The sequence below is a fragment of the Petromyzon marinus genome, unplaced genomic scaffold (assembly GCF_048934315.1).
Source record: "Petromyzon marinus isolate PM22_M1 ecotype Great Lakes invasive population unplaced genomic scaffold, UKy_Petmar_22M1.pri1.0 PM_G_Scaffold_9, whole genome shotgun sequence".
Lineage (NCBI taxonomy): Eukaryota > Metazoa > Chordata > Hyperoartia > Petromyzontiformes > Petromyzontidae > Petromyzon > Petromyzon marinus.
The window spans coordinates 4,670,577-4,795,790 of record NW_027423046.1 but is presented as its reverse complement, the minus strand read 5'-3'; the positions used below and the strand labels follow the sequence as shown (position 1 = coordinate 4,795,790).

The 125,214-nt window shown below is 44.8% G+C and overlaps 2 protein-coding genes across 2 annotated transcripts; one reads left to right on the top strand and one right to left on the bottom strand.

Moving 5' to 3' along the window:
- Positions 1-9,600: 9,600 nt before the first annotated feature.
- On the bottom strand, positions 9,601-43,214 carry LOC142921851 (mutS protein homolog 4-like). Its single transcript, XM_076063185.1, has 21 exons — positions 41,118-43,214; positions 40,600-40,757; positions 38,991-39,242; positions 37,591-37,787; positions 35,315-35,422; positions 34,048-34,163; positions 33,325-33,498; positions 31,747-31,916; positions 30,547-30,614; positions 29,749-29,823; positions 27,138-27,202; positions 22,789-22,966; positions 21,228-21,356; positions 19,166-19,269; positions 17,771-17,895; positions 16,918-17,118; positions 16,381-16,499; positions 15,071-15,199; positions 14,735-14,972; positions 11,354-11,442; positions 9,601-11,258 (listed from the first exon to the last, which is right to left on the bottom strand). The coding sequence occupies exons 1-21, from the start codon at positions 41,120-41,122 to the stop codon at positions 11,067-11,069; spliced, it is 2,892 nt and encodes a 963-aa protein (XP_075919300.1). The 5' UTR covers positions 41,123-43,214; the 3' UTR covers positions 9,601-11,066.
- Positions 43,215-44,716: 1,502 nt separating this feature from the next.
- Positions 44,717-102,115, top strand: LOC142921850 (uncharacterized). The gene is made up of 3 exons (XM_076063184.1): positions 44,717-44,828; positions 96,703-97,869; positions 102,110-102,115. The coding sequence occupies exons 1-3, from the start codon at positions 44,778-44,780 to the stop codon at positions 102,113-102,115; spliced, it is 1,224 nt and encodes a 407-aa protein (XP_075919299.1). The 5' UTR covers positions 44,717-44,777.
- The last annotated feature ends 23,099 nt before the right edge of the window (positions 102,116-125,214 follow it).

Genomic DNA, 125,214 nt, shown 5'->3' with positions numbered 1-125,214 from the left:
TCTGCCTGAGCCCTCTCCAGACAGAAGCAGCGTCGTCGTTAGTAGAGAACTGGTGTTTTAGTCTCTCTGAGTACAGTCGTTTAGCCTCTCTCACCGCTTTGCTAAACCTGTTCTTCGACTCCTTGAATCTGTCTCTATCCCCACTCCTAAACGCTTCCTCCTTCTCCAACCTCAACCTTCTGAGCTTTGCTGAGAACCAGGGCTTATTGTTGTTAAAGTTCACCCTGGTACGTGTTGGGATACAGCAGTCCTCACAGAAGCTGATGTAGGACGTCACAGCCTCTGTGAGTTCATCCAGACTATTGGTAGCAGTCGTGAACATATCCCAGTCAGTACAGTCTAAGCACGCCCGCAAATCTTCCACAGCCACACTGGTCCACTGTTTAGATGTCCTCACAGCAGGTTTACAGAGTTTTAGTTTCTCCCTGTATGCAGGAATCAGGTGGACCATGGCATGGTCAGAGTGTCCTAGTGCTGCTCGGGGGACGGCGTGGTAGGCTCTACTGACTGTAGTGTAGCAGTGATCCAGAGTGTTCCCTTCTCTGGTTGCGCATTTAATGAATTGTATGTATATTCTTAGTTTTTTCGGTAAAGTCACGTTGAAGAGAAACAACAAAATAACAAAATATATATAAAACATTGACTTTTCCAAGAAGGAGGTTCTTTGTAAGCCATCTGGCTTCCATGAAAGATTCGTTCATGAGGCTATCCACATATACAAGCACAGAGACAATTTCAACCGAGAAGATGGATTCTATCTTAGCAATCATTGGAAAGATTTGATAAATCATTTCAGTTCTTGATTGATTGTTCACGCTTACAGTGGCTTTCAGACAGCATACATTATAAAAAATTTCGTCTCCCCCCTCCTCTTTTAAAAAAAAATAGATGGACTAGTCCTGGGCAAACTGCCAATCGCTGCGCGTGACGCCAACGTTTTTTTATAAATAAATAAATGTGCCGTTTAAAAATAAATTTATGCAAACCAACACACCTGATGATGACCGTTTGAGTTATGGTCTAAACGTCGTGAGAATTTTTTATTGTTTTATATATATTTTGTTATTTTGTTGTTTCTCTTCAACGTGACTTTACCGAAAAAACTAAGAATATGAATTACTGCAGTCACGAAAGCTTTAAATCAAAATTGAATTGTATGTATTTGGGGAGTTCGTGGCTGAGATTACCTTTGTTAAAGTCGCCAAGTACGATAACCAACGAATCTGGATTTGCTCGCTCCACACTCAGAATCTGATCGGTGAGCATGCGTTGGGCCTCTTTAACCTGTGGACAAGGCGGCAAATAAACTCTGACCAAAATGAGCGACGCGAACTCGCGAGGCGAGTAAAACGGTTTACAGGTTATAAAAATTGATTCAAGGAGTGGAGAACAATGTTGCAGAATCACTGTGACATCTACACACCAGCCACTGTTAATGTAAAAACAAATACCACCGCCTTTCGTCTTGCCGGAGAGTGCTATGTCACGATCCGATCTTACAAGATGGAATCCTGATAGTTGTAGCGAAGTGTCCGGAATAAAATCACACAGCCATGTTTCCGTGAAGCACAAAACAGAAGCTGAAAGAAAGTCTTTGTTTTTTACCATCAGTAGCTGAAGTTCATCCATTTTGTTGTACAGTGAACGTACGTTGGAGAGGAAAAAGCTCGGAAGCACTGTTCGGATCCCACGTCTGTGTAGCCGTACTAGAGCCCCCGACCGTTTACCCCTTTGGCGGAGTTTCGCTGCTTGAGCAAAGCCTAGCGCGGCATTGACTAGAATGCCTACTAATTCTGCCGCTGGAAGCAGAAAAGTAGGAAATAAATCCGCAGGAGTTGTTTCCCTGATATTTAAAAGTTCGTCTCTTGTTAGAGAACTCCGGAAATCTTGTCAAAACACTGAATTGACAGACAAAACAAGACAAAACAGGGCGCACAGACCAGCTGAGGCTACCATCATCGGCGCCATCTTCGCACCAGCATGGGTGTGCTGAACAGCAGGCTCCTCTCACCAGCACGGGTGTGATGAACAGTAGGCCTCTCTCACCAGCTCAGGAGTGGTGAACAGCAGGCCCCTCTCACCAACACGGGTGTGATGAACAGCACGCCCCTCTCACCAGCACGGGTGTGATGAATAGTAGGCCTCTCTCACCTGCACGGGTGTGTTGAACAGCAGGCCCCTCTCACCAGCACGGGTGTGCTGAACAGCAGGCCCCTCTCACCAACACGGGTGTGATGAACAGCAGGCCCCTCTCACCAGCACGGGTGTGCTGAACAGCAGGCCCCTCTCACCAGCACGGGTGTGTTGAACAGCAGGCCCCTCTCACCAGCACGGGTGTGCTGAACAGTAGGCCCCTCAACACGGGTGTGCTGAACAGCAGGCCTCTCTCACCAGCACGGGTGTGCTGAACAGCAGGCCCCTCAACAGCAGGCCTCTCTCACCAGCGCAGGTGTGCTGAACAGCAGGCCCCTCAACAGCAGGCCTCTCTCACCAGCGCAGGTGTGCTGAACAGCAGGCCTCTCAACAGCAGGCCCCATTCACCAGCACGGGTGTGCTGAACAGCAGGCCCCTCAACACGGGTGTGCTGAACAGCAGGCCTCTCTCACCAGCATGGGTGTGATGAACAGCAGGCCCCTCAACAGCAGGCCTCTCTCACCAGCACGGGTGTGATGAACAGCAGGCCTCTCTCACCAGCACGAGTGTGTTGAACAACTGGACAAAACAGGGCGCACCAACCGGCCGAGGCTGCCATCATCGGCGCCATCTTGTCCAAGCATTTTAGGGCCTTCGGCCAGGAAAGTCACAACATTTGCACATGAAGGACGCATTCACGCAAGCGGCCCATGCTCCGTTTTGAAGTTTTAAAATGAAACATCTTTGAATCGTGTTGTGTTTTGAATTAGATTATTGTTATTTCTTCATTAAAAGCTTATTTCATTTTACATCCGGAAGGCTTCGTTGAGGACATTTCGTGTGAATTTTCTCTCGTCATTAAGTAGATGGCCTTGCCGGGGGTTCGGTTCGATGCGGACTTTCACCTGTTTGGGATTGCGGGATCGAGATGAGGCGACACGGAGCTGCTATAATAATAATAATTATATATTATAATTATTATAACATATTATAATATTAATTATAATATGTTATAATAATTATAATATATTGGTGGGGGACATATCCCCCCACAATAATCAAATATGGTCAAAATGCCCCCCCCAATATATTGCTATAAAAATAAATATTTTTTTAAATAATAATTGCTATGCTATGTTAATAAAAACAACTTGCTAAACCTTGGCCACAAAATGTGGACTTGTCTTCATGTAACAATACGTAGATTTTTGTTTATATGATTGCCTTGTACTTTATGAATCCCTAATCTCTGCCATTACATACTATGAAACAAGAAAAGTTAAAAAAATAAACAACAGAGCAATGTAATACAATACAATATTATACATTATTGTATCAAATAAAAAAAATTCCATCCCATGTGTTAGTGAAATGTTTCAATATTTTAGGAAATGTCAGGAAATTAGTTTTCAAATTTAGATTTTTCTTTCTGGGGGGGGGGACCCCAGACCGCCTGGTAGATTTGGTCCCCACCAATGTTGACTCCATGGCTACAGCCTTGCATTGACTCGCGGATTTCTCTACACCCCCTCCCCTCTCTCTCTGCCCCCCTCTCTCTCTATTTAAGGCCTCGACACAGAGGCGTTGTTTCTCTGTGTGCCTACAGTGAGGGAAAAAAGTATTTGATCCCCTGCTGATTTTGTACGTTTGCCCACTGACAAGGAAATGATCAGTCTATAATTTTAATGGTAGGTTTATTTGAACAGTGAGAGACAAAATTATGAATTGATTCGCATTTTAATGAGGGAAATAAGTATTTGACCCCCTCTCAATCGGAAAGATTTCTGGCTCCCAGGTGTCTTTTATACAGGTAACGAGCTGAGATTAGGAGCACACTCTTAAAGGGAGTGCCCCTTATCTCAGCTCGTTACCTGTGTAGAGGTGTTAACTACGCGCTGTTGCGTAACCTGCGTTGCAACCAGGGCAGTGCAGCATTACCCCTGGGTACAACGGGGTCAGTCGAGGTGAAACGGATCGTGGCCAGGGTTTGGTGCGAACCAATCAGACGGTTCCACGTGGGAATGTATGATTGGTTCTACCTGGCCACGAAGGGGTATAAGACGGGTGACCCAACGGACCTCGGGGAGTTCTCTCCCTGCACGAAGATAGAAGACTGGGCTGAAGCCTAGCTAGGACCCTGGACCAGCCTTTCAGCCCTTCTAAGGGCTAAGGCTCGGCATACCCAGTGGTCAGGACCCACCGGGCCAGCGGTGGGTCAGATAGACTCCCCTAGGTCCTAGCCGGAGGACTAGGATAGCGGTAGACGTGTGAGTCCCGCCATGTCCGGAGGTTGTACCTCCTTAGGTATCAAGGAGGTTGGCGGTAGACGTGAGAGTCCCGCCAGGTCCGGAGGCTGTACCTCGCTAGGGTATCGAGTGAGGGGACCGAATATCCCTCTGTGTGTGTTAAGCGTTGTATAAGGAAATAATACAATAAACAGAGTGTGCCTCCTAAAGAAGTCTGCTTGTCCTTACAACACTACACCTGTATAAAAGACACCTGTCCACAGAAGCAATCAATCAATCAGATCCCAAACTCTCCACCATGGCCAAGACTAAAGAGCTCTCCAAGGATGTCAGGGACAAATATTGTAGACCTACACAAGGCTGGAATGGGCTACAAGACCATTGCCAAGCAGCTTGGTGAGAAGGTGACAACAGTTGGTGCGATTATTCGCAAATGGAAGAAACGCAAAAAAAACTGTCAATCTCCCTCGGCCTGGGGCTCCATGCAAGATCTCACCTCGTGGAGTTGCAATGATCATGAGAACGGCGAGGAATCAGCCCAGAACTACACGGGAGGATCTTGTTAATGATCTCAAGGCAGCTGGGACCATAGTCACCAAGAAAACAATTGATAACACACTTCACCGTGAAGGACTGAAATCCTGCAGCGCCTGCAAGGTTCCCCTGCTCAAGAAAGCACATATACATGCCCGTCTGAAGTTTGCCAATGAACATCTGAATGATTCAGAGGACAAATGGATGAAAGTGTTTTGGTCGGATTAGACCAAAATGGAGCTCTTTGGCATCAACTCAACTCGCCGTGTTTGGAGGAGGAGGAATGCTGCCCATGACCCCAAGAATACCATCCCCACCGTCAAACATGGAGGTGGAAACATGCTTTGGGGTGTTTTTCTGCTAAGGGGACAGGACAACTTCACCGCATCAAAGGGACGATGGACGGGGCCATGTACCGTCAAATCTTGGGTGAGAACCTCCTTCCCTCAGCCAGGGCATTGAAAATGGATGGTGGATGGGTATTCCAGCATGACAATGACCCAAAACACATGGCCAAGGCAACAAAGGAGTGGCTCAAGAAGAAGCACATTAAGGTCCTGGGGTGGCCTAGCCAGTCTCCAGACCTTAATCCCATAGGAAATCTGGAGGGAGCTGAAAGTTCAAGTTGACAAACGTCAGCCTCGAAACCTTAATGACTTGGAGAAGATCTGCAAAGAGGAGTGGGACAAAATCCCTCCTGAGATGTGTGCAAACCTGGTGGCCAACTACAAGAAACGTCTGACCTCTGTGATTGCCAACAAGGGTTTTGCCCCCAAGTACTAAGTCATGTTTTGCAGAGGGGTCAAATACTTTTTTCCCTCATTAAAATGCAAATAAATTTATAACATTTTTGACATGCGTTTATCTGGATTTTTTTGTTGTTATTCTGTCTCTCACTGTTCAAATAAACCTTCCATTAAAATTATAGACTGATCATTTCTTTGTCAGTGGGCAAACGTACAAAATCAGCAGGGGATCAAATACTTTTTTCCTTCACTGTATGTGTGTATCTCTCTCTGTGTGTCTCTGTGTTATCAGCAAAAATGAACGCTCTGAACTCGCGAATTTAAAAAAAACAGAAGTGATATAGTCATCCTCTCAGCCGATAAAGGCAACGCTACTGTTATTATGGATAAAGATTCATACAACAACAAAATCCAGAATCTGCTCAACGATGGAAGTTACTCAAAAATAAAAAAATGACCCTACTAATAGCCTAGCGATAAAAACCAACAAGATCATCACAAGTTCGACCTCCCTAATCGACCCAACTAAACGTCCCTCCCTAAAACCTTCTGCTGCAAGACCCCCTAGATTCTGTGGTCTTCCCATGATTCATAAAGAAGGCACCCCACTTCGACCCATCGTATCCACGATCAACTCCCCTACCTATAGACTAGCCCGTTTTCTGTCAGATACCTTGCTGCCTTTCACTGGCAAGACCACCTCAGCAGTACTTAACTCAGCCCAATTGGTCTCTATGGTCAAAGACGTTGTACTGTCCCCTGACGATATCCTTGTCAGCTTCGATGTGGTCTCTTTGTTCACCAAGGTCCCAGTACCTGACACCATTGAAATAATTGAAAATTTAGTCCAACATGGACTAGACCCGACACACCTGCACTGGTTAGGCACTGCCTCAACAATACCTACTTTACTTGGAATGGCTCCTTCTACAAACAAAATGAGGGTACCCCCATGGGATCCCCCTTATCACCAGTGATAGCCAATATTTTCATGGAGAAATTTGAATCAGACGCCATCCAGACTTCCACCCTCAGACCTTCTCTGTGGAAGAGATATGTGGATGACACTTTGGAGAAAGATGGCAAGCTACCATTCTTAGATGTTCTGTTTGAGAGGAGACCTGATGGCTCATTGGGCCATTCTGTCTACAGGAAACCCACCCACACAGATTCCTACTTGAAACCTGATTCCCACCACCACCCAGCCCAAAAGAATTCTCTCATCAAAACTTTATACCATAGGGCTCATTGCATTTCGGACCAACACCACCTGACCAGTGAATTAAAACACGTACACCTGGCCCTCAAAAGGAATGGTTAGTCTGACCGTACCATCCGCCAAGCTGTCTCTCCCTCCATACAGAAACAACCACTTGATACTCCGGTCAAAACCATCACACTTCCATATATAGCAGGCGTTACTAAAAAGATTTCCAAAATTCTAAACAAACACAAGATCCAGGTCCGGTTCAATACAGTACACAAAATTCGTGATCTGATCCCATCCGTGAAGGATGTCATTCCTGATTTACAGTACCCCGGGGTTTACAAATTGAGTTGTACCTGCGGTGATTGCTATATCGGTGAGACAAAGCGACATGCCTCTGACCGAATTCGCGAGCACAAATCAGATTTGAAACACGGTAAAACGAATTCTTCTGCCGTGGCTGATCACTGTTACAACGCTGTGGGGGATCACAATATAATTTTCTCCGATACCAAGGTTCTTTGCAAACCCACGGGCTTTTATCAGAGATTTGTTCATGAAGCAATTCAGATCTACAAACACAGACACAATTTCAACCGAGAGGATGGTTTCAAATTAAGCAACCATTGGAAAGATTTTCTAAATCGAACTAAACATTAAACTAATTTCAATGGTACAGTATACTTTTTCAAATAGTGGTACACCAAACTTTTGCAGCTCTTATAAATTCCCTTCTCACACCATCAATAGGTAAACTCCCCCCCCCCCCCCGCGCCAAACGGCAAGTCCACCGGCACGTACACCACCTCTTTCCGAAAATCCGCCAATCAAATGCTAATTTTTATGCTAATTTCTTTGTCAGAACACCTTGTTTGCTCGCACACAGTTTAAAGGTCCGCTGTCTGAGCGTGGTTGTGTTTCGCTAAATTCTCCTGTTTGATGAGTACTAGGTGCCTCGGTGAATGTATATGCTCTAACTTTAACATAGCTATTTCTGTGACCAGTTACAAGCTAATCACTCAGCTATTTCAATGCTAAATTCCATGCAAATTCCTTTGTCAAGGGGTACCTCTGCGGATGTGTATACTTTAACTTAGCTATTTCAATGAGCCATTTCAATGCTAAATTATATGCTAATTCCTTTGTCAAGGCGCTTGGTGTTTTTCTTCTCACACAGCTTAAAGGTCGTGATCTAAGCGTGGCTTCTTCCACTCCAGCGCTGTCCTCCAGACAGTCTCGTCCCTTCACCTGATGAAGGCCGCTTGTGTTGTGGCCGAAACGTCGTGATTTTTTGTTATTTTATTTTCAACTACGTGACTTTACCCAATAGAACCAAGAGTATGGATCCTAGCAGTCACGAAAGCTTTAAATCTAGAATGCATTTAATAACCCAACTTGTTTCTGTGATACTGTGCAAGCCCAGAGTTAATAAATACTCGTCAGGGCGCTTTGTCCGAGCTGTGTGTGTGTGGCGCTGACCCCTGGTGACCAGCACAGAGGGCACGGCACGGAGCCACAGCAATTCCACCACAGCTGTTGACGACCACGCCTTGTTCAACACCACACACACGTGACTTCCTCCTCATGCACCTAGCCTGGCACAGCAGTACAACACACACACGTCACCTGCTGGGTCTGTCACGTGACTTCATGCAACTAGCCTGGCACAGCAGTACAACACACGGCACCTGCTGGGTCTGTCTCTGTCACCTCCTGGTGCACCTAGCCTGGCACAGCAGTACAACACACACGCCACCTGCTGGGTCTGTCACGTGACTTCCTCGTGCACCTAGCCTGGCACAGCAGTACAACCCACGTCACCTGCTGGGTCTGTCTCTGTGACCTCATGCACCTAGCCTGGCACAGCAGTACAACACATGGCACCTGCTGGGTCTGTCTCTGTGACCTCATGCACCTAGCCTGGCACAGCAGTACAACCCATGGCACCTGCTGGGTCTGTCTCTGTGACCTCATGCACCTCGCCTGGCACAGCAGTACAACCCATGACACCTGCTGGGTCTGTCTCTGTGACCTCCTCATGCACCTAGCCTGGCACAGCACTACAACCCACGGCACCTGCTGGGTCTGTCTCAGTGACCTCATACACCTAGCCTGGCACAGCAGTACAACCCATGGCACCTGCTGGGTCTGTATCTGTGACCTCATGCACCTAGCCTGGCACAGCAGTACAACCCCGGCACCTGCTGGGTCTGTCTCAGTGACCTCATGCATCTAGGCTGGCTGATTTTAACGACACAACATTTATATATTTACGCCATCTAAACCAACAAAACCTCTATTACGGACTCAATCACTCACTCGGCACTCACTCACTCAGCCAGTCACTCACTCAGCCAGTCACTCACTCAGCCAGTCACCCACTCAGCCAGTGACTCACTCAGCCAGTCATTCACTCAGCCAGTCACTCACTCACTCAGCCAGTCACCCACTCAGCCAGTCACTCACTCACTCAGCCAGTGACTCACTCAGCCAGTCACTCACTCACTCAGCCAGTCACTTAGCCAGTCACTCTGCCAGTCACTCACTCAGCCACTCACTCACTCAGCCAATCACTCACTCACTCACTCAACCACTCACTCACTCACTCAGCCAGTCACTCACTCAGCCAGTCACTCACTCACTCAGCCAGTGACTCACTCACTCAGCCAGTGACTCACTCAGGAGCTCAGCTGCTTACTCAGTCGCTTGCTCACGAAATTACTCAATCACTGAGCCAGTTTGACAGTAAACTTTATGTTTATATATCCAACAACACAGCACGAAATAACATCATCGTCTGGCTAATCAGGACCTCCGTCAGCCTACCCCACACCACACAATGGTACCCACATGCTTACCCCTCCACCGTGGTGGTGGTGGTGCTGGAATTGGTGGTGGTGGTGCTAGCATTGGTGGTGTTGGATCGTGGTGGTGTTGGTGGTGTCGTTCAGTGGGTGTTAGCGGTGGTGGTGTTGGTGGTGGTGTCGTTCAGTGGGTGTTAGCGGTGGTGGTGTTGGTGGTGGTGTCGTTCAGTGGGTGTTAGCGGTGGTGGTGTTGGTGGTGGTGTCGTTCAGTGGGTGTTAGCGGTGGTGGTGTTGGTGGTGGTGTCGTTCAGTGGGTGTTAGCGGTGGTGGTGTTGGTGGTGGTGTCGTTCAGTGGGTGTTAGCGGTGTTGGTGGTGGTGTCGTTCAGTGGGTGTTAGCGGTGGTGGTGGTGGTGTCGTTCAGTGGGTGTTAGCGGTGGTGGTGGTGTTTATGGTGGTGTTGGTGGTGGTGTCGTTCAGTGGGTGTTAGCGGTGGTGGTGGTGTTGGTGGTGTCGTTCAGTGGGTGTTAGCGGTGGTGGTGTCGTTCAGTGGGTGTTAGCGGTGGTGTTGGTGGTGGTGTTGGTGGTGGTGTCGTTCAATGGGTGTTAGCGGTGGTGGTGGTGTTGGTGGTGTCGTTCAGTGGGTGTTAGCGGTGGTGGTGGTGGTGTCGTTCAGTGGGTGTTAGCGGTGGTGGTGGTGTTGGTGGTGGTGTTGTTCAGTGGGTGTTAGCGGTGGTGGTGTTGGTGGTGGTGTCGTTCAGTGGGGGTTAGCGGTGGTGGTGGTGTTGGTGGTGGTGTCGTTCAGTGTGTGTTAGCGGTGGTGGTGGTGTTGGTGGTGGTGTCGTTCAGTGGGTGTTAGCGGTGGTGGTGGTGTTGGTGGTCGTGTCCTTCAGTGGGTGTTAGCGGTGGTGGTGGTGGTGTCGTTCAGTGGGTGTTAGCGGTGGTGGTGGTGGTGGTGTCGTTCAGTGGGTGTTAGCGGTGGTGGTGGTGTTGGTGGTCGTGTCCTTCAGTGGGTGTTAGCGGTGGTGGTGGTGGTGTCGTTCAGTGGGTGTTAGCGGTGGTGGTGGTGGTGTCGTTCAGTGGGTGTTAGCGGTGTTAGCGGTGGTGGTGTTGGTGGTGGTGTCGTTCAGTGTGTGTTAGCGGTGGTAGTGGTGGTGGTGGTGTCGTTCAGTGGGTGTTAGCGGTGGTGTTGGTGGTGGTGTCGTTCAGTGGGTGTTAGTGGTGGTGGTGTTGGTGGCGGTGTCGCTCAGTGGGTGTTAGCGGTGGTGGTGTTGGTGTCGTTCAGTGGATGTTAGCGGTGGTAGTGGTGGTGGCGGCGTCGTTCAGTGGGTGTTAGTGGTGTTGGTGGTGGTGTCGTTCAGTGGGTGTTAGCGGTGGTGGTGTTGGTGGTGGTGTTGTTCAGTGGGTGTTAGCGGTGGCGTCAGCGATGTGCTCCAGCTCGTCGAGGTACCGCTGTCTCAGCGACCCCAGGTACGTGGCCAGGCTGGCTCCGTCCAGCCGCGAGTGTCGCGCCGCCTGGCCCAGCCGCGTCGCGAGGCGGTGGACGGCCGCTCGGCGCAGCACGGGCGCGGAGTCGGCCTGACGCTCCATCTGGGGGGGGTCGCGGAGGGGTCACGGGGGGGGGGGTCACGGGCGGGTCGCGGGGGGGTCGCGGCGGGGGTGTCGGCGGGGGTCAGCGTTGTTACCCAGCTCTTGCCGCCGATCCGAGCCAGCAGCCCCGTGGCGTCGCGCAGCAGGGAGGGCGGCAGCGATGACAGCGTGGCCATCTCCAGACCTGGACGCGGGGCACGCGGAGGGGGAGGGGGAGGGGGGGTGGGAGGGGGAGGTGGCCGTGAGACGCCGACCGCGTCGCGGAAGGCGACGGCTTCTTCTTCACGATATTTGAGGCGCCGGCGGCCTCGGCAGGGCCGTCCCCACTTTGTGCCGCGATGAGTTTTTCCGGGCCGAGGGGTTTCCCCCCTCCCACTACCGGGACCTCGCGGAAATGCTCGGCAAATCTGAAAACCTGTTCCCTGGGGGTCGGAGATCGGGTCACCGTTCTTTCCCCCAATGATGGTAATTGGTTGTGGCGCCGCAGGTTACTTTCTTGATGGGAGTTAAAGAGCGATTTGTGATCGCGGGCCACTGATGCAGACTCCATCTCCTCGGCAACCCGCGACCGCCACCCATCCTTGCGGCGCCTCGCGGCTCTCCGAACCTCCGAGCGAGGGCTGCGGTAAGCCTCCTCATTCTCCGCCGTGGGATTCTGTAGCCGATGATAGTGGGCCTGTCGCCATCCTGAACACCTCCTCTGTCAGCCAGGGTCTCTGGGGAGGTCTGGACCGCGTACCCAAAGCAGCCATTTCAGCTGCATGAGTCACAGTCCTAAACCTCGCCCATTTACCCTCGACATCAGGAGGAGTGGGGGACGATGCCAATCCCAGCCGGCAGAGCATGCCACTAAGGGTTTGAATGGGGTCCTGGATGTACACCCACCACCGGAGTGGAAGAATTGCAGGTGCATCTTACAGATTACAAGTCGATGGTCAGAGGGCAGATCAGCTCCACGGTAGGTCCTGGTGTCAGGGACATGGGCTCGCATCCGCTGGTCCGTCACTATGTAGTCCAGCAGATGTTCTTGCTTGGACCCGGCATGCATCCATGATGTTGTGTGGATGCACCGATGCCGGAACAACGTGTTGGTATTTACAAGCCCATGGGCTGCACAAAAATGTAGCAGCCTCCTGCCGTTGTTATTGAGCTGGTCTGGCCCATTCCTTCCAATCACTCCAGACCAGGTGCATCATGACCAACTCGGGCATTCACCCAACAAGATGACTATCCCGAGGGGCCACTTTAGCTCGCACCTGTGACAGGAGGTCATAGAAGGCATCCGACTCATCGGCCTTGCCTGGATCCCTCCACGGATGTTCGTCTTCGGTGGGGGAATAAGTAACCACGACCACCACTCCTCACATCCGGTTGTTGGGAAGGCGAGCCCAAAGTAGCCTGGGGCTTACAGCTTCCCACACCTCACCACCACGCTCCCACGCCCCCTTCATTCTTTTGTTTAGAAGAAGAGCCACTCCCTGTTGTTTGCCAGTCTCCTGCCGTGAGAAGAGGACTGTCCACCCCTCATGGTGGTAGGAGCCAGAGCCGGTCCACCGGACCTCCTGAATACCACAGAGATCCAGGCGGTACCGGTCCAGCTCCCGACAGAGGAGTGGCAGCCTCTCCTCCGCAGTGAGCGTTCGAACATTCCACGTGGCCACCCGTAGTGGTTTTTCGTTGTTTCTGGAGGAGCCCCGAGGGTAGATATTCAGTCTCCTGGCTCTGCCAAATGGGGTTTGGTCAGGAGACGTCATAGATGCCTGTCCCCCCGGGGCCTCCGGCACAAGCTTATTAGTTACATATTTCGGTTTAACTCGTGGTTTCGTGGTAATTAATTGAAGGTGGAAGGGTTACCAGCCCCTCGCACCTGTCCAGAGCCCCCGTTTAGCCCCTGTGGTAGACACATTTGCCATGAGGGGAGGAGCCAATCAAAATTGGATCTCCCCCCAAAGCACTGTCCACAACAGAGTTGCCTGTCCGGCACCGCGAGGAGGTAGGGGGTTGTTTTGCCGGACCACACACACACACATGTACACACACACACACACGTACACACACACACACGTACACAACAACAACAACAACAACCGCCATTCGCCACTAAGTGGCGGTGACGTCACCACGACGCTTGTGCCAGGCTATGTGCACCGTGAGGCCACGTGAAGTGTCGAACGCCCGCTGGCAGGAGGTCACTGGGCAGACCCAGGTGCCACGGGTCAACTGACTGAGATGACTGGCTGATGCACCACCTGTGCCCCCTACTGTGCCAACCTGCTGTGCTTTAGCCACCCGGCGCTCCGCTCGTTGTTCTGAGCATCGCTCCTCCGCCCTCCGTTGTTGTTGGAGGGCGACTGCCTCCAACTGCCCAGTAGCATCCTTCATGAGCCTCCTCCACAGAGGCCGATCTTGACACCGCTGGTACCAGTCATCGGCAAGTCCACTCAGCTCCACGTCCTCCTGTACCACATCACTCCATCTCTTCTCTAGCCCGTGCCGCGCCTGCTTAGCCCCCTCAATCCGGCCAAACAAAAGCTGTTTCGGCATGCGGGCTACATGACCCAGCCATCGCAGCCTTGCCTGCCGGAGGAGCTCACCGATGGGACCCTGCCCAGATCTTTCAAGGATTTGTGAGCTCCTCACACAATCCAGTCTGGTTAAACCCAGGATGGATCGTAGGCAGGCCAGCCTAAATGTTTCTAACCGGCGAAGATGTTCCACTAGGGGGGTCCACGTTTCGCAAGCGTAGAGAAGGGAGGGAATGACCGTGGCCGAGAAGACCTGAAGCTTAGTGCGGAGCGACAGACCAGGTAGCTTCCACACAGCGTTACGCAACCGATGAAAATATATTGCCGCTCGACTGATTCGGAGTGAGACCTCTGCTGTTAAACTGGAGCCAGTCATAAGCACACTGCCCAGGTATGGGAAACTCTCCACTCTCTCCACAACTGCCCCATCACCGATTGGGAGTTGTGGGGGTGTAGTGTCCGATGGTACAAAATACCCAGGCAGGTGCTTAGTTTTGGTGGGGCTGATGGTAAGGCCCCACCTCTTAGTGGCACGCTCCAGTCTCAGCAGCAGCGTCTCCAACTCCTCCTCTGACTGAGCAGCTATTACCAAATCATCAGCATACATAACGTGGTTGAGCAATAGGGAGCCATCCCTTGACCGCACCCGGGCATCGATTAGCCTCCCATTATATCTGTACCATATGGAGATTCCCCCGGTACAGCTATTGAAGGCTTCATGAACTACGTGGTCAAAATAGATGTTAAATAATGTGGGAGCCAGAGGACATCCCTGTCGCACCCCAAGGTGTACAGGGAATGGCTCTGACTCCCAGCCACGTAGTTTTACCCGGGCCCGCTCACCATCATGAAGGTCCTTAATGATCGTGAGCAGAGGGTCAGGTACTCCAAAAGCACGAAGAACACACACACGTACACATACACACACGTACACACACACACGCGTAGTACCGTAGTGCGTGTCCGGCGTGTGCCCCTGCACCAGCTTGTACGTGCACGTCACACGTGGCACCGTCCGCGAGTCGTCGGCACCAGCGGCTTTACCGTCACGACGGCCGGCCCAGGGCAGCTGCTGCTGCTGCTGCTGCTGATTGCGCGACTCCACCAGGAAGTGGCTGTTGGAGACGTTGGGGTAGAGGGTAGAGAGGTGGCTCAGCTCCAGGTGGTGGGTGGCGAAGATGGTGAACGTCTGGGGGGGGGGGGGGGGAGACACACAGGGGTGGTGAGGGTGGTGAGGGTGGTGAGTGTGAGTGGTGAGTGTGAGTGGTGAGTGTGAGTGGTCACCACCTTGCGCTGCAGGAGACACTCACAGACCGAGTGACAGATCCCCAGGGCCTCGTGGACCCCGGTGCCCCTCCCGAGCTCGTCGATGATCACCAGAGAGCGGTCGGTGGCTGTGCGAACTATGTAGTTCACCTGGGGTCATGGGGGTCACCGGGGGTCACCCACCCACTCACCCACACACACACCCACCCACTCACCAACTCACTCACTCACCAACTCACTCACTCACCAACCCACTCACTCACCCACCCACTCACCCACCCACTCACACACCCACCCACTCACCAACTCACTCACTCACCCACCCACTCACACACCCACTCACCAACCCACTCACCCACCTACCCAACCACTCACCCACCCACTCACCCACCCAACCACTCACCCACCCACTCACTCACCCACCCACTCACCCACCCACTCACCCACCCAACCACTCACCCACCCACTCACTCACCCACCCACCCACTCACCCACCCACTCACCCACCCAAACCACTCACCCACTCACTCACTCACCCACCCACTCACTCACCCACCCACCCACTCACCCACCCTCTCACTCAACCACCCACTCACCCACTCACTCACCCACCCAACCACTCACCCACCCACCCACTCACCCACCCACTCACACACCCACTCACCAACACACTCACCCACCTACCCAACCACTCACCCACCCACTCACCCACCCAACCACTCACCCACCCACTCACCCACCCACTCACTCACACACCCACTCACCCACTCAATCACACACCCACCCACCCACTCACCCACCCACTCACACACCAGCCCACCCACCCACTCACCCACCCTCTCACTCACCCACCCACTCACCCACCCACTCACACACCCACTAACCCACCCACTCACCCACCCACTCACCAACCCACTCACCCACCTACCCAACCACTCACCCACCCACTCACCCACCCAACCACTCACCCACCCACTCACTCACTCACCCACCCACTCACACACCCACCCACCCACTCACCCACCCTCTCACTCAACCACCCACTCACTCTCTCACACACCCAACCAACCACTCACCCACCCACTCACACACCCACCCACTCACCCACCCAACCACTCACCCACCCACTCACTCACCCACCCACTCACACACCCACCCACCCACTCACCCACCCTCTCACTCAACCACCCACTCACTCTCTCACACACCCAACCAACCACTCACCCACCCACTCACACACCCACCCACTCACACACCCAACCAACCACTCACCCACCCACTCACCCACCCACCCACCCACTCACCCACCCACCCTCTCACTCCCCACCCACCTCTCTCATCTCGATGGTGAAGGTGGAGGAGAGTGGCTGGATGTCGTCGTCCACACCGATGCGAGTGAAGATCTGATCAGCGATCCTCACGCAGGCAAAGTCGGCTGGCACGAAGCAACCTGAAGCAGTGGTAGCACCCAAACACTCACTCACTTACTTACTCACCTACTCACTCACTCAAACACTCACTCACTCACTTACTCACCTACTCACTCACTCAAACACTCACTTACTTACTCACCTACTCACTCACTCACTCAAACACTCACTCACTTACTTACTCACCTACTCACTCAATCACTCAAACACTCACTCACTCACTTACTCACCTACTCACTCACTCAAACACTCACTCACTTACTTACTCACCTACTCACTCACCAACTCACTCACTCACTCACCCACCCACTCACTCACCAACTCACCCACTCACTCACCAACCAACTCACTCACCAACTCACCCACCCACTCACCAACTCACTCACTCACTCACCCACCCACTCACTCACTCACCAACTCACCCCCCCACCCACTCACCGATCTGTGCCATCACCTGGCAGAGTGCCACCTGTCTCAGCAGCGTGGACTTGCCGCTGTTGTTGGGCCCCGTGACAATGAGGAAGTTGGAGGCGTCCGACAGGAAGACGTCGTTAGGCACCAGCGGCCAGCCCAGCACCCGCTCCAGGATGGGGTGGCGAGCCCCTTTGAGGGCCAGCGTGTCAGAGAATTCCGGACGGACTGCAGCTCACCACAGACAGTGGGGGGGAGGTCACGGGAGGTCACGGGGGTGAAGGTCATGGGGGTGGAGGTCAAGGGGGGGAGGTCACGGGGGGGAGGTCATGGGGGGGAGGAGTCAAGGGGGGAGGTCGCGGGGTAGAGGTCACAGGGCGGAGGTCACGGGGGCGGAGGTCATGGTGGCGGAGGTCACATGGGGAGGTCACAGGGGTGAAGGTCACGGGGGCGGAGGTCACGGGGGCGGAGGTCACGGGGGGAGGTCACGGGGGGTGAAGGCCACTCACTCACTCACTCATCCACTCACCCACTCACTCACTCCCTCACTCACTCACCCACCCACTCACTCACCCACCCACCCACTCACTCACTCCCTCACTCACCCACTCACCCACTCACTCACTCACTCACCCACCCACCCACCCACTCACTCACTCCCTCACTCACCCACTTACCCACTCACTCACCCACCCACCCACCCACTCACTCACTCACCCACCCACCCACTCACTCACTCACCCACCCACCCACTCACTCACTCACTCACCCACCCACCTACTCACCCACTCACCCACTCACTCACCCACCGACTCACTCACCCACCCATCCACTCACCCACTCACTCACCCACTCACTCACCCACCCACCCACCGCGTACCGGACTTGGTGAGCGTGGTGCGGTGAGCAAATGCCAGCAGCATGTCCACCATGGACACTGCGTCAGCAAGCTTGTAGAGACACACAATGTCCTCCCGGATCTCCGCAAACAGCTTAGACAACACCCTGGGCACGGAGACAGAGCGGGGGTCACCCTCCCCCCCCCCCCCCCAAAGGGTGTTGTGTAAAGAGTAGTGTACAGTAGTGTATAGTGTGCATAGTGTAGTGTACAGTAGAGTATAGTGTAGTGTATAGTGTAGTGCATAGTGTAGTGTAGTAGTGTACAGTAGTGTATAGTGTAGTGTATAGTGTAATGTATAGTGTAGTGTAGTAGTGTACAGTACTGTATAGTGTAGTGTATAGTAGTATAGTGTAGTGTATAGTGTAGTGTATACTGTAGTGTATCGTGTATAGTGTAGTGCATAGTGTAGTGTATAGTGTAGTGTACAGTAGTGTATAGTGTAGTGTATAGTGTAGTGCATAGTGTAGTGTACAGTAGAGTATAATGTAGGGTATAGTGTAGTGTAGAGTGTAGTGTATAGTGTAGTGTATAGTGTAGTGTATAGTAGTGTATAGTGTAGTGTATAGTGTAGTGTATAGTGTAGTGTAGTAGTGTACAGTAGTGTATAGTAGTGTATAGTGTAGTGCATAGTGTAATGTATAGTGTAGTGTATAGTAGTGTATAGTGTAGTGTATAGTGTAGTGCATAGTGTAATGTATAGTGTAGTGTATAGTGTAGTGTAGTAGTGTACAGTAGTGTATAGTGTAGTGTATAGTGTAGTGTATAGTGTAGTGTATAGTAGTGTATAATGTAGTGTATAGTGTAGTGTATAGTGTAGTGCATAGTGTAGTGTATAGTAGTGTATAGTGTAGTGTATAGTGTAGTGTATAGTGTAGTGTATATTGTAGTGTATAGTGTAGTGTATAGTAGTGTAGTGTATAGTGTAGTGTATGGTGTAGTGTATAGTGTAGTGTATAGAAGTGTAGTGTATAGTGTAGTGTATAGTAGTGTAGTGTATATTGCAGTGTATATTGTAGTGTGTAGTAGTGTAGAGTATAGTGTAGTGTATAGTGTAGTGTATAGTGTAGTGTATAGTAGTGTATAGTGTAGTGTATAGTAATGTATAGTGTAGTGTATAGTGTAGTGTATAGTAGTGTATAATGTAGTGTATAGTGTAGTGTATAGTAGTATAGTGTAGTGTATAGTAGTGTATAGTGTAGTGTATAGTGTAGTGTGTAGTGTAGTGTATAGTGTAGTGTATAGTGTAGTGTATAGTAGTGCAGGGCATAGCCAGGGGGTTCCTCTGCAACCCCCACAGGTAGAAGCGGCAGTGAGTCAAGGAACAGATGGAGATTAGTCCACCACACTCTGCCTGGGGCAGGGGTGTTCCCTCACACGTTGGACATGAGGTAGATCTCCTCCACGGCCTCTTGGCTGCGGCAGTTCAGCCTCATGAGGTCCATGGTGGTGTAGCTGAGAAGGTTCCCACGTTTGCTCACCTGGTGAGTGAGGGGTGTTGAGTGATGAGTGAGGGGTGGTGAGTGGTGAGTGAGGGGTGTGGTGAGTGGTGAGTGAGGGGTGGTGAGGGGTGGTGAGTGGTGAGTGAGGGGTGGTGAGTGGTGAGTGAGGGGTGGTGAGTGGTGAGTGAGGGGTGGTGAGTGGTGAGTGAGGGGTGGTGAGTGGTGAGTGAGGGGTGGTGAGTGGTGAGTGGTGAGTGAGGGTGGTGAGTGGTGAGTGAGGGGTGGTGAGTGGTGAGTGAGGGGTGGTGAGTGGTGAGTGAGGGGTGGTGAGTGGTGAGTGGTGAGTGAGGGTGGTGAGTGGTGAGTGAGGGTGGTGAGTGGTGAGTGGTGGGGTGAGTGGTGGTGATTGGTGAGTGGGGGGTGGTGAGTGATGAGTGAGTGGTGGTGAGTGGTGAGTGAGGGGTGGTGAGTGGTGAGTGATGAGTGAGTGGTGAGTGAGGGGTGGTGAGTGGTGAGTGAGGGGTGGTGAGTGGTGAGTGAGGGGTGTGGTGAGTGGTGAGTGAGGGTGGTGAGTGGTGAGTGAGGGGTGGTGAGTGGTGAGTGAGGGGTGGTGAGGGGTGAGTGAGGGGTGTGGTGAGTGGTGGGGTGAGGGGTGAGACTCACACGTAGACACATAGACTCACACATAGACTCACACATAAACACATAGACTCACACATAGACACATAGACTCACACATAGACTCATAGACTCACACATAGACACATAGACTCACACATAGACTCACACGTAGACACACACATAGACTCACACATAGACACATAGACTCACACATAGACTCATAGACTCACACATAGACACATAGACTCACACATAGACTCACACGTAGACACACACATAGACACATAGACTCACACATAGACACATAGACTCACAGATAGACTCACACACAGATACACATAGACTCACACATAAACACATAGACCCACACATAGACACATAGACTCACACATAGACACATAGACTCACACATAGACTCACATATAGACTCACACGTAGACACATAGACTCAAACATAGACTCATAGACTCACACATAGACTCACACGTAGACACATAGACTCACACATAGACACACACATAGACACATAGACTCACACATAGACACATAGACTCACACATAGACACAGACCCACACGTAGACACATAGACTCACACATAGCCTCACACCTAGACACATAGACTCACACGTAGACACAGACTCACACATAGTCTCACACCTAGACACATAGACTCACACATAGACTCACACATAGACACAGACTCACACATAGATACAGACTCACACTTAGACACATAGACTCACACATAGACACAGACTCACACCTATACACATAGACTCACACCTAGACACAGACTCACACCTATACACATAGACTCACACATAGACTCTGGGTCTATGAGTGGTGAGTCTGTGAGTGGTGAGTCTATGAGTGGTGAGTCTGAGTCTCTGTGTGATGAGTCTATGGGTCTCTGCGTGGTGAGTCTGTGGGTCTCTATGTGATGAGTTTATGGGTCTCTGCGTGGTGAGTCTATGGGTCTCTGTGTGATGAGTCTCTGGGTCTCTGTGTGATGAGTCTATGGGTCTCTGTGTGATGAGTCTATGGGTCTCTGTGTGAGTCTATGAGTCTCTGTGTGGTGAGTCTGTGGGTCTCTGTGCGATGAGTCTATGGGTCTCTGTGCAATGAGTCTATGGGTCTCTGTGTGATGAGTCTATGGGTCTCTGTGTGATGAGTCTATGGGTCTTTGTGTGATGAGTCTATGGGTCTCTATGTGATGAGTCTATGAGTCTCTGTGCGGTGAGTCTGTGGGCTCTGTGCGATGAGTCTATGGTTTCTGTGCGATGAGTCTATGGGTCTCTGTGCGATGAGTCTATGAGTCTGTGTGGTGAGTCTGTGAGTCTCTGTGTGGTGAATCTGTGAGTCTCTGTGCGTTGACCTTGATGAAGACCTCTGGCAGACGCTGTTCGGGCTGCAGGGAGTGAGCGGACGTCTGGATGTAAAAGCCACGCACGGCGCTGTAGCTCATGGACATGGGCAGGTTGTGAATCTCGGAGAGCTGTTTGATGATCTCTGGGAGAGAGAGAATGGGCAGGTTGTGAATCTCGGAGAGCTGTTTAATGATCTCTGGGAGAGAGAGAATGGGCAGGTTGTGAATCACGGAGAGCTGTTTGATGATCTCTGGGAGAGAGAGAATGGGCAGGTTGTGAATCACGGAGAGCTGTTTGATGATCTCTGAGAGAGAGAATGGGCAGGATGTGAATCACGGAGAGCTGTTTGATGATCTCTGGGAGAGAGAATGGGCAGGTTGTGAATCACGGAGAGCTGTTTGATGATCTCTGAGAGACAGAATGGGCAGGTTGTGAATCACGGAGAGCTGTTTGATGATCTCTGGGAGAGAGAGAATGGGCAGGTTGTGAATCTCGGAGAGCTGTTTGATGATATCTGGGAGAGAGAGAATGGGCAGGTTGTGAATCTCGGAGAGCTGTTTGATGATCTCTGAGAGAGAGAATGGGCAGGTTGTGAATCTCGGAGAGCTGTTTGATGATCTCTGAGAGAGAGAATGGGCAGGTTGTGAATCTCGGAGAGCTGTTTGATGATCTCTGGGAGAGAGAGAATGGGCAGGTTGTGAATCACGGAGAGCTGTTTGTTGATCTCTGGGAGAGAGAGAATGGGCAGGTTGTGAATCACAGAGAGCTGTTTGATGATCTCTGGGAGAGAGAGAGTGGGCAGGTTGTGAATCACGGAGAGCTGTTTGATGATCTCTGGGAGAGAGAATGGGCAGGTTGTGAATCACGGAGAGCTGTTTGATGATCTCTGAGAGACAGAATGGGCAGGTTGTGAATCACGGAGAGCTGTTTGATGATCTCTGGGAGAGAGAGAATGGGCAGGTTGTGAATCTCGGAGAGCTGTTTGATGATATCTGGGAGAGAGAGAATGGGCAGGTTGTGAATCTCGGAGAGCTGTTTGATGATCTCTGAGAGAGAGAATGGGCAGGTTGTGAATCTCGGAGAGCTGTTTGATGATCTCTGAGAGAGAGAATGGGCAGGTTGTGAATCTCGGAGAGCTGTTTGATGATCTCTGGGAGAGAGAGAATGGGCAGGTTGTGAATCACGGAGAGCTGTTTGTTGATCTCTGGGAGAGAGAGAATGGGCAGGTTGTGAATCACAGAGAGCTGTTTGATGATCTCTGGGAGAGAGAGAGTGGGCAGGTTGTGAATCACGGAGAGCTGTTTGTTGGTCTCTGAGAGAGAGAGATTGGGCAGGGGAGAGAGGGGGAAGAGTGGGGGAGAAAGGAGGAGAGGGGGGGGGAGATGATGGTGGAACCCACGACCTCCTGCGTACCAGGCGAGGTAGTTGACATCTCGCAGCCACCGTGATGATGACGATGATGAGAGAGACACGCAAACTCCAAACGTACAGCAGCAGGCGGTAGAGAGAGAGAGAGGAAAAGAGAGATACAAAGACGGCCGGGGAGGGCTACGGGTGGGTCAGCCGTGCCGTGCCTTCGATGTCTCCGACGGCCTCGGAGAGGATGCGCCGAGCGAGGTCCAGGAAGCCGTTGAGGCCGGGGCGCACGACGTGGCAGCGCCGTGTCCTGGCCGAGAGGAGGTTGCCCTTGCGGAAGGGCAAATCGTCGGTCAGCACCGTGCGCAGCTTGCCCAGGATCGCAGGGAACCTGGCACGGGGACAGCGGGGGAGGAGACGCGGTGGGGGTTGTGGTGTCGCCGCCGCCATCGACGCCGCCACCGTCGCCGACAACAACAACGACGACGGCAACCGCCGTTCACCACTAAGTGGCGGTGACGTCACCACGACGCTTGTGCCAGGCCATGTGCACTTCGAGGCCACGTGAAGTGTTGAACGCACGCTGGCACGAAGGTCACGGGGCAGACCCAGGTGCCAGGGGGGGACTGAGTGAGATGAGTGGCTGATGCACCACCTGTGCCTCCTACTGTGCCAACCCGCTGTGCTTTAGCCACCCGGCGCTCCGCTCGTTGTTGTGAGCATCGCTCCTCCGCCCTCCGTTGTTGTTGGAGGGCGACTGCCTCCAACTGCCCAGTAGCGTCCTTCACGAGCCTCCTCCACAGAGGCCGATCCTGACACCGCTGGTACCAGTCATCGGCAAGTCCACTCAGCTCTACGTACTCCTGTACCACGTCACTCCATCTCTTCTCTAGCCCGTGCCTCCTGTACCACACCACTCCATCTCTTCTCTAGCCCCCTTGATCCGGCTGAACAAAAGCTGTTTCGGCATGTGATCGCTGGGCATGCGGGCTGCATGACCCAGCCAACGCAGTGTTGCCTGCCGGAGGAGCTCACTGATGGGACTTTGTCCAGATCTTTCAAGGATTTGTGAGCTCCTCACACAATCCAGCCTGGTTAAACCCAGGATGGATCGTAGACAGGCCAGCCTAAATGTTTCTAACCAGCAAAGATGTTCCATTAGGGGGGTCCACGTTTCACAAGCATAGAGAAGGGAGGGAATGACTGTGGCCGAGAAGACCTGAAGCTTAGTGCGGAGCGACAGACCAGGTAGCTTCCACACAGCGTTACGCAACCGATGAAAATATAATGCCGCTTGACCGATTCCGAGTGCTGTTAAACCGGAGCCGGTCATGAGCACACTGCCCAGGTATGGGTAACTCTCCACTCTCCCCACAACTATCCCATCACCAATTGGAAGTTGTGGGGGTGGAGTGTCCGATGGCAGAAAATACCCAGGCAAGTGCTTAGTTTCAGTGGGTAAGGCTCCACTTCTTAGTGGCAAGCTCCAGGTTCAGCAGCAGCGCCTCCAACTCCTCCTCTGAGTGAGCAGCAATTCCCAGATCATCGGCATACATTACATGGTTGAACAATCGGGAGCCATCCCTTGACCGCACCCGGGCATCGATCAGCCTCCCATTCTATCTGTACCAGATGGGAATTCCTCCGGTACAGCTACTGAAGGCTTCACGAACTACGTGGTCAAAATAGATGTTTAATAATGTGGGAGCCAGAGGTCATCCCTGTCGCACCCCAAGGTGTACAGGGAATGGCTCCGACTCCCGGCCACGTAGTTTTGCCTGGGCCCGCTCACTATCATGAAGGTCCTTAATGATCATGAGCAGAGGGTCAGGGACTTCGAAAGCACGAAGAACAACCCAGAGCCCAGGCCTACTGATGGTGTCATAGGCCTTGACCAGGTCAATAAAGCGGAGATGTAGGTCTTGTTGGAATTCCCTACACCTATACTATACTGTAGACAGAAAATATGACATGTTGCAGGAACGCCTTTTCCTGAAACCGCATTGGGGTTCCGCATGCCTCTCCTAAGCGTGCCTTGAAAGGCGATGTTGAATAATCCTTGCCAGGACCTTTCCCGGCACACTGAGGAGTGAGATACCCCTGTAGTTGTTACAGTCTGTGCGGTCCCCTTACTACAAAGAGGGGGACCACCAGGGCATTCTTCCAATCCTGCGGAACCCATCCAGTGGTCCAGACTGTTGTTATGATGTCATGTAGGGCAGTTTGTGAACAAACGCCACCCTCCCTCAGCATTTTGCTTGGGAGATCGTCTCTGCCCGGTGCCTTTCCTGGTCTCAGACTCTGGATCGCCTTCAGTACTTCCTCAACAGATGGCACCTCAGCCAGCTACTCACAGGGGGTGACTTCTTCCAATATTTGAGGCACCGCAGCCTCAGTAGTGTCATCCCCACTTTGGCCCACGATGTTTTCCAGGTTGAGGGATTTTCCCTCCCCCAGGACCTCACAGAAATGCTCAGCAGATATGCAAACCTGTTCCTCGGGGTCGGAGATCGGATCACTGTTCTTTCCCCTAATGATGGTAATAGGTGTGGCGCTGCTGGTTATATTTTTTATGGAGTTAAAGAGCGATTTGTGATCGCGGGCCATTGAGGCAGACTCCATCTCCTCAGCAACCCGCGACCACCACCCATCCTTGCAGCGCCTCACGGCTCTCCAAACCTCCGAGCGAAGGTTGCGGTAAGCCTCCTCATTCTCCGACGTGGGATGCTGTAGGCTATGAGAGTGGGCCTGTCGCTTTTTCTCAGCCAGCCTGAACACCTCCTCTGTCAGCCAAGGTCTCTGGGGAGGTCTGGACCGTGTACCCAAAGCAGCCATTGCAGCTGCATGAGCCACAGTCCTAAATCTCGCCCATTGTCCCTCGACATCAGGAGGAGTGGGGGACGATGCCAACCCCAGCCGCACTGAGACCAGGCCACTATGAGTTTGAATGGGGTCCTGGGTGTACACCCACTACCGGAGTGGAAGAATGGCAGGCGCATCTTACAGATGACTAGTCAATGGTCAGTGGGCAGATCAGTACCATGGAAGGTCCTGGTGTCAAGGACATGGGCCCGCATCCGCTGTTCCGTCACTATAACATCCAGTAGATGGCCTTGCTTAGACCTGGCATGCATCCATGATGTTGTGTGGATGCGCCGATGCCGGAACAGCGTGTTGGTAATTATAAGCCCATGGGCTGCACAAAAATCTAGCTGCCTCCTGCCGTTGTTATTGAACGGATCTGGCTCATGCCTTCCAATCACTCCAGACCAGGTGCCAGCATCATGACCAACTCGGGCATTGAAGTCACCCAACAAGATGACTCTATCCCGAGGGTCCACTTTAGCTAGCACCTGTGACAGGAGGTTATAGGAGGCATCTGACTCATCGGCCTTGCCTACATCCCTCCACGGATGTTCATCTTCGGTGGGGGCATAAGTAACCACGACCACTACTCCTCACCTCCGGTTGATGGGAAGGCGAGCCCAAAGTAGCCTGGGGACTACAGCTTCCCACACCTTACCACCACGCTCCCACGCCCCCTTCATTCTTTTGTTTAGAAGAAGAGCCACTCCCTGTTGTTTGGCAGTCTCCTCCCCTGAGTAGAAGACTGTCCACCCCTCACAGTGGCAGGAGCCAGAGCCGGTCCACCGGACCTCCTGATTACAACAGAGATCCAGGCGGTACCGGTCCAGCTCCCAACAGAGAAGTGGCAACCTCTCCTCCGCAGTGAGCATTCGAACATTCTACGAGGCCATCCGTAGTGGCTTTTCGTTGTTAAAGGAGGAGCCCCGAGGGGAAGGATTCAGTCTCCTGACTCCGCCAAATAGTGTTTGGCCAGGAGACGTCATAGATGCCTATCCCCCCGGGGCCTCTGGCACAAGCTTATTAATTACATTTTTCATTCATGGTTTGGTGATAATTAATTGAACGTGGATGGGTTACCAGCCCCTCGCACCCATCCAGAGCCCCCAATTGGCCGCTGTGGTGGCTACAAACGTCATGAAGGGAAAAGCCAAAAATCTAAATAGGCACCTCCCCCCATGGCACTGCCCACCACAGCGTTGCCATCCAGCACCAAAGAGGAGGTAGGGGGTTGTTTTTGCCACCGTCACAACCCCCACCATCACCACCATCACCCTCACTACCGTCACCACCACCATCACCACCACCCCCACCACCACCCACACCACCACCCCCACTACCACCACCGTCACCACCGTCACCACCGTCACCACCACCCCCACCACCACCCCCACCACCAGCACCACCACTACCACCGTCACCACCATCACCCCCACCACCACCACCACCCCCACCACCACCCACACCACCACCCCCACCTCCACCCCCACCACCACCACCACTGTCACCACCCCCACCATCACCACCACCTCCTCCACCACCCCCACCCACACCACCACCACCACCTCTTCCTCCACCACCATCACAAACCACCACCACCCCCACCACCACCCACACCCCCACCACCGTCACCACAGTCACCACCATCACCACCACCACCACCCCCACCACCACCACCAGCCTGGTCTCCTCGTCACCTGCAGTCCAACAGGGAGCTCTGGTAGGCTGTCAGCAGTGGAGTCTTGCAGGGGCTAAGCGCTCGCTGGGAACACAGCAGGGGAGAGATAGGTGAGGGTGACACCTGCACCTGTCACTCACCACTCACCACCTCACCACTCAACTCACCTCACCCTTCACTCAACACTCACCCACCCCTCACCAACCCCTCACCTCACCACTCACCACCTCACCACTCACCACCTCACCACTCACCACCTCACCACTCACCCCACCACCCACCTCACCACGCACCACCTCACCACTCTCCTCACCACTCAACTCACCTCACCCTTCACTCAACACTCACCCACCCCTCACCAACCCCTCACCTCACCACTCACCACCTCACCACTCACCTCACCACCCACCTCACCACTCACCTCACCACGCACCTCACCACTCACCTCACCACTCACCTCACCACTCACCTCACCACCCACCTCACCACTCACCTCACTACTCACCTCACCACTCACCTCACCACCCAACTCACCACGCACCACCTCACCACTCACCTCACCACCCAACTCACCACGCACCACCTCACCACCCAACTCACCACGCACCACCTGACCACTCAACTCACCTCACCCTTCACTCAACACTCACCCACCCCTCACCAACCCCTCACCGCACCACTCACCTCACCTGCCACTCACCCTACCTGTGGGTGTTGTGGAGGCACCCCCAGTGGCAGCTGTCTCTGTGTGTGAGTCTGCTGTTGCCTAGGGGCACCCCCAGTGGCAGCTGTCTCTGTGTGTGTCTGCTGTGGCCTAGGGGCACCCCCAGTGGCAGCTGTCTCTGTGTGTGAGTCTGCTGCTGCCTAGGGGCACCCCCAGTGGCAGCTGTCTCTGTGTGTGAGTCTGCTGTGGCTTAGGGGCACCCCCAGTGGCAGCTGTCTCTGTGTGTGAGTCTGCTGTTGCCAGGGGCACCCCCAGTGGCAGCTTAATGATAATGATAGTGATGATAGTGATGATAGGGATTAACGATAATTAGTGATGACAGTGATTAATAATAATTAGTGATGATAGTGATTAACAATAATTAGTGATGATAGTGATTAACAATAATTAGTGATGATAGTGATTAACAATAATTAGTGATGATAGTGATTAACAATAATTAGTGATGATAGTGATTAACAATAATTTGTGATGACAGTGATTAATAATAATAATTAGTGATGATAGTGATCAACAATAATTAGTGATGATAGTGATCAACAATAATTAGTGATGATAGTGATTAACAATAATTCGTGATGATAGTGATTAACAATAATTAGTGATGACAGTGATCAATAATAATTAGTGATGATAGTGATCAACAATAATTAGTGATGACAGTGATCAACAATAATTAGTGATGATAGTGATTAACAATAATTAGTGATGATAGTGATTAACAATAATTAGTGATGATAGTGATTAATAATAATTAGTGATGATAGTGATTAACAATAATTAGTGATGATAGTGATTAATAATAATTAGTGATGATAGTGATTAATAATAATTAGTGATGATGGTGATCAACAATAATTAGTGATGATAGTGATTAATAATAATTAGTGATGATGGTGATCAACAATAATTAGTGATGACAGTGATCAATAATAATTAGTGATGATAGTGATTAACAATAATTAGTGATGATAGTGATTAATGATAATTAGTGATGATAGTGATCAACAATAATTAGTGGTGATAGTGATCAATAATAATTAGTGATGATAGTGATTAACAATCATTAGTGATGATAGTGATTAATGATAATTAGTGATGATAGTGATTAACGATAATTAGTGATGACAGTGATTAACAATAATTAGTGATGATAGTGATTAACAATAATTAGTGATGACAGTGATTAATAATAATTAGTGATGATAGTGATTAATAATAATTTGTGATGACAGTGATTAACGATTAGTGATGATAGTGATTAATAATAATTAGTGATGATAGTGATTAACAATAATTAGTGATGACAGTGATCAATAATAATTAGGGATGATAGTGATTAATAATAATTAGTGATGATAGTGATCAACAATAATTAGTAATGATAGTGATTAACAATAATTAGTGATGATAGTGATTAACAATAATTAGTGATGATAGTGATTAACAATAATTAGTGATGATAGTGATTAATAATAATTGGTGATGATAGTGATTAACAATAATTAGTGATGACAGTGATCAATAATAATTTGTGATGATAGTGATTAACAATAATTAGTGATGATAGTGATTAATAATAATTAGTGATGATAGTGATTAACAATAATTAGTGATGATAGTGATTAACAATAATTAGTGATGATAGTGATTAGCGATAATTAGTGATGATGGGTGATCAACAATAATTAGTGATGACAGTGATCAATAATAATTAGTGATGACAGTGATCAACAATAATTAGCGATGATAGTGATTAACAATAATTAGTGATGATAGTGATTAACAATAATTAGTGATGATAGTGATTAACAATAATTAGTGATGACAGTGATTAATGATAACTAGTGATCATAGCGATGAACAATAATTAGTGATGACAGTGATCTTGGGCAGGCGATGTAACCTGCAGTGGAGACACCAACTCCAGGACATGCTTGAGGTGGATGGCGTAGTTGATCTTAGACTCAGCAGTTCTCAACTGGAACAGGGTAGATGGATAGACAGATACATAGATAGATACATTTTGATTTAAAGCTTTCGTGACTGCAGGGATTAATATTCTTGGTTCTTTCGGTAAAGTCACCACGTAGAAAGGGAAACTATAAAATAATAAAAATATAAAACAATAAAATTATCACGAAGTTTCGACTGCAACACGAGCAATCATCATCAAGGTGTGAAAACCACAGCAAGAAAATGTTATTCTTTTATATTTATATTATTTCCCTTCTACGTGACTTTACCGAATATAGATAGATACATGTAGAGATAAATATAGACAAATAAATAGATCACTAAATAGCCTCTCTCTCTACATCACGGGTGGGGAACCTTTTTTCTACCAAGGGCCATTTGGATATTTACAACATCATTCGCGGGCCATACAAAATTGATCAACTTAAAAATTAGCCCGTTATATCTGGTCAAACGTTTAATTAACTCGCCCCTAATGTGATGGCCTGGAACTGCTTCTCTTTGGCGAGGCGTTTGGTGATGTTAGCCGGTATTGATGATGTTGTTGCTACTCACAACTGCTCTTCCAGGATTGCTCTACCTAGATTTATTGAATTTCGAGTCCCGCCTGCGGTTGCCTTGGCAGGGCCAGAGGCTGGACGTTCCCCACCCCTGTTTAACGTGATGAAGGGGTACTGTGTGGTGCTGAGCGAGGTGATGCTGATGATGATTAAAGTGATCATCTCACCGTCTCTGTCTTAGGGATTTGAATCAGCATTGAGAGCAGGTGGTCTACATCCAGAAACTGACTGATAGCTGCACACACATACACACAGACATCACACATATACACACAGACACACACACACAGACATACACAACAACAACAACCGCCATTCGCCACTAAGTGGCGGTGACGTCACCACGACGCTTGTGCCAGGCCATGTGCACCTTGAGGCCACGTGAAGTGTCGAACGCCCACCGGCAGGAGGTCACGGGGCAGACCCAGGTGCCACGGGTCGACTGACTGAGATGACTGGCTGATGCACCACCTGTGCCCCCTACTGTGCCAACCTGCTGTGCTTTAGCCACCCGGCGCTCCGCTCATTGTTGTGAGCGTCGCTCCTCCGCCCTCCGTTGTTGTTGGAGGGCGACTGCCTCCAACTGCCCAGTAGCGTCCTTCACGAGCCTCCTCCACAGAGGCCGATCTTGACACCGCTGGTACCAGTCATCGGCAAGTCCACTCAGCTCCACGTCCTCCTGTACCACATCACTCCATCTCTTATCTAGCACAAGCAGCATCCGTTTAGCCCCCTCGATACCGGCCGAACAAAATCTGTTTGGGCATGTGGTGATTGGGCATGCGGGCTACATGGCCCAGCCAACGCAGTCTTGCCTGCCGGAGGAGCTCACCGATGGGACTTTGTCCAGATTTTTCGAGGATTTGTGAGCTCCTTACACAATCCAGCCTGGTTAAACCCAGGATTGATCGTAGGCAGGCCAGCCTAAATATTTCTAACCGGCGAAGATGTTCCATTTGGGGGGTCCACGTTTCACAAGCGTAGAGAAGGGAGGGAAGACCCAAAGCTTCGTGCGGAGCGACAGACCAGGTAACTTCCACACAGCGTTACGCAACCGATGAAAAGACATTGCCGCTCGACTGATTCGGAGTGCGATCTTTGCTGTTAAACCAGAGCCGGTCATGAGCGCACTGCCCAGGTATGGGAAACTCTCCACTCGCTCCACAACTGCCCCATCACCCACCCACCCACTCACCCACCCACATACCCACTCACCCACCCACGCAACCACTCACTCACCCACTCAACCACCCACCCACTCACTCACCCACTCACGCACTCACTCACCCACTCACGCACCCACTCACCCGCCCACCCACATACCCACCCACCCACTCAGCCACCCACCCACCAACCCACCCACCCACCGGCCTGCACTCTATAGAAGTTGTCTTCCTGCATCAGCTCATCCACACAGTCGAGACGGCCTCTGAGCGTCTCTTCGTCCACCAGCGGCTCGTGGATGTTGGCTCTGAGCCGGCGCGCTCCTCCACGCGTCCTCGTGTAGTTGAGCACCCCGAATAGCGAGTGGGAGCTCCTGGGTGCACGCTCGCACGCACACACACACACACATGCACACACACGGGTGGAGGAGGGTCACACACACACACACACCAACACACACCCACACACACTCATACCACACTCGCACCCACACATACACGCACACACACCAACACACACACACACTACCACACTCGCACCCACACACACCCCCACACACACCAACACACACCAACACACACACTAACACACACACACCAACACAAACCACAAAACAACAACAACAACCGCCATTCGCCACTAAGTGGCGGTGACATCACCACGACGCTTGTGCCAGGCTATGTGCACCCTGAGGCCACGTGAAGTGTCGAACACCCGCTGGCAGGAGGTCACGGGGCAGACCCAGGTGCCACAGGTCGACTGACTGAGATGACTGGCTGATGCACCACCTGTGCCCCCTACTGTGGCAACCTGCTGTGCTTTAGCCACCCGGCGCTCCGCTCGTTGTTGTGAGCGTCGCTCCTCCGCCCTCCGTTGTTGTTGGAGGCCGACTGCCTCCAACTGCCCAGTAGCGTCCTTCACGAGCCTCCTACACAGAGGCCGATCTTGACACCGCTGGTACCAGTCATCGGCAAGTCCACTCAGCTCCACGTCCTCCTGTACCACATCACTCCATCTCTTCTCTAGCCCGTGCCGCACCCATTTAGCCCCCTCAATCCGGCCGAACAAAAGCTGTTTCGGCATGCGGTGGCTGGGCATGCGGGTTGCATGACCTATCCGAGGGGCCACTCTATCCCGAGGGGCCACTTTAGCCAGCACCTGTGACAGGAGGTCATAGAAGGCATCTGACTCATCGGCTTTGCCTGCATCCCTCCACGGATGTTCATCTTCGGTGGGGGCATAAGTAACCACGACCACCATTCCTCGCCTCGGGTTGATGGGAAGGCGAGCCCAAAGTAGCCTGGGGCTTACAGCTTCCCACACCTCACCGCCACGCTCCCACGCCCCCTTCATTCTTTTGTTCAAAAGAAGAACCACTCCCTGTTGTTTGGCAGTTTGCTGCCCCGAGTAGAGGACTGTCCACCCCTCATAGTGGCAGGAGCCAGAGCCGGTCCACCGGACCTCCTAAATGCCACATAGATCCAGGCGGTACCGGTCCAGCTCCCGACAGAGGAGTGGCAGGCTCTCCTCCGCAGTGAGCGTTCGAACATTCCACGTGGCCACCCGTAGTGGTTTTTCGTTGTTTCTGGAGGAGCCCCGAGGGTAGATATTCAATCTCCTGGCTCCACACACAACCACACACACCACACACACCCACACACCCACACCACACCAACACCCACACACACACACCACACACACCAACACACACACACCAACACACAGAAGGGGGAGTGGCTATCCCCGCTAGCGAGGGAGGAGGAGGAGGAGGCATCGTCTACCGAGGGTCGTGGGAGTTGCGCAGCAGCTCCAGGTTGGCGGCCGTGGTGCCGTCGATCATGGCGGTGCGCTCACTGCCGCAGAAGGAGACGCGCACGGAGGCCGGGGCGAGCACCACGCCCTGGATGAACTCCACATACTGCAGCAGCGCCGCCAGCGAAGCCAGGCAGTAGTATCTGGGGGTGGTGGGCAGGGGCGAGGGTGAGTGGGAGGGTGAGAGGGGGGTGGGTGAGTGGATGGGTGAGTGGGTGGATGAGTGGATGGGTGAGTGGATGGGTGGGTGGGTGAGTGAGTGGGTAACCCTAACCCTAACCACTCCATCTCTTCTCTAGCCCGTACCGTGCCCGTTTAGCCCCCTCGATGCGGCCGAACAAAAGCTGTTTGGGCATGCGGTGGCTGGGCATGCGGGCTACATGGCCCAGCCAACGCAGCCTTACCTGCCGGAGGAGCTCACCGGTGAGCTCCTCACCCACTCACCCACACACTCACCCATAGACCCACACACTCACCCACACACTCACCCACACACTCACCCACACACTCACCCACACAATCACCCACAAACTCACCCACTCACCCACATACCCACACACTCACCCACACACTCACTCACCCACTCACCCACCCACTCACCCACCCACACACACACCCATAGACCCACACACTCACTCACCCACCCACTCACCCACACACACCCACACACTCACCCACACACACCCACTCACTTCCCCTGCACGTCCATGAGCACGGTGGCCATGTGGGGCACGCAGAGCCTTCGCACGGCGTCCATGCCCCGCTCCTCGTTGAAGTATTTCCTCAGCACCGTGGTCACGTGGGCCTCCTGCACACGCACTCACCACGAGGTGGCAGCACCCACTGTGGTGCGTCTGTGGGTCTCTGTGTGATGAGTCTATCGGTCTCTGTGTGGTGAGTCTATGGGTCTCTGTGTGGTGAGTCTGTGGGTCTCTGTGTGATGAGTCTATGGGTCTCTGTGTGATGAGTCTATGGGTCTCTGCGTGATGAGTCTATGGGTCTCTGCGTGATGAGTCTATAGGTCTCTGTGTGGTCTGTGGGTCTCTGTGTGGTGAGTCTATAGGTCTGTATGTGATGAGTCTATGGGTCTCTGCGTGGTGAGTCTATGGGTCTCTGTGTGATGCGTCTGTGGGTCTCTGTGTGGTGAGTCTATGGGTCTGTATGTGATGAGTCTATGGGTCTCTGCGTGGTGAGTCTATGGGACTCTATGTGGTGAGTCTATGGGTCTCTGTGTGGTGAGTCTATGGGTCTCTGTGTGGTGAGTCTAGGAGTCTCTGTGTGATGAGTCTATGGCTCTCTGTGTGATGAGTCTATGGGTCTCTGTGTGATGAGTCTATAGGTCTCTTTGTGATGAGTCTATGGGTCTCTGCAGGATGAGTCTATGGGTCTCTGTGTGGTGAGTCTATGGGTCTCTGTGTGGTGAGTCTATGGCTCTCTGTGTGATGAGTCTATGGGTCTCTGCGTGATGAGTCTATGGGTCTCTGTGTGGTGAGTCTATGGGTCTCTGTGTGGTGAGTCTATGGCTCTCTGTGTGATGAGTCTATGGGTCTCTGTGTGATGAGTCTATGGGTCTGTATGTGATGAGTCTATGGGTCTCTGCGTGATGAGTCTAGGAGTCTCCGTGTGCTGAGTCTATAGGTCTCTGTGTGATGAGTCTATGGGTCTCTGTGTGATGAGTCTATGGGTCTCTGTGTGATGAGTCTATGGCTCTCTGTGTGATGAGTCTATGGCTCTCTGTGTGATGAGTCTATGGGTCTCTGTGTGATGAGTCTATGGGTCTCTGTGTGATGAGTCTATGGCTCTCTGTGTGATGAGTCTATGGCTCTCTGTGTGATGAGTCTATGGGTCTCTGTGTGATGAGTCTATGGCTCTCTGTCTGATGAGTCTAGGAGTCTCTGTGTGATGAGTCTAGGAGTCTCCGCGTGGTGAGTAGTGGCGATGCCGTCCGTGCGTGCTCACAGGGAAGTAGTCCCTCAGCAGGGTGAACATTTTGCTGGCGTTTGGGTTGCAGGCCGTGTGGGGCATCACCACCTCCAGTGGGCGTAGCACCTGCAGCTTGGTGATCGCCTGAACAAGCAGCAGCAGCAGCAGCGCCAGCAACGAGAACAACAGGCTGAGGTGCAGCAGGAGGAAGTCACGGGACAGACCCAGGTGCAGTGGGTTGACTGCTGTGCCAGGCTAGGTGCGCCAGGAGGAGGTCACGGGACAGACCCAGGTGCAGTGGGTTGACTGCTGTGCCAGGCTAGGTGCACCAGGAGGAGGTCACGGGGCAGGCCCAGGTGCAGTGGGTTGACTGCTGTGCCAGGCTAGGTGCACCAGGAGGAGGTCACGGGACAGGCCCAGGTGCAGTGGGTTGACTGCTGTGCCAGGCTAGGTGCACCAGGAGGAGGTCACGGGACAGACCCAGGTGCAGTGGGTTGACTGCTGTGCCAGGCTAGGTGCACCAGGAGGAGGTCACGGGACAGACCCAGGTGCAGTGCATTGACTCCTGTGCCAGGCTAGGTGCACCAGGAGGAGGTCACGGGACAGATCCAGGTGCAGTGCGTTGACTCCTGTGCCAGGCTAGGTGCACCAGCAGGAGGTCACGGGACAGACCCAGGTGCAGTGGATTGACTGCTGTGCCAGGCTAGGTGCACCAGGAGGAGCTCACGGGACAGACCCAGGTGCAGTGCGTTGACTCCTGTGCCAGGCTAGGTGCACCAGGAGGAGGTCACGGGACAGACCCAGGTGCAGTGGGTTGACTGCTGTGCCAGGCTAGGTGCACCAGGAGGAGGTCACGGGACAGACCCAGGTGCAGTGGGTTGACTGCTGTGCCAGGCTAGGTGCACCAGGAGGAGGTCACGGGACAGACCCAGGTGCAGTGGGTTGACTGCTGTGCCAGGCTAGGTGCACCAGGAGGAGCTCACGGGACAGACCCAGGTGCAGTGCGTTGACTCCTGTGCCAGGCTAGGTGCACCAGGAGGAGGTCACGGGACAGACCCAGGTGCAGTGGGTTGACTGCTGTGCCAGGCTAGGTGCACCAGGAGGAGGTAACGGGACAGACCCAGGTGCAGTGGGTTGACTGCTGTGCCAGGCTAGGTGCACCAGGAGGAGGTCACGGGACAGACACAGGTGCAGTGGGTTGACTGCTGTGCCAAGCTAGGTGCATGAGGTAAGATAAAATAAAAAAAACTAGTGTTTAATAGTTTAAGACTAACCTAACCTGTCAATGTATATATACTGCATACCGTCAGAATAACGACACGCACACATTGGCACGTAGCTACTTACGTGGCTACGGGGCCCCGCACTTTCAAGGGCCCCGCGCTAAACGCTTTCAAGCGATCAATTCCGGTTCGGTGATTCCGCTCTCTTACCAGAGTACGAAACCGCCCTTCAGCTTTTACGAACGGCCGAGTGTGTTGAAGGTTCAGTTTCAGTTTTCAGTTTATTTTGGGTATAGTCCTGTGAGCCATCCGGCTCTTGAATCGGAGTGCAACCGCAACAAACCAACAAAAACACGAGCAAGAAAAGCATCAAATTTTGACTTAAAGCTTCCGTGACTGCAGTGGTTCATATTCTTAGCTCTTTCGGTAAAGTCACGTTAAAGGGAAATAATAAAATAATAAGCACAGAGACAATTTAAACCGAGAAGATGGATTCTGGCTTAGCAATCATTGGAAGGATTTGATAAACCATTTCAGGTCTTAATTGATTGTTCACGCTTACGGTGGCATTTAGACAGCATACATTAATTTTTCGTCTCCCCCCTCCTCTTTTCAGAACATAGATGGACTCGTCCTTCTAAATAAACTGTCAAATCGCTGCCCGTGGTGCTAACGTTTTATAAATAAATAAATGCACCCTTTAAAAATAAATACATAAATGCAAACCGACACACCTGATGACGACTGTTTGTGTTATGGTCGAAACGTCGTGAGAATTTTTATTGTTTTATATATATTTTATAATTTTATTGTTTCCCTTCAACGCGACTTTACCGAAAGAGCTAGGAATATTAATTACTGCAGTCACGAAAGCTTTAAATCAAAACAACCACAGCCACAAGCAAACTTAGGTTAGAAATGCGTCGCATTATCCGGCCGTACGGCAAGTGACAAAAATGACAATCGCTATACCGCACAGGTGAAGAATGTGCGTGTTTTAGTTTTTAATTCAGGGCCCGCTTCATAACACGCACTGCACGGGGGGGGGGGGCCCTTTATGTTCATGCACGGAGAGAGAAGGAGGCTGACCTTGACGTAGGGCTGGCTGTCGGGGAACTGACACAGGACCAGCTCGGGGCAGCGCAGGTCGATGCTGGCCAGGCCGACCTCGCCCCGAGCGATACCTCGGCCCTCTGCCAACGCCACCACCACCGACCTCGCCTCCACCTCCTCCTCCTCGTCGTCGTCGCCGGCGTCGGCGTCGTCAGTCGTGGAGAACGAGGTCGCTGCGGGGCCACAAGAGAGACGGGGTGCTGCCTCCTGTCGTGAGTCGATGAACGGTGGTGAGTCTACGGGTCTCTGTGTGAGTCTACGGGTCTCTGTGTGAGTCTACGGGGCTCTGTGTGTGAGTCTACGGGTCTCTGTGTGAGTCTATGGGTCTCTGTGTGAGTCTACGGGTCTCTGTGTGAGTCTACGGGGCTCTGTGTGTGAGTCTACGGGTCTCTGTGTGAGTCTATGGGTCTCTGTGTGTGAGTCTACGGGTCTCTGTCTGAGTCTATGGGTTTTTGTGTCAGTCTATGGGTCTCTGTGTGAGTCTATGGGTCTCTGTGTGATTCTACGGGTCTCTGTGTGAGTCTATGGGTCTCTGTGTGAGTCTACGGGTCTCTGTGTGAGTCTATGGGTCTCTGTGTGAGTCTACGGGTCTCTGTGTGAGTCTATGGGTCTCTGTGTGAGTCTACGGGTCTCTGTGTGAGTCTATGAAGGGTGGTGAGTCTATGGGTCTCTGTGTGAGTCTATGGGTCTCTGTGTGAGTTTACGGGTCTCTGTGTGAGTCTATGTGTCTCTGTGTGAGTCTATGGGTCTCTGTGCGAGTCTACGGGTCTCTGTGTGAGTCTATGAAGGGTGGTGAGTCTATGGGTCTCTGTGTGAGTATATGGGTCTCTGTGTGAGTTTACGGGTCTCTGTGTGAGTCTATGTGTCTCTGTGTGAGTCTATGGGTCTCTGTGCGAGTCTACGGGTCTCTGTGTGAGTCTATGAAGGGTGGTGAGTCTATGGGTTTCTGTGTGAGTCTGTGGGTCTCTGTGTGAGTCTATGGGTTTCTGTGTGAGTCTATGGGTCTCTGTGTGAGTCTACAGGTCTCTGTGTGAGTCTATGGGTTTCTGTGTGAGTCTATGGGTCTCTGTGTGAGTCTATGGGTCTCTGTGCGAGTCTACGGGTCTCTGTGTGAGTCTATGAAGGGTGGTGAGTCTATGGGTCTCTGTGTGAGTCTATGGGTCTCTGTGTGAGTTTACGGGTCTCTGTGTGAGTCTATGTGTCTCTGTGTGAGTCTATGGGTCTCTGTGCGAGTCTACGGGTCTCTGTGTGAGTCTATGAAGGGTGGTGAGTCTATGGGTTTCTGTGTGAGTCTGTGGGTCTCTGTGTGAGTCTATGGGTTTCTGTGTGAGTCTACGGGTCTCTGTGTGAGTCTACGGGACTCTGTGTGAGTCTACCGGTGGACGTGGTGGCCCTGCTGCTGCTGCCGGGCGCATGCCTCTGGCGTTGCCGCCGCGAGCTGCCCGGCGCTGCACGGAACCGGGAAGCGGGGAGGGGCACCCGCGGGGCCCAGGAGGAGAAGCCTGGCATCACCACGGTGGGAGCATCACCGCAGCCGCCACCGCCACCACCGCCGCCGCGGGCCCTGCCGCCGCCGCTGGTGGTTGTGGCGGTGTCGGCGTTGCCGCTCCGGTCGGCCCAACCCGACTCTGGGAACAAGAGAAACGGGGGGGCGGCGGACGGAGACTTAATTAAAGCGATCCGTTTTCTTTGAGGCTTCTCACGCTCTCGGCCCTGTTCTAACGTGGCACGTGGGGAGTGCGATGGCGTCCCCAGTGGACGCGGGCACCAGAAGACCGACATCGTTCAAGAGAGAGGCTTCACCAAAAACAGAAGCGAGAGAGCTTGCATACTTCGACAGCTGGCGAGGAACGACGCCTCCCTCTCGTCTCCCACCCACCAACCCCAGCGAGGTCTTCTGCAAAAATCCTGTTCGGCAGGATTAACGGTGCTCCCCTTTGACAAGACCCTAGCGGAGGGTGCGAGCTGATTTTTGAAAGGGGGGGGGGGGGGGTGGAGAGGCTGCGTAGGGCCACACATTCGCTCGACGCAATATCACAGAACGGTGCCCGGAATGGAAAGCCGTGGGCTTGTTGGGGCCTTAACGCTCCGCAGGGAGCGGAGAGCAGCGAGATGCAATCTGTTCCTTAAAACTGCCGTGACCGCAGGAATTCGTGTTGTTGAGTTATTTCGGCAAAAACTCACGTAGGTACGAAAACATTTTAATGGATCACGACGTTTGGATCGCGACACAAGCAACCGTCACCAGGTGTGAAACGAACACAGAAGGTGGACCGCCGACGTAGGAGCTGACGTAGGAGCAGTCCACGTGACCTCACCGAAAGAACCAAAGGATAAGGAGCAAGAGGATCCAAAGTACGGTAATCCGTCAACATCAAAATAATCCGCGGAGAGGCGTCATCCCCCTCAGGGGCGGAGCCAGGATTTTCAGCCCGGGGTGACATTCAACAAATGTTAACTTCAAAAATGATTAGAGATTTCGATTTAAAGCTTTCGTGACTGCAAGGATTCATCTTCTTTGGTTCTTGCGGTAAAGTCACCACGTAGAATGAGAATAAAATAATAAAACAATAAAATTCTCACGAAGTTTCGGCCACAACACAAGTGGCTTTCTTCAGGTTTAAAGGGACAGACCTGTTTGGACGACAGGTGGCCTGAAGAAGGCCACCTGCGTTGCGGCCGAAATGTCGTGAGAATTTTATTGTTTTATTTTATTATTTTATTCTCATTCTACGTGGTGGTGACTTTACCGAAAGAACCAAAGAAGATGATTAGAGAGTCAGGCTTGTTGAACCAGACGCCATCGGTTTGGCGACACGCTCTGACGGTGCAGTTACACGAAGTCCGCCAGACCAAGTGTCGTGCACTTACACGCACAATGTTTCAGATTTTTCGATTTTTTTTCAGGGGTGACAATTGTCTAACCCTGTCACCCCCCCCGCCCCCTGGCTCCGCCGCTGATTGCCCTCCTGCACTCTCTCCGACCTTGCATCCTGGAGTGGCGTGCCGCGGGCGTGGAGCTGAGCAAAGACGAGGAGGCGGAGGAGGTGGTGGTGCTGTGTAGCTTGGCTCTGGTCTTTGTGCGCCGGGGAGGAGAATCCAGCAGTAGGCCAAACGAGTACTTGGGACCCTTCGTGGACATCCTGCAACCAAGCCTGGGGGTGAGCGAGATGTTGACTACCTCACCTGGTATACAGCAAGACGTCGTGGGTTCCACCACCAACATCATCATCACGGTGGCTAGGAGATGTTGACTACCTCACCTGGTATACAGCAGGTCGTGGGTTCCACCACCACCATCATCATCATCACGGTGGCTAGGTGATGTTAACTACCTCGCCTGGTATACAGCAGGAGGTCGTGGGTTCCACCACCACCATCATCATCACGGTGGCTAGGAGATGTTAACGTCTGAGCCTGGCAGTGATTAGGAAGCTTGGGGAATATTCAAATCTGTGCGAGGGGCTTAACGCTGCTCAAACGATGAGGATCTGCGAGATTACCTCATCCGATTTCAAAAGAGCGGATCACCTGTCAGACACACACACAGACATCACACACACACACAAGACACACACAGACATCACACACACACACAAGACACACACAGACATCACACACACAAGACACACACACAGACATCACACACACACACACATCACACAAGACACACACAGACATCACACACACACAGACACACACAAGACACACACAGACATCACACGCACACAGCCATCACACACACACACAAGACACACACAGACATCACAAACACACAAGACACACACACACAAGACACACACACAGACATCACACACACAGACATCACACACACAAGACACACACACACACAGACATCACACAAGACACACACACATCACACACACATCATACACACAGACATCACACACACACAGACACACACAAGACACACACAGACATCACATACACACAGCCATCACACACACAAGACACACACAGCCATCACACACACACACATCACACACACACAGACACACACAAGACACACACAGACATCACACACACACAGCCATCACACACACACACAAGACACACACAGACATCACACACACATCACAAAAGACTCACACAGACATCACACACACATCACACACACAAGACACACACAGACATCACACGCACACAGCCATCACACACACACACACACAAGACACACACAGACATCACAAACACACAAGACACACACAGACATCACACACACAGACATCACACACACAGACATCACACACACAGACATCACACAAGACACACACAGACATCACACACACATCATACACACAGACATCACACACACACAGACACACACAAGACACACACAGACATCACATACACACAGCCATCACACACACACAAGACACACACAGACATCACACACACATCACACACACACAGACACACACAAGACACACACAGACATCACACACACACAGCCATCACACACACACACGCACAAGACACACACAGACATCACACACACATCACACACACACAGACACACATAAGACACACACAGACATCACACACACACAGCCATCACACACACACACAAGACACACACAGACATCACACACACAACACACACACAAGACACACACAGACATCACACACACAAAGACATCACACACACACGACACACACAGACATCACACACAGACATCACACACACACACACAGACATCACACACACACGACACACACACAGACATCACACACACACAGACATCACACACACATCACACAAGACACACACAGACATCACACACACAGACACACACAAGACACACACAGACATCACACACACACAGCCATCACACACACACACAATACACACACAGCCATCACACACACACACACAAAAGACTCACACAGACATCACACACACATCACACACACAAGACACACACAGACATCACACGCACACAGCCATCACACACACAAGACACACACAGACATCACAAACACACAAGACACACACACAGACATCACACACACAAGACACACAGACACACACACAGACATCACACAAGACACACACAGACATCACACACACATCATACACACAGACATCACACACACACAGACACACACAAGACACACACAGACATCACATACACACAGCCATCACACACACACAAGACACACACAGACATCACACACACACAGCCATCACACACACACACACAAGACACACATAAGACACACACAGACATCACACACACACAGCCATCACACACACACACAAGACACACACAGACATCACGCACACACAGCCATCACACACACACACACAAGACACACACACGACACACACAGACATCACACACAGACATCACACACACACACAGACATCACACACACACGACACACACACAGACATCACACACACACAGACATCACACACACATCACACAAGACACACACAGACATCACACACACAGACACACACAAGACACACACAGACATAACACACACAGCCATCACACACACACACAATACACACACAGACATCACACACACACACAAAAGACTCACACAGACATCACACACACATCACACACACAAGACACACACAGACATCACAGGCACACAGCCATCACACACACAAGACACACACAGACATCACAAACACACAAGACACACACACAGACATCACACACACAGACATCACACACACAAGACACACAGACACACACACAGACATCACACAAGACACACACAGACATCACACACACATCATACACACAGACATCACACACACACAGACACACACAAGACACACACAGACATCACATACACACAGCCATCACACACACACAAGACACACACAGACATCACACACACACAGCCATCACACACACAGCCATCACACACACACAAGACACACACAGACATCACACACACAACACACACACAAGACACACACAGACATCACACATACAAAGACATCACACACACACGACACACACACAGACATCACACACAGACATCACACACACACACAGACATCACACACACACAGACATCACACACACAGACATCACACACACATCACACACACACAGACATCACACACACACAGACATCACACACACACAAGACACACACAGACATCACACACAAAGATCCCCCGTACAGCCTTAACAATCTGTAGGGGCAAGTGCTGTAAGAGAGTAGCAGCACCTATAAGGGCCGGCACTGTGGTACACAAGGGGGTGGGTGGCCAGTACCACGCCCGACCGCCTTTGTCTCCCCCAGTGGTGATGTTTACTACACACCACCACACCAGGTACTCATTTGAGGCTGAGTCGACCTAGGGGAGGCCCAGGACCGGTTCAGAGAATCGTAGCGCGGCGTAGCGCTAATCACTACACTACCGCTCCCCACATACACACACACAGACACACACACAGAGACGCACACATCACACACAGAGACACACACACATCACACACAGAGACACACCCAGAGACACACACACAGAGACACACACATCACACACGGAGACACACACATCACACACAGAGACACACACAGAGACACACACACAGAGACACACACCACACACAGAGACACACACAGAGACACACACAGAGACACACACGGAGACACACACACACATCACACACAGAGACACACACCACACACAGAGACACACACACAGAGACACACACGTACACACACAGAGACACACACCACACACAGAGACACACACACGTACACACACGGACACACACGGAGACACACAGAGACATACACAGATACATACTCACATACACACAGATACACACACATACACACAGATACACATACACACACAGAGATAAATACACATACACACAGACACACAGATACACACACTATTACACTATTCAACTACAGACGAGAGACCTTCTGCAGTGATCTGTCAGTGCAGGAGCGGAGCTGCTGTGAGGCGAGGCGCTTGGAGCTCTCTGATTGGTCCAAGCGGCGACTTGGAGCCAATCAGATTTGGTTCCTCCCTAGCCACGTGACGCGGGATTTTTTTTTTCCCGCAAAATTTTTGAGGCTCCTCCTCGGCCAGGCGCCATTTTGAGAGTCGTGAGGTGCGGATTTGATTTTTTTCGGAGCAGAAATTAACGACGATGACGACCCCCCAGGGGTGCGAGATCGCCTCTCGTGAGGGAAAACATGAGGTAAAAAGTGGCCTCAAATGTCCAGCCCGTGATTCGCAGATAGTTTAAATATGCACTGTTGAATTTATGGGCAGTGTTGGGTCTATGGGGCGGTGCTGAATCTATGGGGCAGTGTTGAGTCTATGGGCAGTGCTGAGTCTATGGGGCAGTGCTGAGTCTATGGGGCAGTGTTGAGTCTATGGTGCAGTGTTGAGTCTATGGGGCAGTGTTGAGTCTATGGGCAGTGCTGAGTCTATGGGGCAGTGCTGAGTCTATGGTGCAGTGTTGAGTCTATGGGGCAGTGTTGAGTCTATGGGCAGTGCTGAGTCTATGGGGCAGTGTTGAGTCTATGGTGCAGTGCTGAGTCTATGGGGCAGTGCTGAGTCTATGGGGCAGTGCTGAGTCTATGGGGCAGTGCTGAGTATATGGGGCAGTGCTGAGTCTATGGGGCAGTGCTGAGTCTATGGGACAGTGCTGAGTCTATGGGCAGTGCTGAGTCTATGGGGCAGTGCTGAGTTTATGGTGCAGTGTTGAGTCTATGGGCAGTGTTGAGTCTATGGTGCAGTGCTGAGTCTATGGGACAGTGCTGAGTCTATGGGGCAGTGCTGAGTCTATGGCACAGTGTTGAGTCTATGGGACAGTGCTGAGTCTATGGGGCAGTGCTGAGGCTATGGTCATTGACAAAATACAAACGATTTAATTTGTGAATAGTTTACCTCGTGAGGGGCATAAGATGTGCCAGTATTCGTCGAGATGACTGTTTTCTTTACACCCCGCGAGTAATTTATTGCTTAAAGGAGACATCGTGGAGGGAAACAATGGGAGTGATATAAAACTACATCTGTGTGCTTTGTGGTTGTTCCTACACGAATGTAGACTGTAGTAATGGTTATTAACCAGAGTGTACTGACAGTCTATAATGTAGACTGTAGCCTGGTTATTAAGTATGGTGAGTGTACTGACAGTCTATAATGTAGACTGTAGTAATGGTTATTAAGTATGGTGAGTGTACTGACAGTCTATAATGTAGACTGTGGTAATGGTTATTAAGTATGGTGAGTGTACTAACAGTCTATAATGTAGACTGTAGCCTGGTTATTAAGTATGGTGAGTGTACTGACAGTCTATAATGTAGACTGTAGTAATGGTTATTAAGTATGGTGAGTGTACTGACAGTCTATAATGTAGACTGTAGTAATGGTTATTAAGTATGGTGAGTGTACTGACAGTCTATAATGTAGACTGTAGTAATGGTTATTAACCAGAGTGTACTGACAGTCTATAATGTAGACTGTAGTAATGGTTATTAAGTATGGTGAGTGTACTGACAGTCTATAATGTAGTCTGTAGCCTGGTTATTAAGTATGGTGAGTGTACTGACAGTCTATAATGTAGACTGTAGTAATGGTTATAAAGTATTGTGAGTGTACTGACAGTCTATAATGTAGACTGTAGCCTGGTTATTAAGTATGGTGAGTGTACTGAGAGTCTATAATGTAGACTGTAGCCTGGTTATTAAGTATGGTGAGTGTACTGACAGTCTATAATGTAAACTGTAGCCTGGTTATTAAGTATGGTGAGTGTAATGAGAGTCTATAATGTAGACTGTAGTAATGGTTATTAAGTATGGTAAGTGTATTGAGAGTCTATAATGTAGACTGTAGCCTGGTTATTAAGTATGGTGAGTGTACTGACAGTCTATAATGTAGACTGTAGTCATGGTTATTAATTCTGGGTGAGTGTACTGACAGTCTATAATGTAGACTGTAGTAATGGTTATTAAGTATGGTGAGTGTACTGATAGTCTTTAATGTAGACTGTAGTAATGGTTATTAAGTATGGTGAGTGTACTGGCAGTCTATAATGTAGACTGTAGTAATGGTTATTAAGCTGAGTGAGTGTACTAGCAGTCTATAATGTAGACTGTAGCCTGGTTATTAAGCTGGGTGAGTGTACTGAAAGTCTATAATGTAGACTGCAGTAATGGTTATTAAGTATGGTGAGTGTACTGACAGTCTATAATGTAGACTGTAGTAATGGTTATTAAGTATGGTAAGTGTATTGAGAGTCTATAATGTAGACTGTAGCCTGGTTATTAAGTATGGTGAGTGTACTGACAGTCTATAATGTAGACTGTAGTCATGGTTATTAATTCTGGGTGAGTGTACTGACAGTCTATAATGTAGACTGTAGTAATGGTTATTAAGTATGGTGAGTGTACTGATAGTCTTTAATGTAGACTGTAGTAATGGTTATTAAGTATGGTGAGTGTACTGGCAGTCTATAATGTAGACTGTAGTAATGGTTATTAAGCTGAGTGAGTGTACTAGCAGTCTATAATGTAGACTGTAGCCTGGTTATTAAGCTGGGTGAGTGTACTGAAAGTCTATAATGTAGACTGTAGTAATGGTTATTAAGTATGGTGAGTGTACTGACAGTCTATAATGTAGACTGTAGTAATGGTTATTAAGTATGGTGAGTGTACTGACAGTCTATAATGTAGACTGTTGTAATGGTTATTAAGTATGGTGAGTGTGCTGACAGTCTATAATGTAGACTGTAGCCTGGTTATTAAGTATGGTGAGTGTACTGACAGTCTATAATGTAGACTGTAGTAATGGTTAAGTATGGTGAGTGTACTGACAGTCTATAATGTAGACTGTAGTAATGGTTATTAAGTATGGTGAGTGTACTGACAGTCTATAATGTAGTCTGTAGCCTGGTTATTAAGTATGGTGAGGGTACTGACAGTCTATAATGTAGACTGTAGTAATGGTTATTAAGTATTGTGAGTGTACTGACAGTCTATAATGTAGACTGTAGCCTGGTTATTAAGTATGGTGAGTGTACTGACAGTCTATAATGTAGACTGTAGTAATGGTTATTAAGCTGAGTGAGTGTACTGACAGTTTATAATGTAGACTGTAGTAATGGTTATTAAGTATGGTGAGTGTACTGAGAGTCTATAATGTAGACTGTAGTAATGGTTATTAAGTATGGTGAGTGTACTGGCAGTCTATAATGTAGACTGTAGTAATGGTTATTAAGCTGAGTGAGTGTACTAGCAGTCTATAATGTAGACTGTAGCCTGGTTATTAGGCTGGGTGAGTGTACAGAAAGTCTATAATGTAGACTGTAGTAATGGTTATTAAGTATACTGAGTGTACTGACAGTCTATAATGTAGACTGTAGCCTGGTTATTAAGTATGGTGAGTGTACTGAGAGTCTATAATGTAGACTGTAGTAATGGTTATTAATTCTGGGTGAGTGTACTGACAGTCTATAATGTAGACTGTAGTAATGGTTATTAAGTATTGTGAGTGTACTGGCAGTCTATAATGTAGACTGTAGTAATGGTTATTAAGCTGAGTGAGTGTACTAGCAGTCTATAATGTAGACTGTAGCCTGGTTATTAAGCTGGGTGAGTGTACTGAAAGTCTATAATGTAGACTGTAGTAATGGTTATTAAGTATGGTGAGTGTACTGACAGTCTATAATGTAGACTGTAGTAATGGTTATTAAGCTGAGTGAGTGTACTGATAGTCTTTAATGTAGACTGTAGTAATGGTTATTAAGTATGGTAAGTGTACTGAGAGTCTATAATGTAGACTGTAGCCTGGTTATTAAGTATGGTGAGTGTACTGACAGTCTATAATGTAGACTGTAGTAATGGTTATTAATTCTGGGTGAGTGTACTGACAGTCTATAATGTAGACTGTAGTAATGGTTATTAAGTATGGTGAGTGTACTGATAGTCTTTAATGTAGTCTGTAGCCTGGTTATTAAGTATGGTGAGTGTACTGGCAGTCTATAATGTAGACTGTAGTAATGGTTATTAATTCTGGGTGAGTGTACTGACAGTCTATAATGTAGACTGTAGTAATGGTTATTAAGTATGGTGAGTGTACTGATAGTCTTTAATGTAGACTGTAGTAATGGTTATTAAGTATGGTGAGTGTACTGGCAGTCTATAATGTAGACTGTAGTAATGGTTATTAAGCTGAGTGAGTGTACTAGCAGTCTATAATGTAGACTGTAGCCTGGTTATTAAGCTGGGTGAGTGTACTGAAAGTCTATAATGTAGACTGTAGTAATGGTTATTAAGTATGGTGAGTGTACTGACAGTCTATAATGTAGACTGTAGTAATGGTTATTAAGTATGGTGAGTGTACTGACAGTCTATAATGTAGACTGTTGTAATGGTTATTAAGTATGGTGAGTGTGCTGACAGTCTATAATGTAGACTGTAGCCTGGTTATTAAGTATGGTGAGTGTACTGACAGTCTATAATGTAGACTGTTGTAATGGTTATTAAGTATGGTGAGTGTGCTGACAGTCTATAATGTAGACTGTAGCCTGGTTATTAAGTATGGTGAGTGTACTGACAGTCTATAATGTAGTCTGTAGCCTGGTTATTAAGTATGGTGAGGGTACTGACAGTCTATAATGTAGACTGTAGTAATGGTTATTAAGTATTGTGAGTGTACTGACAGTCTATAATGTAGACTGTAGCCTGGTTATTAAGTATGGTGAGTGTACTGACAGTCTATAATGTAGACTGTAGTAATGGTTATTAAGCTGAGTGAGTGTACTGACAGTTTATAATGTAGACTGTAGTAATGGTTATTAAGTATGGTGAGTGTACTGAGAGTCTATAATGTAGACTGTAGCCTGGTTATTAAGTATGGTGAGTGTAATGACAGTCTATAATGTAAACTGTAGCCTGGTTATTAAGCATGGTGAGTGTACTGAGAGTCTATAATGTAGACTGTAGTAATGGTTATTAATTCTGGGTGAGTGTACTGACAGTCTATAATGTAGACTGTAGTAATGGTTATTAAGTATGGTGAGTGTACTGACAGTCTATAATGTAGACTGTAGTAATGGTTATTAAGCTGAGTGAGTGTACTGACAGTTTATAATGTAGACTGTAGTAATGGTTATTAAGTATGGTGAGTGTACTGAGAGTCTATAATGTAGACTGTAGCCTGGTTATTAAGTATGGTGAGTGTAATGACAGTCTATAATGTAAACTGTAGCCTGGTTATTAAGCATGGTGAGTGTACTGAGAGTCTATAATGTAGACTGTAGTAATGGTTATTAAGCTGAGTGAGTGTACTAGCAGTCTATAATGTAGACTGTAGCCTGGTTATTAGGCTGCGTGAGTGTACAGAAAGTCTATAATGTAGACTGTAGTAATGGTTATTAATTCTGGGTGAGTGTACTGACAGTCTATAATGTAGACTGTAGTAATGGTTATTAAGTATTGTGAGTGTACTGGCAGTCTATAATGTAGACTGTAGTAATGGTTATTAAGCTGAGTGAGTGTACTAGCAGTCTATAATGTAGACTGTAGCCTGGTTATTAAGCTGGGTGAGTGTACTGAAAGTCTATAATGTAGACTGTAGTAATGGTTATTAAGTATGGTGAGTGTACTGACAGTCTATAATGTAGACTGTAGTAATGGTTATTAAGCTGAGTGAGTGTACTGATAGTCTTTAATGTAGACTGTAGTAATGGTTATTAAGTATGGTAAGTGTACTGAGAGTCTATAATGTAGACTGTAGCCTGGTTATTAAGTATGGTGAGTGTACTGACAGTCTATAATGTAGACTGTAGTAATGGTTATTAAGTATTGTGAGTGTACTGACAGTCTATAATGTAGACTGTAGCCTGGTTATTAAGTATGGTGAGTGTACTGACAGTCTATAATGTAGACTGTAGTAATGGTTATTAAGCTGAGTGAGTGTACTGACAGTTTATAATGTAGACTGTAGTAATGGTTATTAAGTATGGTGAGTGTACTGAGAGTCTATAATGTAGACTGTAGCCTGGTTATTAAGTATGGTGAGTGTACTGACAGTCTATAATGTAAACTGTAGCCTGGTTATTAAGTATGGTGAGTGTACTGAGAGTCTATAATGTAGACTGTAGTAATGGTTATTAAGTATGGTAAGTGTATTGAGAGTCTATAATGTAGACTGTAGCCTGGTTATTAAGTATGGTGAGTGTACTGACAGTCTATAATGTAGACTGTAGTCATGGTTATTAATTCTGGGTGAGTGTACTGACAGTCTATAATGTAGACTGTAGTAATGGTTATTAAGCTGAGTGAGTGTACTGACAGTTTATAATGTAGACTGTAGTAATGGTTATTAAGTATGGTGAGTGTACTGAGAGTCTATAATGTAGACTGTAGTAATGGTTATTAATTCTGGGTGAGTGTACTGACAGTCTATAATGTAGACTGTAGTAATGGTTATTAAGTATTGTGAGTGTACTGGCAGTCTATAATGTAGACTGTAGTAATGGTTATTAAGCTGAGTGAGTGTACTAGCAGTCTATAATGTAGACTGTAGCCTGGTTATTAAGCTGGGTGAGTGTACTGAAAGTCTATAATGTAGACTGTAGTAATGGTTATTAAGTATGGTGAGTGTACTGACAGTCTATAATGTAGACTGTAGTAATGGTTATTAAGCTGAGTGAGTGTACTGATAGTCTTTAATGTAGACTGTAGTAATGGTTATTAAGTATGGTAAGTGTACTGAGAGTCTATAATGTAGACTGTAGCCTGGTTATTAAGTATGGTGAGTGTACTGACAGTCTATAATGTAGACTGTAGTAATGGTTATTAATTCTGGGTGAGTGTACTGACAGTCTATAATGTAGACTGTAGTAATGGTTATTAAGTATGGTGAGTGTACTGATAGTCTTTAATGTAGTCTGTAGCCTGGTTATTAAGTATGGTGAGTGTACTGGCAGTCTATAATGTAGACTGTAGTAATGGTTATTAATTCTGGGTGAGTGTACTGACAGTCTATAATGTAGACTGTAGTAATGGTTATTAAGTATGGTGAGTGTACTGATAGTCTTTAATGTAGACTGTAGTAATGGTTATTAAGTATGGTGAGTGTACTGGCAGTCTATAATGTAGACTGTAGTAATGGTTATTAAGCTGAGTGAGTGTACTAGCAGTCTATAATGTAGACTGTAGCCTGGTTATTAAGCTGGGTGAGTGTACTGAAAGTCTATAATGTAGACTGTAGTAATGGTTATTAAGTATGGTGAGTGTACTGACAGTCTATAATGTAGACTGTAGTAATGGTTATTAAGTATGGTGAGTGTACTGACAGTCTATAATGTAGACTGTTGTAATGGTTATTAAGTATGGTGAGTGTGCTGACAGTCTATAATGTAGACTGTAGCCTGGTTATTAAGTATGGTGAGTGTACTGACAGTCTATAATGTAGACTGTTGTAATGGTTATTAAGTATGGTGAGTGTGCTGACAGTCTATAATGTAGACTGTAGCCTGGTTATTAAGTATGGTGAGTGTACTGACAGTCTATAATGTAGTCTGTAGCCTGGTTATTAAGTATGGTGAGGGTACTGACAGTCTATAATGTAGACTGTAGTAATGGTTATTAAGTATTGTGAGTGTACTGACAGTCTATAATGTAGACTGTAGCCTGGTTATTAAGTATGGTGAGTGTACTGACAGTCTATAATGTAGACTGTAGTAATGGTTATTAAGCTGAGTGAGTGTACTGACAGTTTATAATGTAGACTGTAGTAATGGTTATTAAGTATGGTGAGTGTACTGAGAGTCTATAATGTAGACTGTAGCCTGGTTATTAAGTATGGTGAGTGTAATGACAGTCTATAATGTAAACTGTAGCCTGGTTATTAAGCATGGTGAGTGTACTGAGAGTCTATAATGTAGACTGTAGTAATGGTTATTAATTCTGGGTGAGTGTACTGACAGTCTATAATGTAGACTGTAGTAATGGTTATTAAGTATGGTGAGTGTACTGACAGTCTATAATGTAGACTGTAGTAATGGTTATTAAGCTGAGTGAGTGTACTGACAGTTTATAATGTAGACTGTAGTAATGGTTATTAAGTATGGTGAGTGTACTGAGAGTCTATAATGTAGACTGTAGCCTGGTTATTAAGTATGGTGAGTGTAATGACAGTCTATAATGTAAACTGTAGCCTGGTTATTAAGCATGGTGAGTGTACTGAGAGTCTATAATGTAGACTGTAGTAATGGTTATTAAGCTGAGTGAGTGTACTAGCAGTCTATAATGTAGACTGTAGCCTGGTTATTAGGCTGCGTGAGTGTACAGAAAGTCTATAATGTAGACTGTAGTAATGGTTATTAATTCTGGGTGAGTGTACTGACAGTCTATAATGTAGACTGTAGTAATGGTTATTAAGTATTGTGAGTGTACTGGCAGTCTATAATGTAGACTGTAGTAATGGTTATTAAGCTGAGTGAGTGTACTAGCAGTCTATAATGTAGACTGTAGCCTGGTTATTAAGCTGGGTGAGTGTACTGAAAGTCTATAATGTAGACTGTAGTAATGGTTATTAAGTATGGTGAGTGTACTGACAGTCTATAATGTAGACTGTAGTAATGGTTATTAAGCTGAGTGAGTGTACTGATAGTCTTTAATGTAGACTGTAGTAATGGTTATTAAGTATGGTAAGTGTACTGAGAGTCTATAATGTAGACTGTAGCCTGGTTATTAAGTATGGTGAGTGTACTGACAGTCTATAATGTAGACTGTAGTAATGGTTATTAAGTATTGTGAGTGTACTGACAGTCTATAATGTAGACTGTAGCCTGGTTATTAAGTATGGTGAGTGTACTGACAGTCTATAATGTAGACTGTAGTAATGGTTATTAAGCTGAGTGAGTGTACTGACAGTTTATAATGTAGACTGTAGTAATGGTTATTAAGTATGGTGAGTGTACTGAGAGTCTATAATGTAGACTGTAGCCTGGTTATTAAGTATGGTGAGTGTACTGACAGTCTATAATGTAAACTGTAGCCTGGTTATTAAGTATGGTGAGTGTACTGAGAGTCTATAATGTAGACTGTAGTAATGGTTATTAAGTATGGTAAGTGTATTGAGAGTCTATAATGTAGACTGTAGCCTGGTTATTAAGTATGGTGAGTGTACTGACAGTCTATAATGTAGACTGTAGTCATGGTTATTAATTCTGGGTGAGTGTACTGACAGTCTATAATGTAGACTGTAGTAATGGTTATTAAGCTGAGTGAGTGTACTGACAGTTTATAATGTAGACTGTAGTAATGGTTATTAAGTATGGTGAGTGTACTGAGAGTCTATAATGTAGACTGTAGCCTGGTTATTAAGTATGGTGAGTGTAATGACAGTCTATAATGTAAACTGTAGCCTGGTTATTAAGCATGGTGAGTGTACTGAGAGTCTATAATGTAGACTGTAGTAATGGTTATTAATTCTGGGTGAGTGTACTGACAGTCTATAATGTAGACTGTAGTAATGGTTATTAAGTATGGTGAGTGTACTGACAGTCTATAATGTAGACTGTAGTAATGGTTATTAAGCTGAGTGAGTGTACTGACAGTTTATAATGTAGACTGTAGTAATGGTTATTAAGTATGGTGAGTGTACTGAGAGTCTATAATGTAGACTGTAGCCTGGTTATTAAGTATGGTGAGTGTAATGACAGTCTATAATGTAAACTGTAGCCTGGTTATTAAGCATGGTGAGTGTACTGAGAGTCTATAATGTAGACTGTAGTAATGGTTATTAAGCTGAGTGAGTGTACTAGCAGTCTATAATGTAGACTGTAGCCTGGTTATTAGGCTGCGTGAGTGTACAGAAAGTCTATAATGTAGACTGTAGTAATGGTTATTAATTCTGGGTGAGTGTACTGACAGTCTATAATGTAGACTGTAGTAATGGTTATTAAGTATTGTGAGTGTACTGGCAGTCTATAATGTAGACTGTAGTAATGGTTATTAAGCTGAGTGAGTGTACTAGCAGTCTATAATGTAGACTGTAGCCTGGTTATTAAGCTGGGTGAGTGTACTGAAAGTCTATAATGTAGACTGTAGTAATGGTTATTAAGTATGGTGAGTGTACTGACAGTCTATAATGTAGACTGTAGTAATGGTTATTAAGCTGAGTGAGTGTACTGATAGTCTTTAATGTAGACTGTAGTAATGGTTATTAAGTATGGTAAGTGTACTGAGAGTCTATAATGTAGACTGTAGCCTGGTTATTAAGTATGGTGAGTGTACTGACAGTCTATAATGTAGACTGTAGTAATGGTTATTAAGTATTGTGAGTGTACTGACAGTCTATAATGTAGACTGTAGCCTGGTTATTAAGTATGGTGAGTGTACTGACAGTCTATAATGTAGACTGTAGTAATGGTTATTAAGCTGAGTGAGTGTACTGACAGTTTATAATGTAGACTGTAGTAATGGTTATTAAGTATGGTGAGTGTACTGAGAGTCTATAATGTAGACTGTAGCCTGGTTATTAAGTATGGTGAGTGTACTGACAGTCTATAATGTAAACTGTAGCCTGGTTATTAAGTATGGTGAGTGTACTGAGAGTCTATAATGTAGACTGTAGTAATGGTTATTAAGTATGGTAAGTGTATTGAGAGTCTATAATGTAGACTGTAGCCTGGTTATTAAGTATGGTGAGTGTACTGACAGTCTATAATGTAGACTGTAGTCATGGTTATTAATTCTGGGTGAGTGTACTGACAGTCTATAATGTAGACTGTAGTAATGGTTATTAAGTATGGTGAGTGTACTGATAGTCTTTAATGTAGACTGTAGTAATGGTTATTAAGTATGGTGAGTGTACTGGCAGTCTATAATGTAGACTGTAGTAATGGTTATTAAGCTGAGTGAGTGTACTAGCAGTCTATAATGTAGACTGTAGCCTGGTTATTAAGCTGGGTGAGTGTACTGAAAGTCTATAATGTAGACTGTAGTAATGGTTATTAAGTATGGTGAGTGTACTGACAGTCTATAATGTAGACTGTAGTAATGGTTATTAAGTATGGTGAGTGTACTGACAGTCTATAATGTAGACTGTTGTAATGGTTATTAAGTATGGTGAGTGTACTGACAGTCTATAATGTAGTCTGTAGCCTGGTTATTAAGTATGGTGAGGGTACTGACAGTCTATAATGTAGACTGTAGTAATGGTTATTAAGTATGGTGAGTGTACTGACAGTCTATAATGTAGTCTGTAGCCTGGTTATTAAGTATGGTGAGGGTACTGACAGTCTATAATGTAGACTGTAGTAATGGTTATTAAGTATTGTGAGTGTACTGACAGTCTATAATGTAGACTGTAGCCTGGTTATTAAGTATGGTGAGTGTACTGACAGTCTATAATGTAGACTGTAGTAATGGTTATTAAGCTGAGTGAGTGTACTGACAGTTTATAATGTAGACTGTAGTAATGGTTATTAAGTATGGTGAGTGTACTGAGAGTCTATAATGTAGACTGTAGCCTGGTTATTAAGTATGGTGAGTGTAATGACAGTCTATAATGTAAACTGTAGCCTGGTTATTAAGCATGGTGAGTGTACTGAGAGTCTATAATGTAGACTGTAGTAATGGTTATTAATTCTGGGTGAGTGTACTGACAGTCTATAATGTAGACTGTAGTAATGGTTATTAAGTATGGTGAGTGTACTGATAGTCTTTAATGTAGACTGTAGTAATGGTTATTAAGTATGGTGAGTGTACTGGCAGTCTATAATGTAGACTGTAGTAATGGTTATTAAGCTGAGTGAGTGTACTAGCAGTCTATAATGTAGACTGTAGCCTGGTTATTAGGCTGGGTGAGTGTACAGAAAGTCTATAATGTAGACTGTAGTAATGGTTATTAAGTATGGTGAGTGTACTGACAGTCTATAATGTAGACTGTAGCCTGGTTATTAAGTATGGTGAGTGTACTGAGAGTCTATAATGTAGACTGTAGTAATGGTTATTAATTCTGGGTGAGTGTACTGACAGTCTATAATGTAGACTGTAGTAATGGTTATTAAGTATTGTGAGTGTACTGACAGTCTATAATGTAGACTGTAGTAATGGTTATTAAGCTGAGTGAGTGTACTGATAGTCTTTAATGTAGACTGTAGTAATGGTTATTAAGTATGGTAAGTGTACTGAGAGTCTATAATGTAGACTGTAGCCTGGTTATTAAGTATGGTGAGTGTACTGACAGTCTATAATGTAGACTGTAGTAATGGTTATTAATTCTGGGTGAGTGTACTGACAGTCTATAATGTAGACTGTAGTAATGGTTATTAAGTATGGTGAGTGTACTGATAGTCTTTAATGTAGACTGTAGTAATGGTTATTAAGTATGGTGAGTGTACTGGCAGTCTATAATGTAGACTGTAGTAATGGTTATTAAGCTGAGTGAGTGTACTAGCAGTCTATAATGTAGACTGTAGCCTGGTTATTAAGCTGGGTGAGTGTACTGAAAGTCTATAATGTAGACTGTAGTAATGGTTATTAAGTATGGTGAGTGTACTGACAGTCTATAATGTAGACTGTAGTAATGGTTATTAAGTATGGTGAGTGTACTGACAGTCTATAATGTAGACTGTTGTAATGGTTATTAAGTATGGTGAGTGTGCTGACAGTCTATAATGTAGACTGTAGCCTGGTTATTAAGTATGGTGAGTGTACTGACAGTCTATAATGTAGACTGTAGTAATGGTTAAGTATGGTGAGTGTACTGACAGTCTATAATGTAGACTGTAGTAATGGTTATTAAGTATGGTGAGTGTACTGACAGTCTATAATGTAGTCTGTAGCCTGGTTATTAAGTATGGTGAGGGTACTGACAGTCTATAATGTAGACTGTAGTAATGGTTATTAAGTATTGTGAGTGTACTGACAGTCTATAATGTAGACTGTAGCCTGGTTATTAAGTATGGTGAGTGTACTGACAGTCTATAATGTAGACTGTAGTAATGGTTATTAAGCTGAGTGAGTGTACTGACAGTTTATAATGTAGACTGTAGTAATGGTTATTAAGTATGGTGAGTGTACTGAGAGTCTATAATGTAGACTGTAGCCTGGTTATTAAGTATGGTGAGTGTAATGACAGTCTATAATGTAAACTGTAGCCTGGTTATTAAGCATGGTGAGTGTACTGAGAGTCTATAATGTAGACTGTAGTAATGGTTATTAATTCTGGGTGAGTGTACTGACAGTCTATAATGTAGACTGTAGTAATGGTTATTAAGTATGGTGAGTGTACTGACAGTCTATAATGTAGACTGTAGTAATGGTTATTAAGCTGAGTGAGTGTACTGACAGTTTATAATGTAGACTGTAGTAATGGTTATTAAGTATTGTGAGTGTACTGGCAGTCTATAATGTAGACTGTAGTAATGGTTATTAAGCTGAGTGAGTGTACTGATAGTCTTTAATGTAGACTGTAGTAATGGTTATTAAGTATGGTAAGTGTACTGAGAGTCTATAATGTAGACTGTAGCCTGGTTATTAAGTATGGTGAGTGTACTGACAGTCTATAATGTAGACTGTAGTAATGGTTATTAATTCTGGGTGAGTGTACTGACAGTCTATAATGTAGACTGTAGTAATGGTTATTAAGTATGGTGAGTGTACTGACAGTCTATAATGTAGTCTGTAGCCTGGTTATTAAGTATGGTGAGTGTACTGACAGTCTATAATGTAGACTGTAGTAATGGTTATTAAGTATTGTGAGTGTACTGACAGTCTATAATGTAGACTGTAGCCTGGTTATTAAGTATGGTGAGTGTACTGACAGTCTATAATGTAGACTGTAGTAATGGTTATTAAGCTGAGTGAGTGTACTGACAGTTTATAATGTAGACTGTAGTAATGGTTATTAAGTATGGTGAGTGTACTGAGAGTCTATAATGTAGACTGTAGCCTGGTTATTAAGTATGGTGAGTGTACTGACAGTCTATAATGTAAACTGTAGCCTGGTTATTAAGTATGGTGAGTGTACTGAGAGTCTATAATGTAGACTGTAGTAATGGTTATTAAGTATGGTAAGTGTATTGAGAGTCTATAATGTAGACTGTAGCCTGGTTATTAAGTATGGTGAGTGTACTGACAGTCTATAATGTAGACTGTAGTCATGGTTATTAATTCTGGGTGAGTGTACTGACAGTCTATAATGTAGACTGTAGTAATGGTTATTAAGTATGGTGAGTGTACTGATAGTCTTTAATGTAGACTGTAGTAATGGTTATTAAGTATGGTGAGTGTACTGGCAGTCTATAATGTAGACTGTAGTAATGGTTATTAAGCTGAGTGAGTGTACTAGCAGTCTATAATGTAGACTGTAGCCTGGTTATTAAGCTGGGTGAGTGTACTGAAAGTCTATAATGTAGACTGTAGTAATGGTTATTAAGTATGGTGAGTGTACTGACAGTCTATAATGTAGACTGTAGTAATGGTTATTAAGCTGAGTGAGTGTACTGATAGTCTTTAATGTAGACTGTAGTAATGGTTATTAAGTATGGTAAGTGTACTGAGAGTCTATAATGTAGACTGTAGCCTGGTTATTAAGTATGGTGAGTGTACTGACAGTCTATAATGTAGACTGTAGTAATGGTTATTAATTCTGGGTGAGTGTACTGACAGTCTATAATGTAGACTGTAGTAATGGTTATTAAGTATGGTGAGTGTACTGACAGTCTATAATGTAGTCTGTAGCCTGGTTATTAAGTATGGTGAGTGTACTGACAGTCTATAATGTAGACTGTAGTAATGGTTATTAAGTATTGTGAGTGTACTGACAGTCTATAATGTAGACTGTAGCCTGGTTATTAAGTATGGTGAGTGTACTGACAGTCTATAATGTAGACTGTAGTAATGGTTATTAAGCTGAGTGAGTGTACTGACAGTTTATAATGTAGACTGTAGTAATGGTTATTAAGTATGGTGAGTGTACTGAGAGTCTATAATGTAGACTGTAGCCTGGTTATTAAGTATGGTGAGTGTACTGACAGTCTATAATGTAAACTGTAGCCTGGTTATTAAGTATGGTGAGTGTACTGAGAGTCTATAATGTAGACTGTAGTAATGGTTATTAAGTATGGTAAGTGTATTGAGAGTCTATAATGTAGACTGTAGCCTGGTTATTAAGTATGGTGAGTGTACTGACAGTCTATAATGTAGACTGTAGTCATGGTTATTAATTCTGGGTGAGTGTACTGACAGTCTATAATGTAGACTGTAGTAATGGTTATTAAGTATGGTGAGTGTACTGATAGTCTTTAATGTAGACTGTAGTAATGGTTATTAAGTATGGTGAGTGTACTGGCAGTCTATAATGTAGACTGTAGTAATGGTTATTAAGCTGAGTGAGTGTACTAGCAGTCTATAATGTAGACTGTAGCCTGGTTATTAAGCTGGGTGAGTGTACTGAAAGTCTATAATGTAGACTGTAGTAATGGTTATTAAGTATGGTGAGTGTACTGACAGTCTATAATGTAGACTGTAGCCTGGTTATTAAGTATGGTGAGTGTACTGACAGTCTATAATGTAGACTGTAGTAATGGTTATTAAGCTGAGTGAGTGTACTGACAGTTTATAATGTAGACTGTAGTAATGGTTATTAAGTATGGTGAGTGTACTGAGAGTCTATAATGTAGACTGTAGCCTGGTTATTAAGTATGGTGAGTGTAATGACAGTCTATAATGTAAACTGTAGCCTGGTTATTAAGCATGGTGAGTGTACTGAGAGTCTATAATGTAGACTGTAGTAATGGTTATTAATTCTGGGTGAGTGTACTGACAGTCTATAATGTAGACTGTAGTAATGGTTATTAAGTATGGTGAGTGTACTGACAGTCTATAATGTAGACTGTAGTAATGGTTATTAAGCTGAGTGAGTGTACTGACAGTTTATAATGTAGACTGTAGTAATGGTTATTAAGTATGGTGAGTGTACTGAGAGTCTATAATGTAGACTGTAGCCTGGTTATTAAGTATGGTGAGTGTAATGACAGTCTATAATGTAAACTGTAGCCTGGTTATTAAGCATGGTGAGTGTACTGAGAGTCTATAATGTAGACTGTAGTAATGGTTATTAATTCTGGGTGAGTGTACTGACAGTCTATAATGTAGACTGTAGTAATGGTTATTAAGTATGGTGAGTGTACTGATAGTCTTTAATGTAGACTGTAGTAATGGTTATTAAGTATAGTGAGTGTACTGGCAGTCTATAATGTAGACTGTAGTAATGGTTATTAAGCTGAGTGAGTGTACTAGCAGTCTATAATGTAGACTGTAGCCTGGTTATTAGGCTGGGTGAGTGTACAGAAAGTCTATAATGTAGACTGTAGTAATGGTTATTAAGTATGGTGAGTGTACTGACAGTCTATAATGTAGACTGTAGCCTGGTTATTAAGTATGGTGAGTGTACTGAGAGTCTATAATGTAGACTGTAGTAATGGTTATTAATTCTGGGTGAGTGTACTGACACTCTATAATGTAGACTGTAGTAATGGTTATTAAGTATTGTGAGTGTACTGGCAGTCTATAATGTAGACTGTAGTAATGGTTATTAAGCTGAGTGAGTGTACTAGCAGTCTATAATGTAGACTGTAGCCTGGTTATTAAGCTGGGTGAGTGTACTGAAAGTCTATAATGTAGACTGTAGTAATGGTTATTAAGTATGGTGAGTGTACTGACAGTCTATAATGTAGACTGTAGTAATGGTTATTAAGCTGAGTGAGTGTACTGATAGTCTTTAATGTAGACTGTAGTAATGGTTATTAAGTATGGTAAGTGTACTGAGAGTCTATAATGTAGACTGTAGCCTGGTTATTAAGTATGGTGAGTGTACTGACAGTCTATAATGTAGACTGTAGTAATGGTTATTAATTCTGGGTGAGTGTACTGACAGTCTATAATGTAGACTGTAGTAATGGTTATTAAGTATGGTGAGTGTACTGATAGTCTTTAATGTAGACTGTAGTAATGGTTATTTAGTATGGTGAGTGTACTGGCAGTCTATAATGTAGACTGTAGTAATGGTTATTAAGCTGAGTGAGTGTACTAGCAGTCTATAATGTAGACTGTAACCTGGTTATTAAGCTGGGTGAGTGTACTGAAAGTCTATAATGTAGACTGTAGTAATGGTTATTAAGTATGGTGAGTGTACTGACAGTCTATAATGTAGACTGTAGTAATGGTTATTAAGTATGGTGAGTGCACTGACAGTCTATAATGTAGACTGTTGTAATGGTTATTAAGTATGGTGAGTGTGCTGACAGTCTATAATGTAGACTGTAGCCTGGTTATTAAGTATGGTGAGTGTACTGACAGTCTATAATGTAGACTGTAGTAATGGTTAAGTATGGTGAGTGTACTGACAGTCTATAATGTAGACTGTAGTAATGGTTATTAAGTATGGTGAGTGTACTGACAGTCTATAATGTAGTCTGTAGCCTGGTTATTAAGTATGGTGAGTGTACTGACAGTCTATAATGTAGACTGTAGTAATGGTTATTAAGTATTGTGAGTGTACTGACAGTCTATAATGTAGACTGTAGTAATGGTTATTAATTCTGGGTGAGTGTACTGACAGTCTATAATGTAGACTGTAGTAATGGTTATTAAGTATGGTGAGTGTACTGATAGTCTTTAATGTAGACTGTAGTAATGGTTATTAAGTATGGTGAGTGTACTGGCAGTCTATAATGTAGACTGTAGTAATGGTTATTAAGCTGAGTGAGTGTACTAGCAGTCTATAATGTAGACTGTAACCTGGTTATTAAGCTGGGTGAGTGTACTGAAAGTCTATAATGTAGACTGTAGTAATGGTTATTAAGTATGGTGAGTGTACTGACAGTCTATAATGTAGACTGTAGTAATGGTTATTAAGTATGGTGAGTGCACTGACAGTCTATAATGTAGACTGTTGTAATGGTTATTAAGTATGGTGAGTGTGCTGACAGTCTATAATGTAGACTGTAGTAATGGTTATTAAGCTGAGTGAGTGTACTGACAGTTTATAATGTAGACTGTAGTAATGGTTATTAAGTATGGTGAGTGTACTGAGAGTCTATAATGTAGACTGTAGCCTGGTTATTAAGTATGGTGAGTGTAATGACAGTCTATAATGTAAACTGTAGCCTGGTTATTAAGCATGGTGAGTGTACTGAGAGTCTATAATGTAGACTGTAGTAATGGTTATTAATTCTGGGTGAGTGTACTGACAGTCTATAATGTAGACTGTAGTAATGGTTATTAAGTATGGTGAGTGTACTGATAGTCTTTAATGTAGACTGTAGTAATGGTTATTAAGTATGGTGAGTGTACTGGCAGTCTATAATGTAGACTGTAGTAATGGTTATTAAGCTGAGTGAGTGTACTAGCAGTCTATAATGTAGACTGTAGCCTGGTTATTAGGCTGGGTGAGTGTACAGAAAGTCTATAATGTAGACTGTAGTAATGGTTATTAAGTATGGTGAGTGTACTGACAGTCTATAATGTAGACTGTAGCCTGGTTATTAAGTATGGTGAGTGTACTGAGAGTCTATAATGTAGACTGTAGTAATGGTTATTAATTCTGGGTGAGTGTACTGACAGTCTATAATGTAGACTGTAGTAATGGTTATTAAGTATTGTGAGTGTACTGGCAGTCTATAATGTAGACTGTAGTAATGGTTATTAAGCTGAGTGAGTGTACTAGCAGTCTATAATGTAGACTGTAGCCTGGTTATTAAGCTGGGTGAGTGTACTGAAAGTCTATAATGTAGACTGTAGTAATGGTTATTAAGTATGGTGAGTGTACTGACAGTCTATAATGTAGACTGTAGTAATGGTTATTAAGCTGAGTGAGTGTACTGATAGTCTTTAATGTAGACTGTAGTAATGGTTATTAAGTATGGTAAGTGTACTGAGAGTCTATAATGTAGACTGTAGTAATGGTTATTAAGTATGGTGAGTGTACTGACAGTCTATAATGTAGACTGTTGTAATGGTTATTAAGTATGGTGAGTGTGCTGACAGTCTATAATGTAGACTGTAGCCTGGTTATTAAGTATGGTGAGTGTACTGACAGTCTATAATGTAGACTGTAGTAATGGTTAAGTATGGTGAGTGTACTGACAGTCTATAATGTAGACTGTAGTAATGGTTATTAAGTATGGTGAGTGTACTGACAGTCTATAATGTAGTCTGTAGCCTGGTTATTAAGTATGGTGAGGGTACTGACAGTCTATAATGTAGACTGTAGTAATGGTTATTAAGCTGAGTGAGTGTACTGACAGTTTATAATGTAGACTGTAGTAATGGTTATTAAGTATGGTGAGTGTACTGAGAGTCTATAATGTAGACTGTAGCCTGGTTATTAAGTATGGTGAGTGTAATGACAGTCTATAATGTAAACTGTAGTAATGGTTATTAAGCTGAGTGAGTGTACTGACAGTTTATAATGTAGACTGTAGTAATGGTTATTAAGTATGGTGAGTGTACTGAGAGTCTATAATGTAGACTGTAGCCTGGTTATTAAGTATGGTGAGTGTAATGACAGTCTATAATGTAAACTGTAGCCTGGTTATTAAGCATGGTGAGTGTACTGAGAGTCTATAATGTAGACTGTAGTAATGGTTATTAATTCTGGGTGAGTGTACTGACAGTCTATAATGTAGACTGTAGTAATGGTTATTAAGTATGGTGAGTGTACTGACAGTCTATAATGTAGACTGTAGTAATGGTTATTAAGCTGAGTGAGTGTACTGACAGTTTATAATGTAGACTGTAGTAATGGTTATTAAGTATGGTGAGTGTACTGAGAGTCTATAATGTAGACTGTAGCCTGGTTATTAAGTATGGTGAGTGTAATGACAGTCTATAATGTAAACTGTAGCCTGGTTATTAAGCATGGTGAGTGTACTGAGAGTCTATAATGTAGACTGTAGTAATGGTTATTAATTCTGGGTGAGTGTACTGACAGTCTATAATGTAGACTGTAGTAATGGTTATTAAGTATGGTGAGTGTACTGATAGTCTTTAATGTAGACTGTAGTAATGGTTATTAAGTATAGTGAGTGTACTGGCAGTCTATAATGTAGACTGTAGTAATGGTTATTAAGCTGAGTGAGTGTACTAGCAGTCTATAATGTAGACTGTAGCCTGGTTATTAGGCTGGGTGAGTGTACAGAAAGTCTATAATGTAGACTGTAGTAATGGTTATTAAGTATGGTGAGTGTACTGACAGTCTATAATGTAGACTGTAGCCTGGTTATTAAGTATGGTGAGTGTACTGAGAGTCTATAATGTAGACTGTAGTAATGGTTATTAATTCTGGGTGAGTGTACTGACACTCTATAATGTAGACTGTAGTAATGGTTATTAAGTATTATGAGTGTACTGGCAGTCTATAATGTAGACTGTAGTAATGGTTATTAAGCTGAGTGAGTGTACTAGCAGTCTATAATGTAGACTGTAGCCTGGTTATTAAGCTGGGTGAGTGTACTGAAAGTCTATAATGTAGACTGTAGTAATGGTTATTAAGTATGGTGAGTGTACTGACAGTCTATAATGTAGACTGTAGTAATGGTTATTAAGCTGAGTGAGTGTACTGATAGTCTTTAATGTAGACTGTAGTAATGGTTATTAAGTATGGTAAGTGTACTGAGAGTCTATAATGTAGACTGTAGCCTGGTTATTAAGTATGGTGAGTGTACTGACAGTCTATAATGTAGACTGTAGTAATGGTTATTAATTCTGGGTGAGTGTACTGACAGTCTATAATGTAGACTGTAGTAATGGTTATTAAGTATGGTGAGTGTACTGATAGTCTTTAATGTAGACTGTAGTAATGGTTATTAAGTATGGTGAGTGTACTGGCAGTCTATAATGTAGACTGTAGTAATGGTTATTAAGCTGAGTGAGTGTACTAGCAGTCTATAATGTAGACTGTAACCTGGTTATTAAGCTGGGTGAGTGTACTGAAAGTCTATAATGTAGACTGTAGTAATGGTTATTAAGTATGGTGAGTGTACTGACAGTCTATAATGTAGACTGTAGTAATGGTTATTAAGTATGGTGAGTGCACTGACAGTCTATAATGTAGACTGTTGTAATGGTTATTAAGTATGGTGAGTGTGCTGACAGTCTATAATGTAGACTGTAGCCTGGTTATTAAGTATGGTGAGTGTACTGACAGTCTATAATGTAGACTGTAGTAATGGTTAAGTATGGTGAGTGTACTGACAGTCTATAATGTAGACTGTAGTAATGGTTATTAAGTATGGTGAGTGTACTGACAGTCTATAATGTAGTCTGTAGCCTGGTTATTAAGTATGGTGAGTGTACTGACAGTCTATAATGTAGACTGTAGTAATGGTTATTAAGTATTGTGAGTGTACTGACAGTCTATAATGTAGACTGTAGCCTGGTTATTAAGTATGGTGAGTGTACTGACAGTCTATAATGTAGACTGTAGTAATGGTTATTAAGCTGAGTGAGTGTACTGACAGTTTATAATGTAGACTGTAGTAATGGTTATTAAGTATGGTGAGTGTACTGAGAGTCTATAATGTAGACTGTAGCCTGGTTATTAAGTATGGTGAGTGAAATGACAGTCTATAATGTAAACTGTAGCCTGGTTATTAAGTATGGTGAGTGTACTGACAGTCTATAATGTAGACTGTAGCCTGGTTATTAAGTATGGTGAGTGTACTGACAGTCTATAATGTAGACTGTAGCCTGGTTATTAAGTATGGTGAGTGTACTGACAGTCTATAATGTAGACTGTAGTAATGGTTATTAATTCTGGGTGAGTGTACTGACAGTCTATAATGTAGACTGTAGTAATGGTTATTAAGTATGGTGAGTGTACTGATAGTCTTTAATGTAGACTGTAGTAATGGTTATTAAGTATGGTGAGTGTACTGGCAGTCTATAATGTAGACTGTAGTAATGGTTATTAAGCTGAGTGAGTGTACTAGCAGTCTATAATGTAGACTGTAACCTGGTTATTAAGCTGGGTGAGTGTACTGAAAGTCTATAATGTAGACTGTAGTAATGGTTATTAAGTATGGTGAGTGTACTGACAGTCTATAATGTAGACTGTAGTAATGGTTATTAAGTATGGTGAGTGCACTGACAGTCTATAATGTAGACTGTTGTAATGGTTATTAAGTATGGTGAGTGTGCTGACAGTCTATAATGTAGACTGTAGTAATGGTTATTAAGTATTGTGAGTGTACTGACAGTCTATAATGTAGACTGTAGCCTGGTTATTAAGTATGGTGAGTGTACTGACAGTCTATAATGTAGACTGTAGTAATGGTTATTAAGTATGGTGAGTGTACTGACAGTCTATAATGTAGTCTGTAGCCTGGTTATTAAGTATGGTGAGTGTACTGACAGTCTATAATGTAGACTGTAGTAATGGTTATTAAGTATTGTGAGTGTACTGACAGTCTATAATGTAGACTGTAGCCTGGTTATTAAGTATGGTGAGTGTACTGACAGTCTATAATGTAGACTGTAGTAATGGTTATTAAGCTGAGTGAGTGTACTGACAGTTTATAATGTAGACTGTAGTAATGGTTATTAAGTATGGTGAGTGTACTGAGAGTCTATAATGTAGACTGTAGCCTGGTTATTAAGTATGGTGAGTGAAATGACAGTCTATAATGTAAACTGTAGCCTGGTTATTAAGTATGGTGAGTGTACTGACAGTCTATAATGTAGACTGTAGCCTGGTTATTAAGTATGGTGAGTGTACTGACAGTCTATAATGTAGACTGTAGCCTGGTTATTAAGTATGGTGAGTGTACTGACAGTCTATAATGTAGACTGTAGTAATGGTTATTAATTCTGGGTGAGTGTACTGACAGTCTATAATGTAGACTGTAGTAATGGTTATTAAGTATGGTGAGTGTACTGATAGTCTTTAATGTAGACTGTAGTAATGGTTATTAAGTATGGTGAGTGTACTGGCAGTCTATAATGTAGACTGTAGTAATGGTTATTAAGCTGAGTGAGTGTACTAGCAGTCTATAATGTAGACTGTAACCTGGTTATTAAGCTGGGTGAGTGTACTGAAAGTCTATAATGTAGACTGTAGTAATGGTTATTAAGTATGGTGAGTGTACTGACAGTCTATAATGTAGACTGTAGTAATGGTTATTAAGTATGGTGAGTGCACTGACAGTCTATAATGTAGACTGTTGTAATGGTTATTAAGTATGGTGAGTGTGCTGACAGTCTATAATGTAGACTGTAGTAATGGTTATTAAGTATTGTGAGTGTACTGACAGTCTATAATGTAGACTGTAGCCTGGTTATTAAGTATGGTGAGTGTACTGACAGTCTATAATGTAGACTGTAGTAATGGTTATTAAGTATTGTGAGTGTACTGACAGTCTATAATGTAGACTGTAGCCTGGTTATTAAGTATGGTGAGTGTACTGACAGTCTATAATGTAGACTGTAGTAATGGTTATTAAGCTGAGTGAGTGTACTGACAGTTTATAATGTAGACTGTAGTAATGGTTATTAAGTATGGTGAGTGTACTGAGAGTCTATAATGTAGACTGTAGCCTGGTTATTAAGTATGGTGAGTGTAATGACAGTCTATAATGTAAACTGTAGCCTGGTTATTAAGTATGGTGAGTGTACTGACAGTCTATAATGTAGACTGTAGTAATGGTTAAGTATGGTGAGTGTACTGACAGTCTATAATGTAGACTGTAGTAATGGTTATTAACCTGAGTGAGTTTACTGACAGTCTATAATGTAGACTGTAGTAATGGTTATTAAGTATGGTGAGTGTACTGACAGTCTATAATGTAGACTGTAGTAATGGTTATTAAGTATGGTGAGTGTACTGACAGTCTATAATGTAGACTGTAGTAATGGTTATTAAGCTGAGTGAGTGTACTGACAGTCTATAATGTAGACTGTAGCCTGGTTATTAAGCTGAGTGTACTGACAGTCTATAATGTAGACTGTAGTAATGGTTATTTATTATGGTGAGTGTACTGACAGTCTATAATGTAGACTGTAGTAATGGTTATTAAGTATGGTGAGTTTACTGACAGTCTATAATGTAGACTGTAGTAATGGTTATTAACCTGAGTGAGTGTACTGACAGTCTATAATGTAGACTGTAGCCTTGTTCTTAACCTTGGTGAGTGTACTGACAGTCTATAATGTAGACTAGTAATGGTTATTAACCTGAGTGAGTGTACTGACAGTCTATAATGTAGACTGTAGTAATGGTTATTAAGCTGAGTGAGTGTACTGATAGTCTTTAATGTAGACTGTAGTAATGGTTATTAAGTATGGTAAGTGTACTGAGAGTCTATAATGTAGACTGTAGCCTGGTTATTAAGTATGGTGAGTGTACTGACAGTCTATAATGTAGACTGTAGTAATGGTTATTAATTCTGGGTGAGTGTACTGACAGTCTATAATGTAGACTGTAGTAATGGTTATTAAGTATGGGGAGTGTACTGATAGTCTTTAATGTAGACTGTAGTAATGGTTATTAAGTATGGTGAGTGTACTGGCAGTCTATAATGTAGACTGTAGTAATGGTTATTAAGCTGAGTGAGTGTACTAGCAGTCTATAATGTAGACTGTAACCTGGTTATTAAGCTGGGTGAGTGTACTGAAAGTCTATAATGTAGACTGTAGTAATGGTTATTAAGTATTGTGAGTGTACTGACAGTCTATAATGTAGACTGTAGCCTGGTTATTAAGTATGGTGAGTGTACTGACAGTCTATAATGTAGACTGTAGTAATGGTTATTAAGTATTGTGAGTGTACTGACAGTCTATAATGTAGACTGTAGCCTGGTTATTAAGTATGGTGAGTGTACTGACAGTCTATAATGTAGACTGTAGTAATGGTTATTAAGCTGAGTGAGTGTACTGACAGTTTATAATGTAGACTGTAGCCTGGTTATTAAGTATGGTGAGTGTAATGACAGTCTATAATGTAAACTGTAGCCTGGTTATTAAGCTGAGTGAGTGTACTGACAGTTTATAATGTAGACTGTATTAATGGTTATTAAGTATGGTGAGTGTAATGACAGTCTATAATGTAAACTGTAGCCTGGTTATTAAGCTGAGTGAGTGTACTGACAGTCTATAATGTAGACTGTTGTAATGGTTATTAAGTATGGTGAGTGCACTGACAGTCTATAATGTAGACTGTTGTAATGGTTATTAAGTATGGTGAGTGTGCTGACAGTCTATAATGTAGACTGTAGTAATGGTTATTAAGTATGGTGAGTGCACTGACAGTCTATAATGTAGACTGTTGTAATGGTTATTAAGTATGGTGAGTGTGCTGACAGTCTATAATGTAGACTGTAGTAATGGTTATTAAGTATTGTGAGTGTACTGACAGTCTATAATGTAGACTGTAGCCTGGTTATTAAGTATGGTGAGTGTACTGACAGTCTATAATGTAGACTGTAGTAATGGTTATTAAGTATTGTGAGTGTACTGACAGTCTATAATGTAGACTGTAGCCTGGTTATTAAGTATGGTGAGTGTACTGACAGTCTATAATGTAGACTGTAGTAATGGTTATTAAGCTGAGTGAGTGTACTGACAGTTTATAATGTAGACTGTAGTAATGGTTATTAAGTATGGTGAGTGTACTGAGAGTCTATAATGTAGACTGTAGCCTGGTTATTAAGTATGGTGAGTGTAATGACAGTCTATAATGTAAACTGTAGCCTGGTTATTAAGTATGGTGAGTGTACTGACAGTCTATAATGTAGACTGTATTAATGGTTATTAAGTATGGTGAGTGTACTGACAGTCTATAATGTAGACTGTAGTAATGGTTAAGTATGGTGAGTGAGTTTACTGACAGTCTATAATGTAGACTGTAGTAATGGTTATTAAGTATGGTGAGTGTACTGACAGTCTATAATGTAGACTGTAGTAATGGTTATTAAGTATGGTGAGTGTACTGACAGTCTATAATGTAGACTGTAGTAATGGTTAAGTATGGTGAGTGTACTGACAGTCTATAATGTAGACTGTAGTAATGGTTATTAACCTGAGTGAGTTTACTGACAGTCTATAATGTAGACTGTAGTAATGGTTATTAAGTATGGTGAGTGTACTGACAGTCTATAATGTAGACTGTAGTAATGGTTATTAAGTATGGTGAGTGTACTGACAGTCTATAATGTAGACTGTAGTAATGGTTATTAAGCTGAGTGAGTGTACTGACAGTCTATAATGTAGACTGTAGCCTGGTTATTAAGCTGAGTGTACTGACAGTCTATAATGTAGACTGTAGTAATGGTTATTTATTATGGTGAGTGTACTGACAGTCTATAATGTAGACTGTAGTAATGGTTATTAAGTATGGTGAGTTTACTGACAGTCTATAATGTAGACTGTAGTAATGGTTATTAACCTGAGTGAGTGTACTGACAGTCTATAATGTAGACTGTAGCCTTGTTCTTAACCTTGGTGAGTGTACTGACAGTCTATAATGTAGACTAGTAATGGTTATTAACCTGAGTGAGTGTACTGACAGTCTATAATGTAGACTGTAGTAATGGTTATTAAGCTGAGTGAGTGTACTGATAGTCTTTAATGTAGACTGTAGTAATGGTTATTAAGTATGGTAAGTGTACTGAGAGTCTATAATGTAGACTGTAGCCTGGTTATTAAGTATGGTGAGTGTACTGACAGTCTATAATGTAGACTGTAGTAATGGTTATTAATTCTGGGTGAGTGTACTGACAGTCTATAATGTAGACTGTAGTAATGGTTATTAAGTATGGGGAGTGTACTGATAGTCTTTAATGTAGACTGTAGTAATGGTTATTAAGTATGGTGAGTGTACTGGCAGTCTATAATGTAGACTGTAGTAATGGTTATTAAGCTGAGTGAGTGTACTAGCAGTCTATAATGTAGACTGTAACCTGGTTATTAAGCTGGGTGAGTGTACTGAAAGTCTATAATGTAGACTGTAGTAATGGTTATTAAGTATTGTGAGTGTACTGACAGTCTATAATGTAGACTGTAGCCTGGTTATTAAGTATGGTGAGTGTACTGACAGTCTATAATGTAGACTGTAGTAATGGTTATTAAGTATTGTGAGTGTACTGACAGTCTATAATGTAGACTGTAGCCTGGTTATTAAGTATGGTGAGTGTACTGACAGTCTATAATGTAGACTGTAGTAATGGTTATTAAGCTGAGTGAGTGTACTGACAGTTTATAATGTAGACTGTAGCCTGGTTATTAAGTATGGTGAGTGTAATGACAGTCTATAATGTAAACTGTAGCCTGGTTATTAAGCTGAGTGAGTGTACTGACAGTTTATAATGTAGACTGTATTAATGGTTATTAAGTATGGTGAGTGTAATGACAGTCTATAATGTAAACTGTAGCCTGGTTATTAAGCTGAGTGAGTGTACTGACAGTCTATAATGTAGACTGTTGTAATGGTTATTAAGTATGGTGAGTGTGCTGACAGTCTATAATGTAGACTGTAGTAATGGTTATTAAGTATTGTGAGTGTACTGACAGTCTATAATGTAGACTGTAGCCTGGTTATTAAGTATGGTGAGTGTACTGACAGTCTATAATGTAGACTGTAGTAATGGTTATTAACCTGAGTGAGTTTACTGACAGTCTATAATGTAGACTGTAGTAATGGTTATTAAGTATGGTGAGTGTACTGACAGTCTATAATGTAGACTGTAGTAATGGTTATTAAGTATGGTGAGTGTACTGACAGTCTATAATGTAGACTGTAGTAATGGTTATTAAGCTGAGTGAGTGTACTGACAGTCTATAATGTAGACTGTAGCCTGGTTATTAAGCTGAGTGTACTGACAGTCTATAATGTAGACTGTAGTAATGGTTATTTATTATGGTGAGTGTACTGACAGTCTATAATGTAGACTGTAGTAATGGTTATTAAGTATGGTGAGTTTACTGACAGTCTATAATGTAGACTGTAGTAATGGTTATTAACCTGAGTGAGTGTACTGACAGTCTATAATGTAGACTGTAGCCTTGTTCTTAACCTTGGTGAGTGTACTGACAGTCTATAATGTAGACTAGTAATGGTTATTAACCTGAGTGAGTGTACTGACAGTCTATAATGCAGACTGTAGTAATGGTTATTAAGCTGAGTGAGTGTACTGATAGTCTTTAATGTAGACTGTAGTAATGGTTATTAAGTATGGTAAGTGTACTGAGAGTCTATAATGTAGACTGTAGCCTGGTTATTAAGTATGGTGAGTGTACTGACAGTCTATAATGTAGACTGTAGTAATGGTTATTAATTCTGGGTGAGTGTACTGACAGTCTATAATGTAGACTGTAGTAATGGTTATTAAGTATGGGGAGTGTACTGATAGTCTTTAATGTAGACTGTAGTAATGGTTATTAAGTATGGTGAGTGTACTGGCAGTCTATAATGTAGACTGTAGTAATGGTTATTAAGCTGAGTGAGTGTACTAGCAGTCTATAATGTAGACTGTAACCTGGTTATTAAGCTGGGTGAGTGTACTGAAAGTCTATAATGTAGACTGTAGTAATGGTTATTAAATATGGTGAGTGTACTGACAGTCTATAATGTAGACTGTAGTAATGGTTATTAAGTATGGTGAGTGCACTGACAGTCTATAATGTAGACTGTTGTAATGGTTATTAAGTATGGTGAGTGTGCTGACAGTCTATAATGTAGACTGTAGTAATGGTTATTAAGTATTGTGAGTGTACTGACAGTCTATAATGTAGACTGTAGCCTGGTTATTAAGTATGGTGAGTGTACTGACAGTCTATAATGTAGACTGTAGTAATGGTTATTAAGTATTGTGAGTGTACTGACAGTCTATAATGTAGACTGTAGCCTGGTTATTAAGTATGGTGAGTGTACTGACAGTCTATAATGTAGACTGTAGTAATGGTTATTAAGCTGAGTGAGTGTACTGACAGTTTATAATGTAGACTGTAGTAATGGTTATTAAGTATGGTGAGTGTACTGAGAGTCTATAATGTAGACTGTAGCCTGGTTATTAAGTATGGTGAGTGTAATGACAGTCTATAATGTAGACTGTAGTAATGGTTATTAAGTATGGTGAGTGTACTGATAGTCTTTAATGTAGACTGTAGTAATGGTTATTAAGTATGGTGAGTGTACTGGCAGTCTATAATGTAGACTGTAGTAATGGTTATTAAGCTGAGTGAGTGTACTAGCAGTCTATAATGTAGACTGTAACCTGGTTATTAAGCTGGGTGAGTGTACTGAAAGTCTATAATGTAGACTGTAGTAATGGTTATTAAGTATGGTGAGTGTACTGACAGTCTATAATGTAGACTGTAGTAATGGTTATTAAGTATGGTGAGTGCACTGACAGTCTATAATGTAGACTGTTGTAATGGTTATTAAGTATGGTGAGTGTGCTGACAGTCTATAATGTAGACTGTAGTAATGGTTATTAAGTATTGTGAGTGTACTGACAGTCTATAATGTAGACTGTAGCCTGGTTATTAAGTATGGTGAGTGTACTGACAGTCTATAATGTAGACTGTAGTAATGGTTATTAAGTATTGTGAGTGTACTGACAGTCTATAATGTAGACTGTAGCCTGGTTATTAAGTATGGTGAGTGTACTGACAGTCTATAATGTAGACTGTAGTAATGGTTATTAAGCTGAGTGAGTGTACTGACAGTTTATAATGTAGACTGTAGTAATGGTTATTAAGTATGGTGAGTGTACTGAGAGTCTATAATGTAGACTGTAGCCTGGTTATTAAGTATGGTGAGTGTAATGACAGTCTATAATGTAAACTGTAGCCTGGTTATTAAGTATGGTGAGTGTACTGACAGTCTATAATGTAGACTGTATTAATGGTTATTAAGTATGGTGAGTGTACTGACAGTCTATAATGTAGACTGTAGTAATGGTTATTAAGTACGGTGAGTGTACTGACAGTCTATAATGTAGACTGTAGTAATGGTTATTAAGTATGGTGAGTGTACTGACAGTCTATAATGTAGACTGTAGTAATGGTTAAGTATGGTGAGTGTACTGACAGTCTATAATGTAGACTGTAGTAATGGTTATTAACCTGAGTGAGTTTACTGACAGTCTATAATGTAGACTGTAGTAATGGTTATTAAGTATGGTGAGTGTACTGACAGTCTATAATGTAGACTGTAGTAATGGTTATTAAGTATGGTGAGTGTACTGACAGTCTATAATGTAGACTGTAGTAATGGTTATTAAGCTGAGTGAGTGTACTGACAGTCTATAATGTAGACTGTAGCCTGGTTATTAAGCTGAGTGTACTGACAGTCTATAATGTAGACTCTAGTAATGGTTATTTATTATGGTGAGTGTACTGACAGTCTATAATGTAGACTGTAGTAATGGTTATTAAGTATGGTGAGTGTACTGACAGTCTATAATGTAGACTGTTGTAATGGTTATTAAGTATGGTGAGTGTGCTGACAGTCTATAATGTAGACTGTAGCCTGGTTATTAAGTATGGTGAGTGTACTGACAGTCTATAATGTAGACTGTTGTAATGGTTATTAAGTATGGTGAGTGTGCTGACAGTCTATAATGTAGACTGTAGCCTGGTTATTAAGTATGGTGAGTGTACTGACAGTCTATAATGTAGACTGTAGTAATGGTTATTAATTCTGGGTGAGTGTACTGACAGTCTATAATGTAGACTGTAGTAATGGTTATTAAGTATGGGGAGTGTACTGATAGTCTTTAATGTAGACTGTAGTAATGGTTATTAAGTATGGTGAGTGTACTGGCAGTCTATAATGTAGACTGTAGTAATGGTTATTAAGCTGAGTGAGTGTACTAGCAGTCTATAATGTAGACTGTAACCTGGTTATTAAGCTGGGTGAGTGTACTGAAAGTCTATAATGTAGACTGTAGTAATGGTTATTAAATATGGTGAGTGTACTGACAGTCTATAATGTAGACTGTAGTAATGGTTATTAAGTATGGTGAGTGCACTGACAGTCTATAATGTAGACTGTTGTAATGGTTATTAAGTATGGTGAGTGTGCTGACAGTCTATAATGTAGACTGTAGTAATGGTTATTAAGTATTGTGAGTGTACTGACAGTCTATAATGTAGACTGTAGCCTGGTTATTAAGTATGGTGAGTGTACTGACAGTCTATAATGTAGACTGTAGTAATGGTTATTAAGTATTGTGAGTGTACTGACAGTCTATAATGTAGACTGTAGCCTGGTTATTAAGTATGGTGAGTGTACTGACAGTCTATAATGTAGACTGTAGTAATGGTTATTAAGCTGAGTGAGTGTACTGACAGTTTATAATGTAGACTGTAGTAATGGTTATTAAGTATGGTGAGTGTACTGAGAGTCTATAATGTAGACTGTAGCCTGGTTATTAAGTATGGTGAGTGTAATGACAGTCTATAATGTAGACTGTAGTAATGGTTATTAAGTATGGTGAGTGTACTGATAGTCTTTAATGTAGACTGTAGTAATGGTTATTAAGTATGGTGAGTGTACTGGCAGTCTATAATGTAGACTGTAGTAATGGTTATTAAGCTGAGTGAGTGTACTAGCAGTCTATAATGTAGACTGTAACCTGGTTATTAAGCTGGGTGAGTGTACTGAAAGTCTATAATGTAGACTGTAGTAATGGTTATTAAGTATGGTGAGTGTACTGACAGTCTATAATGTAGACTGTAGTAATGGTTATTAAGTATGGTGAGTGCACTGACAGTCTATAATGTAGACTGTTGTAATGGTTATTAAGTATGGTGAGTGTGCTGACAGTCTATAATGTAGACTGTAGTAATGGTTATTAAGTATTGTGAGTGTACTGACAGTCTATAATGTAGACTGTAGCCTGGTTATTAAGTATGGTGAGTGTACTGACAGTCTATAATGTAGACTGTAGTAATGGTTATTAAGTATTGTGAGTGTACTGACAGTCTATAATGTAGACTGTAGCCTGGTTATTAAGTATGGTGAGTGTACTGACAGTCTATAATGTAGACTGTAGTAATGGTTATTAAGCTGAGTGAGTGTACTGACAGTTTATAATGTAGACTGTAGTAATGGTTATTAAGTATGGTGAGTGTACTGAGAGTCTATAATGTAGACTGTAGCCTGGTTATTAAGTATGGTGAGTGTAATGACAGTCTATAATGTAAACTGTAGCCTGGTTATTAAGTATGGTGAGTGTACTGACAGTCTATAATGTAGACTGTATTAATGGTTATTAAGTATGGTGAGTGTACTGACAGTCTATAATGTAGACTGTAGTAATGGTTATTAAGTACGGTGAGTGTACTGACAGTCTATAATGTAGACTGTAGTAATGGTTATTAAGTATGGTGAGTGTACTGACAGTCTATAATGTAGACTGTAGTAATGGTTAAGTATGGTGAGTGTACTGACAGTCTATAATGTAGACTGTAGTAATGGTTATTAACCTGAGTGAGTTTACTGACAGTCTATAATGTAGACTGTAGTAATGGTTATTAAGTATGGTGAGTGTACTGACAGTCTATAATGTAGACTGTAGTAATGGTTATTAAGTATGGTGAGTGTACTGACAGTCTATAATGTAGACTGTAGTAATGGTTATTAAGCTGAGTGAGTGTACTGACAGTCTATAATGTAGACTGTAGCCTGGTTATTAAGCTGAGTGTACTGACAGTCTATAATGTAGACTCTAGTAATGGTTATTTATTATGGTGAGTGTACTGACAGTCTATAATGTAGACTGTAGTAATGGTTATTAAGTATGGTGAGTGTACTGACAGTCTATAATGTAGACTGTTGTAATGGTTATTAAGTATGGTGAGTGTGCTGACAGTCTATAATGTAGACTGTAGCCTGGTTATTAAGTATGGTGAGTGTACTGACAGTCTATAATGTAGACTGTTGTAATGGTTATTAAGTATGGTGAGTGTGCTGACAGTCTATAATGTAGACTGTAGCCTGGTTATTAAGTATGGTGAGTGTACTGACAGTCTATAATGTAGACTGTAGTAATGGTTATTAATTCTGGGTGAGTGTACTGACAGTCTATAATGTAGACTGTAGTAATGGTTATTAAGTATGGGGAGTGTACTGATAGTCTTTAATGTAGACTGTAGTAATGGTTATTAAGTATGGTGAGTGTACTGGCAGTCTATAATGTAGACTGTAGTAATGGTTATTAAGCTGAGTGAGTGTACTAGCAGTCTATAATGTAGACTGTAACCTGGTTATTAAGCTGGGTGAGTGTACTGAAAGTCTATAATGTAGACTGTAGTAATGGTTATTAAATATGGTGAGTGTACTGACAGTCTATAATGTAGACTGTAGTAATGGTTATTAAGTATGGTGAGTGCACTGACAGTCTATAATGTAGACTGTTGTAATGGTTATTAAGTATGGTGAGTGTGCTGACAGTCTATAATGTAGACTGTAGTAATGGTTATTAAGTATTGTGAGTGTACTGACAGTCTATAATGTAGACTGTAGCCTGGTTATTAAGTATGGTGAGTGTACTGACAGTCTATAATGTAGACTGTAGTAATGGTTATTAAGTATTGTGAGTGTACTGACAGTCTATAATGTAGACTGTAGCCTGGTTATTAAGTATGGTGAGTGTACTGACAGTCTATAATGTAGACTGTAGTAATGGTTATTAAGCTGAGTGAGTGTACTGACAGTTTATAATGTAGACTGTAGTAATGGTTATTAAGTATGGTGAGTGTACTGAGAGTCTATAATGTAGACTGTAGCCTGGTTATTAAGTATGGTGAGTGTAATGACAGTCTATAATGTAGACTGTAGTAATGGTTATTAAGTATGGTGAGTGTACTGATAGTCTTTAATGTAGACTGTAGTAATGGTTATTAAGTATGGTGAGTGTACTGGCAGTCTATAATGTAGACTGTAGTAATGGTTATTAAGCTGAGTGAGTGTACTAGCAGTCTATAATGTAGACTGTAACCTGGTTATTAAGCTGGGTGAGTGTACTGAAAGTCTATAATGTAGACTGTAGTAATGGTTATTAAGTATGGTGAGTGTACTGACAGTCTATAATGTAGACTGTAGTAATGGTTATTAAGTATGGTGAGTGCACTGACAGTCTATAATGTAGACTGTTGTAATGGTTATTAAGTATGGTGAGTGTGCTGACAGTCTATAATGTAGACTGTAGTAATGGTTATTAAGTATTGTGAGTGTACTGACAGTCTATAATGTAGACTGTAGCCTGGTTATTAAGTATGGTGAGTGTACTGACAGTCTATAATGTAGACTGTAGTAATGGTTATTAAGTATTGTGAGTGTACTGACAGTCTATAATGTAGACTGTAGCCTGGTTATTAAGTATGGTGAGTGTACTGACAGTCTATAATGTAGACTGTAGTAATGGTTATTAAGCTGAGTGAGTGTACTGACAGTTTATAATGTAGACTGTAGTAATGGTTATTAAGTATGGTGAGTGTACTGAGAGTCTATAATGTAGACTGTAGCCTGGTTATTAAGTATGGTGAGTGTAATGACAGTCTATAATGTAAACTGTAGCCTGGTTATTAAGTATGGTGAGTGTACTGACAGTCTATAATGTAGACTGTATTAATGGTTATTAAGTATGGTGAGTGTACTGACAGTCTATAATGTAGACTGTAGTAATGGTTATTAAGTACGGTGAGTGTACTGACAGTCTATAATGTAGACTGTAGTAATGGTTATTAAGTATGGTGAGTGTACTGACAGTCTATAATGTAGACTGTAGTAATGGTTAAGTATGGTGAGTGTACTGACAGTCTATAATGTAGACTGTAGTAATGGTTATTAACCTGAGTGAGTTTACTGACAGTCTATAATGTAGACTGTAGTAATGGTTATTAAGTATGGTGAGTGTACTGACAGTCTATAATGTAGACTGTAGTAATGGTTATTAAGTATGGTGAGTGTACTGACAGTCTATAATGTAGACTGTAGTAATGGTTATTAAGCTGAGTGAGTGTACTGACAGTCTATAATGTAGACTGTAGCCTGGTTATTAAGCTGAGTGTACTGACAGTCTATAATGTAGACTCTAGTAATGGTTATTTATTATGGTGAGTGTACTGACAGTCTATAATGTAGACTGTAGTAATGGTTATTAAGTATGGTGAGTTTACTGACAGTCTATAATGTAGACTGTAGTAATGGTTATTAACCTGAGTGAGTGTACTGACAGTCTATAATGTAGACTGTAGCCTTGTTCTTAACCTTGGTGAGTGTACTGACAGTCTATAATGTAGACTAGTAATGGTTATTAACCTGAGTGAGTGTACTGACAGTCTATAATGTAGACTGTAGTAATGGTTATTAAGATGAGTGAGTGTACTGACAGTCTATAATGTAGACTGTAGCCTGGTTATTTAGCTGGGTGAGTGTACTGACAGTCTATAATGTAGACTGTAGCCTGGTTATTAAGTATGGTGAGTGTACTGACAGTCTATAATGTAGACTGTAGTAATGGTTATTAAGTATGGTGAGTGTACTGACAGTCTAGAATGTAGACTGTAGCCTGGTTATTCAGCTGGGTGAGTGTACTGACAGTCTATAATGTAGACTGTAGTAATGGTTATTAAGTATGGTGAGTGTACTGACAGTCTATAATGTAGACGGTAGCCTGGTTATTAAGTATGGTGAGTGTACTGACAGTCTATAATGTAGACTGTAGTAATGGTTATTAAGCTGAGTGAGTGTACTGACAGTCTATAATGTAGACTGTAGCCTGGTTATTAAGCTGAGTGTACTGACAGTCTATAATGTAGACTGTAGCCTGGTTATTAAGTATGGTGAGTGTACTGACAGTCTATAATGTAGACTGTAGTAATGGTTATTAAGTATGGTGAGTGTACTGACAGTCTAGAATGTAGACTGTAGCCTGGTTATTCAGCTGGGTGAGTGTACTGACAGTCTATAATGTAGACTGTAGTAATGGTTATTAAGTATGGTGAGTGTACTGACAGTCTATAATGTAGACGGTAGCCTGGTTATTAAGTATGGTGAGTGTACTGACAGTCTATAATGTAGACTGTAGTAATGGTTATTAAGCTGAGTGAGTGTACTGACAGTCTATAATGTAGACTGTAGCCTGGTTATTAAGCTGAGTGTACTGACAGTCTATAATGTAGACGGTAGCCTGGTTATTAAGTATGGTGAGTGTACTGACAGTCTATAATGTAGACTGTAGTAATGGTTATTAAGCTGAGTGAGTGTACTGACAGTCTATAATGTAGACTGTAGCCTGGTTATTAAGCTGAGTGTACTGACAGTCTATAATGTAGACTGTAGTAATGGTTATTTATTATGGTGAGTGTACTGACAGTCTATAATGTAGACTGTAGTAATGGTTATTAAGTATGGTGAGTTTACTGACAGTCTATATTGTAGACTGTAGTAATGGTTATTAAGTATTGTGAGTGTACTGACAGTCTATAATGTAGACTGTAGCCTGGTTATTAAGTATGGTGAGTGTACTGACAGTCTATAATGTAGACTGTAGTAATGGTTATTAAGCTGAGTGAGTGTACTGACAGTTTATAATGTAGACTGTAGTAATGGTTATTAAGTATGGTGAGTGTAATGACAGTCTATAATGTAGACTGTAGCCTGGTTATTAAGTATGGTGAGTGTAATGACAGTCTATAATGTAAACTGTAGCCTGGTTATTAAGTATGGTGAGTGTACTGACAGTCTATAATGTAGACTGTAGTAATGGTTATTAAGTATGGTGAGTGTACTGACAGTCTATAATGTAGACTGTAGTAATGGTTAAGTATGGTGAGTGAGTTTACTGACAGTCTATAATGTAGACTGTAGTAATGGTTATTAAGTATGGTGAGTGTACTGACAGTCTATAATGTAGACTGTAGTAATGGTTATTAAGTATGGTGAGTGTACTTACAGTCTATAATGTAGACTGTAGTAATGGTTAAGTATGGTGAGTGTACTGACAGTCTATAATGTAGACTGTAGTAATGGTTATTAACCTGAGTGAGTTTACTGACAGTCTATAATGTAGACTGTAGTAATGGTTATTAAGTATGGTGAGTGTACTGACAGTCTATAATGTAGACTGTAGTAATGGTTATTAAGTATGGTGAGTGTACTGACAGTCTATAATGTAGACTGTAGTAATGGTTATTAAGTATGGTGAGTGTACTGACAGTCTATAATGTAGACTGTAGTAATGGTTATTAAGTATGGTGAGTGTACTGAGAGTCTATAATGTAGACTGTAGCCTGGTTATTAAGTATGGTGAGTGTAATGACAGTCTATAATGTAAACTGTAGCCTGGTTATTAAGTATGGTGAGTGTACTGACAGTCTATAATGTAGACTGTAGTAATGGTTATTAAGTATGGTGAGTGTACTGACAGTCTATAATGTAGACTGTAGTAATGGTTAAGTATGGTGAGTGAGTTTACTGACAGTCTATAATGTAGACTGTAGTAATGGTTATTAAGTATGGTGAGTGTACTGACAGTCTATAATGTAGACTGTAGTAATGGTTATTAAGTATGGTGAGTGTACTTACAGTCTATAATGTAGACTGTAGTAATGGTTAAGTATGGTGAGTGTACTGACAGTCTATAATGTAGACTGTAGTAATGGTTATTAACCTGAGTGAGTTTACTGACAGTCTATAATGTAGACTGTAGTAATGGTTATTAAGTATGGTGAGTGTACTGACAGTCTATAATGTAGACTGTAGTAATGGTTATTCAGCTGGGTGAGTGTACTGACAGTCTATAATGTAGACTGTAGTAATGGTTATTAAGTATGGTGAGTGTACTGACAGTCTATAATGTAGACTGTAGTAATGGTTATTAAGTATGGTGAGTGTACTGACAGTCTAGAATGTAGACTGTAGCCTGGTTATTCAGCTGGGTGAGTGTACTGACAGTCTATAATGTAGACTGTAGTAATGGTTATTAAGTATGGTGAGTGTACTGACAGTCTATAATGTAGACTGTAGTAATGGTTATTAAGTATGGTGAGTGTACTGACAGTCTAGAATGTAGACTGTAGCCTGGTTATTCAGCTGGGTGAGTGTACTGACAGTCTATAATGTAGACTGTAGTAATGGTTATTAAGTATGGTGAGTGTACTGACAGTCTATAATGTAGACGGTATCCTGGTTATTAAGTATGGTGAGTTTACTTACAGTCTATAATGTAGACTGTAGTAATGGTTATTAACCTGAGTGAGTGTACTGACAGTCTATAATGTAGACTGTAGCCTGGTTATTCAGCTGGGTGAGTGTACTGACAGTCTATAATGTAGACTGTAGCCTGGTTATTAAGAATGGTGAGTGTACTGACAGTCTATAATGTAGACTGTAGTAATAGTTATTAAGTATGGTGAGTGTACTGACAGTCTACAATGTAGACGGTATCCTGGTTATTAAGTATGGTGAGTTTACTTACAGTCTATAATGTAGACTGTAGTAATGGTTATTAACCTGAGTGAGTGTACTGACAGTCTATAATGTAGACTGTAGCCTGGTTATTCAGCTGGGTGAGTGTACTGACAGTCTATAATGTAGACTGTAGCCTGGTTATTAAGAATGGTGAGTGTACTGACAGTCTATAATGTAGACTGTAGTAATAGTTATTAAGTATGGTGAGTGTACTGACAGTCTACAATGTAGACTGTAGTAATGGTTATTAAGTATGGTGAGTGTACTGACAGTCTAGAATGTAGACTGTAGCCTGGTTATTCAGCTGGGTGAGTGTACTGACAGTCTATAATGTAGACTGTAGTAATGGTTATTAAGCTGAGTGAGTGTACTGACAGTCTATAATGTAGACTGTAGCCTGGTTATTAAGTATGGTGAGTGTACTGACAGTCTATAATGTAGACTGTAGTAATGGTTATTAAGCTGAATGAGTGTACTGACAGTCTATAATGTAGACTGTAGTAATGGTTATTAAGTATGGTGAGTGTACTGACAGTCTAGAATGTAGACTGTAGCCTGGTTATTCAGCTGGGTGAGTGTACTGACAGTCTATAATGTAGACTGTAGTAATGGTTATTAAGTATGGTGAGTGTACTGACAGTCTATAATGTAGACTGTAGTAATGGTTATTAAGTATGGTGAGTGTACTGACAGTCTAGAATGTAGACTGTAGCCTGGTTATTCAGCTGGGTGAGTGTACTGACAGTCTATAATGTAGACTGTAGTAATGGTTATTAAGTATGGTGAGTGTACTGACAGTCTATAATTTAGACGGTATCCTGGTTATTAAGTATGGTGAGTTTACTTACAGTCTATAATGTAGACTGTAGTAATGGTTATTAACCTGAGTGAGTGTACTGACAGTCTATAATGTAGACTGTAGCCTGGTTATTCAGCTGGGTGAGTGTACTGACAGTCTATAATGTAGACTGTAGCCTGGTTATTAAGAATGGTGAGTGTACTGACAGTCTATAATGTAGACTGTAGTAATAGTTATTAAGTATGGTGAGTGTACTGACAGTCTACAATGTAGACTGTAGTAATGGTTATTAAGTATGGTGAGTGTACTGACAGTCTAGAATGTAGACTGTAGCCTGGTTATTCAGCTGGGTGAGTGTACTGACAGTCTATAATGTAGACTGTAGTAATGGTTATTAAGCTGAGTGAGTGTACTGACAGTCTATAATGTAGACTGTAGCCTGGTTATTAAGTATGGTGAGTGTACTGACAGTCTATAATGTAGACTGTAGTAATGGTTATTAAGCTGAATGAGTGTACTGACAGTCTATAATGTAGACTGTAGTAATGGTTATTAAGTATGGTGAGTGTACTGACAGTCTAGAATGTAGACTGTAGCCTGGTTATTCAGCTGGGTGAGTGTACTGACAGTCTATAATGTAGACTGTAGTAATGGTTATTAAGTATGGTGAGTGTACTGACAGTCTATAATGTAGACTGTAGTAATGGTTATTAAGTATGGTGAGTGTACTGACAGTCTAGAATGTAGACTGTAGCCTGGTTATTCAGCTGGGTGAGTGTACTGACAGTCTATAATGTAGACTGTAGTAATGGTTATTAAGTATGGTGAGTGTACTGACAGTCTATAATGTAGACGGTATCCTGGTTATTAAGTATGGTGAGTTTACTTACAGTCTATAATGTAGACTGTAGTAATGGTTATTAACCTGAGTGAGTGTACTGACAGTCTATAATGTAGACTGTAGCCTGGTTATTCAGCTGGGTGAGTGTACTGACAGTCTATAATGTAGACTGTAGCCTGGTTATTAAGAATGGTGAGTGTACTGACAGTCTATAATGTAGACTGTAGTAATAGTTATTAAGTATGGTGAGTGTACTGACAGTCTACAATGTAGACGGTATCCTGGTTATTAAGTATGGTGAGTTTACTTACAGTCTATAATGTAGACTGTAGTAATGGTTATTAACCTGAGTGAGTGTACTGACAGTCTATAATGTAGACTGTAGCCTGGTTATTCAGCTGGGTGAGTGTACTGACAGTCTATAATGTAGACTAGTAATGGTTATTAACCTGAGTGAGTGTACTGACAGTCTATAATGTAGACTGTAGTAATGGTTATTAAGCTGAGTGAGTGTACTGATAGTCTTTAATGTAGACTGTAGTAATGGTTATTAAGTATGGTAAGTGTACTGAGAGTCTATAATGTAGACTGTAGCCTGGTTATTAAGTATGGTGAGTGTACTGACAGTCTATAATGTAGACTGTAGTAATGGTTATTAATTCTGGGTGAGTGTACTGACAGTCTATAATGTAGACTGTAGTAATGGTTATTAAGTATGGGGAGTGTACTGATAGTCTTTAATGTAGACTGTAGTAATGGTTATTAAGTATGGTGAGTGTACTGGCAGTCTATAATGTAGACTGTAGTAATGGTTATTAAGCTGAGTGAGTGTACTAGCAGTCTATAATGTAGACTGTAACCTGGTTATTAAGCTGGGTGAGTGTACTGAAAGTCTATAATGTAGACTGTAGTAATGGTTATTAAATATGGTGAGTGTACTGACAGTCTATAATGTAGACTGTAGTAATGGTTATTAAGTATGGTGAGTGCACTGACAGTCTATAATGTAGACTGTTGTAATGGTTATTAAGTATGGTGAGTGTGCTGACAGTCTATAATGTAGACTGTAGTAATGGTTATTAAGTATTGTGAGTGTACTGACAGTCTATAATGTAGACTGTAGCCTGGTTATTAAGTATGGTGAGTGTACTGACAGTCTATAATGTAGACTGTAGTAATGGTTATTAAGTATTGTGAGTGTACTGACAGTCTATAATGTAGACTGTAGCCTGGTTATTAAGTATGGTGAGTGTACTGACAGTCTATAATGTAGACTGTAGTAATGGTTATTAAGCTGAGTGAGTGTACTGACAGTTTATAATGTAGACTGTAGTAATGGTTATTAAGTATGGTGAGTGTACTGAGAGTCTATAATGTAGACTGTAGCCTGGTTATTAAGTATGGTGAGTGTAATGACAGTCTATAATGTAGACTGTAGTAATGGTTATTAAGTATGGTGAGTGTACTGATAGTCTTTAATGTAGACTGTAGTAATGGTTATTAAGTATGGTGAGTGTACTGGCAGTCTATAATGTAGACTGTAGTAATGGTTATTAAGCTGAGTGAGTGTACTAGCAGTCTATAATGTAGACTGTAACCTGGTTATTAAGCTGGGTGAGTGTACTGAAAGTCTATAATGTAGACTGTAGTAATGGTTATTAAGTATGGTGAGTGTACTGACAGTCTATAATGTAGACTGTAGTAATGGTTATTAAGTATGGTGAGTGCACTGACAGTCTATAATGTAGACTGTTGTAATGGTTATTAAGTATTGTGAGTGTACTGACAGTCTATAATGTAGACTGTAGCCTGGTTATTAAGTATGGTGAGTGTACTGACAGTCTATAATGTAGACTGTAGTAATGGTTATTAAGTATTGTGAGTGTACTGACAGTCTATAATGTAGACTGTAGCCTGGTTATTAAGTATGGTGAGTGTACTGACAGTCTATAATGTAGACTGTAGTAATGGTTATTAAGTATTGTGAGTGTACTGACAGTCTATAATGTAGACTGTAGCCTGGTTATTAAGTATGGTGAGTGTACTGACAGTCTATAATGTAGACTGTAGTAATGGTTATTAAGCTGAGTGAGTGTACTGACAGTTTATAATGTAGACTGTAGTAATGGTTATTAAGTATGGTGAGTGTACTGAGAGTCTATAATGTAGACTGTAGCCTGGTTATTAAGTATGGTGAGTGTAATGACAGTCTATAATGTAAACTGTAGCCTGGTTATTAAGTATGGTGAGTGTACTGACAGTCTATAATGTAGACTGTATTAATGGTTATTAAGTATGGTGAGTGTACTGACAGTCTATAATGTAGACTGTAGTAATGGTTAAGTATAGTGAGTGAGTTTACTGACAGTCTATAATGTAGACTGTAGTAATGGTTATTAAGTACGGTGAGTGTACTGACAGTCTATAATGTAGACTGTAGTAATGGTTATTAAGTATGGTGAGTGTACTGACAGTCTATAATGTAGACTGTAGTAATGGTTAAGTATGGTGAGTGTACTGACAGTCTATAATGTAGACTGTAGTAATGGTTATTAACCTGAGTGAGTTTACTGACAGTCTATAATGTAGACTGTAGTAATGGTTATTAAGTACGGTGAGTGTACTGACAGTCTATAATGTAGACTGTAGTAATGGTTATTAAGTATGGTGAGTGTACTGACAGTCTATAATGTAGACTGTAGTAATGGTTATTAAGCTGAGTGAGTGTACTGACAGTCTATAATGTAGACTGTAGCCTGGTTATTAAGCTGAGTGTACTGACAGTCTATAATGTAGACTCTAGTAATGGTTATTTATTATGGTGAGTGTACTGACAGTCTATAATGTAGACTGTAGTAATGGTTATTAAGTATGGTGAGTTTACTGACAGTCTATAATGTAGACTGTAGTAATGGTTATTAACCTGAGTGAGTGTACTGACAGTCTATAATGTAGACTGTAGCCTTGTTCTTAACCTTGGTGAGTGTACTGACAGTCTATAATGTAGACTAGTAATGGTTATTAACCTGAGTGAGTGTACTGACAGTCTATAATGTAGACTGTAGTAATGGTTATTAAGATGAGTGAGTGTACTGACAGTCTATAATGTAGACTGTAGCCTGGTTATTTAGCTGGGTGAGTGTACTGACAGTCTATAATGTAGACTGTAGCCTGGTTATTAAGTATGGTGAGTGTACTGACAGTCTATAATGTAGACTGTAGTAATGGTTATTAAGTATGGTGAGTGTACTGACAGTCTAGAATGTAGACTGTAGCCTGGTTATTCAGCTGGGTGAGTGTACTGACAGTCTATAATGTAGACTGTAGTAATGGTTATTAAGTATGGTGAGTGTACTGACAGTCTATAATGTAGACGGTAGCCTGGTTATTAAGTATGGTGAGTGTACTGACAGTCTATAATGTAGACTGTAGTAATGGTTATTAAGCTGAGTGAGTGTACTGACAGTCTATAATGTAGACTGTAGCCTGGTTATTAAGCTGAGTGTACTGACAGTCTATAATGTAGACTGTAGCCTGGTTATTAAGTATGGTGAGTGTACTGACAGTCTATAATGTAGACTGTAGTAATGGTTATTAAGTATGGTGAGTGTACTGACAGTCTAGAATGTAGACTGTAGCCTGGTTATTCAGCTGGGTGAGTGTACTGACAGTCTATAATGTAGACTGTAGTAATGGTTATTAAGTATGGTGAGTGTACTGACAGTCTATAATGTAGACGGTAGCCTGGTTATTAAGTATGGTGAGTGTACTGACAGTCTATAATGTAGACTGTAGTAATGGTTATTAAGCTGAGTGAGTGTACTGACAGTCTATAATGTAGACTGTAGCCTGGTTATTAAGCTGAGTGTACTGACAGTCTATAATGTAGACGGTAGCCTGGTTATTAAGTATGGTGAGTGTACTGACAGTCTATAATGTAGACTGTAGTAATGGTTATTAAGCTGAGTGAGTGTACTGACAGTCTATAATGTAGACTGTAGCCTGGTTATTAAGCTGAGTGTACTGACAGTCTATAATGTAGACTGTAGTAATGGTTATTTATTATGGTGAGTGTACTGACAGTCTATAATGTAGACTGTAGTAATGGTTATTAAGTATGGTGAGTTTACTGACAGTCTATATTGTAGACTGTAGTAATGGTTATTAAGTATTGTGAGTGTACTGACAGTCTATAATGTAGACTGTAGCCTGGTTATTAAGTATGGTGAGTGTACTGACAGTCTATAATGTAGACTGTAGTAATGGTTATTAAGCTGAGTGAGTGTACTGACAGTTTATAATGTAGACTGTAGTAATGGTTATTAAGTATGGTGAGTGTAATGACAGTCTATAATGTAGACTGTAGCCTGGTTATTAAGTATGGTGAGTGTAATGACAGTCTATAATGTAAACTGTAGCCTGGTTATTAAGTATGGTGAGTGTACTGACAGTCTATAATGTAGACTGTAGTAATGGTTATTAAGTATGGTGAGTGTACTGACAGTCTATAATGTAGACTGTAGTAATGGTTATTAAGTATGGTGAGTGTACTTACAGTCTATAATGTAGACTGTAGTAATGGTTAAGTATGGTGAGTGTACTGACAGTCTATAATGTAGACTGTAGTAATGGTTATTAACCTGAGTGAGTTTACTGACAGTCTATAATGTAGACTGTAGTAATGGTTATTAAGTATGGTGAGTGTACTGACAGTCTATAATGTAGACTGTAGTAATGGTTATTAAGTATGGTGAGTGTACTGACAGTCTATAATGTAGACTGTAGTAATGGTTATTAAGTATGGTGAGTGTACTGACAGTCTATAATGTAGACTGTAGTAATGGTTATTAAGTATGGTGAGTGTACTGAGAGTCTATAATGTAGACTGTAGCCTGGTTATTAAGTATGGTGAGTGTAATGACAGTCTATAATGTAAACTGTAGCCTGGTTATTAAGTATGGTGAGTGTACTGACAGTCTATAATGTAGACTGTAGTAATGGTTATTAAGTATGGTGAGTGTACTGACAGTCTATAATGTAGACTGTAGTAATGGTTAAGTATGGTGAGTGAGTTTACTGACAGTCTATAATGTAGACTGTAGTAATGGTTATTAAGTATGGTGAGTGTACTGACAGTCTATAATGTAGACTGTAGTAATGGTTATTAAGTATGGTGAGTGTACTTACAGTCTATAATGTAGACTGTAGTAATGGTTAAGTATGGTGAGTGTACTGACAGTCTATAATGTAGACTGTAGTAATGGTTATTAACCTGAGTGAGTTTACTGACAGTCTATAATGTAGACTGTAGTAATGGTTATTAAGTATGGTGAGTGTACTGACAGTCTATAATGTAGACTGTAGTAATGGTTATTAAGTATGGTGAGTGTACTGACAGTCTATAATGTAGACTGTAGTAATGGTTATTAAGTATGGTGAGTGTACTGACAGTCTATAATGTAGACTGTAGTAATGGTTATTCAGCTGGGTGAGTGTACTGACAGTCTATAATGTAGACTGTAGTAATGGTTATTAAGTATGGTGAGTGTACTGACAGTCTATAATGTAGACTGTAGTAATGGTTATTAAGTATGGTGAGTGTACTGACAGTCTAGAATGTAGACTGTAGCCTGGTTATTCAGCTGGGTGAGTGTACTGACAGTCTATAATGTAGACTGTAGTAATGGTTATTAAGTATGGTGAGTGTACTGACAGTCTATAATGTAGACGGTAGCCTGGTTATTAAGTATGGTGAGTGTACTGACAGTCTATAATGTAGACTGTAGTAATGGTTATTAAGCTGAGTGAGTGTACTGACAGTCTATAATGTAGACTGTAGCCTGGTTATTAAGCTGAGTGTACTGACAGTCTATAATGTAGACGGTAGCCTGGTTATTAAGTATGGTGAGTGTACTGACAGTCTATAATGTAGACTGTAGTAATGGTTATTAAGCTGAGTGAGTGTACTGACAGTCTATAATGTAGACTGTAGCCTGGTTATTAAGCTGAGTGTACTGACAGTCTATAATGTAGACTGTAGTAATGGTTATTTATTATGGTGAGTGTACTGACAGTCTATAATGTAGACTGTAGTAATGGTTATTAAGTATGGTGAGTGTACTGACAGTCTATAATGTAGACTGTAGTAATGGTTATTAAGTATGGTGAGTGTACTGACAGTCTATAATGTAGACTGTAGTAATGGTTATTAAGTATGGTGAGTGTACTGACAGTCTATAATGTAGACTGTAGTAATGGTTATTAAGTATGGTGAGTGTACTGAGAGTCTATAATGTAGACTGTAGCCTGGTTATTAAGTATGGTGAGTGTAATGACAGTCTATAATGTAAACTGTAGCCTGGTTATTAAGTATGGTGAGTGTACTGACAGTCTATAATGTAGACTGTAGTAATGGTTATTAAGTATGGTGAGTGTACTGACAGTCTATAATGTAGACTGTAGTAATGGTTAAGTATGGTGAGTGAGTTTACTGACAGTCTATAATGTAGACTGTAGTAATGGTTATTAAGTATGGTGAGTGTACTGACAGTCTATAATGTAGACTGTAGTAATGGTTATTAAGTATGGTGAGTGTACTTACAGTCTATAATGTAGACTGTAGTAATGGTTAAGTATGGTGAGTGTACTGACAGTCTATAATGTAGACTGTAGTAATGGTTATTAACCTGAGTGAGTTTACTGACAGTCTATAATGTAGACTGTAGTAATGGTTATTAAGTATGGTGAGTGTACTGACAGTCTATAATGTAGACTGTAGTAATGGTTATTAAGTATGGTGAGTGTACTGACAGTCTATAATGTAGACTGTAGTAATGGTTATTAAGTATGGTGAGTGTACTGACAGTCTATAATGTAGACTGTAGTAATGGTTATTCAGCTGGGTGAGTGTACTGACAGTCTATAATGTAGACTGTAGTAATGGTTATTAAGTATGGTGAGTGTACTGACAGTCTATAATGTAGACTGTAGTAATGGTTATTAAGTATGGTGAGTGTACTGACAGTCTAGAATGTAGACTGTAGCCTGGTTATTCAGCTGGGTGAGTGTACTGACAGTCTATAATGTAGACTGTAGTAATGGTTATTAAGTATGGTGAGTGTACTGACAGTCTATAATGTAGACGGTATCCTGGTTATTAAGTATGGTGAGTTTACTTACAGTCTATAATGTAGACTGTAGTAATGGTTATTAACCTGAGTGAGTGTACTGACAGTCTATAATGTAGACTGTAGCCTGGTTATTCAGCTGGGTGAGTGTACTGACAGTCTATAATGTAGACTGTAGCCTGGTTATTAAGAATGGTGAGTGTACTGACAGTCTATAATGTAGACTGTAGTAATAGTTATTAAGTATGGTGAGTGTACTGACAGTCTACAATGTAGACGGTATCCTCGTTATTAAGTATGGTGAGTTTACTTACAGTCTATAATGTAGACTGTAGTAATGGTTATTAACCTGAGTGAGTGTACTGACAGTCTATAATGTAGACTGTAGCCTGGTTATTCAGCTGGGTGAGTGTACTGACAGTCTATAATGTAGACTGTAGCCTGGTTATTAAGAATGGTGAGTGTACTGACAGTCTATAATGTAGACTGTAGTAATAGTTATTAAGTATGGTGAGTGTACTGACAGTCTACAATGTAGACTGTAGTAATGGTTATTAAGTATGGTGAGTGTACTGACAGTCTAGAATGTAGACTGTAGCCTGGTTATTCAGCTGGGTGAGTGTACTGACAGTCTATAATGTAGACTGTAGTAATGGTTATTAAGCTGAGTGAGTGTACTGACAGTCTATAATGTAGACTGTAGCCTGGTTATTAAGTATGGTGAGTGTACTGACAGTCTATAATGTAGACTGTAGTAATGGTTATTAAGCTGAATGAGTGTACTGACAGTCTATAATGTAGACTGTAGTAATGGTTATTAAGTATGGTGAGTGTACTGACAGTCTAGAATGTAGACTGTAGCCTGGTTATTCAGCTGGGTGAGTGTACTGACAGTCTATAATGTAGACTGTAGTAATGGTTATTAAGTATGGTGAGTGTACTGACAGTCTATAATGTAGACTGTAGTAATGGTTATTAAGTATGGTGAGTGTACTGACAGTCTAGAATGTAGACTGTAGCCTGGTTATTCAGCTGGGTGAGTGTACTGACAGTCTATAATGTAGACTGTAGTAATGGTTATTAAGTATGGTGAGTGTACTGACAGTCTATAATGTAGACGGTATCCTGGTTATTAAGTATGGTGAGTTTACTTACAGTCTATAATGTAGACTGTAGTAATGGTTATTAACCTGAGTGAGTGTACTGACAGTCTATAATGTAGACTGTAGCCTGGTTATTCAGCTGGGTGAGTGTACTGACAGTCTATAATGTAGACTGTAGCCTGGTTATTAAGAATGGTGAGTGTACTGACAGTCTATAATGTAGACTGTAGTAATAGTTATTAAGTATGGTGAGTGTACTGACAGTCTACAATGTAGACGGTATCCTGGTTATTAAGTATGGTGAGTTTACTTACAGTCTATAATGTAGACTGTAGTAATGGTTATTAACCTGAGTGAGTGTACTGACAGTCTATAATGTAGACTGTAGCCTGGTTATTCAGCTGGGTGAGTGTACTGACAGTCTATAATGTAGACTGTAGCCTGGTTATTAAGAATGGTGAGTGTACTGACAGTCTATAATGTAGACTGTAGTAATAGTTATTAAGTATGGTGAGTGTACTGACAGTCTACAATGTAGACTGTAGTAATGGTTATTAAGTATGGTGAGTGTACTGACAGTCTAGAATGTAGACTGTAGCCTGGTTATTCAGCTGGGTGAGTGTACTGACAGTCTATAATGTAGACTGTAGTAATGGTTATTAAGTATGGTGAGTGTACTGACAGTCTATAATGTAGACTGTAGCCTGGTTATTAAGTATGGTGAGTGTACTGACAGTCTATAATGTAGACTGTAGCCTGGTTATTAAGTATGGTGAGTGTACTGACAGCCTATAATGTAGACTGTAGTAATGGTTATTAAGCTGAATGAGTGTACTGACAGTCTATAATGTAGACTGTTGTAATGGTTATTAAGTATGGTGAGTGTACTGGCAGTCTATAATGTAGACTGTAGTAATGGTTATTTTGTATGGTGAGTGTACTGACAGTCTATAATGTAGACTGTAGTAATGGTTATTAAGTATGGTGAGTGTACTGATAGTCTTTAATGTGTACTGTGTACTGATAGTCTTTAATGTCACAAGCGACCTGCCCATCACAAATGAAAGCTCAACACAAAGTGACTTCATCGTGTGGAAATGTATTGCAGTTAAATATTTTAAATGCGTGATGTTAATTCTAAATCTGGAGGGGGGGAAACCGGAGGAACCAGAAACAAATCCACGTGACCACGAGGCGAGAGACACTCACACTCCAAATATACTACCAGCAGCTCCACTGTCAACAACAACAACCGCAGTTCGCCACCAAGTGGCGGTGACGTCACCACGATGCTTGTGCCAGGCCATGTGCACCTTGAGGCCACGTGAAATGTCGAACGCCCGCTGGCAGGAGGTCACGGGGCAGACCCAGGTGCCACGGGTCGACTGACTGAGACGACTGGCTGATGCACCACCTGTGCCCCCTACTGTGCCAACTTGCTGTCGTCAACGGATGGCACCTCAGCCAGCCAATCACAGTGGGTGACTTCCTCCAATATTTGAGGCACCGCAACCTCAGCAGGGTCATCCCCACTTTGTCCCACGTTTTCCTGGCTGAGGGATTTCCCCTTTACTAGGACCTCAGGAATGCTCAGAAAATCTGCAAACCTGTTCCTCGGGGTCGGATATTGGATCACCGTTCTTTCCCCTAATGACGGTAATAGGTGTGGCGCTGCAGGTTACTTTTTTGATGGAGTTAAATAGAGATTTGTGATCGCGGGCCACTGAGGCAGACTCCATCTCCTCAGCAACCCGCGACCACCACCCATCCTTGCAGCGCCTCACGGCTCCCCGAACCTCCGAGCGAAGGCTGCGGTAAGCCTCCTCATTCTCCGACGTGGGACGCTGTAGCCAATGAGAGTGGGCCTGTCGATTTTTCTCAGCCAGCTTGAACACCTCCTCTTGTCAGCCAGGGTCTCTGGGGAGGTCTGGACCGTGTACCCAAAGCAGCCATTGCAACTACATGAGCGACAGTCCTAAACCTCGCCCATTTCCCCTCGACATCAAGAGGAGTGGGAGACGATGCCAATCCCAGCCGCAAGCGATGATGAAATTCTCGTTTGTAACTTTCATCAGCTAGCTGAGACCATGCCACTATGGGTTTGAATGGGGTCCTGGGTGTACACCCACCACCGGAGTGGAAGAATTGCAGGTGCATCTTACAGATGACAAGTCGATGGTCAGTGGGCAGATCAGCTCCGCGGTCGGTCCTGGTGTCAAGGACATGGGCTCGCATTCGCTGTTCAGTCACTATGTAGTCCAGCAGATGTTCTTGCTTGGACCCGGCATGCATCCATGATGTGGTGTGGATGCTCCGATGCCGGAACAGTGTGTTGGTAATTACAAGCCCATGGGCTGCACAAAAATTTAGCAGCCTCCTGCCGTTGTTATTGAGCTGATCTGCCCGATGCCTTCCAATTACTCCAGACCAGGTGCCAGCATCATGACTAACTTGGGCATTGAAGTCACCCAACAAGATGACTATCCCGAGGGGCCACTTTAGCCAGCACCTGTGACAGGAGGTCATAGAAGGCATTTGACTCATTGGCCTTGCTTGCATCCCTCCACGGATGTTCGTCTTTGGTGGGGGCATAAGTTACCATGACCACCACTCCTCGCCTGTGGTTGATGGGAAGGCGAGCCCAAAGTAGCCTGGAGCTTACAGCTTCCCACACCTCATCACCACGCTCCCACAGCCCTTCATTCTTTTATTCAGAAAAAGAGCCACACCCTGTTGTTTGGCAGTCTCCTGCCCCGTATAGAGGACTGTCCACCCCTCATGGTGGCAGGAGCCAGAGCCGGTCCACAGGACCTCCTTATTACCACAGAGATCCAGGCGGTACCGGTCCAGCTCTTGACAGAGGAGTGGCAGCCTCTCCTCCGCAGTGAGCATTCGAACATTCCACGTGGCCACACGTAGTGTTTTTTTTGTTGTTTTTGGAGGAGCCCCGAGAGGAAGGATTCAGTCTCCTGGCTCCGCCAAATGGGGTTTGGTCAGGAGACGTCATAGACGCCTGTCCCCCCGGGGCCTCCGGCACAAGCTTATTTATAAAATGTTGTGGTCGTGGTTTAGTGGTAATTAATTGGAGGTGGAGGGGTTTCCAGCCCTTCACACCTGTCCAGAGCTCCCACTTAGCCACTGTGGTGGTTACAAACGCCATGAGGGGAAAGGCCAATCCGAATTGGCCCTCCCCCCCGGCACTGCCCACGGCAGCATTGCCCGTCCGGCACCACAAGGAGGTAGGGGGTTGTTTTGCCGGACACCACCACCATTACCACCACTACTACCACCAACACTACCACCACCATTACACCAACACTACTACCACCACCACTAGCACCACCACCACTTCCACCACTTCCACCATTACCACCACTACTACCATACACTACCATCACTACCACCACCACCATTACCACCACTACTACCAGCAACACTACCACCACCATTACACCACCACTACTACCACCACCACTAGCACCATCACCACCACCACTTCTACCGCCACTTCCACCATTACCACCACCACCACCACTACTACCATACACTACCATCACTACCACCAATACCACCACCACCACTACTACCGTACACTACAATCACTACCATCACCACCACCATTACCAACATCACTACAATCACTGACCACCACCACTACCACCAATACCACCACCACTACCAGGACGTTTGCGTGCTGAATGCTGGAATCTGATCCCGCGTCTCCTCCCTCTCCTCCGGCCCTCCCCCCTCACCAGTGGCCTCCCAGACGGCCTCCCCCGGCCCGGGCCCCGGCCCCGGCCACGGCCACGGCCGCCCCCTCCGTGAGGGCTCGCTCCTCCTGGCCCATCCGGGTGCCCAAGCGCTCCGCGGACGACGCCGGAGGAGGAGGAGCCGAGTCCCACGCGGCGCCCTTCAAGGTCGCTCGCCCGCTCCACGATGACGACGCCAGGGGGCCGGGGCCCGCGCCGGGGCCTCCCCGCCGCGACCGTCATCTTCGTCGCCCCGTGACGTTCCGGGCTCTCGAGGGGGGGCGCCGCTGCCGGGAGACTCCGGCGGCGGCGGCGGCGGCGCCCCCCCAGGAGAGCTCCCGCGGCGGCAGCGGCGGCAGCGGCGGCGCCCGGACGACGCCGACGCCGGGAATCGGCCCGAGGGTCGCCCCGGAGCGTGGAGACGGCGGCGGAGAGTCGGGGCCGGCGCTCGGCGCTGACGAGGCGGCGGGCAAGGAGGAGGCGGAGGAGGCGGAGAGACGCAGGGAGGCCGCGGTTGGACCGCGTGCGGCGCGGAAGAGACACTTCGACTTTTGGTGGCAGGGCGTGGGCAGGAGGGGGAGCAGCAGGAGGGGCGGAGGAGGAGGAGCGAGAGGAGGAGGGGAAGAGGAGGCCGAGGCGGCGGCGGAGGAAGAGGAGGAGGAGGTTTTGGCCGGGCGGTCACCGCTAAGCAAGCGGCGGGAGGCAGCGGCGGCGGCGGATTGCCCGGCGGGACCGAATCCCAATCCCTGCCCGGGCTCCTCTACCTGCCACGCTCCTCCGCCTCCTCCGCCTCCTCCGTCTCCTCCGACGCCGCCGGCTCCTCCTCCGACGCTGCTGGCGCCGGCGGTCGCGGGCAAGCGGCGCTCGGCCCCGCGTGGGGCGACGTTCCACTTCTCCTCGCTGATGCCGCGGCCGCTGGCTGAGCCGCCGCCACCCACCGAGAGGCGCCGGGGTCGCGCCCTGGAGAAGCAGCGGCAGCGACGGAAACAAATTCAGCAACAATACCGGCAGCAGAGAGCGTCGTCATCGTCGTCCAACTGTTGGTCGTTCTCGGACGCATCGTCGTCGTCGTCGTCGTCTTCAACGCCGGAGGAGGTGGTGGAGGGTGACGAGGTGAAGGAGCGGAGGGACGACGAGGAGGAGGAGGGGGAGGTGGTGGTGGAGGGTGACGAGGTGAAGGAGCGGAGGGACGACGAGGAGGAGGAGGGGGAGGTAGTGGTGGAGGGTGACGAGGTGAAGGAGCAGAGGAACGAGGAGGAGGAGGAGGAGGTGGTGGAGTCTACGGGGGGCGTCCGCAGGCTGCTGCTGAAATTTTACGCCAGCCGCCTGCAGCCGAGTGTCGACATAGCACGAGACGATGAGGAGGTGGCGGACGAGGAGAAGGAGGAGGAGGAGGAAGAAGAAGAAGAGGACGAGGAGGAGGAGGAGGGGACTACGGAGATCACGCAGTGCAGCCGATGATGGCGACTGCAAGTCGGGCGACGAGGAGGAGGTGGAGGAGGAGGAGAGGGTGGCGAGTCTCAAGAGGGTGGAGGAGTGCCGGATTCTCAAGCAGATAGACGACATCATGGCTGAGATACACCAGCTGGAGGGGAGATGCAGGGTGAGGAGGAGCAGATGAGGTGTAGGGTGGTGAGGAGGGGCTGGGTGGTGAGGTGTAGGGTGGTGAGGAGGGGCTGGGTGGTGAGGTGTAGGGTGGTGAGGAGGGGCTGGGTGGTGAGGTGTAGGGTGGTGAGGAGGAGGGTGAGGAGACTCCAGGCCAGCGGGTGAGGGCGTTGGGAGTGGTTCACTCGCTCGCTCGGACACAGTCAGTCAGTTACTCACTCAGACACTCACTCAGTCACTCAGTTACTCACTCAGACACTCATTCAGTCACTCGCTCAGTCACTCACTCAGACACTCAGTCACTCATTCAGACACTCACTCAGACACTCAGACACTCAGTCACTCAGACACGTACTCAGACACTCAGTCACTCACTCAGACAGTCACTCAGTCACTCACTCATACACTCAGTCACTCAGACACACACTGACACACACACACTGACACACACACTGACAACAACAACAACAACCGCCATTCGCCACTAAGTGGCGGTGACGTCACCACGACGCTTGTGCCAGGCTATGTGCACCCTGAGGCCACGTGAAGTGTCGAATGCCCGCTGGCAGGAGGTCATGGGGCAGACCCAGGTGCCACGGGTCGACTGACTGAGATGACTGGCTGATGCACCACCTGTGCCCCCTACTGTGCCAACCTGCTGTGCTTTAGCCACCCGGCGCTCCGCTCGTTTTTCTGAGCGTCGCTCCTCCGCCCTCCGTTGTTGTTGGAGGGCGACTGCCTCCAACTGCCCAGTAGCATCCTTCACGAGCCTCCTCCACAGAGGCCGATCTTGACACCGCTGGTACCAGTCATCGGCAAGTCCACTCAGCTCCACGTCCTCCTGTACCACATCACTCCATCTCTTCTCTAGCCCGTGCCGCGCCCGCCTAGCCCCCTCAATCCGGCCGAACAAAAGCTGTTTCGGCATGCGGTGGCTGGGCATGCGCGCTACATGACCCAGCCATCGCAGCCTTGCCCGCCGGAGGAGCTCACTGATGGGACCTTGCCCAGATCTTTCACACAATCCAGTCTGCTTAAACCCAGGATGGATCGTAGGCAGGCCAGACTAAATGTTTCTAACCGGCGAAGATGTTCCATTAGGGGGGTCCACGTTTCGCAAGCGTAGAGAAGGGAGGGAATGACCATGGCCAAGAAGACCTGAACCTTAGTGCGGAGCGACAGACCAGGTAGCTTCCACACAGCGTTACGCAACCGATGAAAAGATATTGCCGCTCGACTGATTCGGAGTGAGACCTCTGCTGTTAAACTGGAGCCAGTCATAAGCACACTGCCCAGATATGGGAAACTCTCCACTCTCTCCACAACTGCCCCATCAACGATTGGGAGTTGTGGGGGTGGAGTGTCCGATGGTACAAAATACCCAGGCAGGTGCTTAGTTTTGGTGGGGCTGATGGTAAGGCCCCACTTCTTAGTGGCACGCTCCAGTCTCAGCAGCAGCGTCTCCAACTCCTCCTCTGACTGAGCAGCTATTACCAAATCATCAGCATACATAACGTGGTTGAGCAATAGGGAGCCATCCCTTGACCGCACCCGGGCATTGATCAGCCTCCCATTATATCTGTACCATATGGAGATTCCCCCGGTACAGCTATTGAAGGCTTCACGAACTACGTGGTCAAAATAGATGTTAAATAATATGGGAGCCAGAGGACATCTCTGTCGCACCCCAAGGTGTACAGGGAATGGCTCTGACTCCCGGCCACGTAGTTTTACCCGGGCCCGCTCACCATCATGAAGGTCCTTAATGATCGTGAGCAGAGGGTCAGGTACTCCAAAAGCACGAAGAACAACCCAGAGCCCAGGCCTACTGATGGTATCATAGGCCTTGACCAGGTCAATAAAGCAGAGAGTTAATCACACACTGACACACACACTGACACACACACACTCAGACAACAACAACAACCGCCATTCGCCACTAAGTGGCGGTGACGTCACCACGACGCTTGTGCCAGGCTATGTGCACCCTGAGGCCACGTGAAGTGTCGAACGCCCGCTGGCAGGAGGTCACGGGGCAGACCCAGGTGCCACGGGTCGACTGACTGAGATGACTGGCTGATGCACCACCTGTGCCCCCTACTGTGCCAACCTGCTGTGCTTTAGCCACCCGGCGCTCCGCTCGCTGTTGTGAGCGTCGCTCCTCCGCCCTCCGTTGTTGTTGGAGGGCGACTGCCTCCAACTGCCCAGTAGCATCCTTCACGAGCCTCCTCCACAGAGGCCGATCTTGACACCGCTGGTACCAGTCATCGGCAAGTCCACTCAGCTCCACGTCCTCCTGTACCACATCACTCCATCTCTTCTCTAGCCCGTGCCGCGCCCGCTTAGCCCCCTCAATCCGGCCAAACAAAAGCTGTTTCGGCAAGCGGTGGCTGGGCATGCGGGCTACATGACCCAGCCACTCAGACACACACTGACACACACACTGACACACACACCATGATACACACACTGACTGGAGGAGGTGGAGCGTGGTCAACACATCTACGCCTGAAACATTTTAGAAAGAAGCGGAGAATACGGAACAACCCACCTGTTGTCCATTTCGATTTCCGCGTTGCCTCTAATCTTCAGTCTTGCTGTGTATCCACCGTCTGCTGGAGCTCACCTTCTATAGCGAGGATATCCATCATCTCCAGTTTGTGTGTCTTTAATAAATTGTCTCGGATATTTCTTGCTGCTCTCTATATCCTTCATACATGCTGCTACATTGACATTAAGGTTTCTGCATGGCCCATGAATCATATTTGCGGTCACTACTGCAAACAGATTTTGGGTCTTCCTCTGGATTTGGAAACTCGGCAGATATAACATCGATTTGGATTGGATGATTTTTTTCTTTCAGCCGGATTAAAATATGAGCGTGGGGAAGTCATCTACATCATTAGACCTCCTTTGCCAGTACCAAAATATAATAATAGGGGTTTTTCCCCTTTTTTCTGGCAACAAAACTGAAACCTTTTTACAAGGATTCATGTCTACTGCATTAACCACAATACCTGCAGTCAAAATGCAAACAAAACACACGCACTATGATAATATATGTGGCATTGTCCTTGAAACCGATTGGTCCAGACCAAGGGACGGCTTTCTTTAGAGCCTCGACCCAATTGGTGCTCGACCAGAGGACGCCAAAAGGTTTCAGTTTTGTTGCCAGAAAAAAAGGGGAAACCCCTATGATGTGGAAGTCCTCGTTTCTGCCACTCAGTTGAGTACATCCAGCATCTTGTTTCTCCAAAAAACACGACTCTCAGTGAATGCTCTCGATGAATTTGACTTGCTTTTGTCTGAACACCCTGGCTGTGAAGTCGTATCGACGGCTAGGTGTCTGGCCGAATGAAAGTTATTACTTTTTTTGTTTTATCTGAGGCCAAGTTGGATTACATGTAAAGGTAATAAATAAGTCGGGGACATCCATACGCTCGAACGTATGACATGGCACCTTGAGCATATTCGTGCATGCGTCTAGGGCTTCCTGTGAACGTAGCAGACGCCTGGATGCTACGGGGGGGGGGGGGGGGGGGGGGATGATGTAGCGCCATGTTGGGCTGTATGCGTATTACCACGGGAGCTGACCTGTAAAGCGGACATGCGTCAACAGGGGGTGGTGTACAGACCAGGTGGGACGAACAGGGCCCCCAGACCCCAAGAGGGGAGGGGGGGGGGGGCTGAGGGATGTTCCAGGGCCCCCTAGAGAGTTCCAGAAGGCTTGGCCAGGGGCAGAGAGACCCTGGAACGGGGATAAAAGCCGGACCCCTGAACGGGTTTGGCGGTCCTTGTCCACCTGAAGCTCTGAAGAAGACTCTGAGCACTACCCTGAAGACTCTGAAGACCCTGAAGCGAAGAGCCCAGTGACCCTGGCTAGGGTCGGGTTCAGACATAACCAGTGTAGGGTTAGCGCTAGAACCAGAGTAAGGGCACCGTAGTGTGGAGGGACTGCCTCCTGAGGTTATCGGCTGTGAGGGGTCGTCACCCCTCTGTGCTGTGGTTCCCTTGTTGAATAAACGTGTTGCCTCTAGCGAACCGTCTCGCCTCGTCTTGGGCCCACTGCACGTGTAACCTGTGGTAATGAAACCTCTTGTCGCAAAAAAATAGCGGCGTGTGAAAGTGAAAGGTGTTAGCGGAGTAATAATAAATGTTGATTTAAAGCTTTCGTGACTGCAGGGATTCATATTTGCAGCCAGCTATGGCTCTAGGGTTTGGTGTTACATGTTATTTATGTAGTTTATTGTTAAAAGTTCGGTCACAGTCCCTATGATCACGGTTACATTGCATTTATGGCTCTATTTTGGTGATTTCGAAAACGTTTTTTTGGTTTGGCCATGTTTTTGTTTATTGTAGCACGGAGTTAGACTGATGGCCTTAATCTTAGTTGTCTTGTGGTTGTTGTTGTTGTTGTTGTTTGACTTGCATCCCACTGGGATTTTTGCACACAGCGTTGGTGTACGGTGCTATTTCAGGAATATTTTGATGTTTTTTTCCTGGATTTTCTGTTTGCACAGTCACGTAATCACTTTAAGATGTTTTCTTGTTCATGTTTTTGTATGTTGCGGTTGCACCCAATTCAAGAGCCGAATGGCTCACAGGGCTATACCAAATAAATGGAACTATGAACTATTCTTGGTTCTTTTGGTAAAGTCACCACGTAGAAGGGAAACAATCAAATAATAAAAATATAAAACAATAAAATTCTCACGACGTTTCGACTGCAACACAAGCAATCATCATCAGGTGTGAAAACCACAGCAAGAAAATAAAAAAGTGGCGTTTTTTTAACGTTAGCACCACGGAGAGCGATTTGACAGTCATTCAGATGGACGAGTCCATATATGTTGGGGATAGAGGAGGGGGGAGACGAAAATAATGGATGCAGTCTGGAAGCCACCATAAGTGTGAACAATCATTTAAGACCCGAAATGGTTTATCAAATCCTTCCAATGATTCCTAAGCCAGAATTCCTTCCTCTCGGTTGAAATTGTCTCTGTATATGTGGATAGCCTCATGAACGAATCTCTCATGGTAGCCAGATGGATTGCAAATAACCTCCGTCTTGGAGAAGTCAATGTCATGTGAGCCTACTGAATTATAAGTCATCTGCCACGGCCGAGGTGTTGGTCCTACCGTGTTTTAGGTCTGCATTCTGTTCACGAATGAGGTCCGAGACATGTCGTATGGTTTCTCCAATGTAACTACTACCACAGAGGCAACTTAGTTTATAGACACCAGGATACTGTATGTCCGGAATCACATCTTTTACAGACGGAACCAGATCACGGATTTTATGTTATGTGTTGAAACGGACCTGGATCTTGTGTTCATTCAAGATTTTGGAGATCTTTTTTGTGATCCCCGCAATGTAGGGCAAAGTGATGGTTTTGAAAGGCTCCTCAAGAGGGTCCTTCTTCATGGTTGCAGTGATAGCTTTGCGGATTGTGTAGTCAGAGTAACCATTAGCCTTAAGAGCTTGGTGTACGTGCTTTAGTTCACTGGCTATGTGTTCCTGGTCGGATATGCATTGGGCTCTATGGTGCAGAGTCTTGATGAGGGAATTCTTCTGGGATGGATGGTGGTGGGAATCCTGTTTCAGGTAAGCATCCATATGGGTAGCTTTCCCCTAGACAGAGTGGCTCATTGAACCATCTATTTTTTTTTACCAATTCCACTTTACAGTAAAATTGTAGACACGGCACAATATATATTTCTGAATCTTTATTTTTACCAACATTTAAAAAAATATTCTCCCTTAAGTCAAAATTATGAAATATTGGATTTTTTACAAAGCCTTGTGAATTCACCTTGTATCTGAACAAGTTCAATTTGTGCAAATATATTTTTTCAAACGTATAAATAAAAAAACTGCTTAAAACTATCAGCTCTATGTTTTCAAGTCAATACAGTTTGGGTAGTGAATAAATTATAGTCTAAATAAGCTACACATGACGAATTGTAGGCAATTATAGTTATAATCAAAGACATTTTTAAACAATCACGTGGTCCCTGTAGTCGCCGTTAGAGACACAAAATATGCTTGAAAACAGTTTATCAACATATATGAATACATTTATTCTAATAAGCAGAGTTAATTTCCTATTTATGGCATGCCAGTTACGTGTCAGTTTTCGATATCAACATCACCTGACATGTGGAGCGATTTAATTGTTTCATCTCCCTACTGGGCATCCTCTCGGATGACCACCTCGCCGCCCATCGGCATCACTCGCCCCCGTCGCGCCCTCCACCGTCACCCTCAACTCCACCCGCGGTGTTTTCAACACTGCCTGGTTGGGCACTGGAACGGTATCCCAGACAGTGCCGGATTAAGCTCGTGCGGGTCCTGTGGCATGTATTATAAAGGTGCCCAAAATAAAATAAAAAAACAATTATTAAAACGCAAAGTTTACACATCTACCGGGTCTCCACTTGACTTTGTATTGTCTCGGAGGAAGTCCACCCACACCTCCACTTCCACAAACTGCTGGGAGTTGCCTCGCTCTGCCTCAGTCAGAATTCTCCTCCTGCTTTACGATGTGAAGGTCCCATTTTGGAGTTGAATCTTCATCTTCACATTTTACCTTCACTTCTTCCCTCTTCACCATCACCTCTTCACATTTCACCTTCACCTCTTCATATGTCACCTCGATACCTTTAAAAGTGTCCAAGCTGGGATTTTCATCCGGTTCGTGTTTCATGAGGGATGGGCTCATTGCGGCACTTTCACTTTCACAAGCTGATTTCAGACTCCACTCCTTGTGGATCTTCTATTGCAGGGGTCGGGAACCTATGGCTCGCGAGCCAGATGTGGCTCTTTTGATGATTGCATATGGCTCGCAGATAAAACAAAATATTCTCACTTGTTTTAATCCATCCATCGATTTTTCACTGCGCATGTCCTGTTCAGGGCTGCAGGAGCAATTGTCCATTATTTTAATTGGATGATACTGGCCTACGTTTGCCGTTGCTGGGTAAAACAGGTAAACGCCCCCTTTTGATTCAGTCTGAGACTGCGTCTGCTCGGTCATTAGCTCAAAGCTAACCCTTCGACGAAGAAGATGGCGAAAAGAAAAAAAGACGACGAGTATCGTACATTTCAGGACGAATGGACCGAAGAATTCGCCTTTGTGGAGAGAGCGGGTTCTGCGGTGTGTCTAATTTGCAATGACAAAATTACATCGTTGAAACGGTCGAATGTAAAGCGGCACTTCGACACGCGCCACGCTACCTTTGCATCAAAATACCCTGCGGGAGACAGCAGAAAGAAAGCGTGCCAAGAGCTTCTGAGCAGGGTGCAAGCTAGCCAGCAGCAACTCCGCGTATGGACCCGGCAAGGTGACTATAATTCGGCTAGCTTTGCTGGTTCTTTAGCAATAGTGAGGAACGGAAAACCATTCACAGATGGCGAGTATGCTAAAACGTTCATGCTGGATGTAGCCAATGAACTTTTTGATGATCTTCCGAACAAAGACAAGATAATCAAACGGATACAAGACATGCCTCTGTCGGCAAGAACTGTTCATGATCGTACCATCGTAATGGCAAACAAAGTGGAGGAAACGCAAGTGAAGGACATAAATGCAGCGCCGTTCTTTTCTCTGGCTTTGGATGAGTCAACAGACGTGAGCCATTTGTCGCAGTTCAGCGTGATTGCAAGATATGCTGTTGGTGACACACTGCGCGAAGAAAGTCTTGCTGTTCTGCCATTAAAAGGGTCCACAAGAGGTGAGGATTTATTCAAGTCTTTCATGGAGTTTGCTCAAGAAAAAAGTCTACCTATGGATAAACTTCTCTCAGTGTGTACTGATGGTGCTCCGTGTATGGTGGGGAAAAACAAAGGATTTGTGGCGCTTCTCCGTGAACATGAAAATAGACCCATCCTAAGTTTCCATTGCATTATACACCAGGAGGCACTTTGTGCTCAGATGTGTGACAGGCAGTTTGGCGAAGTGATGTCGCTGGTCATTCGTGTGATCAACTTTATTGTTGCCCGAGCCTTAAATGATCGCCAGTTTAAAACACTGCTGGATGAAGTTGTAAATAACTATCCTGGTCTGCTTTTGCACAGCAATGTGCGTTGGTTGTCAAGAGGGAAGGTGCTTAGCCGTTTTGCGGCTTGCCTGAACGAAATCCGGACTTTCCTTGAAATGAAAGGCGTCGGGCATCCTGAGCTAGCCGACACCGAGTGGCTCCTCAAGTTTTACTATCTCGTAGATCTGACTGAACATCTGAACCAGCTCAACGTGAAAATGCAAGGCATTGGAAATACAGTGTTATCCCTTCAACAAGCTGTATTTGCTTTTGAAAACAAGCTGGAGCTTTTCATCACGGATCTTGAAACAGGTCGTTTACTACATTTTGAAAAACTGAGCCAATTTAAAGATGCATGCACAGCAAGTGAGCCCATTCAAAACCTTGATCTCCACCAGCTAGCTGGCTGCACATCCAGTCTCCTACAGTCATTCAAAGCACGCTTTGGAGAATTTCGTGAGCACACTCGTCTTTTTAAGTTCATCACCCATCCAAACGAGTGTTCACTGAACACAGCCGACCTGAATTACATCCCTGGTGTCTCCGTCAGAGATTTTGAAGCAGAAGTGGCTGACCTGAAGGCCTCAGACATGTGGGTGAATAAGTTCAAGTCACTGAATGAAGATTTGGAAAGAATCACACGACAGAAAGCGGAGTTGGCGAGCAAGCACATGTGGACAGAAATGAAAAAACTCCAACCCGAAGACCAGCTGATTCTCAAAACTTGGAACGCGCTTCCTGTCACATACCACACACTGCAGCGTGTGAGTATTGCTGTATTGACCATGTTTGGATCTACGTATGCATGTGAGCAGTCATTCTCACATCTTAAAAACATCAAGTCCAACCTACGATCACGTTTAACGGATGAAAGCCTCAACGCTTGCATGAAGCTTAACCTCACCAAGTACCAACCCGACTACAAAGACATCAGCAAATCCATGCAGCACCAGAAGTCGCATTAATGGTGAGTGTTATAACAACATTATTTAAAAGAATAAATTCAGAGGCTTATTATACTGACATTTAGTTGAATTCACTTTTAAAATATATTATATGGCTCTCACTGAAATAAATTTCCAAATTTTTTGCTTTCATGGCTCTCTTAGTCAAAAAGGTTCCCGACCCCTGGTCTACACTGTGCGTGTACACTTGTGTGTGTACACTATGTGTATACACTGTGTGTGTTACTGTGTGTCACTGTGTGTCGCTGTGTGTCACTGTATGTGTCACTGTGCCTGGCACAAGCGTCGTGGCGACGTCACCGCCACTTAGTGGCGAATGGCGGTTGTTGTTGTGTCACTGTGTCACTGTGTGTGTGTCAGTGTGTGTACACTGTGTGTGTACACTCCGTGTGTGTACACTGTGTGTGTACACGGTGTGTATACACTGTGTATACTATGTGTATACACTGTGTGTGTACACTGGGTGTGTACACTGTGTGTGTGTACACTATGTGTATACACTGTGTGTGTGTACACTGTGTGTACACTGTGTGTGTGCACTGTGTGTGTGTACACTGTGTGTGTACACTGTGTGTACACTGTGTGTGTACACTGTGTGTGTGCACTGTGTGTGTGTACACTGTGTGTGTACACTGTGTGTACACTGTGTGTGTACACTGTGTGTGTACACTGTGTGTGTGTACAATGTGTGTATACACTATGTGTGTGTGTACACTGTGTACACAGTGTGTACACTGTGTGTATACACTGTGTGTGTACACTGTGTGTGTACACTGTTTGTGTCCGCATTGAACCGAACCCCCGGCAAGGCCATCTACTTAATGACGAGAGAAAATTCACACGAAATGTCCTTTTCAATGAAGTCTTCCAGATGTAAATTGATACAAGCTTTTAATGAAGAAATAAAATCATCTATTTCAAAACACAACACAATTCAAAGATGTTTCATTTTAAAACTTCAAAACGGAGCATGGGGTACTTGCGTGAATGCGTCCTTCGTGTGCAAATGTTGTGACTTTCCTGGCCTGAAGGCCGTCAATGTGTTGGACCCTTATTGGTGCACAGCGTCTCAACAACAGCAGTGGGGTTTGCTTCAACCAATAGGTACGAACATCCAGACGTGAATCAGCAAGGAGCATTTCTAGTCCCAGTTAGACAAAATCTACGTCAACACGTAAGACAAATCTACAATTCGTGTTGTAGAGAATGTACCTCCTCCTATACGTGTAACTTTCAAGTGGTATGCCTTGTAACTGATGAATGATCCGAGCATGCTTCCTACTTCAAAGAGAATTAGTTGCTCCAGAGGCAGACGCTTCGTGAAACACAAAAGTACCCTTTGACCTGTATCACAAGAACAACGGGTCTCACCCGAGTTCTCTGTACAGGTTACTTCCAAAACACACACACACACTTTGTCCTAACATCACTTATTCAATGTTTGTTCCTCATACAAAATGTTACACGTACGCACACAATCAGACAAGTATTCATTCTAAATTATCATTGACGGGCATATTAACATTGAATTACTGCAGCGAAATTGACTGCATCGCGTTACATCGTATTAACAAGAAGTTATTTTACAAATACGCACCGTCAGCTTAACAGTGTATGTACACCGTACTATTGTTGCGTCATTCAAAACGAGTAGGCCGTTGCATGCTGGCGTCTGGGTCAAAATGTAGCAAATTCTAAACATTACGCTACAAATAATAGATCACGGCGTTTCGATGGCAACACAAGCAATCGTCATCAGGTGGGACAAGCACAGCAGCAAGAAGAAGAAACTGCTGGAGTAGGCGCCTACTACTTCAGCATCTTCTTCTTGCTGTGGTTGTCCCACCTGATGACGATTGCTTGTGTTGTGATCTAAACGCCGTGATCTGTTATGTTTCTACCCACGTGGTGACTTTACCGAAATAACTAAAGAGTGTGGATTCCTGCAGTCACAAAAGCTTTGAATCAAGATTACCTACAAACTACGCAACTGAGATGACGCATAAATCATCGCCCCCTACTGACAGGCTCTTGTCCACATGCAGGCCGGTGCAGGGCCACCACCTTGTGCCACACAGGGGCAGCTGCTACTTGGGGATGCTCTTCGTGTGTCTGAGACGAGACACAAAACTCCGAATTGCCAGAGGCGATTAAGCAAGCACCATATAAGTGGAATAATTAAATAACAAAAATCACGACGTTTCGGCCACAACACAAGTGGCCTTCATCAGGTGAAGGGACCGTGCTGTCATGATGAAGGCCACTTGTGTTGTGGCCGAAACATCGTGATTTTTGTTATTTTATCTTTTAACCTACGTGACTTTACCGAATAGAACAAAAGAGTATGGATCATTGCAGTCACGAAAGCATCAAATCTAGAATGGAATCATTAAAACTGAGTGAATGCTTGGGAGCTTATTGGCTCTCGCTCCTGGTTAGAGATCTACCCAACCCACAGGTCCACAAAGACTGGCCGCTCTAACCATGCAGGTTGCACCTAGAAACTGAGTGTTCAACTTCACATTCTTGTCATTAAAGGCCTGTGACTAAGCTGCATCCATTGGAGCGACCAGAGTGGAGTCGGCTCCGGGAGAGGCAACCACCTCGCCCCACGCTGCTCCTCCACTTCGAGGTCTGCGGAGAACTTCGCCACCACCACCACCAGCGTGGCGATCTTCACGGCTGTGCTCACTGTGGTTCTGCTGCTCACGCAGCCGGTGGTGGGACTCCTCGGAGGATCTCGGCGTGGGGGTTCGAACATCAACGGCTCCACCGCCACCACCACCACGATCAACAACTACTCGGGACTCGTGAAGGACGTCTCTCCACCGGCAGCGGTCGCCACCTGGGGACCGATGTTCACCAGCGGCCATGCAGACGGACAGGAGAGGGACGGCCCAGCCTGGCCCCCCGGGATGTCCTGGCTCATGGACAGCGCGCCGACTCCTCTCCTGCACGCTGCGGGTCAGCTGTGCAGTAGCCACAGTGAGGACATAGTGAACAGCGTGCTCCCTGCCCTAGTGCAGGCTATGGGTCAGCTGTGCAGTAGCCACAGTGAGGACATAGTGGACAGCGTGCTCCCTGCCCTACTGCAGGCTATGGGTCAGCTGAGCGGCAGCTGACAGGACATAGTGGACAGCGTGCTCCCTGCCCTGCTCCACGTCGTGCGTCAGCTGTACAGCGGCTGCAAGGAGGCCATAGGCTCCACCGTGCCGCTGAACACCCCGCACATCGCCGTGCGTCTCCGGCGTTTCGTACGTCGCAGAGTTGAGTGAGCAACATCCATCGTCGTCGTCATCACCAACAGCCACGGTCAATCCACTGGCGGGTAGAGACCTCCACGTGCCGTCGCCACCTCCCACGATGCCGCTGTGCGGTGATCCACCCAGCGCCTGACACGGGGAGCGATTTCATTGCTTCGTCTCCCCACTGGGCATCATCTCGGATGACCCCCTCACCGCCCATCGGCATCACTCGCCCCCTTCGCGCCCTCCACCGTCACCCTCAACTCCACCCGCGGTTAAATTTTGATTTAAAGCTTTCGTGACTGCAGTAATTCATATTCTTAGCTCTTTCGGTAAAGTCACGTTGAAGGGAAACAATAAAATAATAAAATAAATATAAAACAATAAAAATTATCACGACGTTTCGACACACCTGATGACGACCGTTTGTGTTATGGTCAAAACGTCGTGATAATTTTTATTGTTTTATATGTATTTTATTATTTTATTGTTTCCCTTCAACGTGACTTTACCGAAAGAGCTAAGAATATCCACTCACGGTGTTTTCAACAGCCTGGTTGGGCACTGGACAGTGCCGGATTAAGCTCGTGCAGGTCCTGTGGCATGTATTATAAAGGTGCCCAAAATAAAATAAAAAAAACACAATTATTAAAACGCGAAGTTTACACATCTACCGGGTCTCGACTTGACTTTGTATTGTCTCGGAGGAAGTCCACCCACACCTACACTTCCACAAACTGCTGGGAGTTGCCTCGCTCTGCCTCACAGTCAGAATTCTCCTCCTGCTTCACGTTGCCTCCGTCGATGTGAAGGTCCCATTTTGGAGTTGAATCTTCATCTTCACATTTCACCTTCACTTCTTCCCTCTTCACTTCTTCCCTCTTCACCATCACTTCTTCATATTTCACCATCACTTCTTCCCTCTTCACCATCACTTCTTCCCTCTTCACCATCACCTCTTCATATTTCACCCCGATAACTTTAAAAGTGTCCAAGCTGGGATTTTCTTCAGGTTCGTGTTTCATGAGGGATGGGCTCATGGTGGCACTTTGACTTTCACGAGATGATTTCAGACTCCACTCCTTGTGGATCTTCTGATGCTTCTGTGTTCTCTGGTGTACTTGAAGATGTTGCTGTGCAAACGCCTTCCCACACAGAGTGCACTTGAAGGGTTTCTCTCCCGTGTGTGTCCTCTGGTGTATTACAAGAGCAAATGAACGTGCAAACGCCTTCCCACACACAGTGCACTTGAAGGGTTTCTCTCCCGTGTGTGTTCTCTGGTGTATTACAAGAGCAGATGAATGTGCAAACGCCTTCCCACACACACTGCACCTGAAGGGTTTCTCTCCTGTGTGTGTTCTCTGGTGTTTTTTAAGAGTAGATAAATCTGAAAATGCCTTCGCACACACACTGCACTTGAAGGGTTTCTCTCCTGTGTGTGTTCTCTGGTGGTTCTGAAAAACTGATGGCCATGCAAATGCCTTGTTACACACAGTACATTTGAAGGGTTTCTCTCCTGTGTGAGTTCTCTGGTGCCGTGTCAAATCTCCAGTCCGATCCGTGCTGTATGCACACCGGTCGCATTGGAGCCTTGTCCTACCGAGCTGCGCTGAGTGCATTTGCTCCATCAGACCAATTCTGCGGAGGAAGCGTCAGAGGAAGTGTCAGCTGCAGACAGAAAAAAATAATATCCACACCATCTACACGTCAGTATCGAGGCACAGAGGAATGCATATATAGTCACATGTGACTTACACGCCTATATTCATGATGTAGTAAAAACTTTCCCAAATTCATCACAGGGCTGTTATGGCACACAATGAGAGGGCAAATGGTTATAAACATGCCTGGAAGCCCTCGTATCTTCAAAATTAATGTTCACCCAAAACTCCGAGCACACAATTTCGGCTGTCAGGCTACAAAAGGAATATTTATGAGTGCTAAATTCAGCTGACATAGCAAAGGGTGTTAAAAACAATGCTATCTGTGTTAATTCATAAATTAATTCATAAATTAATGTTCAATCGCAACTTAGAGGTGTGAATCCAGGCTCAGATCTCCTTAAATGCTGGGATGAACAGTTCCGACTTCAGCTGCATGTGTGTGCTGTGTTCACATCCTGTTTCCATTCATATAAAGAGTTCCAGAGGAAAACAAAAGTAAACTATTGTTATGATATAACCTCCGTGTTCAACAGAGTTAATAGACGTTACTGCAAACACAAACTGTACACTGTCACTGGGTAAACAGGCGGTGGCGTGTCTAGAATCACGCCTGGCCACCTTCATCTGCTTGGCATGAATGCTTCCTCACTTCACCAAGTAATTAATTGAGGATCAACGAACATAACCGAGGCTAACTGGAGTTTGCGTGTCTCTCTCCGTGGTGAGATGTTAACTACCTCACCTGGTATACAGGAAGTCGTGGGTTCGATCCCGACCCTGACGCCTGCTGTATATTTGGAGTTTACGCGTCTCTCCGCTGAGTGTCTTTGACCGATAGACATTGACACACGTATTCTTGTTGATTTCAGTAAAGTTACGTAGATAGAAAATAACAATAACAGATAATACAATTACATTAAATAAAGACCACTTGTGTTGCGATCAAAACGTGAGTTTTTTTGCTTTATTTACAATTTATTTTTATTTTATTTTTTATTTTCTATCTACGTGACTTTACCGAAAGAACCAAAAATATTAATTCCTGCAGTCACCAAAGTTTTAAGTCAAAACATTCACACACGTTGACAAAGCCTCACCTTGTGTTGTTGTGGGCAGGTCGCTTCTGATAACAAGAGCGATATAGCAGCTCAAGCGGGCTTGGCCTGCTAACAAAAGAACTAAAATAAAAACTGCGTGAATATTTACAATAAAACAAAGTTACAAAGTGGCGAGCCGGGTGAAGACAAATAAAACTTAAGCGAGAAAATTAAAGTGAATGCAAATCAGGCGAGGGCAGGAGGCAAGGCCCCACGTGGCTAGGCCCCGCGTTGTAAAGATCCAACCTGGACATCGATTCCCATGCTCGCTGCTACTCAACTGACATCCCTACGAGAGAGAGCGAGGCTCTACCTTGGTAAACAACAACAACCACCACAACCACCACCACCACAACGATGAGAATTTCTCACCTCGGATTTCAGTGCAAGCGCGCTCACGGCAGCTTCCTGTTACCTCGCGACAGCAGGAAGTAGTATGACATCCCTTCCCTCCTACGAGCGGCTCTCCAACTGAATAAATTATAATCTTAGTTTTTTCGGTAAAGTCACGTTGAAGAGAAACAACAAAATAATAAAATATATATAAAACAATAAAAATTCTCACGACGTTTCGACCATAACTCAAACGGTCATCTTCAGGTGTGTTGGTTTGCATAAATTTATTTTTAAACGGCACATTTATTTATTTATAAAAACGTTAGCGTCACGCGCAGCGATTTGGCAGTTTACCCAGGACTAGTCCATCTATATTTTGAAAAGAGGAGGGGGGAGACGAATTTTTTTTTTATAATGTATGCTGTCTGAAAGCCAATGTAAGCGTGAACAATCAATTAAGAACTGAAATGGTTTATCAAATCTTTCCAATGATTGCTAAGATAGAATCCATCTTCTCGGTTGAAATTGTCTCTGTGCTTGTATATGTGGATAGCCTCATGAACGAATCTCTCATGGAAGCCAGATGGCTTACAAAAAACCTCTGTCTTGGAAAAGTCAATGGCATGTGAGCCTACTGAATTAGAACAATGATTTGCTACGGCCGAGGTGTTGGTCCTACCGTGTTTAAGGTCTGCTTTGTGTTCACGAATGCGGTCCGAGACATGGTGTTTGGTTTCTCCAATGTAACTACTACCACAGAGGCAACTTAGTTTGTAGACACCAGGGTATTGTATGTCCGGAATCACATCTTTTACAGACGGAACCAGATCACGGATTTTATGTAATGTGTTGAAACGGACCTGGATCTTGTGTTTATTCAAGATTTTGGAGATCTTTTTTGTGATCCCAGCAATGTAGGGTAAAGTGATGGTTTTGAAAGGCTCCTCAAGAGGGTTCTTCTTCATGGTTTGAGTGATAGCTTTGCGGATTGTATAGTCGGAGTAACCATTAGCCCTAAGAGCTTGGTGTACGTGCTTGAGTTCACTGCTTATGTGTTCCTGGTCGGATATGCATTGGGCTCTATGATAGAGAGTCTTGATGAGAGAATTCTTCTGTGATGGATGGTGGTGGGAATCCGGTTTCAGATAAGCATCCGTATGGGTAGCTTTCCTGTAGACAGAGTGGCTCATTGAACCATCAGGTCTCTTTTTAATTAGGACATCCAAAAAAGGTATCTTGGATGTCCTAATTAAAAAGAGACCTGATGGTTCAATGAGCCACTCTGTTTACAGGAAAGCTACCCATACGGATGCTTATCTGAAATCGGATTCCCACCACCATCCATCACAGAAGAATTCTCTCATCAAGACTCTGTATCATAGAGCCCAATGCATATCCGACCAGGAACACATAAGCAGTGAACTCAAGCCGTACACCAAGCTCTTAGGGCTAATGGTTACTCCGACTATACAATTCGCAAAGCAATCACTCAAACCATGAAGAAGAACCCTCTTGAGGAGCCTTTCAAAACCATCACTTTACCCTACATTGCTGGGATCACAAAAAAGATCTCCAAAATCTTGAATAAACACAAGATCCAGGTCCGTTTCAACACATTACATAAAATCCGTGATCTGGTTCCGTCTGTAAAAGATGTGATTCCGGACATACAATACCCTGGTGTCTACAAACTAAGTTGCCTCTGTGGTAGTAGTTACATTGGAGAAACCAAACGCCATGTCTCGGACCGCATTCGTGAACACAAAGCAGACCTTAAACACGGTAGGACCAACATCTCGGCCGTAGCAGATCATTGTTCTAATTCAGTAGGCTCACATGCCATTGACTTTTCCAAGACAGAGGTTCTTTGTAAGCCATCTGGCTTCCATGAGAGATTGGTTCATGAGGCTAACCACATATACAAGCACAGAGACAATTTCAACCGAGAAGATGGATTCTATCTTAGCAATCATTGGAAAGATTTGATAAACATTTAAGTTATTAATTGATTGTTCATGCTTACATTGGCTTTCAGACAGCATACATTATATATATATAAAAAAAAAAAATTTCGTCTCCCCCCTCCTCTTTTCAAAATATAGATGGACTAGTCCTGGGTAAACTGCCAAATCGCTGCGCGTGACGCTAACGTTTTTATAAATAAATAAATGCGCCGTTTAAAAATTAATTTATGCAAACCAACACAACTGAAGATGACCGTTTGAGTTATGGTCGAAACGTCGTGAGAATTATTTATTGTTTTATATATATTTTATTATTTTGTTGTTTCTCTTCAACGTGACTTTACCGAAAAAACTAAGAATATGAATTACTGCAGTCACGAAAGCTTTAAATCAAAATTTGAATAAATTATGTTAACGAGGCCGGCCCACACGTCGAGGGATGGGGGCGTCGGCGCTGAACCCGTCGCAACTCGCCAGTCACTGGGCGTAGCTTTGCCCAAATAAGGATTGCCACTGGAACGATATCGGCAGTGACCCAAGCGGAGGTGACGTCACGCACAAGGGCGCGGTGGACGGGGGAGGGGTGAATACCTTGGTGACATGACGTCACTAGCGAGGTACACCTCCCACTGGCGATTCACGCCGATGAGGTAATGCAGAGTGGTGACGTCACAGAGTTGGAGTTTAAGTTGATTTCGATTCATTCTCCATTGCTCCCTCCCTTGGGTGTGTGAGCTCAGCAACAACGTGGACATTATTGTGTATACACCGTGTGTGTGTACACTGTGTGTGTGTACACCATGTGTCACTGTGTGTGTCACTGTGTGTCACTGTGTGTCGCTGTGTCACTGAGTACCTAGTGTGGTGTAAACATCGCCACTAGGGAGACACAGGCGGTCGGGCGTGGTGCTGGCCACCCACCTCCTCGTGTACCGTTCCGGCCTTCATAGGTGCTCGCTAACAGCACTTGCCCCTACAGTCTGTTAAGGCTATACGGGGGATCTTTGTCTTTGTGTGTCACTGTGCCTGGCACAAGCGTCGTGGTGACGTCACCGCCACTTAGTGGCGAATGGCGGTTGTTGTTGTGTCACTGTGTGTGTACATTGTGTGTGTACACTATGTGTATACATTGTGTGTGTACACTGTGTACACTGTTTGTGTGTACACTGTGTGTGTACATTGTGTGTGTACATTGTGTGTGTACACTGTGTATAAACTGTGTGTACACTGTGTGTGTGTACACTGTGGGTGTACAATGTGTGTGTACATTGTGTGTACACTGTGTGTATACTGTGTGTACACTGTGTGTACAGTGTGTGTACACTCTGTGTGCACACACACAGTGTACACTGTGTGTGTGCGCACTGTGTGTACATTGTGTGTACACTGTGTGTGCACACTGCGTGTTTGTACACTGTGTGTATACACTGTGTGTACACTGTTTGTGTCCAAACCCCCGGCAAGGCCATCTACTTAATGACGAGAGAAAGTTCACACGAAATGTCCTTTGCAATGAAGTCTTCCAGATGTAAATTGATACAAGCTTTTAATGAAGAAATAAAATCATCTAATTCAAAACACCACACAATTCAAAGATGTTTCATTTTAAAACTTCAAAACGGAGCATGGGGTGCTTGCGTGAATGCGTCCTTCGTGTGCAAATGTTGTGACTTTCCTGGCCTGAAGGCCGTCAATGTGTTGGACCCTTATTGGTGCACAGCGTCTCAACAACAGCAGTGGGGTTTGCTTCAAGCGATAGGTACGAACATCCAGACGTCAATCAGCAAGGTGCCTTTCTAGTCTCAGTTAGACAAAATCTACGTCAACACGTATGCCAAACTACAATTCGTGTTGTAGAGAATGTACCTCCTCCTATACGTGTAACTTTCAAGTGGTATGCCTTGTAACTGATGAATGATCCGAGCGTGCTCCCTATTTCAAAGACAATGAGTTGCTCCAGAGGCAGACGCTTCGTGAAACACAAAACACCCTTTGACCTGTATCACAAGAACAACGGGTCTCACCCGAGTTCTCTGTACAGGTTACTTCCAAACACACACACACACTTTGTCCTAACATCACTTATTCAATATTTGACCCTCAGACAAAATGTTACATGTACGCGCACAATCAGACAAGTATTAATTCTAAATTATTGACGGGCATATTGACGGGCATATTAACAACATTGAATTACTGCAGCGAAATTGACTGCATCATGTTACATCGTATTAACAAGAAGTTATTTTACAAATACGCACCGTCTGCTAAACCGTGTATGTACACCATACTATTGTTGCGTCATTCAAAACGAGTAGGCCGTTGCATGCTGGCGTCTGGGTCAAAATGTATCAAATTCTAAACATTACGCTACAAAAAATAGATGAGGGCGCTTCGATGGCAACACAAGCAATCGTCATCAGGTGGGACAAGCACAGCAGCAATAAGAAACTGCTGGAGTAGGCGCCTACTACTTCAGCAGTTTCTCTTGCTGTGGTTGTCCCACCTGATGACGATTGTGCGTGTTGTGATCTAAACGCCGTGATCTGTTATGTTTCTACCCACGTGGTGACTTTACCGAAAGAACTCAAGAGTGTGGATTCCTGCAGTCACGAAAGCTTCGAATCAAGATTACCTACGAACTACACAACTGAGATGACGCATCAATCATCGCCCCCTACTGAAAGGCTCTTGTCCACATGCAGGCTGGTGCAGGGCCACCACCTTGTGCCACACAGGGGCAGCTGCTACTTGGGGATGCTCTTCGAGCGTTTCAGACGAGGTACGACACAAAACTCCGAGTTGCTGAGGCGATTAAACAAGCACCGTGTAAAAGCAATTATTATGATAACATAGTGAATGCTTGGGAGCTTATTGGCTCTTGCTCCTGGTTAGAGATCTACCAAACCCACGGGCCCACAAAGTGGTCAACTTCACATTCTTGTCATTAAAGGCATGTGACAAAGGTGCATCTATTGCAGCGACATCGTCTCTGGCTTACACATCTACCGGGTCTCCACTTGACTTTGTATTGTCTAGGAGGAAGTCCACCCACACCTCCACTTCCACAAACTGCTGGGAGTTGCCTCGCTCTGCCTCAGTCAGAATTCTCCTCCTGCTTTACGATGTGAAGGTCCCATTTTGGAGTTGAATCTTCATCTTCACATTTTACCTTCACTTCTTCCCTCTTCACCATCACCTCTTCACATTTCACCTTCACCTCTTCATATGTCACCTCGATACCTTTAAAAGTGTCCAAGCTGGGATTTTCATCCGGTTCGTGTTTCATGAGGGATGGGCTCATTGCGGCACTTTCACTTTCACAAGCTGATTTCAGACTCCACTCCTTGTGGATCTTCTATTGCAGGGGTCGGGAACCTATGGCTCGCAAGCCAGATGTGGCTCTTTTGATGATTGCATATGGCTCGCAGATAAAACAAAATATTCTCACTTGTTTTAATCCATCCATCGATTTTTCACTGCGCATGTCCTGTTCAGGGCTGCAGGAGCAATTGTCCATTATTTTAATTGGATGATACTGGCCTACGTTTGCCGTTGCTGGGTAAAACAGGTAAACGCCCCCTTTTGAATCAGTCTGAGACTGCGTCTGCTCGGTCATTAGCTCAAAGCTAACCCTTCGACGAAGAAGATGGCGAAAAGAAAAAAAGACGACGAGTATCGTACATTTCAGGACGAATGGACCGAAGAATTCGCCTTTGTGGAGAGAGCGGGTTCTGCAGTGTGTCTAATTTGCAATGACAAAATTACATCGTTGAAACGGTCGAATGTAAAGCGGCACTTCGACACGCGCCACGCTACCTTTGCATCAAAATACCCTGCGGGAGACAGCAGAAAGAAAGCGTGCCAAGAGCTTCTGAGCAGGGTGCAAGCTAGCCAGCAGCAACTCCGCGTATGGACCCGGCAAGGTGACTATAATTCGGCTAGCTTTGCTGGTTCTTTAGCAATAGTGAGGAACGGAAAACCATTCAAAGATGGCGAGTATGCTAAAACGTTCATGCTGGATGTAGCCAATGAACTTTTTGATGATCTTCCGAACAAAGACAAGATAATCAAACGGATACAAGACATGCCTCTGTCGGCAAGAACTGTTCATGATCGTACCATCGTAATGGCAAACAAAGTGGAGGAAACGCAAGTGAAGGACATAAATGCAGCGCCGTTCTTTTCTCTGGCTTTGGATGAGTCAACAGACGTGAGCCATTTGTCGCAGTTCAGCGTGATTGCAAGATATGCTGTTGGTGACACACTGCGCGAAGAAAGTCTTGCTGTTCTGCCATTAAAAGGGTCCACAAGAGGTGAGGATTTATTCAAGTCTTTCATGGAGTTTGCTCAAGAAAAAAGTCTACCTATGGATAAACTTCTCTCAGTGTGTACTGATGGTGCTCCGTGTATGGTGGGGAAAAACAAAGGATTTGTGGCGCTTCTCCGTGAACATGAAAATAGACCCATCCTAAGTTTCCATTGCATTATACACCAGGAGGCACTTTGTGCTCAGATGTGTGACAGGCAGTTTGGCGAAGTGATGTCGCTGGTCATTCGTGTGATCAACTTTATTGTTGCCCGAGCCTTAAATGATCGCCAGTTTAAAACACTGCTGGATGAAGTTGTAAATAACTATCCTGGTCTGCTTTTGCACAGCAATGTGCGTTGGTTGTCAAGAGGGAAGGTGCTTAGCCGTTTTGCGGCTTGCCTGAACGAAATCCGGACTTTCCTTGAAATGAAAGGTGTCGGGCATCCTGAGCTAGCCGACACCGAGTGGCTCCTCAAGTTTTACTATCTCGTAGATCTGACTGAACATCTGAACCAGCTCAACGTGAAAATGCAAGGCATTGGAAATACAGTGTTATCCCTTCAACAAGCTGTATTTGCTTTTGAAAACAAGCTGGAGCTTTTCATCACGGATCTTGAAACAGGTCGTTTACTACATTTTGAAAAACTGAGCCAATTTAAAGATGCATGCACAGCAAGTGAGCCCATTCAAAACCTTGATCTCCACCAGCTAGCTGGCTGCACATCCAGTCTCCTACAGTCCTTCAAAGCACGCTTTGGAGAATTTCGTGAGCACACTCGTCTTTTTAAGTTCATCACCCATCCAAACGAGTGTTCACTGAACACAGCCGACCTGAATTACATCCCTGGTGTCTCCGTCAGAGATTTTGAAGCAGAAGTGGCTGACCTGAAGGCCTCAGACATGTGGGTGAATAAGTTCAAGTCACTGAATGAAGATTTGGAAAGAATCACACGACAGAAAGCGGAGTTGGCGAGCAAGCACATGTGGACAGAAATGAAAAAACTCCAACCCGAAGACCAGCTGATTCTCAAAACTTGGAACGCGCTTCCTGTCACATACCACACACTGCAGCGTGTGAGTATTGCTGTATTGACCATGTTTGGATCTACGTATGCATGTGAGCAGTCATTCTCACATCTTAAAAACATCAAGTCCAACCTACGATCACGTTTAACGGATGAAAGCCTCAACGCTTGCATGAAGCTTAACCTCACCAAGTACCAACCCGACTACAAAGACATCAGCAAATCCATGCAGCACCAGAAGTCGCATTAATGGTGAGTGTTATAACAACATTATTTAAAAGAATAAATTCAGAGGCTTATTATACTGACATTTAGTTGAATTCACTTTTAAAATATATTATATGGCTCTCACTGAAATAAATTTCCAAATTTTTTGCTTTCATGGCTCTCTTAGTCAAAAAGGTTCCCGACCCCTGGTCTACACTGTGCGTGTACACTTGTGTGTGTACACTATGTGTATACACTGTGTGTGTTACTGTGTGTCACTGTGTGTCGCTGTGTGTCACTGTATGTGTCACTGTGCCTGGCACAAGCGTCGTGGCGACGTCACCGCCACTTAGTGGCGAATGGCGGTTGTTGTTGTGTCACTGTGTCACTGTGTGTGTCAGTGTGTGTACACTGTGTGTGTACACTCCGTGTGTGTACACTGTGTGTGTACACGGTGTGTATACACTGTGTATACTATGTGTATACACTGTGTGTGTACACTGGGTGTGTACACTGTGTGTGTGTACACTATGTGTATACACTGTGTGTGTGTACACTGTGTGTACACTGTGTGTGTGCACTGTGTGTGTGTACACTGTGTGTGTACACTGTGTGTACACTGTGTGTGTACACTGTGTGTGTACACTGTGTGTGTGTACAATGTGTGTATACACTATGTGTGTGTGTACACTGTGTACACAGTGTGTACACTGTGTGTATACACTGTGTGTGTACACTGTGTGTGTACACTGTTTGTGTCCGCATTGAACCGAACCCCCGGCAAGGCCATCTACTTAATGACGAGAGAAAATTCACACGAAATGTCCTTTTCAATGAAGTCTTCCAGATGTAAATTGATACAAGCTTTTAATGAAGAAATAAAATCATCTAATTCAAAACACAACACAATTCAAAGATGTTTCATTTTAAAACTTCAAAACGGAGCATGGGGTACTTGCGTGAATGCGTCCTTCGTGTGCAAATGTTGTGACTTTCCTGGCCTGAAGGCCGTCAATGTGTTGGACCCTTATTGGTGCACAGCGTCTCAACAACAGCAGTGGGGTTTGCTTCAACCAATAGGTACGAACATCCAGACGTGAATCAGCAAGGAGCATTTCTAGTCCCAGTTAGACAAAATCTACGTCAACACGTAAGACAAATCTACAATTCGTGTTGTAGAGAATGTACCTCCTCCTATACGTGTAACTTTCAAGTGGTATGCCTTGTAACTGATGAATGATCCGAGCATGCTTCCTACTTCAAAGAGAATTAGTTGCTCCAGAGGCAGACGCTTCGTGAAACACAAAAGTACCCTTTGACCTGTATCACAAGAACAACGGGTCTCACCCGAGTTCTCTGTACAGGTTACTTCCAAAACACACACACACACTTTGTCCTAACATCACTTATTCAATGTTTGTTCCTCATACAAAATGTTACACGTACGCACACAATCAGACAAGTATTCATTCTAAATTATCATTGACGGGCATATTAACATTGAATTACTGCAGCGAAATTGACTGCATCGCGTTACATCGTATTAACAAGAAGTTATTTTACAAATACGCACCGTCAGCTTAACAGTGTATGTACACCGTACTATTGTTGCGTCATTCAAAACGAGTAGGCCGTTGCATGCTGGCGTCTGGGTCAAAATGTAGCAAATTCTAAACATTACGCTACAAATAATAGATCACGGCGTTTCGATGGCAACACAAGCAATCGTCATCAGGTGGGACAAGCACAGCAGCAAGAAGAAGAAACTGCTGGAGTAGGCGCCTACTACTTCAGCATCTTCTTCTTGCTGTGGTTGTCCCACCTGATGACGATTGCTTGTGTTGTGATCTAAACGCCGTGATCTGTTATGTTTCTACCCACGTGGTGACTTTACCGAAATAACTAAAGAGTGTGGATTCCTGCAGTCACAAAAGCTTTGAATCAAGATTACCTACAAACTACGCAACTGAGATGACGCATAAATCATCGCCCCCTACTGACAGGCTCTTGTCCACATGCAGGCCGGTGCAGGGCCACCACCTTGTGCCACACAGGGGCAGCTGCTACTTGGGGATGCTCTTCGTGTGTCTGAGACGAGACACAAAACTCCGAATTGCCAGAGGCGATTAAGCAAGCACCATATAAGTGGAATAATTAAATAACAAAAATCACGACGTTTCGGCCACAACACAAGTGGCCTTCATCAGGTGAAGGGACCGTGCTGTCATGATGAAGGCCACTTGTGTTGTGGCCGAAACATCGTGATTTTTGTTATTTTATCTTTTAACCTACGTGACTTTACCGAATAGAACAAAAGAGTATGGATCATTGCAGTCACGAAAGCATCAAATCTAGAATGGAATCATTAAAACTGAGTGAATGCTTGGGAGCTTATTGGCTCTCGCTCCTGGTTAGAGATCTACCCAACCCACAGGTCCACAAAGACTGGCCGCTCTAACCATGCAGGTTGCACCTAGAAACTGAGTGTTCAACTTCACATTCTTGTCATTAAAGGCCTGTGACTAAGCTGCATCCATTGGAGCGACCAGAGTGGAGTCGGCTCCGGGAGAGGCAACCACCTCGCCCCACGCTGCTCCTCCACTTCGAGGTCTGCGGAGAACTTCGCCACCACCACCACCAGCGTGGCGATCTTCACGGCTGTGCTCACTGTGGTTCTGCTGCTCACGCAGCCGGTGGTGGGACTCCTCGGAGGATCTCGGCGTGGGGGTTCGAACATCAACGGCTCCACCGCCACCACCACCACGATCAACAACTACTCGGGACTCGTGAAGGACGTCTCTCCACCGGCAGCGGTCGCCACCTGGGGACCGATGTTCACCAGCGGCCATGCAGACGGACAGGAGAGGGACGGCCCAGCCTGGCCCCCCGGGATGTCCTGGCTCATGGACAGCGCGCCGACTCCTCTCCTGCACGCTGCGGGTCAGCTGTGCAGTAGCCACAGTGAGGACATAGTGAACAGCGTGCTCCCTGCCCTAGTGCAGGCTATGGGTCAGCTGTGCAGTAGCCACAGTGAGGACATAGTGGACAGCGTGCTCCCTGCCCTACTGCAGGCTATGGGTCAGCTGAGCGGCAGCTGACAGGACATAGTGGACAGCGTGCTCCCTGCCCTGCTCCACGTCGTGCGTCAGCTGTACAGCGGCTGCAAGGAGGCCATAGGCTCCACCGTGCCGCTGAACACCCCGCACATCGCCGTGCGTCTCCGGCGTTTCGTACGTCGCAGAGTTGAGTGAGCAACATCCATCGTCGTCGTCATCACCAACAGCCACGGTCAATCCACTGGCGGGTAGAGACCTCCACGTGCCGTCGCCACCTCCCACGATGCCGCTGTGCGGTGATCCACCCAGCGCCTGACACGGGGAGCGATTTCATTGCTTCGTCTCCCCACTGGGCATCATCTCGGATGACCCCCTCACCGCCCATCGGCATCACTCGCCCCCTTCGCGCCCTCCACCGTCACCCTCAACTCCACCCGCGGTTAAATTTTGATTTAAAGCTTTCGTGACTGCAGTAATTCATATTCTTAGCTCTTTCGGTAAAGTCACGTTGAAGGGAAACAATAAAATAATAAAATAAATATAAAACAATAAAAATTATCACGACGTTTCGACACACCTGATGACGACCGTTTGTGTTATGGTCAAAACGTCGTGATAATTTTTATTGTTTTATATGTATTTTATTATTTTATTGTTTCCCTTCAACGTGACTTTACCGAAAGAGCTAAGAATATCCACTCACGGTGTTTTCAACAGCCTGGTTGGGCACTGGACAGTGCCGGATTAAGCTCGTGCAGGTCCTGTGGCATGTATTATAAAGGTGCCCAAAATAAAATAAAAAAAACACAATTATTAAAACGCGAAGTTTACACATCTACCGGGTCTCGACTTGACTTTGTATTGTCTCGGAGGAAGTCCACCCACACCTACACTTCCACAAACTGCTGGGAGTTGCCTCGCTCTGCCTCACAGTCAGAATTCTCCTCCTGCTTCACGTTGCCTCCGTCGATGTGAAGGTCCCATTTTGGAGTTGAATCTTCA

What these genes read in the sequence shown, in the direction of transcription:
- LOC142921851 (XM_076063185.1), bottom strand. An exon ending in CGCAACTCCCACGACCCTCG is followed by an intron (nt 31,917 to 33,324) that starts GTAGACGATGCC and finishes GCGTGCACCCAG; the next exon opens with GAGCTCCCACTCGCTATTCG. An exon ending in CACCACGCTCACCAAGTCCG is followed by an intron (nt 17,119 to 17,770) that starts GTACGCGGTGGG and finishes GGTGAGCTGCAG; the next exon opens with TCCGTCCGGAATTCTCTGAC.
- LOC142921850 (XM_076063184.1), top strand. Translation starts at nt 44,778, where the DNA reads ATGACGACCCCCCAGGGGTGCGAGATCGCCTCTCGTGAGGGAAAACAT. An exon ending in CTCGTGAGGGAAAACATGAG is followed by an intron (nt 44,829 to 96,702) that starts GTAAAAAGTGGC and finishes CCCCCTCACCAG; the next exon opens with TGGCCTCCCAGACGGCCTCC.